The following is a 144179-nucleotide window of genomic DNA, read 5'->3' as shown; positions in this document are numbered from 1 at the left end:
AGCATGTGGATGTCTCCCCCACATCCACCTGCACATTCCTTGGGGCAGGAGCTGGGCCAGAGCTAACCACAACAGCTCTCAATGTACATAAAAGAAAAAGATACATTTGTCAAGAATCATGTGGTATAATACTTGATGATTGTCATAGGGGTCAATAAGCAATGAAGAAACAATATTAATAAAAATCTTAGGATACAAGCAACATGTTACAGTCATACAGTCCTAAGTGGGAGGAAAAGGATGATAGGAATGATGAGAAAAATTAGTAGAATAGAAATGCAGATTTAGTAAAAAGTCTGACAGTTTTGAGGGAATTATTTGTTTAGTAGAGTGATGGCGTTCGGGAAAAAACTGTTTTGTGTCTAGTTGTCTTGGTGTGCAGTGCTCTGTAGCGACGTTTTGAGGGTAGGAGTTGAAACAGTTTGTGTCCAGGATGCGAGGGGGTCAGTAAATATTTTCCCCGCCCTCTTTTTGACTCATGCAGTATACAGGTCCTCAATGGAAGGCAGGTTGGCAGCAATAGTTTTTTCTGCAGTTCTGATTATCCTCTGAAGTCTAATTCTAAAAGTGTGTGTGTGTGTGGGGGGGGTTTGGAGTGAATTAATTAAAACATGAGTTTGGGTCCATAAAATTTGTTGCCATTGAGTACGGTATATTATTATATTATATTGTATTGTATTGCATTGTATTATATTATATTATACACTAGACTATAATTTGTCTCAAGTATATAAATTAGTGCATGCTTTTTTCCATTAATAAAATAATTTCATATATACAGTACTTCAATTATTTATCATGCAGGCTATATAACACACACACACACAAATTGTAAAGTCTAGATTTTATTTGTTACATACTTCAAAATATTTAAGAAAATAAAAATAATAAACAAACCAACATTATTAAAACAACTGTAAAGCAAAACTAAACTACCTATACCTTTCTTTATTTTAATGCATATTCATATACCAGTATGTTTTAATTAATTTCTCTCCTTAATGTTTCTTCAAAAGTATAACACCAACAATATTTCTTACTTATTAAACATTATGCCATAGTGCCTCCCACCCTGCTTTACTCATTTTTCTATAAACTAAGAAACTCCAACTGGGGTGTATTTACGACAGTTGCAGAGTCCCAGGTTCTTGGGAAAGAGACAAGCTTTTGAGATATCTCTATAAACCAGGAGTGTCCAGCTGTGGCAACTTTAAGACTCGTGGACTTCACCTCTTAGAAATTGAAGTCGTCATGGCTGGGTGGGAAATTCTGGAAGTTCTCTAAACTCTTCCCCTGAACGTTTTGCCCAATGACGAATCTAGTAACAAAACTGATGATCATTTTTTAAAATGACAAATTAAAGTACAGAATTTCATATCTGTCAATTGTAACAGAGGTGGAATGAGATGCATAATGTGTCATTCGTGGCGACTTACACACAAAAGCATATGCTTTGAAGGATGATTCTGCTATCATGCAGCTGTTAGCCAAGAGAGGAATTGTCCTGTTCACTAATATCTATGGCTGAACTCAGACTCAGGAAGGAAGGGATAAACCACGAGTCTGCCAGGCCCTATTTGGTGTGCAGTTAATAAGTTCAATAGCTGCTGATTTTTTCACTGCCTTACTCATAGTGGAGACACCCACCTACCTTTCTTCTTAACATCGACAGCACAGGAAGTACTCATTAGGGAACTTGCAAGATTTGCAAAATTCCATTAGGTTCCTTCAGTTCATCTTTCATCAGCCTCTATCTTCTTTCTCCAATGCACTGAGCTTTCTGTATTTTTGGTTCCTATCAATTTGTTTCAGGGTTGTGTTTGACTTGTATAATCCACTATACCAGTGTTGGCAAAACTTTTTTCCCTCGGGTGCCAAAAATGTGCACGCGCTTGCTATCGTATAAAACCCATAATTCAATGCTTAGAGAAGGCAAAAACGGCCTCCCCTGCCCCCCCCATGCGCTCTGGAGGCCAGAAATAGTCTATTTCTGGACTTCCAGTGGGCTCAGTAGACTTCCCTGGAACCTGGGAAGGGTGAAAACACCCTCTCCCGCCCCCCCCAGAGGCCCTCTGGAAGCTGAAAATGAACTCCCAGAGCCTCCATGTGAGCCAAACCGGTAATTTGGAACCCATCCTTGTTTATATCTAGTTGTTTTGTTCCCTGTGTTTTGAACCTGTGTTGTTCCCTGGCTGTTTGGGAATTGACTCTTGCAGTTGGCTCCTGGACATTTGTTTGTATGCCATTTTAAATAAACCTAGGATTTTCAGCACTATACTTTCTACTCTTCATCAGAATGACCCCAAAACAGAATCTGCCCATCTTTGGCTCCATTGGCTTAGTTTTATTTATTTATTTATTAGATTTGTATGCCGCCCCTCTCCGTAGACTCTCATTGTCACTCTTCTCTTATCTCCCACTATATCTATATCTATCTATCTATCTATCTATCTATCTATCTATCTATCTATCTATCTATCTATCAAATCTATCTGTATATAAAGGGCAAGTTGTCCATCTGTTTCCATCCACAGTGAAGCTACTAAGATCCCATCTGTCTCCCTGAGAAAGCAGATCACATGAACAATTTTTAAATCACAATAACCTGTAGTATGAAATTCTCAGTTTATACTTACAATGTTTTATTTCTGTGTTCTGGCTGTTGATAAATGTGATAGAGATTAATAATACTGTTATTGCGAATTGGATTAATATGAATGATATTCAGAACCAACTCTGTACACACACAATATGAACATATATTTAATAATGATAAATATATTTTAAAGAACAATCCCATAAATTATTATTAAATGTTCACCAAAATCTGGTTGTGAAGTTTGCGAAAGATGCTCTAATTAATTCATGAAGCACGAACCAAGATCTAATGTGAGATTTAAAGTTTGGTCTTTTCTTTTGTCTCCACCTTACAACTCATAGAGTAAAGGTCAAGTAAATTAATAGTAATGTACAAATAAATATTTGATTTGTACCTTCAAAAATTCATGCTCCTAATCTCTCTCTCTCTCACACACCAATAGAACATAGGTAATAAAATTATGTTACACCAGAGCCATAAGCAGTCATAATTCCAAGCCCATCAGATACAGAAGCTACTGGCGATATGGTACATTGCTTCCTATCTACAGGTCAGGCACATAACAGAACGGGAGCTAAATTTTCCATCAAAGTCCTTCCAAGCAAAAGCAAGCCAATGACTCAGCAGGCCACCCATTAGAGCAACTGAGGCAACAGGGCAACTTCTGGCCAAGGGCATCGGGTTGGGGAAAGAAAGTTGTAAACAGCCCTTTGCCTCCCCAATTGAACTGACTTTCCAATTAAGTTAACTGGGAAATTGACCCATGTGAGTTTATTACGTTGAGGCAACTTTCTGCAACTCTCTGGGGCCCCCAGCTGGTTATATCAGCAGCTCTGCATCTTTTCTGTTATTGACATTAGTAGCCTGCTTAGTTTACCTTTGGAGACAGGTGGAAGCATGGCTGATGCATACAAAATTTGGGTGTGATCATATCTTATGTGATTGCTGCTTTGAGTGGTTTTGAAAGATAAGCATCACTGACAGGGATAGTTTGCAGCACATGTTACACATTAAATCCAGATGTAGTAAAGTGAGAAATAATGTTTAAAAGAAGATGTAAGTGAAACCTTTCTTTACCACCCAAAGATTATCAGCTGATAAGTATAACAAGTGCCTGAACTTTTTATTCTCTGGACTGGATTGAGGCTACTGTAATAGTAGCCTTCTGCTCGAATTACATCTCAGTAAGTGGGAAACTGATTCTGATTAAGGTAAGTGACAGGAGTACCCTTTCATTGCTCTTGAGTTGTCATGAGATAATTTCTTATGGCTGCTTAGGAAAACATAAAAAGATTTGGGCAATCTATAAAGACCCGGAGGACCAGATGAGTATAGTGTACAGGCTAACAACTAGGATGTGGACATTTTCATTCCACAAAGTTGACATATTTAGTTGTTTTAATATTGGATTGTTACATGCTGTTTTTTTATCACTGTTGTTAGCCACCCCGAGTCCACAAAGAGGGGAGGCATACAAATCCAATAAAATAAATAAATAAATAAATATTTATTTATATGCCCTCAGAGCAGTGTTGGGTTCCTACCGTTACGGTCTACTCTTCTGTTCCGGTAGCGGCCCGCTGATTGCGTAATTTCCCTGTGACAGCTACGGTATTGGTACTGTCTTGGCTGGGCTGTCGCATGTACCATCTTTTTTTTCCAGAATCCCCCCCCCCTTTTTTATTCCTGCGCATGCACAGAAGCAAAATCTTGTGATGGGATGCTCACACATGCGAGATTTCAGAGATTTTTTTACTTCTGCGCATGCAAATGTCATGTATGGAAAAACAAGGCAATGTGCGCACACCAGTATCAAGGTAAGAGGAGTCCACCCCTGCATCAGAGCTAGATGCTCTTGCACAAAGAGTTTGCTTTCCAATATCTTATATGAGTCACTTTTGGTCCCTGATAAAACTAACCTCAATTTCTGAAGATACTGATTGTTTTAAGAATTAAGAGTTATTACATTTGAAAAATATAGATACCACACCTGCAGAATATTGTATTTGCTACTGCTGGATATTTTTAGTGATTCTTTAATTCAGAATCCAGGGCATCTTGGTTATTATATTCCATTTATCAGGGAAAACAAAATATGTTTGGTGAAATTATGTGTGCATTCAGTTGTTACCATAACCACATCTTCACCCAAGGAAAATAGAAAATCTGTATTCTTAAATAAAGTACACAAATACACTATACAAGGGAAATAGAAAATTTGTATTTCTAAATAAAGTACACAAATACAGTATACAAGGAAAATAGGAAATCTGTATTTCTAAATAAAGTACACAAATACAGTATACAAGGAAAATAGAAAATCTGTATTTCTAAATAAAGTACACAAATACAGTATACAAGGGAAATAGAAAATTTGTATTTCTAAATAAAGTACACAAATACAGTATACAAGGAAAATAGAAAATCTGTATTTCTAAATAAAGTACACAAATACAGTATACAAGGAAAATAGAAAATCTGTATTTCTAAATAAAGTACACAAATACAGTATACAAGGGAAATAGAAAATTTGTATTTCTAAATAAAGTACACAAATACAGTATACAAGGAAAATAGAAAATCTGTATTTCTAAATAAAGTACACAAATACAGTATACAAGGAAAATAGAAAATTTGTATTTCTAAATAAAGTACACAAATACCGTATACAAGGGAAATAGAAAATTTGTATTTCTAAATACAGTACACAAATACAGTATACAATTTATGAGTTTCAACCTATACAATCTTTTATATCTCTGCTACCTTTGGATTACCTGTAGGACCACATCTCTCAATACTATTGACCCCATCATTCTGATTGTGCGTGGACCTTCACCTGTCTTTAACATTATCTACTTTCTGGAAAACAAAATGAACACAGAGCTATTCTGGGGGAAGGGGTGGGCTTGGTGCGTCTGATAGCATGTATTGTTTTAAATTTTTGCATGCATTTATATGATATTTCATTTGGCTCAGTTTCTTACTCGGAGTGGTGTCTTTATGGGATTGTTCACTGAGATATCAATAAAGCAACTGATCTTGAAATCCTGCTGAACAATTCCCCCTGTTTCTACTCCAATTCGAAACTATTTCGGCACCCAGTGGGAGCTGTTTTTATAATGTAAGCAAGAGCTATCCAGAATACCACAGTAGTGGGAAATTCCAAACAGACTTTAATATGTGTATAATATTGTATATGAAATTCAATTCAATTCAATTCAATTTATTAGATTTGTATGCCGCCCCTCTCTGAAATGTGTACTTGTACCAATTTAATTCAGTTGGCTTTGTTCAAATCAAAGTTAAAAATGGTGAATTGATGCCTTGAATGTGTCTATTGGAAGAATGAATGCCATTCCCCCCTATTCTCAAACATATTTTATTTCTTTCCTATGTCTTCCATTTCCTTTCGATGCTGGCTGAACAGACTGGACCAAGAATATGCCAAATGGCACCTCCGGCCCCAAATTCGTGCTGCTCGGCTTTCCCGAGCTTCAAGAGTTCCCGTTACTCTCCTTTGTCATTCTCCTCTCCATCTATCTCTTCATACTCCTTGGCAATGCCTTGATCATCATCCTCTCCCACATAGACGTGAGCTTGCAATTCCCCATGTACTTCTTCCTGAGGCATTTCTCCTTCCTTGAGATGTGTTATACCTCAGTTACCCTTCCCCAGCTGCTGGGAAATGTCCTCAGGGCGTCCTGTGCCTTCTCCTTCTGCACCTGCCTCGCTCAGATGTATTTCTTCTTTTTCTTCGGCTCCACAGAGTTCCTCCTCTTGGCTGCCATGGCCTATGATAGGTATTTAGCCATCTGTCACCCACTGCAATATCCAGTTCTCATGGACAGCCATGCTTGTGTTGGCCTCGCCTTGGGTTCCTGGCTGACTGGATTTTTGACCCCCTTTCTGCCCATAGCCTTCATTTCGCAGCTGACATTTAACAGTAGCAACCAGATTAACCACTTCTTCTGTGACACGGGGCCCTTGATTAAGCTCTCGACTGGAAATACTTTCATGGCGGACGCAATGGTATTCCTGGTCTCTGCGGTAATTGTCGTCCTATCTTTCCTTCTGACGTTGACTTCGTATACGCTGATAGTTTCAACCATCTGCCATATCCCTTCTGTGGCGGGAAGGCATAAGGCCTTTTCTACCTGTTCCAGCCACTTAATGGTGGTCGCTATCTTCTACGGGACGGTAATCTTCACATATCTGTGCCCTCATTCTGATCAGACTTTCAAAATGGACAAAGTTGTCTCTTTGCTCTATGCTGTGGTCACTCCAGTGTTGAATCCAATTATCTACACCCTGAGAAACAAAGATGTGAAAAGAGCTGTGGAAAAGGTCCTCTACCATGTAAAGAACAAGCAAATATCATAATTCCCACCAGACAAAATTGACAGGCTGAGGGAAGGTTGAAGTAAGTAAACATCTGTTTGAACACGAAGACTGTCACATGTGCTTTTAACTGACAATAAGGTGACATTCTGGAGTCCTTGTAAACATCATTTTATATATTTTATGCTATGTATTAGCACGCGACATTCACTGAGGAATCGTCTTCAAACCTGTATTATTGTGTTTTTTGTTGTAACAATTAAAAACAATATCAAAATCAAAGCCAAACAAGGAAGACATTGTTTTTTTTCTTGAAATAGAAAATAAAATATCTTTTCTAATACATTTGTACAGCATTGGTTCTTCACCCACATTAGCTTAATATATCACTTGGGCATAATAAATGTACAACAAAGAACAACCCTGTCTTCGAAATACTAAGAAGGGTGGAGTGAATTTATTTATGTATTTATTTTATTATTTAGATTTGTATGCCGCCCCTCTCCGCAGACTCGGGGCGGCTCACAGCAAGATACAGCAAATCATGACAAATCCAAATAAATTTAAAATATTTAAAAAGATTTAAAAAGAACCCCATTTACTAACCAACACACACACAAACATACCATGCATAAATTGTACATGCCCGGGGGAGGTGTTTCAGTTCCCCCATGCCTGATGGCAAAGGTGGGTTTTAAGGAGTTTACGGAAGGCAGAGAGAGTAGGGGCAGTTCTAATCTCTGGGGGGAGTTGGTTCCAGAGAGTCGGGGCCGCCACAGAGAAGGCTCTTCCCCTGGGGCCCGCCAACCGACATTGTTTAGTTGACGGGACCCGGAGAAGGCCCACTCTGTGGGACCTAATCGGTCGCTGGGATTCGTGCGGCAGGAGGCGGTCTCGGAGATATTCTGGTCCAGTGCCATGAAGGGCTTTAAAGGTCATAACCAACACTTTGAATTGTGACCGGAAATTGATCGGCAGCCAATGCAGACTGCGGAGTGATGGTGAAACATGGGCATACCTAGGTAAGCCCATGACGGCTCTCGCAGCTGCATTCTGCACGATCTGAAGTTTCCGAACACTTTTCAAAGGTAGCCCCATGTAGAGAGCATTACAGTAGTCGAACCTCGAGGTGATGAGGGCATGAGTGCCTGTGAGCAATGAATCCCGGTCCAGATAGGGCCGCAACTGGTGCACCAGGCGAACCTGGGCAAACGCCCCCCTCGCCACAGCTGAAAGATGGTTCTCTAATGTGAGCTGTGGATCGAGGAGGACGCCCAAGTTGCGGACCCTCTCCGAGGGGGTCAATAATTCCCCCCCCAGGGTAATGGACGGACAGATGGAATTGTCCTTGGGAGGCAAAACCCACAGCCACTCCGTCTTATCTGGGTTGAGTTTGAGTCTGTTGACACCCATCCAGGCCCCAACAGCCTCCAGACACTGGCACATCACTTCCACTGCTTCGTTGACTGGACATGGGGTGGAGATGTAAAGCTGGGTATCATCAGCGTACTGATGATATCTCACCCCATGCCCTTGGATGATCTCACCCAGCGGTTTCATGTAGATATTAAATAGCAGGGGAGAGAGGACCGACCCCTGAGGCACCCCACAAGGGAGAGACCTCGGAGTTGACCTCTGACCCCCCACTAACACTGACTGCGACCGACCGGAGAGGTAGGAGGAGAACCACTGAAAAACAGTGCCTCCCACCCCCAACCCCTCCAGCCGGTGCAGAAGGATACCATGGTTGATGGTATCGAAAGCCGCTGAGAGGCCAAGGAGCACCAGGACAGAGGATAAACACCTGTCCCGGGCCCGCCAGAGATCATCCATCAACACGACCAAAGCAGTTTCAGTGCTGTAACCGGGCCTGAAACCCGACTGCTGGGGACCTAGATAATCGGCTTCTTCCAAGGACCATTGGAGCTGGAGCGCCACCACCTTCTCAACAACCTTCCCCATAAAGGGAAGGTTGGAGACTGGACAATAGTTATTAAGTACGGCTGGGTCCAGGGAAGGCTTCTTGAGGAGGGGGCGCACGAGCGCCTCTTTATAGAGTGTTGGAAAAACTCCCCTCCCCAAAGAAGCATTGGTAATCTCCTGGACCCAGCTCCGTGTCACCTCCCTGCTGGCCGAGACCAACCAGGAGGGACACGGATCCAGTAAACAGGTGGCGGAACTCACAGCTCCAATGGCCTTGTCCACTTCATCAGGTGTCACCAGATCAGACTCTTCCCAGACAGGTGGACAAGTACGTGCCCCAGTCACCTCGACTGACTCGTTGTCAGTCGACTCTGTTTTCCAATTGGAGTCGAGGTCGGCCCGGATCTGACCGATTTTATCAGTGAAAAACGTATTAAAATCCTCGGCACTGCTCTGCAAGGGCTCCCCAACTCCCCCCTGGTTAAGAAGGGAGAGGGTCACCCTAAACAGAGCGGCTGGGCGGGATTCCGCTGATGCAATCAAAGCGGCATGGTACGCGCATCTTGCCGCCTTGAGCGCCACTTTGTAAGTCTTAATAAAAGCTCATACACATGTTTTCCTATCAGGTTCAGACCTACTCTTCCTCCATTGCTTCTCCCAGAGCTCCTCGTTGAACCATGGAGCTCTACGGGGTCTAACGCCACGGAGAGGTCGCAAAGGGGCAATCCGGTCAAGAGCCTCCGCTGCAGCCTTGTTCCAGGCCTCCGCAAGAGACTCCGCCGAACTGTGGACGAGTGCCTCTGGAATAACCCCAAGCGCTGTCTGAAAGCCCTTTGGGTCCATCAGGCGTCTGGGGCGGAACATCTTAATTGGTTCCGCCTCCCTGTGGGGAAGGATTGGAGCCAGGAAGTCAAGCCGTAGTAGAAAATGGTCTGAACATGACAAAGGCAATGCTTCTAAGCCCCTTAGTCTCAGACCATTACTCAATTGCTCGGAAAGGAATACCATGTCAGGTGCGTGCCCTCCCTCGTGAGTCGGACCCTGTACTACTTGAGTCAGGTCCATGGCTGTCATGGTGGCCATGAACTCCTGTGCCAACCCAGAGGTTTCGCCGAGTGACAGCAGGTTGAAGTCCCCCAAGACAATAAGTCCGGGGAACTCCACTGCCAACCCGGCTACCTCCTCGAGTAGCACAGGCAGGGCTTTTGACACGCAGCTGGGAGGCAGGTATGTGAGAAATAAGCCCACCTGAACCCCTAAGTCCAACTTCATCAAGAGAGACTCGCAACCCGCAATTTCCGGAGCAATGAGTCTACATAGGCAAAGGTTCTCCCTGGCTATAGTAGCCACTCCTCCCCCCCTTCCCTGGGGTCGAGGTTGATGCCATATCTGAAACCCGGCTGGGCAAATTTCAGAGAGAGGAACACCTCCCTCTGGGCCCAGCCAGGTTTCAGTAATACATGCCAGGTCGGCCTCCTCATCCAGGATCAAATCCCGGATGAGGAGAGATTTATTTATCACCGACCTGGCATTGAGCAGCAGCAACCTGAGCCCAGGGCCAGAGTTACACTCATCACCAGTACCCAAGATCGGGCTCACGGAGCCAGAACAAGGGATCATTATTAAGCAATGATCCCTCGTTCCCCTGGAACGGCTAACTCCGTGGCCCCCGCCATATCTGCCTCTCCCCAGCAACACTGGAATATTCCGACCCTCTGCCACCCCAGAGATCGGTGCCCCTTCCCCTCCCGCCTCTCGAGCGTCAGGTGGGCCAAATCTATCATTCATACTGTTACCATTCATCTCATCCATACCGTAACCCCACCCACCCCAGCCATCCCACTCATACCAATCATTCATCCCATGCCCAATATTACATCCATCCCAGTCATCCATTAATTAAGAATCCCCCCAAAAATATTAAAAATAGATTAAATTAGTAGTAACTAAAAGCACTAATAAAATATATCACAATATATAAATATGAAATAAAAATAGAAAAATTTATATTAAGCTAATATTAATATTGATAATATAAAATAAGATCTTAATCGTTATTAAATTCCAAAAAAGTCTAGTATGAGCCCCTGATTGATAGTCCAGGTCCCCAAATGTCCAGGTTTCTGGGTAAAAATGACCACTACAATGCTGGTTTCTGCCACCAACCAGCATCCCCAGTTCATGTCCATGTGGTTGCCTATTGTCTCCTGGGACTTCTCTGTCTTTATATCTCTCCTGACTCCTATCAATCCCTCCGATCACTCCCCAATGTCCGTTGTTCCTCTCAGGAGGCATCTCCAGTTTTTCACACTTGCCACCTCTCCAGTCGCTGTGGTGTTGCTCAGCGTCCTTAAGGCTTTTTCAGGCACCAGCAGACTCCTCCCACACACATACAGGGAAGTCTCTCAGGCACTTCTCCCACTTCTCCCAGGACTCAGTGTCTTTGGGGCTTTTCAAGGCACCAGCAGACTCCTCCCACACACATACAGGGAAGTCTCTCAGGCACTTCTCCCAGGAATGGCTGGATGTTACTCAGCGCCTTTGGGAATTCCTAAGTTCAAACCACATAAACCTCTTTACAAAAAGGATCCTTGCACTTATGCACTTGACATGGCACACAAAGTCTGATGTGGCTCCTGAATTAATGACTGGTCACACTTCTATGGTCTAGAGCAGTGTTTCCCAACCTTGGCAACTTGAAGATATCTGGACTTCTGGGAGTTGAAGGCCAGACATCTTCAAGTTGCCAAGGTTGGGAAACACTGGTCTAGAGCAGGGGTAGGCAAAGTTTGGCTCTTCTGTGGTTTGTGGACTTCAGCTCCCAGAATTCCTGAGCCAACCATGCTAGCTCAGGAATTCTGGGAGTTGAAGTCCACATGTCATAGAAGAGCCAACTTTGACTACCCCTGGTCTAGAGTAATGGTAAAGGATTACTTCCAGGAATGAAAGACTTGACATAGGTAACTGGTGAAAAATTTAGTCATGGAAATTTCTGTTCTCTCTATATTTCCCTCTCCCCCTCCCCTTGTTAATTATTACTTGGCAGCAACATTGGGGAGCTTGTTAACTTAAATAAAACAAGTTTTCCCCCTTTTCTATTTCTTTAGAGATTTGTCTCTGTTCTGACTCTAAATCACAACTCTATAATTATCTTGATGATTTAATGCTTTTTAATGCATTTATTGTCACTATAGTTACCAAAGTTAGTGAATCTTATAAATAAAAACTAGGAATCACATATGAGTACAAATTCAATCTTGGTATACTGTATGTTCAGGTATCCAGGGCAGCAGTTTTTCTAGCACCATAGAGCATTTCCACACAGCTATATACCTCACTCCCCACACAATCCTCTCCAATTTCACACCAACTGTGGTATAGCTTAATCCAGAGAAGTTATATGCTGACCATCCTTTTTATTAATTATTTATTTATTTTATTTATTTGCTTTGTCCAATACACAATAATACACAATGAGGGTTATAGAGGATATAATCAGGTAGAATGTATTAAAGGGGGAATAGAGGAGAAAATAAAGGAGTAAAATATAACTATGAGAGAATAGCAGGAAAAGATATAGTAGTAGAAGAGAAGAGAAGATATATGAGATATAGGAGGGACAATAGGACAGGGGATGATAGGCACTCTGGTGCACTTATGTATGCCCCTTACTGACCTCTTAGGAACATGGTGAGGTCAACCGTGGATAGTCTAAGGGTATAGTGTTGGGAGTTAGGGGATGATACTACAGAGTCCGGTAGTGAATTCCACGCTTCGACAACTCGATTACTAAAGTCGTATTTTTTACAGTCAAGTTTGGAGAGGTTAATATTAAGCTTGTATCTGTTATGGGTTCTTCTGTTGATGTGGTTGAAGCTGAAGTAGTCTTTGACAGACAGGATGTTGCAGCATATGTTCTTGTGGGCAATACTTAGATCATGTTTGAGGCATCTTAGTTCTAAGCTTTCTAGACCCAGGATTGTAAGTCTAGTTTTGTAGGTGTTGTGGTTAGCTCTGGCCCAGCTCCTGCCCCAAGGAATGTGGAGGTGGAGATGGGGGAGACATCCACATGCCGCAGGCCTGTTTTGCTCCCAATAGAATCTGCCGACAAAGTCTCCTCTGACCAAGGAAGTGTAAGTGACAGGGAAGAGGGGAGTTTGGCAGACAGCCCAGGAGGAGATCAGTCATCTGTATCATCCCTGGATTCTGAACAAGAATTAATGACACATCCACGCATGCCTAGAGTGATGCATAGGAGACAACAACTGAAGGATTATTACAAGAGAAAATGAGGCCACTTGTGGTTGGGTGGGGCTGCTGTAATTAGTGCTACAGATAAAAGTGCAGCCTGGTGTTTTAGCTTCATGGCAGTTTATCTGATTCATTGTTTCATCAAGATCATGGTTTTTGCTGTTCAGGATTGTGTGTGTGGACTCTCTGGACTTTAGAATTGGACTCAATTTCCCAGTTATTGGGTGAGCAATTGGACTGCATTTAACCTGTGCCTTGTGTGTACCAGAAAATCCCTTTGACATTTAAAAAGGGAGCTGTTTCTGTTTTTCCTGTTTATAAAAACTTTTGGGTTTTCCTTTTATCATGTGGTGTGTGTCTTCCTGGACTAATTACCCTGTAATTACGGGTGGTTGAGACACACCGGCAGAACAGTAGGGTGTTCTATTACGGGTAGAGGAGTGAAGAGCTCTTCTGGTGAAGTATTCCTGGACATCTTCGAGGGTATTAATGTCAGAAATGCGGTATGGGTTCCAAACAGATGAGCTATATTCTAAGGTGGGTCTGGCAAAAGTTTTATAAGCTCTGGTAAGTAGTGTGAGATTGCCAGTAGGATTAGATTAACAACTCTTAAAGCCTTCTTGGCAATGTTGTTGCAATGGGCTTTGGCACTTTAGTTATTAGTACTCCGAGGTCCTTGACCGAGTACTCCAAGGTGCTTGACCGAGTACTGCGAGGTCCTTGACCGAGTACTCCGAGGTCCTTGACCGAGTGGGGATTATCTGTGATAATTTGTTGATTCAGTTTGTATTTGGAGTTTTGATTCTTTTTGCCGATGTGAAGGACAGAGCATTTGCTGGTTGTCATGCGACCTCCCAGACAAATTCTTGCTGATAAACTGAAGCCTGACAGTTTACTTGGGATGAAACCGGTAGTTTTCACTCAGAAAGAATTCTCAACATGAGAGGAGATGAAGTTGAAATGCATAAGAACTGTCAGGAAGGGATAAATTTCACTAAATTTTGGGGAGAAATGGAAAACAAGATGGCTACAAAAGCAAGCTGAATTTAGGTAGCATTGGCTGTTGAAGATTTGCTGGTGCTAGAGTTGGAATGAAGAACATTGAAATCATATCTATAGAGGGAGTCCTAAGTGACAACAGTAGCCAATAATATGGTATGCCATGACTCAAACTACAGCCAGACAGACTCCATGTGATTCAACAAGAAGAAAAGATATGTAGTTCAGGGTGGAGTTCTTGGCGCTTTTTGAGGTTGGCTGTTTGCCTACCTGGTGTTTAACGACTCATAGCATTATCCATACAGTGATACTTCGTCTTACAAACGCCTCGTCGTCATACAAACTTTTCGAGATACAAACCCGGGGTTTAAGATTTTTTTGCCTCTTCTTACAAATGATTTTCACCTTACAAACCCACCGCCGCCACTGGGATGACCTGCCTCCGGACTTCCATTGCCAGCAAAGCACCCGTTTTTGCGAGGGGAGCCTCAGTGAAATCGCAGCATTGCAAAAACACAGAGGTCCGGAGGTGGGGTTTCAAGGACTTCGGTGTTTTTGCAATGCTGCGATTTCACTGATGCTCCCTTCGCTGGGATACCCCACCTCCGGACTTCCGTTGCCAGTGAAGCGAAGCGCCCATTTTTGCGATGCTGGGATTCCCCTGCAGCATCGCAAAAACACAGAAGTCCGGAGGTGGGGTTTCCCATGGAGGGGAGCCTCAGGGGAATCCCAGCAGTGCAGAAACAGGCACTTCGGCTGGCAAAAGGGGTGAATTTTGGGCTTGCACCCATTAATTGCTTTTCCATTGATTCCTATGGGAAACATGGATGTGACCTGGAACCTTGTCAGTAATGTTTTTATAGATTTTTCTTTTATTCTGTAACTTGGATCACATCTAATTTAAAAACAATAGTTCTATAAAAACATGTTCCCTATAGCAGGGGGCAGCATCTCACAGTTTTGGCTGGCCTTAACTAAAACTAAGTAAGAATAGATCTGGATAGTGCTTTAATGGGAGGCCAGGGGATCACTCAGAATTCTAGGTTAGACTGGAAAAGAAAAGAACAGATGTGATTACAGAAAATATATGTAATCAGAGGTGATTACGTAACAACTTTACCATGTAGAAAATATCCCAGGTTTGTTTCCTGGCATCTCTTGTCTTATAGCAAGCGTCAACTTGACATAGGGCTAACAGTAATCTGGAAGTTGTTGCCAGCCTACGGATTATTGACTAGGGATTAATATGAGGAGTATGGCTATTGACTCAAAAAAAGAGAACTGTGCACCCTGCCTTAGGTATATCTATGGTCTCATCAAGTAGATTAGATTAGATTAGATTTATTGGATTTATATGCCGCCCCTCTCTGTAAACTCGGGGCGGCTCACAACAATGGTAAACAAAACATAGTAACAAATCTAATATTTCGCAATCTAAATTACAGTTTTAGGTTAAAAAGTCCAAAGGAACCCTGATATATATATAAAAAACAAGCACACAATCGAATCATACACAAAAACTACATGGGCAAGGGGGAGATGTTTCAATTCCCCCATGCCTAACGGCAGAGGTGGCTTTTAAGGAGTAAAATATAGCTTTCTATGCTCATGTCAACATCTCAATCGATTCTTTGAAGTGAAGGTCCGACTACATTGAATTTAATTTTCTATGTACAATAACAAAGTATTTTGCAATAGCATTAACGACTGACACTAAAAATTATGCCCTCTGTGCATTTACTGATTTGTATTTTGACATTATTTGAAAATGAAATCTATAGGCTGACTAGTATGTGTGTCTACTCTGCATGCCCTGATGTTCCCTAGCTACTCATTAGATAATTCTTGGTTTCTCTTAGAGACCACATTCCCTGATCAGGATCATAGAGAGGCTTTGCAGCGATCATATACATTTGTCTTTATTTCTTAAACTTACACACACGCAAGTTTTTTTTACTCTTCTTGGTCCACAACCACTGGTGTGGACCAGGCAAAGATGTGGCTGAAGGAGGATGAATTGTGTCAAGCTGTATCTCTGAAATAGTGATGGGCTACCAATTTATTTTACTACCACGCTGTGAGCATGGCTTATTCTTTTTTTAAAAAAACATCTTTCAGTTGCAAATTGGGTGCTCTGGAGTGGAGCTCCATTTTCGCTACCCCGCTGTGTTCCACCCTGTCCAGGCAGTAACCACCTCTTAGAGAATAGCAACAGAAGCAGACTTTGGGGACCATCTCTTGGACGTGTGAATAGTGAATATGACTATTCTAGAATATCTTTCACCAACCAATAATGGGAACCTCTGGAGCCCACCGAGCTACAGAAGACTGGTACAGAAGGATGACTAGCTGCAAGGAATTATATAGTAGGTTGGATAAAGTTACTGTAGTGCCTATTTTGTTTTAAATTGTTGTTTCTATGTCCCAGTGCCAGTTTTATGGCTACCAGGAAAAAAATGAATAAGTAACGGTTCATCTGGAAGTTTTGCAATATATGTATTATTTATTTATTAAACCAATTTACTTAACTATCCACCTCACAAACAAGTGAGCCTGGGTGGCGTTTGACAGAGGTAAACACAGTGAATGAAAACATTAAAAAGTACAAAACCAAAATATTTTTCAACCATTCATTTTGGTTGAAAAATAGTGATGGAGATATAAGATAAATTTTATGATAAGCTGCTGCGTACAAATGACGTATAATACAGTCCAGTGTTACTTGTTCTGTGGAAATTATTAGTCTTCTAGGGCCATGTGTAAAGATTACCACTTGAACAACACAATATAACTACAAATAAATCAAACTTCTTTGAAACCAAACTGTCCACTTAGGAAGCAACACTGGTTGACAATCAATTTCACATGCTGTCGTGCACATTCAACTTTCTACAGAACAAAGTATTCAATGAGAATATTTCATTAATTCAGATCTAGGATGTGTTATTTGAGTGTTCCCTTTATTTTTGAGCAGTGTGTGTGTGTGTGTGTGTGTGTGTGTGTGTGTGTCTTTGAATGCTGGAGCTTCAATCAGAGACTGTTTTCAATTTTCCCTACAATCTGTAACCACTTGGTACAAGATTTATACCGATTTGATTAATAAATAAATAAATTTGCTTGAGGTGTTTTGCAGCTGAGATGATAGTTAAATGGACTCAGTTCTCTATTCATAGTGGGTTGTTGTTGTCGTTTTAGTGCATTTTTTTCAACCCTTAGAATGGAAAAGTAACTTGAAAAACTCCAGACCCATTAACATTTATTCCCAACCCTGGATGTGAAGAATGAATCTCTCGCTATTGTTGCTCTGTCCTACTATTCAAGCAATTCTGTGCTGACTCCTAGATGCAGTCCCCACATGAAAATTGGACATCGGTGACAGAATTTGTCTTGGTAAGCTTCACGGGCATCCAGGACGCCTGTTTGCCGCTCTTTGGCTTCTTCCTAATCATGTACTTGCTGACCCTGATGGAAAATGGCATCCTGGTCTTAGTGGTAGCAATAGAAAAGCGCTTACACACTCCCATGTACTTTTTCCTTATCCACCTCTCCTTCTTGGACATTTGGTATACCTCTCTCACTGTGCCCAAAATGCTGGCTGGGTTTGGATCTCCAGCAGGTCAGAAGATCTCTTATTCTGCCTGCTTGACTCAACTTTACCTCTTCACTTTCTTGGGCAGTACAGAGTGCTTCTTGCTGGCAGCCATGGCCTATGACCGCTACGTGGCCATTTGTATCCCTCTGCGGTACCAGGAGATTGTAGATCGAAACACCTGTCTGATTCTGGCAATTGGCTCATGGTTAACTGGTTTTCTTACCCCGGTGCTGCCCATTTATTTCATGACACAGTTGACATTTTGTGGCCCCAATGTGATAGACCACTTCTTCTGTGATGCTTCGCCACTCCTTATTCTCTCCTGCACTGACATTTCACTGAAGGAATCAGTAGACTTCTTGGTCTCTCTTTTGGTACTGTTGATCTCCTCTTTGGTTATTATAACATCATACGTTCATATTATTATTACAGTGCTCAGAATTAACTCGTCGGCTGGACGGCAACGAGCCTTTTCAACCTGTACTGCCCACTTAATGATAGTGGCTGTTTTTTATGGGACACTCTTCTTTATGTATGTCCGTATCAAAGTGACCTCTTCAATCAACCTCAACAAAGTGGTGTCAGTCTTTTATGCAATAATCACACCAGTCCTTAACCCTCTAATCTACAGTTTAAGGAATACAGAAGTTAAAGCTGCTTTATGTAGAATTATTTCCAAGAAAAAGCCTGTTGTAATGTGGCATCAATGATAAAACAAGTGTTCACATTATTATTATTATTATTATTATTATTATTATTATTATTATTATTATTGGTTAGGGAAGGACTAAGGGAGAGAAGATTAGTTCAGAATCATTAATAATATCCCTCTTGTTTATTCAATTTCTTGATTATAAGCAAATATATTTATAAACAAATAAACAAAGAATAGAATCGACTGCTTAATTTTAGCTGGAGATGCCACCCATTTTTATACTTGCTGAATGAAACATTTCACAAGGTTGTCATTTGTGTAAAATCATTATCCGGAAAATAGATGGGTCAAATGAGAAATTATTGGGATAGTGGCAGGAAAACATTTTATGTTACTTTTTATATCCTGTTTTTTTCTTTTCCAAAGAGAATCCTAAATCTTTTATCAGGAAAATAAAATTACTCCAAAGTTGAGAGGCAAAGCAAGGGTGAGTAATGAACTAAATACTATAAGCAATAGCTATTCCAAATTAACATCATTGCATGTTTTATGATCAGCAGTGTCATCACTGCAGAATAGACACAGGAGCCCTATATACATTAGGACAGGCTTTTGAAGTAAATGTAATAATACATTTATCACTTCATGAATTCCTTTCCCTGAATTAAATCATTAAGCTTAGAGCTGAAATCACCAAAGTGCAACATTGTTGGCTATAATCGATGTTCCCATGTGATGTTGTGGCTACAGCACCTATTCTGGTTGTGGCAATGAGAACATGAGGTCTGTCTTGATCTGTTCAGATATGAAAGTTAAAATAGTGGCTTTCAATCAGACCTTGTAGTGTTTTTCTTCTGAGAAACAATCTATTAGACATTTGGCAAATCAACTTTCATATCCCACTGTTTTATCTTTTGTGGAAACCTGACCCTGAACTTGGAGTTTACACAAAGGAAGGTTCATTTCATTCTTTGTAACTTCTTGAATACAGGATGATACACTTCTTTATCATGTAAGTAACAATGATTTTACTAATATGTGAAGATTTATGGGTTAGGGGGTGAAAGAGTGATGTTACTATTTGCTAAACTCAGCTAAGTGGTCTGAGTTGGGAAGTGAATTTATAGGTATTGAGGGTATTATAAGCTTTGGCTAGTCTTTTTGCTTTGTGACATTAGAAATTTTTTTTTCAATCACTTTTCATTTTCATTAGCGTATACTTGTTTAATTCCATTGTCTTCTAAAGACAAATGTACTTATTCCTGTGTCATAAAAAGCTCTCTGCTCCATCAATATTATTTTAACATTAATAAAATGTTATCTCAAAATAAATTTATTAATTAAGCCTCCACTTTATTACATAACACCTACACAGTATTAGGAAAGGCAGCCCTTCCTAGACCAGGATACTCTATAGCTATAATAATTCATACCTTTGTCGAGATTCGGTTTCTGGAATGCCCTGTACATTCAAGAGAGTTGCCTTTAAAGACCACAGTAAACTAGAATTCAAAGGAACTCAGTACTCTACCTACTGATAATCATCTTACTACCAACAGGTTTCTTTAGTCAAAGTTAATTGATTAGCTCAAGCTAATCAAAATGCTATACTATCTATCTATCTATCTATCTATCTATCTATCTATCTATCTATCTATCTATTTATTTATTTATTGTTAGAGTTGAAAGGGACCATGCAGGTCATCAAGTCCAACCCCCTGCCTGAGCAGGAATCCTAAAGCACCCCAGCCAAGTGGCAGTCCAGTCTCCTCTTGAAAGTGTCCAGAGTTGGGGATTTCACAACCTCCACAGGCAGGTTGTTTCAATGGTTGATCGCTCTGACCATCAGGAAGTTCTTCTTTACTTCTAGGTTGAATCTCTCCTTGGTCAGCTTCCAGCCGTTGTTCCTCGTCTGGCCCTCTGGTGCTCTGGAGAATAGAGTGACCCCCTCCTCTCTGTGGCAACCCCTCATATACCTGTATACAGCTATCATGTCCCCTCTGGCCCTCTTTTTCTCTAGGCTATCCATGCCCAGTTCCCTCAGTCTCTTTTCGTAAGTCTTGGTTTCAAATCCCCTAATCATTTTGGTTGCTAACAACAGAACTGCTTCCTCCAATCACAATTAACCGAAGAAATCCACTTGTAAGAAAAAATACCTATGGTATTCCATAATTTTTTAGTCTTGAAAATTATACTCTGAAACAAATTGCACCTAGAAGTTAGGTTGGTCCTCTGGGTGACTGTCTTCCAGCAATTAGGGTCTTTTCTTGTGGAGGGCTTTTGGGGATGGTGGTGTGCCATCTTGAACTTTATTTTTTTAGTCTCTTGTTTATTTGGTATAGGGTGTTGCATCTGTTGCTTTGAAAAAAAAAGTCTTAATAAAATTGTACTGCACAATGTGATTTACTGTAGATACTGTTTTTCAGATTGTTATAAACCTCTGTGAATCTAAAAAGTTTAACAGTATGAAAATGCAACAAATAATAATATTTTACACTTTTGCATCCATGTTCTTTTAACTGAAAAAGAATATTTTTCTGTCTCATTTTATTTGAATCCAAGGCTGTCATATTTTTTTGGACTAATTGCTTTTCTCCCTGTTTTCTAGATTATAAATGTTCTGTCTAAGGCCAGGTCCGATCAGAATCAAGAAGCACACACACACTCAGAGAATCCAAACTAAACTCCATTACTATTAAAACGTCCAGTACAAACAGGTTAAGATTTTAGTCCATGCTGGCAGCATTTTCCGCTAAGAATGCCTCTGAGATAAGGAGCGACTCCTGGACTGGAAGCCAAAGTCAATTAGGGAAATTCCTTTGAAGTGTTTCTGTCATTCAATACAGACTTACAATTTTTCAGTGGGTTTATGTCAGATATTGGATTACTTGCCGATGAGCTTCCATGAATTAGAGCAGTCTACAAGCAGAGTATTCCCTGAACCCCGAAGCTGGCACATCCAGCCATGATTGCAAATGTTGTTCACCACGCCCACTTCCCCTCAGATTGTCCCCTATATATTGACAAGGCGTGGCCAAATGTCCCATAGAGCTATTAATGCCAAGAACCCTTCTTTCTCAAATATTCATGTCTAGACACTGTTCTCCTGTCTCTTGCATCTAACAGAGGTTCCTCTTGCTCTAATTCCCCATCATCATCCTCTGACTCACTCAATACCATAACTGGGGGTGCTACAGTCTCTGGTGGGTCCTCAGACCCCAACACCCCCTCGTTCTCACTCTCAGACATAGGTGCCAAGAACAAGGGGCTAGGTTATCAATACGCATCCATCTCCAGGTCCTCAAAATCCGTGGCCAGCTGAGCCAGATGTGGCCCACTCACAGCAGTAAATTACTATGATAATTATGGAATGATCAGTTTTTAATATAATACACAGTGAGCGAGGGAGCATATCATCATCATCTAAATCTACAGGATGAAGTCTCTTTAGCTGCTTTCCAGGATCTAAGCTTGTTATTAATTGACCTTAAAAGAACTAGAAAATGTTTCAAAGGCTGAACAAATGATGTAACTCCAGTCAAAGGTCTTAATTGGAAATCACTTTAACTTATATAATTGTATCTAACTTGACATTGAGGAAATTTGGTCCTGCTTGGAATGTAAAGCCAATTGTCTCTCCTTATCTCATTTAGCTTTTCTTCCTTTCAAATATGTTCACCTATACTTTTACATCATTTCTTCTCTTCTTTTCTTTATTTATATTATTACATATCTATTCTCTTCAATGTGTATTATGTATTGGACAAAATAAATAAATAAATAAATAAATAAATAAATAAATAAATAAATAAAATGTAGCTTGGATATATTAAGTACTGTTGTTACATATATGTACGAATGAGACATTTTGCAAAAGAGTTGTATTACATTAAAAAGTAATGGTCACTGTGAAAGTATTTGGCTCCAGGACAGAAAAATGTGGCATGTGAACCACTAGTTCAGTGACGACAAATCTTTTTTTCCTTGGGTGCTGAAAGAGTGTGCACGCACACCCATAATTCAATGCCTGGCGAAGGCAAAAACACCTTCCCACACCCTCCAGAAGCCCTCTGGAGGCTGGTAACAGCCTGTTTCCCAACTTCTGGTGGGCCCAGTAGGCTCATGTTTTGCCCTTCCCAGGCTCCAAAGGCTTCCCTGGAGCCAGGGGAGGTTAAAAATACCCTCCCCCACCCCCTGGAGGCTCTCTGGAAGCCAAAAATGCCCTCCCAGAGCCTCTGTGTGAGCCAAAAATCAGCTGGCCAGCACACACATGCACATTGGAGCTGAGCTAGGGCAACAGCTTGTGTGCCAGCAGATATGGCTCCATGTTCCATCTGTGGCACCCGTGCCATAGGTTCACCATCACTGCACTAGTTGACCCAACAAGGATATTTTTGCCTCCACTATTGCTGAGAAGCACAACATGCCACTGAAGATTCATTTTCTCCATTCACACTTAGACTTTTTTCCTGAAAATATAGATGCAATCAGTGATGAACATGGTGAGAGTTTTCATCAAGACATTTACCACATGTCAAAAATAGTATCTGAGCAACAGGAATCCACGAATGCTGGCTGACTATTGTTGAATACTGCAGAGAAATAAATAGAACACTAAGTAGATATGAAAACCAGCAACAAAACACTTTTAGCTTTGTTGAACTCATGCAGTACATCATAAACATTATGCAATTTAAAACATTATAGTCATTAAAAGTTAATTTAATATTTCTTGAGATTCCTTTATGACACAGTCATTCTGAAATTTTATTTGTGTTCAATTTCAAGGTGTCTGTTGTAATCACCAAAAGTTTTTTAAAAATTGTCCAGTGTTAAATGCTCACACGAGAAATGATATTTATTTACTTACTTACTCAACACTGTCAGACTCTTTACTAAATCTGCACTTCTATTCTACTAGTTTTTCTTATCATTCCTATCATTCTTTTCCTCCCACTCAGGACTGTATGACTGTAACTTGTTGCTTGTATCCTAAGATTTTTATTAATATTGTTTCTTCATTGCTTATTTGACCCCTATGACAATCATTAAGTGTACCACATGATTCTTGACAAATGTATCTTTTTCTTTTATGTACGTTGAGAGCATTTGCACCAAGACAAATTCCTTGTGTGTCCAATCACACTTGGCCAATAAAATTCTATTCTATACTATTCTACTTATTTCTCATTAACTAGCTTTTTAAGAATTTAACCGTCTTTTCCCACTTACAGTACCAGATTGACAAATTTGACCTGACTGATGGGTGATTTTTTTTATCTTTAATTTTTCCTGTCTGAACATACAATTTATTAACTGTCACGGCAGTGAAATGTAGGCAGTTAAGAATTTACTCAGAGTTCCCTGTTTTACTTTCAGTCAGTATGCTCTTAATGAAACTGGCTTTGTTTGCTTTGAGTTTAATATGATGCAAGAAGTCAACCAATTCTGGATTATTCAAACAAACTATACTCTGTAAAATGCGGTTTAGCACAATGCCTGATGTTAGTAACAGTTTCAGTGTAGATAAGATAGCTGTCTTTTTTCCATTACTATACCTCCCCCTTGCCAGTTTTTTTGAAAAATGCGATAAGAACACAATTATTGTTTAGTGAGAAGTTTACTCTCCTTAGAGTAAAACCAAGTCTCCCAATGGAGACAGTGCAGGTGCTGTTGCCCATAGACACCATATTTTGAAGGGTCAGCACCTTTATTGTCTATTAACTAGAACTAATACAGACTGCTGGCAGGCTGCAGGGAAGCTGCAAGCCATTGACAGCATGTCAGCAATTTATTTCTCCCACTACTAAATTAGCCAATCAGCTGCGAGTATACAAATCTATGCTCCATATGTCAATACCAGGGATGGGTTCCCAAAAAATTTACTCCCACTCTGTCGGTGTGGCTTGATTTTATGGGAGTGGCTTGATGGTCAGGTGACTGTGTGGGAGTGGTTTGATTGCCATGTGACGGGTAGGAATGGCTTTGTGGTCATGTGACTCAGCAGGCAAAGCTTAGTGGTCAATTTTTGATTTTTTTGATTTTTTTAATGCCGCCCTTCTCCTTAGATTCAGGCTGGCTTACAACATGTTAGCAATAGCCCTTTTAAACAGAGCCGGCATTTTGCCCCCACAATCCGGGTCCACATTTTATCCACCTTGGAAGGATAGAAGGCTGAGTCAACCTTGAGCCGGTGATGAGATTTGAACTGCTGACCTGCAGATCAAGCAGTCAGTTTCAGTGGCCTGCAGTACTGCACTCTACCCACTGCGCCACCTTGGCTCAATGTGACTGGTCATGTGACTGGATGGGCTGGCACTCACATCAAGGGGTGCCTCACCTGGCCCCTCCTCTCCCAGCCATTCCTTGTCACACCCAGCTTCAACAAATCTACAGTTCTGTAAACATGTTGTTCACTTTTTTCAACTTTATTATCTACAAACTATAGACATACTTTCATGGACTACTGAAAGGAGGAAATGGCTCAAATACTTTGCCCAAGTGTGTGATAGGCAACAGGGCTGCTAGAAAGAAGGGGGAACAATGTACAGTATTTTCCAAAGCACCAGAAGGCAAAACAAGAAGCAATGGATGGAAACTGAACAAAGAGAGAAGCAACCTAAAACATAATTTCATAGATAAAATAGCCATTTGTGTAATACAACCTGCATATTGTTCAAAACAGCAATTAGTATTATGTCTGATGTGTCTAATTATGGATTATAAACTGGACTTATGCAACCTGATGTACAAAATAAACACACACATATTTATGCTCTGGACTATGTATATTGAATGCATGTAAATTCCTGAAAAATATGTGGTAGCCCTGGGCAAAAGAAAGGCAGTAATATCACTCTATGTATAAAATAGTATAAAATATTAACACATGATAAATAATGAAACAGTTATAAATAATACCACATATTTTTTCTTTCTCTCTCCCTTCCTTTTCCATTCTTTCTCTCTTTCTCATCTATCTCTTCCTCCCTCCCTCCCTCCTTCCTTCCTTCCCTCCCTCTATCTTGCTTTTTCTTTCTTTCTTTCTCTTTCTTTCCTGGCCAAACAACTGTAATGTACTGTATGTTCACTGTGTAAATGGTAGCAACTGATTTTAATATTGGGGTTTTAGATTAACTGTTTTAAAATTAATTGGATTACGATGTTGTACTGTTTTTATATGTTGCAAGCCACCCCAAGTCCCCGGAGAGAGGTGGCACAAAAGTCCAATGAATGAATGAATGAATGAATGAATGAATGAATGAATGAATGAATGAATGAATAAATGAATAAATGAATGAATGAATGAATGAAATATAAATAAATAAATAAACAAACAAACGAATAAATAAATAAATAAATAAATAAATAAATGTCCATTCTAAAAGACACTAGGCAGTTATTGGGATAATAATCCTTCTGGAGAATTCAGGGGCTGAAGACTTTCTTCAGGGCTACCTTCATCTCTTTGTTCCTTAGACTGTAGATGATGGGGTTGAGTAACGGTGTGCCCAGAGTATAGACCATGGAAAGTATCTGGTCTTGCTTTGGAGAGAAGCTGCTGTTTGGACGCAAGTACATAAAGCTGCAGCAACCATACTGGAGGACCACCACAGCTAAATGGGAAGAGCAAGTAGACATAGTCTTTCGACAAGCATTGTTTGAGTGGAGCTGCATCACTTCAACAGTGATGAAAAGGTAAGAGACACAGATCAACAGGAAAGGCACTGCAATGGCCATTACCCCTGAAAATAGTATCCCAATGTCACTGAGTTCAGTCTTGTTACTTGTGAGCTGGTATACAGGGGGAACATCACAGAAGAAGTGTTGAATTCCATGCTCAGCACAGAAGGAGTGTTGAAAGACCAACCACACCAACATCAGTGAAATCAAGAAAGCAACAATCAGTGACACCATTACTAGATGAATGCACAGCTGCTGACTTATGATGAAGATGTATCTCAAAGGCTTGCAGATTGCCACATAACGGTCAAAGGCCATGATAGCCAGCAAGAAGCAATCAGCACTACCCAATCCAATGAAAAGAAACATCTGAGCACAGCAGCTCCTAAAACTGATGAACTTCCTCTTCTGCAAGCTGGTCACCAAGATCTGTGGGACCACAGTCGCTGTATAGCAGAGTTCGATCACAGAGAGAGTGCCCAAAAAAACATACATAGGGATATGAAGGTGAGGGTTCCTCCAGATAGCTAATATAATCAGTATGTTACCTGTGATTATGATTGCATAAACTGTGCTGATGCCCAAGAAAAACAACGACTGATACTGTGGTTGAGTGGGGAAAGCCACAAACATAAAATCCAACATTGCCGTACAGTTCTCTTGAAGCATCCAGAATGATTGCTCCTATCCTAAAAGTAATCTGAATAGAAAATAAGAAAATCCATAATCAAGCCAGTATATAAAAGACACATTTTACCTGAGGAAGAAAGGTGCTTTGATATGGCAAAAAGGTAAAGGTCAATGTGCAGTTCTCTAATGGTGGGTTGGAGTTTCTATGAATCCCCCTCGTTGGGCAGGAAAATGATGGGTTAGAGAGAATTATGGTAGAATTCAACAGCGTCTGGAGGATCACATTTCCAGTCCTTGCACTAAACGATGGGGGGGGGGGGGATATTCAAGAGGGCTCCCAAGCACTATGGAAATTCACACTAGACTAAAATAATGCTGTTCATATTCTTGAATTACCACTTTTTATTTGTGTAGTGCAAATATATCTTTCTGTTTGGGAGGTTTAATTGGCACACCTATACTGTACATGATCATCTTATGATTCTGTGTCTGTCATGTTTACTGAAATCCTTGATTGCTGCTGTTTCAGTTCATGCAATAGCATGAATAAATATTCATAATCCAAAGAATAAGCAATACAGCATATTGTTTCATGTGAGTATTTCCATAACGGCGTTGTTTTGTAATTTTTGAACAGCTGCTTTTTGAACTTTTGAAACAACAGGGCAAGTGAGATGGATTTTGAGAAACTGATTTTTCAACTGGAAAAAAAGTCACTTCCTCACACTGACTTCTAGAGGTGCAAATTTAATTTTTTAAAAACCATGCTCCCAGGAGAAATTCTGTATTAAAAAATTTACCGGACCAAAATATGTTTGAGATGTTATCACAACAAAACAAAGCAGGAAAAACACTTTAAAGTTTTTTATCCTGTAGAAAAAGAATCTGGTGAGCCGACCTATCATTTCTTTTTCATAAAAGATTACATATAATTTTAGTACATAAATATATGTATAGATTGTCAATTAATGTGATAAAACTAATGCCCTTTAAATTTAGATTTTTCAGTTTGAAAAGTTCACAAGTCAAAAGGGGGAATGGGATGAAACACTATCTTTAAATCCACACCATAAGCCTAGAAAGGACTGACCCAAGCTATGGAGAACTGAAAGTAGGGGAAGTTGAATATAGTTTGCATTCTTTGTACTATTTCAGAATTGGTTTTAGGGTTTTGTGGTCTTACACAATCAATTGTGTTAAGCAGCGGGGCAATGTTATTTCTGATTTACTTGAAATAGCCCAAAAATGATTATTTCAATTTTCAGGGGTGGAGTTCAGCAATTCTGACTCATCCTGGTTTCAGATCCTGAATTAATATGTAGCATTCCAGTCAGAGGTCCTTCACTGCATCCTGATTTTTGACTAGGGCCAGACAAACGGACTCCATTCTGCAATTCCACTTTAAAACGCAGATGGAATTATTCTGAACAGCTTTGATTCTCTGTGGCTTCTTGCAACACCCCAACTCCAGGCACACTAGGCAGTGAGAGGGTGCTGGGGAGAAATAGGCAAGATTTCCATTTCCTCTTCTATTCTAGGGTGGGAACTCTCTTATGCAAAGGACCAAGTTGCTGCAATATTTTTTTTAGATGCTATCTTGTGGATGGCAGGAGGAAACTGTTTCTTGCTTGCGGAATAGAAATGCACAATTATTTGCTTTTTTCCAGGACCACCTCCATTTCCTGCAACTCAAGCCTACTTCCTTTCAAAATTCTGTTCCTGGTGATTGATTGTAGGCATTGTTTTAAATGTCTTTTCTTCCTTCCCCCATGGCAACCACAGAGAGTTATGTCGTGGTCCAGGCTTGTATATTGTAGTATCTTGTATAACCATCATTGTCCCAAAATAACTGCAATATGTACAGGCTTTATATTGCCTCAGTAATGGATGGATGGTATTAGGCAGCAATAATTTGCTTATGTGTTCAGCTACTGAAAAAAACCCCCAATTGGTTGAAAAACTGAGGCATGATTTATTTTCACCACCACAGCTTGCAATAGATCTTAAATTCAAGAATGAATATTCAGGAACTTGAAGTTGGGATATATTCACAGCTGAAACTATGAAGACCTGAAGTATGAAGACCTGACGTGAGATTGCCAGAGCAGAAGCTACGTAGGTTGTAAACCTAATCCTATGTAGCTTCTGCTCTGGCAATCTCACACTACTTACCAGAGCTTACAAAACGTTTGCCAGACCCATCCATGAATACAGCTCATTCGTTTGGAACCCATATCGCATCTCAGACATCAACACCCTTGAAAATGTCCAAAGATACTTCACCAGAAGAGCCCTTCACTCCTCCACTCGAAACAGAATACCCTACGAGACTAGACTTTCAATCCTGGGCCTAGAAAGCCTAGAACTAAGACGCCTTAAACAAGATCTAAGTATTTCCCACAAGATCATATGCTGCAACGTCCTGCCTGTCGGCGACTACTTCAGCTTCAACCACAACAACACAAGAGCACACAACAGATTTAAACTTAATATTAACTGCTCCAAACTTGACTGTAAAAAATATGACTTCAGTAACCGAGTTGTCGAAGCGTGGAACTCATTACTGGACTCTGTAGTGTCATCCCCAAACCCCCAACACTTTACCCTTAGATTATCCACAGTTGACCTATTCAGATTCCTAAGAGGTAAGGGGCGAGTACAAGTGCACTAGAGTGCCTTCCATCCCCTGTCCTATTGCTCTCCTATATCTCCTATACCTTTCTTCTATTCCTACATCTCTTCTTCTATTCTTTCATTGATATGTTCTATTACTATATCTTCTTTTCTATTCTTTCTTAGATATATTTTACTATGAGTATCTCCTCTATAACCTTCATCATGTATTTTACTATGTGTGTGTATACATATATATATATATGACGGTCTTGGTATATTCGGGTTTCTTCCCGTGTAGGATTTGGAAATTTCTGGCGATGTTTCGACGAGGTCTCACTCGTCATCTTCAGGCTGGTGTTTCTGTCCTTGTTCTAAGGCGAACACTGCAAGACCTGGGCTGCCTTCCTTCTATAAATACTGGTGGCTGGGTGTGGTTTGATGGCTCAGCAATTGCCTGCTGTGTAGAAACTTCCTGGTGAGTCAGTGGGGTAACATCTGGGGTCGTTGATGTAGATGAGGTATGTTGATTAGTTAATGGTTGTAGATTAGGCATGATATCCTGAGTACTTGCAGGCTACTTGATTGTTTTACAATGTGTGTTCTGAGTCTGGTTTCTATGGCTGGGATACCTTTGAGGGCTGGTTTCCAGATGTCTGCTAAGCGGGAGGTATCATCCCGCTTGTTCATATTTTGGGGATGTTTTTCTATCTCGATGGCTTCCATGATTATTCTTTTGCTGTAGTGTTCTGTTTTGGAAATTAATTTGGTATTGTCAAAATCAATTTCATGTCCTGTAGTTTTGAAGTGCTGGAAAAGGGGGGTAGGTTTTTTCTTTTTTCTTTAATGCTTTAATGTGTTGCAGAACATAAGAATGCATTAAAGAAAAAAGAAAAAACCTCCTCCATTTTCCAACACTTCAAAACTACAGGACATGAAATTGATTTTGACAGTACCAAATTAATTTCCAAAACAGAACACTACAGCAAAAGAATAATCATGGAAGCCATCGAGATAGAAAAACATCCCCAAAATATGAACAAGCGGGATGATACCTCCCGCTTACCAGACATCTGGAAACCAGCCCTCAAACGTATCCCAACCATAGAAACCAGACTCAGAACACACATTGTAAAACAATCAAGTAGCCTGCAAGTTCCAACTACTCAGGATATCACGCCTAATCTACAACCATTAACTAATCAACATACCTCAGCTACATCAACAACCCCAGATGTTACCCCACTGACTCACCAGGAAGTTTCTACACAGCAGGCAATTGCTGAGCCATCAAACCACACCCAGCCACCAGTATTTATAGAAGGAAGGCAGCTCAGGTCTCGCAGTGTTCGCCTTAGAACAAGGACAGAAACACCAGCCTGAAGATGACGAGTGAGACCTCGTCGAAACGTCGCCAGAAATTTCCAAATCCTACACGGGAAGAAACCCGAAAAATGTGTCAAAGGTCAAATCAGCATGATTCAAGGGGGCTACAGAGATTAAAATCCAACAATTTGGAGGTCAGTTTGGAAGCAAGGGAAAACTGCTGCTTACTAAATAACAGGTTAATATATAGTAGCTAAAACTCACTTCATATTGCCTGTTCTTTTTGTTAATTACATGGTCATCCTGCACAAATTGGAATATAGGATTCCATTATCAGCAATTCATTAATTTTTCACTGTTTCACCTCATTTGGTCATTTAATTGGAGGCTAAAGGACCATCATAATGCCAGGCTGCTTTATCTTCATGCATAGTTGATTTGGTAAAATCTTCACAAGCTGATAAACGTATCAGTAGTTCAGCACCTGTCATATGTTGCGAGCCATCTAGCAAATACTTATTTGGAACAAAGTGGTGACCTGATCTCTTAGTTTTAATTAGATGTCCCATTAAGGCATAAATAGCATTTCATGGTAAGTATAAGCATAACCCTCCAGTCCTGATTGAAACAGATACAAAATTAGGTGATGAAAAATATTTTCAAAGAGATGTGCAAGGCAGGAAATTTCCACACCTGAATTCATAGAATTTCTTCACTATTCCCCCCCTCCCCATTTGTCCAGAATTACAGCTTATAAACTTAGATTCTGTCTCAACCAAGTTGTGCAGAATGAATGTAATGAAAAAGAAGTAAGTGGTAAAAGTGTAATCTGTAATTCCTCCAAACTTTCTCTTTCCCTCCTTTGTATAATTATGGGAAAATAATTTGGCTGGGAATTCTGTAAGTACAGAAAAACCACAAGGGAAGAATAAGTTTGGATCAAAATAGCAAGTCAAAAAAGGTAGATCCATAAAAGTTTTCTTTGCCCTAGTCTAGGTCGTAGAAACCTTATACCCCCAAGAAATGCATTAATTTAAATTACCACAAAACTCAATATTGGTTTCAGTAATGAGAACCAAAAAGCAGAAGCAGAATATATGTAGATCAAGCACAGCAGAATAACAACAATTCATCTGACATTTTAAAACTCTTCAAAAACATTTTTAGAAAGTATTTTATTCAGTTTTGAAAGTTCTACTGTTTATCCTGAAGAACGTTTTAAAAAATGCAGGAGATCATCAGTGGAAGAAGCCTTCTAGATTGCAGTTGCCATTACTGAGTAGGACCATTCAGGAAGGAGTTTATATATAGTACAAGGATAATCTTTCCAATATCTCAGATAAATCACCACCCTTTACGATTCTCGGTTCTCCATTCTTTTTCCTCAAAACTGATTTTTTTTAAAAAAAGAAATTGCTGTCAATGCTGTATCCTAGTTACTTGTTTGTCACATGTTTGAAGGTAGTCATTTGTGCAAGAGTTAAGAAAGCATGCTTTTTTTGCTAGATAGTGATTTTTTTGAAAAAGCGTTACTTCCTCTCTGTAGCCTAAGAAAATAATGTCATTGTATGTTTTGGTAATATGGGCATCTGTCGTTCAATAGAATTGTGGTGGTGACAATGAATCTGCAATTTCTGTTTAAGATCGTAATATATTGACCAGCACTTGGAAAATGGGAAAACGAATTCATCCCCATGAATCATTTGCAAATAATTACCATATTGATAGTTATGTTTGCTTCAAAGTTACTGGATACACAGGAAAATCTACCGAAGGTGACTATAAGGTCAACTATCGCCCTTATTTGTATTCTCATCTCTGAGGCCATCTTACCATGCAGATGATGACGACATTGAACTTAAGACATTAGAGTCACCTCAAACAGCAAGAGGGGTGGCAAATAGATTTAATAAATAACAAATAAATAAAAATTAGAAAACAGCAGAACAGGGCAAACGAGCAACTTACCAAGGATGGTTAGTGGCAGCTCCAATATTCTTGTCCTGATTTCTGTCTCTATTTGGACTGCCAAAATAAGAAGATTGTTCAGTCAGAGGTTTGATCAGGAAAAAAACGAATGGACGTTTTCCTCAACAAAGAGCTGCATAGATAGGTTAAAACAGCTAAAGTCTTACTCCCTTGCTGAAGAAAGTGGATCTGCCTGAGAATATGTGAGTTCACCTGCCTCTGAAGTGCTATCAATCTCTGGACGCATTCGCCAGATCTTTCCGTCTTGTTCTTTGTGGAATCCCTAGAGTGCAGTTGCTTAATCTAGATGATTTATGAAATACGGCCCAGGTCATATACCTCGATGGAATATTTTCAGATAATTCTCAGGGTGGTTTTATACTAGTTTGATTACTACAAAAATGGGTATATCTGTACCATACAACATTGCTAATTATGTTGTTCACATGTAACTGGGTCTTAAACTCAATGTAGATTTTATTCTGTGTGGAATTTATACATCTTTTACAGCTATAATTAAGAACAGCTATAATTGGGTAATTGTGGACCTTAAATATTAATCTTTATTTGCAAGACAAGAAAAAAAATGACAAATTGGACTCTGAAGAGCATGCTTGATCAAGGAAGCCTTTCTTTTAATAAAACGAGTACTCATTTCTGAAAGTATGTAATACACGGCCCTCATTCTGAGAAGGCCTATCAACAAATGTGTCTTTGTCCTTTATAAATATGGGCTGTCTGTATGGTTTTAGATTTTATCTGTTTTTATGGATTTTTCAATTGTGTACCCTACCAAGGGTCCATAATAAGTTTGAATAAATAAATATGGGTGATGGGACATTTCCTCCGAATGTATTAATTGGACTTTAATGACAATAGAAGCATAGAAGATTGATGGCAGAAAAAGACCTCATGGTGCATCTAGTCTGCCCTTATACTATTTCCTGTATTTTATCTTAGGATGGATATATGTTTATCCCAGACATGTTTAAATTCAGTTGAAGTTTGTTCCTAGCATCTACTACTCTTTCAATAAAATAATATTTTCTCATGTTGCTTCTGGTCTTTCCCCCAACTAACCTCAGATTGTACCCCCTTGTTCTTGTGTTCACTTTCCTATTAAAAACATTCCCCTCCTGAACCTTATTTAAAACCTAAATTTTATTTAATGTTTTTCATATTCCTCGATTCGATTATTGTTTTCTGCCTGATTGTTTATCTGGTGCTGATCTCTTCTGTTGTAGTCTTTTCATTCCCTTCCTAGGGCTTTTTTTTGGGGGGTGGGGGTGAGGCCGTCTTTTGAATATTCAACCACCCTGAGCTAAGTATATTCTCTTTTGTTGGAGATGTTTCTTGTGTTCTGATACCTTCTTTAGACCGGTATCCTATGTGATTGCCTGATTTGCCTATGCTTTGAGCAATAATATGTTAATTATTAAATTTGCTTAATAATATTAATAATATTAGCAACAGTAATAAAACGTGTCCTTGGCTACAGATATGGAAATTTATTTCTGCCAAGTAGAGATGGGATCAGGGCTGTCCCAAAGAATGCTGGAATAAAGCTTTTGTTTCCGTATCTTCTGCAAGATCATTCCTCAACCTGATGTCCATTATAAAAAGATCTCTGGTTAATACCATAGTGTCATTAATTAAGCAGATATCAATTACAGAACATAGGACAAAATACAGCCCAGAAGCCCAGGAGATGCTGGGAGATGTTCAGCAATTACCTGAAGAATTTAAGATTATTTCCTTCTGTGATAATTCTAATCAACAACTGGTTTTGAGGGTGTAATAATGTAATAGGTACATTGAGACTCAAGTTTGAGATGCAACCATTTTCTTCATGACCTTTCTTAAAGCCTGCTTGATATCTCTGTTCCTCAGGGTGTAGATCAAGGGGTTCAGGAGGGGAGTGACAAAGGTATATACAAGAGCCAGTTTCTTATCATCATCTTCTGAAGCGCTGGACTTGGGACGCAGATACACAAGGCTGCAGACTCCGTATTGTAGGATCACAACTGTCAGGTGGGAGGAGCAGGTAGAAAAGGCCTGGTGCCTCCCCGATGTGGACTTAATGCGGAGAATGGCAGCCACAATATAAACATACGAGATGCATATCAGAACAAAAGGAATTGTTAAAACCATGATGCCAACACCATAGAGTGCAGTTTGGTGGAGATGGGTGTCGGCACATGCCAGCTTTAGCACAGGTGGCACATCACATAGGAAATGATTGATCTTGGGTTGGTAACCACAGAAAGGCAAGTTGAAAATCAAGATGGTTAGCTGCAGACACAGCACTACGGCAAGAATCAGGGAACCAATCACCAGCCACATGCAAACCTGCCAAGTCATGATGAGGGTGTAGCGAAGTGGGTGGCAGATGGCTACGTAGCGATCATACGCCATGACAGCCAACATAATACAGTCAGTGCTGCCTAGGGATGTGAAGAAGAACATCTGGATGGCGCAGTTCACCAATGGGATTGTTCTATGGAAATCAAAAATGCTAGCAAGCATTTGAGGTACTGCCACAGTGGTATAACAAATTTCCAGAAAAGATAGGTTGGCGAGGAAGAAATACATGGGTGTGTGCAGAGATTGGAAAGTATAAATAATCGAAAGGATGGAGATATTACCAAAAAGAATTACGACATAGAGCAAAAGAAAGAATGTGAAGATGAGATATTGTATCTCAGGATCAGTGGAGAATGCCTGGAAGAGGAACTCATAGGCAAAGGATTGATTTTCCCAGTTTGTAAGTGTCAGATACATCTCATCTATTGCTATAAAAAGGGGGGAAACAGTTAAACAGTTTTTAAAAAACAGTTAATTTTGTACAGTATAGTTCCATAAATTTCAGTGTCAAACACCTGGAGACTGTATGATATTGAGGTCTGATACATGAAATCTCAATGGTTAACCCTAGTTTTTTTCATTTCCCTTCATCTCATAATTACACTCTACCCAGAGTGTAATACACTCTACACTCATAATTACACTCTACCCAGGCTTCTGGTTTCTCCCACTGTCAGTTTGCTTAAGGGGGGCGGCAGCATGGGCTGTACTTAAAAAAAGATTCTGTGCATATGCCAAAGCAAAAACCAAGATGGCGGCACCAATGGTGCTGTCAAGAGAACCAGCTCAGGGGCGGGGCAGGCTTGGGTCGCTGCAGGTTCCAGCAACCCAAACCACCAAGTTACTACCGGTTCTATAGAATCGGTCCAAACTGGGAGGAACCCACTTCTGGTTCTATCCAAGCAAATTCTAACATTTCCGGGATATTATTTTAGATGTATTACAATATCAATTGTCCAAAACTGACCAAGTAGATACAAAATATGATATTTCATAACTTCTGTTATCAATGGGATAGAAGCATCTCGCCCTTGTCCATACTATAGCAGGAGAGGGCAACCTTTGAAAACAATAAATCACATTAAAATCCCACAGAAGATTGAGATTAGCCTTTGGTTTAAATTCATTTGTGCGAGTTTCCCATGGAGAGGAATATGTTTTCAGCTGCTTTGATGTAAAAAACATTAAGACCCATGAAAACAAGGGGTGGAAGAGTTGAAGCCCATAAAATCATCTGCTACAACCTCCTTCCTGTCAACAACTACTTCAGCTTCAACCACAACAACACACCAGCACACAACAGATACAAACTTAAAGTAAACCACTCTAAACTTGACTTCAGGAAATACGACTTTACTAAATCGGGAGAGGTCAACAGAGGATAGTCTAAGGGTAAAGTTTTGGGGGTTAGGAGATGATACTACAGAGGGTAGTGAGTTCCATGTATCAACTACTTGGTTACTAAAGTAATTGATACATGGAACTCACTACCCTCTGTAGTATCATCTCCTAACCCCCAAAACTTTACCCTTAGACTATCCACTGTTCACCTCTCTCAATTCCTAAGAGGTCAGTAAGGGGCGTCCCCTGTCCTAATGTTTCTTTTATTTTTTTTACTAGCATCATGTATATGAATATTATTATATCTAATGTTTCTTCTTATTTTTTTCTTGTTGCTAGTATCATGCATATGAATATTATTATATCTTTACATACCTCCAATATGTACTTGACAAAACAAATAAATAAAAACATTAAATAATATAAACTTTGATTGAGGCTATTCAATAAAACAGCTGGCATTCCTTTACCTGTATAGCATTTTTTTTCACAGCACTTTACAGTTTATATTCATGATATTGGTACTAATAATAGAGAAACATTAGAACAGGGACGGTAGGCACGCTGGTATATTTATGCACGCCCCTTACTGACTTCTTAGGAATCAGGTGAGGTCAACAGTGGATAATCTAAGGGTAAAGTTTCGGGGGTTTAGTGATGATACTACATTCTCGTGATTCAGCACTCATAAGACTTACCTCCATCAAAGTACCAGTTTCTACTAACATTCTTAGTATAAAACTTGCTTGTCTTCCCCCAAAAATTGCTTTCTCACTTCCAGCTTTCACCCATTGCAGCATTGCCCACTTTAAACCTGTGAGCAAGGAAACAAAGTGGGGAAAATGAGAAGATAGCCCCCTGTATACATATTTGGAGTGTGGGAAAAGGCCCAGGATGCAAAGTGCAAATAGCAGGGCAACACATTAGTAGCATTCTTCTGGAACCCACAACATTCATGAATAAAGTCATTATATAATGATTGCTGTTTTGGAGGGGCGGGGGGAAATTGCTGGAGAATATATAATGGAATGGATTGGCCTGAAGGCCAAAGTCTTATTCATTCTTTTTGAAAGACAGTTTCACTGAATAGAGAGTTACTTTTCTTGCACAACTTTAGGGTTAGAATTTAAACAAAAATAGAAGTCTACTATGGTTTGTCTATCTCTGTCCTATTGTCTTCTATCGCTACTTTTTATCATTACTTATCTAATGTTTTATTTGTACAAATTACCACCCTCTAATTGTTTGTTAAAATAAATTTTAAAATAAATAAATTGATTTGCTTCATCGGTTATTTATCTGTTATTCTTTGAATAAGCCTTCAGGTTGTCTTCATATTTAACAGTGCACATACAGCAAAAAAATGAAGTCCCCTTTGAATAGACCTTCGGTCCAGGTAGTTTTATGGTCATATCCAGGTCATTTTCTTAGCAATCCTGGGCCTAGAAAGTTTAGAACTAAGATGCCTTAAACAAGATCTAAGTATTGCCCACAAGATCATATGCTGCAACGTCCTGCCTGTCGGCGACTACTTCAGCTTCAACCACAAAAACACAAGAGTACACAACAGATTTAAACTTAATATTAACCGCTCCAAACTTGACTGTAAAAAATATGACTTCAGTAACCGAGTTGTCGAAGCGTGGAACTCATTACCAGACTCCATAGTGTCATCCCCAAACTCCCACCACTTTACCCTTAGATTATCTACGGTTGACCTATCCAGATTCCTAAGAGGTCAGTAAGGGGCGAGTACAAGTGCACTAGAGTGCCTTCCGTCCCCTGTCCTATTGCTCTCCTACATCTTCTATACCTTTCTTCTATTCCTATATCCCTTCTTCTATTCTTTCATTGATATGTTCTATTACTATATCTTCTTTTCTATTCTTTCTTAGATATATTTTACTATGAGTATCTCCTCTATAACCTTCATCATGTATTTTACTATGTGTATATAGATATATACCCACTAAAACCCTCATTGTGTATAGGACAAAATAAATAAATAAAAATAAATAAATAAAGGGAGAAAAAGTGGTTTGCCACTGCCTTCTGGATGTTTATAACTTCCTAGCTGAGCCTTGATTCTGATTAGTGGCTAATCAGCCTTAGCCCTGCTTAGCTTCCCAAACTGGATACTGTAGGTTTATACATGTCAATAGCAAAAAGCATGATTATAGGACACAGACCTATGTTATGTGTTTTCAGGAGTTTATAGATATTATAAATTTAAATCTTTCAACAGCTGCCAATTTTTGTGTTTCAAATAAAATTAGTTTCAAGTGCTGTGAGAGATCTAAAATTTGAACTATTGTTTCAAAAAAAATATACCTTTATTGTTGGGTTCTATTATTCAAGTTTCATGGAAAAATGAAAAAGTCCGATAAAGGGGAAAAAATGGCTGAATGAACAAAAATGCAAAGCTGAAAAATATTTATAAGGAAAAGTATTGCATGGCATTTACTGAAAAGGGAGTATGGTAATTCCTGAATTAAAACAGTTTCCACCCCTATCACTCTGAAAGACTAGACTGCATCCCTTGTTATATTCTCAGTTAATCTTTGCAGCTTTCTCCTTTTAAAGATAAATTATTTGATGTAAATATAATATTGTTTCTGGGCAAATACATTCCTAGAAGTTGTCCACATGTACAGTATTCCTAGATCAGTGTGCTCTCATAAACAAATAGCTTCAGAAACTAATTACGGTATATCATCCATTCCAATTCTCCCTTTCTCACTGTTATAACTGATTTTAACAATGCTCAGAATGTCTTCAATAATCCCAATGATGGTCTTGAATGGGTACATTTTCATTTGTATTCTACCATCCAAGACCAAAATTGTGAAAAGTGTTCTGAATGTCAGCAGATTCAATCCTGATTTGGGGAAGAAAAGCATTTAATCCACTGTCACCTGTTAAAATCTTCCATGGTTTTGCTCACTGCCCTCTGCAAACCCAATGCAGGAGAAGGAATAAAAAGGGAATGAAAATGAGGCAAAAGAAAACACCAACACCACCCACATCTCTTAATAAAGCTTGGGGGAAAAAAAATCTCTGCCTGAAATCTAGAGGAGTGCCAAACAGTCCAGTCAATCCCCACCACCACCAAAAAACCCGAGACTGAGGATCTAGCTAAACTCACCAATGCTCTCTTACCTTGTAAAATTCCTCTGATCCAGGACTACAAAACAATAAGTGGGCTGGGCTCTCTTCTTCTTGGTGATGAAAGGGGAGTGACATTTTATCAAATGCCTATGAGCAGGCTGGTGAGCTTTTTCGCTGGATTATCTATTAGTTCTTTTCTGGGATGTATCCAGTTTACAGTATTTGTTGGCTTGGCAGGCAGCTTCCTCCCAATTCACCGAATCAATAATACAGGAATGCAAGCAAAGGTAGCACTTACTCAGCTATCTTTTCTCCAGCCAATCAGGTCAGTCTTTATCTTCTATGCAAGGTATTATACCCAGGAGACATGTCAAGGATTTATTATTTAAACACAAAAAGAATTCTCCTTAGGAATCCAAGTGTCATAAAGTTTTTAAAAAGTAATTAAAATTTCAGAGGCCAAAAGCTTGCAATAAATTTGTTTCAGCATTTTGTGGATAAAGTTTGGGACAAACTGTTGCCAAGTCAGTTGACAGGATCCACCTAACACTTTCAAAAACCTTGAATGCTGTAGAACAGTGATGGCAAACCTGTGGCACGAGTGCCACAGGTGGCACGTGGAGCCATATCTGCTGGCCCATGAGCTAGTGCCCTAGTTCAGCTCCAACGTACATGTGTGTGCCGGCCAGCTGATTTTTGGCTCATACAGAAGCTCTGGGAGGGGCTTTTTGGCCTTTCCTAGAACCTCCAGGGGGATGGGGGAGGGTGTTTTTACCCTCCCCCAGCTCCAGGGAAGCCTTTGGAGCCTGGGGAGGGCAAAACATGAGCCTACAGGGCCCACAAGAAGTTGGGAAACAGGTTGTTTCTGGCCTCTGGAGGACCTCTGATGGGTGAGGGAAGCTTTTTTGGCCCTTCCCAGGCATTGAATTCTGAGTGTGGGTACTCACGCATGCGCCATAGTACATACCACACCTGAGGAAAAAAAGTTTCACCATCACGACTCTAGAAACTAGTGCATTATGTTCAAAATTAGCTTTGAAAAGCATTACTGTATAAAGAAGAAGCTATCAACTTCATTGATCATTCATATCATTTCTGAACAATCTTTTGGACCTGGGGATGGTCTTCTCTCTCCTCCTCCTTATTTATGATTATATTAAGTAATAGTCAGGAACTCTTATAGTCACATTGAAGATGCAATTAAAATGCATGTGGATATTCAGTGTGTATATAAAGAGCTTTGTGTCTATCCACGGAAAAAGGTCTATTCCATAGTTCTTGCACAATATTGGAAAAATGAAAATATGTCCACTGAGGAAGATATAATTGAAAAAATAATAGTGTGTGCAGAAATGGATAATTTAATTAAAGAACTGAAAAATACAGATGAGATAGAATATTTTAACTGTTGGAATAGATCAGTGATGGCGGACCTTTTTTTCCTGGGTGCCGAAAGAGCATGCACATGCACTATCGCACATGCATGAATGCCCACATCTATAATTCAATGCCTGTGGAGGCTGAAAACAGGTTCTCCTGCCCCCTGGAGGCTCTCTGGAGGCTAGAAACGGACTGTTTTCCAACTTCTGGTAGGCCCAGTAGGCTCATGTTTCAACCTCTCCAGGCTCCAAAGGCTTCCCTAGAGTTGGGGGAGGGTAAAATGCCCTCCCTCATCCCCCCCGGAGGCTCTCTGGAAGCCAAAAACACCCTCTCAGAGGCTCTGTGCGAGCCAAAAATCAGTTGGCTGGCACACACATACACATTGGAGCTGAGCTAGGCAACAGCTCATGTATCAACAGATATGGCTCTGTGTGCCACCTCTGGTATATGTGCCATAGGTTTCCCATCACTGAAGAGTAACACTATTGTTTTCTACAAACATATCTTGGTCATTTATCTGGTTCCTTAATTGAAGGCAATGTGAGGCTCCACCCAGGCAGGGGTTGCCGCTGCTACCAGTACACTACCTATCTTCTGGAGAGTTGGCTATTTGTGTCAGTTTGGTGTCATCTGCAAACTTGCAAATCTGCAAATCTAACCCCTCATCCAAATTAATTGATGAAGATGTTGAAGGGTACTGGGCCAAAACAGAGCCTTGGGATACTCCACTGCATAGAGTGGTACCTCTACTTACGAATTTGTTCCGCGACCAGGTTCTTAAGTAGAAAAGTTTGTAAGAAGAAGTAATTTTTCCCATGGGAAACAATGTAAAAGCAAATAATGCGTGCGATTGGGGAAACCACAGGGAGGGTGGAGGCCCTGTTTCCTCCCAGGAGATTCCTAGAGAGGCCCCACGGAGGCTTCTCCCTGCCTTCTCCAGCCCTGTTTCCTCCCAGGAGGTTCCTAGATAGACCCCATGGAGGCTTCTCCCTGCCTTTTCCGGTTACAGTTTCGGAGGCTCGGGTTTTAAGTGGAAAATGAGAAGAGGCAAAAAAAATTTGGAACACCTGGTTCTTATATAGAAAAGTTCATAAGTAGAGGCGTTCTTAAGTAGAGGAACCACTGTACTTCCCTCCATGTAGATACAGTTCCATTGAGGACTACACATTGAGTGCGGTTGGTCAGCCAATTACAAATACATTTGGTGGTGATAATTTTAATTGTATATTTGTAGATATACTTTTATGACTGTAAAAGTCATAAAAGTATATCTACTAAGTATATCTACTCAGTATATCTCTGAGATATACTCAGATATAGTATATCTGAGATATACTATAGGCAGCCAATACATTTTATAAATAAATAAAGATGACAAGTCTGAGTTTGAGGGAGTGGTCACATGTGTAATCAGTTTTAATGTCTTCCCACCAGAGTTCCAGCCCAGAAGTTCAGACCGTTTTGAATTCTTATCTACTGCCAAGTTGCTTCCATCCTTGTAGTGATCTAGCACAGATTAAACTTGTACTCATTTGAGCAACCTTAGTTTCTGATTTCTTGCAGCTGGCAGGGCAATGTGGAAAGAGATGGCACAACTTTGCAATTCATGCCCTTGGAGACTTTTAATTTTATTTTTAAAATGTAAATATTTGAATAACAATCAATATACTGTGAATTAATTGAAGAAATTATTCAAGTATTTTCTTTTGGGTATAGCAGGAATTGAGATTAGTCTTACTACAATCAGGAAGTGAATGTGATGGGCACTGTTTTATGTTTGTTTATGTAACTTTATGTGCAAAACCAATTAAAAATTTTTTTTTAAAAAAAGGAAGTGAATGTGATAGAGTCAGAAGAACAAACTGCTTCAATTCAAATTCCAGTAAAAATTTCCTGCAAGAAATCCAGTATTCCTATAAAGCCATAACTTTATAAAGCCACATGAAATTCCAAATTAATTCATAACATCTCGGCTTCTAACTCCATTTTTTATTTAACATTGGATGGAAACATTGGATGGAAAAAGAATGGAAGAGGAAACTAGTGCAGTTTCAACCATGCGAGTCTTATATTGTAGTCTCCAACTGAACTGAAAGAGGCAGAGTATTTGCCAGCATTTGGTGCCAAAGGCAAAACATAAAATCAAATCCCTGTACTCAAATCCCAAAGTAAATATACTTTATACTTTTAAATTGTAGATTTTATGGAGTTCTAGATGCTCTCTCAATTTATCGGTAGTAGTTTGCTGTATACATTATCTTACCCAGCTAGATAATATGATCAGTGGAAGTGAGTGTGATATTGGCTTCCTCTTTATATGCAGTAGCTTGCTCTGCTACATTTGGTGGAGTGTAGTTTCCTCCTTGGTGTTCTGTTAAAGTATTGTTTTAGCCTGATTGTTTGCAATGGATGGAAACTAATCAAGGACAGAACCAACCTAGAACTAAGGAGAAATTTCCTGACAGTCAGAACAATTAATCAGTGGAACAACTGGTCCCTAAAAGTTGTGGGTGCTCCAACACCAGAAGTTTTAGAGGAGAAACTGGACAATGTTATAAGGTTTCCTACTTGAATAGGGGGTTGGACTAGAAGACCTCCAAAATCCATTCCTACTTTGTTATTCTCTTTGGTGCAGATTCCTGCTTATCTGAATGTGGGTTGTTGTAGTCCTTTTAGTTTTTTTCATTGCCTCTTTTGAATGGTATGAAATCTAATCTGGAAACCACCAAAGAGGAACATACATTCCCACCAAAACCAGCAGGAGAAAGTAGTACATAGAAACAAAGAGTAAACTTCACATTTGTTCACACTGACAATGTTACCCTCTTGAGTAAAGAAATGCCTGCAAGCAAACAGCTAAGCTCACATAGTATCAGAACTGCATAGATCAACCACAGACTATGGATATTGTCTTGTATTGGAGATTTTATTTTTCTTGAAATTTGACAGCCCACATAACTAGGCACCAAAGGTGATCGTTTGAATTGCCTATATAAACATACCACTGTACAATACAGCTATGGAAGTTCATTTTCTGCTAGGTGCCAAATTAAATTATGGGGTATCCTAAAGATTGCTGGAATAAAGCTTTTGTTTTTGGCCTTTTCTGAAGGGTCAGTCCAATATTAAAAGATCCCAGGCTGAATGAGGTCAATTATCTAATGCTACCATCGTATACTTCCTTAAGCAGATAAGAAGTAAATAACTTTTGACAAAATGCAACTCAGAACCCCAAATAACATGGACAGTGTTAAGAGATGTTGGGAGATGTTCATCAATCACGTGAAGATTCAAGTTTCCTTCATTGTGTGATAATGCTAATCCATAACTGGTTTTGAGGGTAAAGTAATGTTACATTGAGATTCAAGTTTGAGATGCAACCATTTTCTTCATGACCTTTTTTAAAGCCTGCTTGATATCTCTGTTCCTCAGGGTGTAGATCAATGGGTTCAGGAGGGGAGTGACAAAGGTATATACAAGAGCCAGTTTCCTATCATCATCTTCTGAAGTGCTGGACTTGGGACGCAGATACACAAGGCTGCAGACTCCGTACTGTAGGACCACAACTGTCAGGTGGGAGGAGCAGGTAGAAAAGGCCTGGTGCCTCCCAGATGTTGTCTTAATGCGAAGAATGGCAGCCACAATATAAACATACGAGATGCATATCAGAATAAAGGGAATTGTTAAATAAATGATGCCAACACCATGTAGTGCAATTTGCTGGAGATGGGTGTCGGCACATGCCACCTTTAGCACAGGTGGCAGGTCACATAGGAAATGATTGATCTTGGGTTGGTAACCACAGAAAGGCAAGCTAAAAATCAAGACGGTTACATGGAGACACAGCACTATGGAAAAAATCAGGGAGCCAATCACCAGCCACACGCAAACCTGCCAAGTCATGATGAGGGTGTAGCGAAGTGGGTGGCAGATGGCTACATAACGATCATACGCCATGACAGTCAACATAAAGCAGTCAGTGCCTCCCAATGTTGTAAAGAAGAACATCTGGATGGCACAGTTCACCAATGGGATTGTTCTGTGGAGATCAATAGTGCTAGCAAGCATTTGAGGTACTACCACAGTGGTATAACACACTTCCAGACAAGAGAGGCTGGCCAGGAAGAAATACATTGGGGTGTGCAGGGAACGGTCAGTGCAGATCACCAAAAGGACAGAGGAGTTACCAAAAAGGATGGTGAGGTAGAGCAAAAGAAAGAAAGTGAAAAGAAGATGTTGTATTTCAGGAACAGTAGACAATGCCTGGAAGATGAACTCATGGGCCATGGACTGATTGTCCCAGTTTGTAATAGTCAGATACATCTCACCTATCATATTAAATTTTTTTAAAAAAGAATGAAATTAATTAAATGGTAATATGTATTTTCAAATGTTTCAAAAGCCAGGTCGTGTGGACTGTGTGATATTCAGATCTGATACATGAAATCTCACTGCTTAATCCTAGACTTTTATTTCTTTTCATCTCCTAAATTAGATTGTACTCAGGCAATTCCAACACATCTGGAATATTATGTCTAGATGATTACAATGTCAGTTGTGCAAATCTGACCCAATAGATATAAAAAACTGATACTTACCGAATTTGTATTACCTGTAGAATACAAGTTTCTCACCTGTGTTTTTCTTTTTGAAAACAAGTATCCTACCATAATCTAGAGTGGGCAACGTTTTCATGAGTATATTTTCAAAATGTGGAAGAATTGAATGATAGGCTGAAAATATCACAAATTTGATTGAGATTATTTAATAAAATAGCTGGTATTGCTGTAACTGTATACCGCCCCGAGTCTACGGAGAGGGGCGGCATACAAATTTAATAAATAATAATAATAATAATAATTTCATTTCACAGCACTTTACAATTCCAGTGATTCAGCACCTCTAAAGGGGAACCAGTATTAATTTCACAGCATTTTGAAATTCCTATAATCCAGTTTACCTTCATCAGAGAACCAGATCAGGTCAGTCCTACTAATAGTTTTAGTATAATATCTCTTTGTCTCCCAAGGAAGTTCCTTTCTCACTTCCAACTTTGGCCCAGTGTAGTGTTGCCCCCTTTGAGCCTATGACATGGAAGCAAGATGAGGAGGATGAGAGGGCAGCTATTGGCTCCCATTCCTTGGAAGGAAGAAACTTACAGGTTTGTTGCAAAAAAAGATAGCATGTTTATGCTAAGTGAGGCCAGGGAGAACCTATTTCTAATCAGAAACCTTTACAGTTAAAATGAGTACAAGCAACGAAAGCATCTCATAAACCTTCAGCTACAGCGATTATATCATTCATTCATTCATTCACTCATTCATTCATTCATTCATTCATTCATTCATTCCCCTTCTGCCTTTCTAACTGTTACAATTTTAGCAGTGCTCACAATGCCTTCAACATAAACACTATGGTCTTGAACTGGTACACTTTCATGGTCATTGTGAATATAATCCAAGACCATTATAATGTTCTGAATGTCAGAAGAATCCGTCTTGATTTTGGGAAGAAATACATTTAATCATCAGCTGTCTTAAAATGCTCCTATTTTTGCTCACTGTCTATTGCAGACCCAATACTGAAGGAATAAAAAGCAATCGAAAATGACTTAAAAGTAGAACCCATGCATCTCTTCATGAAGCTGGCAAATTTCTGGCTGAGATCCTGGGTAGTCCTAGACATTCAGAGTCCACTCAACTCCCCCAGAAACAAAGGATCCAGCAAAGCTAAATGACGTCCTCTTTTTACCTTCCCTCTGATCCATGAGTACGAAATCAAAGGGAAATTCTCTTTTTCTTGGTGATCTTTTCTGCCTCAAAAGATGAAAGAGGAACAAAGTTTTATCCAATGTTCATGAACAGATAACTGATTTCTGGCACAGCTTTTTAGATATCTGTGAGTCCTTTTGTAGGATGAGTCCAGGTTTCTTTCTAGATTGAGTACAGTTGTCAGTTTCCTCTCAATCACTGAATCAGAAATCCCAATCAGGGCAGGCTTTGTTTTGCTGCAAGATGTTATCCCCAGTAGGCATGCCAAGTAGTTGCTATTTTTTTAAAAAAAACAACAACGGTTCTCTTGTGGAATCAAAATGTGACAAAGTTTTTAATGAAGCAATAAAAACTTCAGAGGTCAAAAACTTCCAATAAATTCATTTAAGAATTTTATACAGAAAGTTTTGAACCAGCTGTGCTCAAGAGGTAGAGAGTGATAAAATGCCGAATGTAGCTGCTTCTCCTCTTTTCTTTGTTGTCCATTCTGTCCTCAATATTTTGAGAGTCAAAAACTCATTCTATCTGCCCTTTCTCTGTCTCAAAAAGTCAACAGCCAGGGTCTATGGAACTGGTTGAAAAGCCTTGAATACTCTAAAAGCCAGATTTGTGACATGTTCAGAGTTAGCTTTGCAAAACATAATAAAGAATGAACTCTCAACTTAATATTTCTGAACAATCTTTTTTTTTGCTGGGAATACTTCTTTCCACCCATTTATGATTACAGTATATGAAAGTTTTGTGGCTGATCCATGTCCAGCTCAGCTGGTACCTCCGGAACCGCTTGCTACCGCACGAATCCCAGCGACCGATAAGGTCCCACAGAGTTGGCCTTCTCCGGGTCCCGTCGACTAAATAATGTCGTTTGGGGGGCTCCAGGGGAAGAGCCTTCTCTGTGGCGGCCCCGGCCCTCTGGAATCAACTCCCCCCCGGAGATTAGAATAGCCCCCACCCTCCTTGTCTTTCGCAAATTACTCAAGACCCACCTATATCACCAGGCATGGGGGAACTGAGACACCTCTCCCAGGCCTTTATATTTTATGTTTGGTATGTATGTGTTGTATGGTTTTAAATGTTGGGGATTTATATACTTTTGTTATATATCTAATATTAGATTTGTTTACTGTTACATTGTTTTCATTATTGTTGTGAGCCGCCCCGAGTCTTCAGAGAGGGGCGGCATACAAATCTAATAAATAATTGAATTGAATTGAATCATGGATTTCGATGAGCGAGAGATGGATGCATATTGCTATCCTAGGCTAGTGTTCTTGACATCTAAGTTTGAGTGTGAGAGTGATGGGGAGTTAGAGATTAAGGATCAATTAGAGACTGTAGCAGCCCCGTGTTAGATCGGGTACACCAGGCTGGACACTTTGTAGTTAAATTGGTTTTATTAACAATTAACTGGAATGGCAGCAAGTGATCGCTAACAGGCTGGGTAGAAAAAGACACACACTAAAATAGTGGCACTCTATATATACAGTTCAACAGCCAGTTTAAAACTGGCAGCAGCCGCTGCTATCCAATCAGCGGCTGGTATTCAAATGGCAGCTGTTGTCCAATCAGCAGCCAGCATTCAAATAGCTGCTGTTGTCCAATCAGCGGCCAGTTTGCAAATTTCCTCAGACAGAACACCCCAGTTATGGTATTAAGTGAGTCAGAAGAGGAAGTGAAGGAGCCCATGTTAGAAGCAAGAGTGAGGAGGACAATAGAACAGGGAAGGGTTCAAAGATAAGCAGAGACCATCGTACGAGTGAAAGAAGCCAACTTTATTCCAAAAGCGAATGCATCAAAGGTTCCTATCCATCAAGCAATCCTTCAAGCAATTCTAATCCTTCTTCTTCCCAGCAATCTTTTTTATGAGAACGTTATCATTAGGCCACTTTTGCTCTGTACATGCACAGTTTACATGATATGGTCATTCATACACAATGAACAGTAAGCATTCATGATGTTACAAAATGCAAGGGCAAATCTAGGGATGTTTTGGCAGTGGGCTTTGAGGTGTCAGCAAATACACTCCTGTTACATTTGGCTACAAGCTAGAATTTCCCCGGGCCTCGAGGCTTATCCAGAGTTCCGTGTTTGCAAAGCCTAGGATTCAGAACTCATGCCAACTTATGCTAACAACATAATGTGAACAGAGCATCCATATGTGGTTATGAATCACATATGGGCATGCCCAACCATGTGACTTTAGACCTACACAACAAATACTACAGAGGACAATGTCCAGAAAGGCGTATTTGAGAAAGAAAGAGTCTTTGCGTTAGTAGCACTATGCAGCGTTAGGCACTTGCTCACTCGCTCTCGGCAAACACGTGCATTCTCGGCACAAGATTTGAATTTCTGTACATGCACAGAAGCCGAATCTCACACCAGGATGCTCGTGTACCTGAGATTCTGCCAATTTTCAGCTGTTTTTGCTTCCACGCATGCACACAAGCAAAAAAGGCCAAAAATAAGGTAAGTGGCCTGCTCTGCTTCTCCCCCTACCCTGCCGCTTGCAGTGGCTCCGTCCGTTACTCGTGCCCTCCACCCTGCCGCTCACGGTGGCTCCGCTGCTCACAGCCCACCTGGCGTGGTGATGGTGCCCTGAACAAGTCATGGGCTTTGGGAGTATAGTGCTGCTCCCGAAGGCACGACTCGCTCGGGGCGCCATTGCTGCATGTGCTCAGAGATTCCTGCGGCGCGGGAGGGCAAAGAGCAGGCCACATGGCGGGAGCTCAGGCCAGCCGCTCTTGCATCTGGCCCCAGCTGCCACTCCAGGCGCCATGATGAGATTCAGCAACCAAAATCTAATGCAAACCTTCCAGCAGTGAGATTTCAGCAAAAGTCAGGTAACACATGCATCTCACTACTCCCGCGCTCCACCCCTCCCCACTGCCATCCCGCCTGTCACTCCCTTCCTACTCGCCGGCCGAGATCAGCTGGTCATATTAGTACATTAGTAAAGTATTAGTACATGTGTAGTACATAGAAACAAAGAGCAAACTTCACATTCATTCACAATGACAATGTTACCATCTTGGGTAAGGAAAGGCCTGCAAGCAAACTCACTAGATAAAATTCTGATAGGGCTGGATTCTAGAATAATTACCAACATTTATCAACGATTTTTAGAATTTGATAAGATGGAAGATATAGTAAAAGGCCCCATGATTGCATGGGCCAAAACTGTTCAACACAGTATACACCTAGCCGACCGGGAAAAATCCTGGAACACTATCAGCAAAATCACATTATAAGCGGCATACAAATAAAATTACTATAAACTATTTTACAGATTGGTACTTTTTTCCATATGTGGTGGTCCTGTCCTAAAATCCAAAATTTATGGAAAACTAATCATAGGTGGCTATTAGAAATTACAAAAGAGGAGATTGAATTTACTCCAGAAAGTATGTTATTAGGAACTTGGACCAAAAAATACTCCAAGCAAGCTCTTCATCCAGTGACGCATATAACAACTGCAGTTAGAATATCCCTTGCCCAGATGTGGAAAAAAAGAAAAGGCCCCATCCGAAAACAACATCATTGGCAAAATACAGTATATACCGTAGATGTGTAGAGATGGATGAAATGACTAATGCAATTAAGGGAACAAAAGATAAAGAAACCAACAAAATATGGTATAAGTGGTATGAATGGACCCAAAACAGAAATAAAATGTAACGATATAGGGTGTTAGTGTATATAAAAATAAATACCCATACAATACGGATTAGAGCAATAGCTAGAGGTGAAATAAGTACTTATAACCATGACTATCTCCTCACTGGTTAGAATAAGAGACACTTATACCCACTGGTATTCTTTTTTATTTTATTCATTACAAATGCCTATAAATGCTCATACCTTATTTTCTGAATTGAATACATAGCGTAATGAATTGTAAACTTAAAATGTAATAGACACGGGTTATGATCTGCAAAAGACGATGAGATTTATTTTTTATTCTGTGAAAATCAATAAACAAACTATTTTTTTTAAAAAGGAAATGCCTGCAAGCAAACAACTAAGCTCACAAAGTATCAGAACTGCACACATCAATCAAAAGCTATGAATATTGTATTCTATTGGAGATTTTATTTTTCATGAAATTTGATAGCCAACACATCGCTTGAATTGCATATATAAACATGCCACCATACAATACAGATATGGAAGTTCATTTCTGCCAGGTACCAAATTAAATTATGGGGTATCCTAAAAAATGCTGGAATAAGGCTTTTGTTTTTGACCTTTTCTGAAGGATCATCCCACAGTCTGGAAGTCCATTATTAAAGGGTCTCAGGCTGGCTGAGGTCAATTATCTAATACTACCATCATATACTTCTGTAAGCAGATAAGGAGTAAATAACTTTTGACAAATTGCAACTCAGAACCTGAAATAACATCGAGAGTGTTAAGAGATGTTGGGAGATGTTCAGGAATCACCTGAAGGGTTCAATATTGCTTCATTGTGTGAAAATGATAATCCACAGCTGGTTTTGAGGGTGTAATAATGTTATAGATACATTGAGATTCAGGCTTGAGATGCAACCATTTTCTTCACGACCATTATTAAAGCCTGCTTGATATCTTTGTTCCTCAGGGTGTAGATCAAGGGGTTCAGGAGGGGAGTGACAAAGGTATATACAAGAGCCAGTTTCCTATCATCATCTTCTGAAGCGCTGGATTTGGGACGCAGATACACAAGGCTGCAGACTCCGTACTGTAGGATCACAACTGTCAGGTGGGAGGAGCAGGTAGAAAAGACCTGGTGCCTCCCCGATGTTATCTTAATGCAGAGAATGGCAGCCACAATATAAACATATGAGATGCAAATCAGAAGAAAGGGAATTGTTAAAACCATGATGCCAACACCATAGAGTGCAGTTTGGTGGAGATGGGTGTCGGCACATGCCAGCTTTAGCACAGGTGGAACATCACATAGGAAATGATTGATCTTGGGTTGGTAACCACAGAAAGGCAAGTTGAAAATCAAGGCAGTTAGCTGTAGACACAACACTACGGAAAGAATCAGGGAACCAATCACCAGCCAGATGCATACTTGCCCTGTCATGATGAGGGTGTAGCGAAGAGGGTGGCAGATGGCTACATAGCGATCATACGCCATGACAGCCAACATAAAACAGTCAGTGCCTCCTAATATGGTAAAGAAGAACATCTGGATGGCACAGTTCACTAATGGGATTGTTCGGTGCAAATCAGAAATGCTAGCAAGCATTTGAGGTATTACCACAGTGGTATAACATATTTCCAGACAAGAGAGGCTGGCCAGGAAGAAATACATTGGGGTGTGCAGGGAACGGACAGTGCAGATTACCCAAAGGACAGAGGAGTTACCAAAAAGGATGGTGAGGTAGAGCAAAAGAAAGAAAGTGAAAATAAGATGTTGTATTTCAGGAATAGTGGAGAATGCCTGGAAGATGAACTCATGGGCCATGGACTGATTCTCCCAGTTTGTAATGGTCAGATACATCTCATCTATCATATTAAAGGGGGAAAAAAGAATGAAATTAATTAAACGGTAATATATAATATGTCCTGTGGACTGTATAATACTCAGATCTAATACATGAAATCTCAGTGCTTAATCCTAGACTTGCACTTCTCTTCATCTCCTAAATCAGTGTTTCCCAACCTTGGCAACTTGAAGATATTTGGACTTCAACTCCCAGAATTCCCCAGCCAGCATTTGCTGGCTGGGTAATTCTGGGAGTTGAAGTCCAAATATCTTCAAGTTGCCAAGGTTGGGAAACACTGTCCTAAATTAGGCTGTACACAGGCAAATTCAAACATACATGGGATATTATTTTTAGATGTTTACAATGCCAATTGTGCAAACCTGACCCAATAGATATAAACACTGATATTTACTGAATTTGTATTACCTGTAGAATACAAGTTTCTCACCTGTGTTCTTTTTGAAAACAAGTATCCTATTATAATCTGGAGTGGGCAACCTTTTCATGAGAATATTTTCAGCTGCTTCGATGTAAAGTTTCAGACTCAAGAAAACAAAGTGTGGAAGAATTGAAGGATAGGTTGAAAATTTGATTGATATTATTTAATAAATCAGCTGGCATTGCTGTAACTGTATAGCATTTCATTTCACAGCACTTTACAATTCCATGATTCAACTCTCATCAGATTTACTTCCAAAAGGGAACCATTATTTATTTCACAGCATTTTGCAATTCCTATAGTCCAGCTTACCTTCATCAGAGAACCAGGTCACCTCAGTCCTGCTAATAGTTTTAGTTTAATACCTGTTTGTCTCCTCAGGGAAGGTCCTTTCTCACTTCCAACTTTGGCTCAGTGTAGTGTTGATCCCTTTGAGCCTATAACAAGGAAGCCAGTTGAGGAATATGAGAAGGCAGCTATTGGTTTCCATTCCTTGGTAGGTAGAAACTTACAAGAGTTTTCCTGCAAAAAAACCAGCATGTTTATGCTAAGTGAGGCCCGGGAGAACTTATTTCTAGTCAGAAACCTTTAGAGTTAAAATGAGTACAAGCAATGAAAGCATCTCATAAAGCTACAATGATTATATCATTCATTCATTCCCCCTCTGCCTTTTTAGCAGTGCTCACAATGTCTTCAATATACATTCTCTATTTTATTTATTTATTTTTATTTTATTTATTTATTTTGTCCAATACATAATACACATTGAAGAGAATAGATATGTAGTAATATAAATATAAAAAAGGATAGAAGAAAAGATATAAAAGTATAGGAGAACATATATGAAAGGAAGAAAAGATAAATGAGATAAGGAGAGACAATTGGACTATGGTCTTGAACTGGTACACAATCATTGTCATTATGAATGCAATCCAAGACCATTATTTTGAAAAGTGTTCTGAATGTCAGAAGAATCAATCCTGATTTGGGGAATAAAAAAAATTAATCAACAGCTATGTCTTAAAATCTTCCTATTTGTGCTCACTGCCTATTGCAGACCCAATACTGAAGGAATAAAAAGCAACCGAAAATGACTTAAAATTAAAACCCATGTATCTCTTCATGAAGCTGGAAAATTTCTAGCTGAGATCCTGGGTAGTCCTAGACATTCAGAGTCCACTCAACTCTTCCAGAAACAAAGGATCCAGCAAAGCTAAACAACATCCTCTTCTTATCTTACCTCTGATCCATGAGTACGAAATCAAAGGGGGATTTCTCTTTTTCTTGGTGAGCTTTTCGGCCTCAAAAGATGAAAGAGGAACAATATTTCATCAAATGTTCAGGAACAGATTTGATAAGTGATTTCTAGCACAGCTTTTTAGATATCTGTGAGTCCTTTTGTAGGATGAGTCCAGATTGAGTACAGTTGTCAGGTTCTTCCCAAGTCATTGAATCAGAAGTGGAAGGAAAGCAAAGGTAGCCATCTATTCATAGCTACTATCTTTACTTCAGCCAATCAGGGCAGTTTTTGCCTTGCTGCACGATATTATCCCCAGTAGGCATGCCAAGTATTTGTGATTTTAAAAAAACCCAGTTCTCCTGTGAAATCTAAGTGTGACAAATTTTTAATGAAGCAATAAAAACTTCAAAGGTCAAAGACTTCCATTAAATTCATTTCAGTAGTCTATATAGAAAGTTTTGGACCAATTGTGCTCAAGAGGTAGAGAATGATAAGATGCAGTTGATGTAACTGCTTCTCTTTTCGTTGTCGTCCATCCTGTCCTCAACAATTTGAGAGCAGTAGTTTTGTTAGTGAAAAGCTTTAAATGCCTAGTCACAGAGAAAGCTTAAGCCCTATAACTAAACATAGATTTAAACAGAAATTTATATAATTCATCCTATAACCTTAAAAAGATACAAAATAAGAAATGAATTATACTACAGTTACACAATCATGTGTACCATAGTCATTTTATATCCTGCAATATGACATGTTTATATATTAAAAAACATTAAAATAGTTATTAACTGAGAACTGGCATGCTGTGAATGAGGTTTCAACCATCACTGAAAGGGAGAAAAGTCAAGTGTTCGTCAGTTGTGATCCTGTGGAGGTTAGGGGAGGAACCTCTGGTGGCTAACAGGATGATAGCTAGAAGCTGGACAGGATATTCATGCTGAAACTTGGCAGCCTCCGACTTAACCACCTTCAGCTTGAGGTGATAGGACAGTGATGGCAAACCTTTTTTCCATCGGGTGTCGAAAGAGTGTGTGCATGCACTATTTTGCATGCATGAGTGCCCACATCCATAATTCAATGCCCAGGAAGGGCGAAAACAGCTTCCCCCACCTCCTTGTAGGCCCTCTGGAGGCCAGAAATGGCCTGTTTCCCAACTTCTGGTGGGCCCGATAGACTCATGTTCTGCCCTCCTCAGGCTGCAAAGGCTTCCCTTTGGGAGGCTAAAAACGCCCTCTCCCATTCCCCCGGAGGCTCTCTGGAAACCAAAAATGTCCTTCCACAGCCTCTATATGAGCCAAAAATCAGCTGACCGGCACACACATACACGTTGCAGCTGAACGAGGGTAATGGCTTGCGTGCCAGCAAATATGGCTCTGCGTGCCACCTGTGGCATCCATGGCATAGGTTAGCCATCAGTGTGATAGGATAAACAGCCGTGGATAAAATGAAGATTATATCTCTTTTTTCTAAGCATCATCATAATCAAAAATCACCAAAGATCAATAAACAATAATATCATTGTGAACGATATCATCATAATTGGATTCAGGATTTCTGAGGGATACATTCCTCAGAATGTATTGGGAAAATTTTCAGGACTGAAATCTACATATTATATTGCTAAAGAATGAGGGGGGTGAAGTAGACCCAGAGACAGGGTTTTGAGCAATCGGTACTTTTATTCAGCTCAGAGAACAAGTGACAGCTCAGCAAGGTAAAGTGACAGTTCAGCGAGTACCGACTGACTCTGCAGGGAGAAACCGCTTCTTTTATACTTTTGCGGTTCCCGCCAAAGCGAGAGCCGGCCGCGTCTGAGCCAATCAGGAGCGACTTCCTGCTTGGGCTCAGACAGCGCTGGAAAAGAGGAACAAACTATTTACAGCGTTACAAGGTAGCCATTCCAGGATACAACACCCCTCCCCTCATAGTTGGACTCATCCATCAAGAAAGCCACGTGACGAAGTCGTCCAATCGGTGAGGCCTTCGAGGCTCTCGCGCTGACCTGCGCAGTCCATTTTCTCCTTCGCCACTGACTGTGGAGGATGGCTCGCCGCTGCTCTCCCGGTGCGGCGGACTTGGCCTGGCGGGCCCAACGAAGGCCTCGGAGGACGAGGATGGCTCGGCGTCGCTGGATGGTTCCCCCTGGCCCGATAAGTCTCTTTGCGTGTTTCTTAGTTCGGGCAATGTACAAAAGTCTGTTGAAGGGGGAGAGTCCGAGTCAGCGGGTTGTTGCAATTGGTTTTCAGTTCGTTTCCGAATGTGGTCTATGTGTCGTTTCCACAAACGACCATCCTCCAGTTTAACAATATAAGTCTTGGGTGCGTTTTGCTTAACAATAATTCCCTTCATCCAGTTTACATTTCCATCAAAACATTTTACATATACATTTTGACCCAAATACATTTCTCTTTCTGGTTTCATGCACATTTGGTTATTATTTACACAGAACCTTGGGTTTAACCTGTCTAATGGTGACCTCAACTTTCTCCCCATCAATAACTCTGCAGGGCTTACATGTGTGTGCGAGTTAGGGGTAATGTGCTGGGTTAATAAGAATTGGTCCAAGTTCTGTTGCACATCTCCAGGGCCTGACCTGTGCAATGCCTCCTTTGCCACCCTTACGTAACGTTCTGCCAACCCGTTAGCCCAGGGCGAGTAAGGCGAGATGAGGGCATGTCTGACCCCTAGGCCATCTAGGAATAATTCGAATTGCCTGGCTGTTAGTTGTGGTCCATTGTCAGACACTAATAGATCAGGGCAACCATGGGATGCAAACAGTCTGCTCAATACCTTGATAGTGGCACTTGTGGTTATGTTGTTCATTGCTATTATTTCCAACCATTTGGAGAAAGCATCAACCACTATTAGGAAGTACTGAGACCCCACTGGGCCAGCAAAATCAATGTGGATCCTAGACCAAGGGCCAGCAGGCTGTTCCCACTCAGCCGGAGTTGTTTTGGGGGGACTGGGCCTAGACTCTTGGCACGGGTCACACTTTGAAACCCAACTTTCAATATCAGCATCAAGCCCTGGCCACCATAAATGCCCCCTTGCTAGGCTCTTCATCCTGACAATCCCAGGATGGCCCACGTGTAACATTTTGAGTACCTTTTCCCTTAGGCGTTTGGGGATGATCACTCTATCCCCCCACAGCAAACAACCTTTTACATATGATAATTCAAGCCTTTTGTTCTTAAAATCACACAATTCAGGTTTAACAATATCATTTTGCCATCCCTTTAGAACACAGTTCACCACTTGTTTAAGGATTTGGTCTTGCTGCGTGTGTGCAGCTACCTCTTTTGCTGTGGTTAGTGGGTTTTCCTCGAGTTCTATCATTAGCACATCTGTGGCAGGAACAGGGTCTTCTACCAAGTCTGCTATGGGGCATCTGCTGAGGCCGTCTGCATGATTGATTTCCTTCCCCCCCTTGTGGGTGAGCTCATACTGATACCCTGAGAGGAAAAGGGCCCATCTGATTAGTCTTGGAGACATAAAAGGTGGAGTGGGCTTGTTGGGGGCTAGCAGGCCTAGTAGGGGTTTGTGGTCAGTGACTAGCTCAAAGCTTCTCCCAAAAATGTAATTGTGAAACTTCTTTACCCCTGCCACTAATGCTAGAGCCTCCTTGTCTAACTGGCTATAATTCCTCTCTGTGCTGGTCATGGTTCTTGAAAAGAATGCTATTGGGGCCTCTGTCTTATTCGGTAGAACGTGAGCTAAGACTCCTCCTATGCCGTACGGCGAAGCGTCGCACGTGAGCCTAATGGGTAGTGAAGCACTATATTGGACTACTACACTTTTAGAAGTTATTAAATTTTTTATTTGAGAAAAAGCTTCACGTTCAGTTTTCCCCCATGTCCAGCGGGCTTCCTTCTGGAGTAAACGATGGAGAGGCTCTGCTACTGTTGCCTTCTGCTTTAAAAAAACGGAATAAAAATTAAGGAGGCCCAAAAATGCCTGCAACTCATTCTTATCTTGTGGCTCTGGGGCTTCTCTAATTGCTCTCAGCTTCTCTGTTGTGGGGTGGATACCTTCCTTATCTATTTTATACCCAAGGAATTCAACACTGTCAGTTCCCCAGACACATTTATCAGGCTTGATTCGTAACCCTTTGTCCTGTAGCCTCTTAAGTACTTCCCTTATTCTTTTGTTCACTTGTCCCTGGTTTTCCCTGCAATTAAGATGTCATCAAAATATGGAATTGCCCCATTTACCCCTGACAATAGGCGTTCCATGATGCTCTGGAATATTCCTGGGGCTATGCTTACCCCAAACTGTAACCTCGTGCATTTGAAAGCCCCCCTGTGTGTTACAATCGTTTGGGCGTTTGCTGTTTGTTCATCGACCGGAAGCTGCTGGTAAGCCTGGGCCAGGTCGATCTTTGCGAACCTTTTTCCCTCCCCCAGGGAGTGTAAGAGTTGTTGCACGACCGGGATGGGGTAGGGGTGGTGTTGGAGTGCCTTATTCAAGGTTGATTTGTAATCAGCGCAAACTCTTAAAGAGCCATCTGGCTTCAATGGTGTCACTATGGGAGTTTCCCATGGCCCCTGTTCCACAGGGACCAAAATACCTTGACTAATGAGTTTGTCCAGCTGCATGTCCAGCTTGGGGAGAAGCGGAAGGGGAACCCTGCGAGGTTTCAGTCTGACCGGTGGGACCTTGGGGTCGATGGAGAAAGATATAGGGGGTCCCTTATACAATCCCAAGGTGGGGCTGAACACTTCAGGGAACTCTTTCACAAAGTTAGGCATATTATCACAGTTTACATTACACACACCCGAAATTTCGATCCCCAACGGTTCCATCCACGCTAGACCCAGCAGGGAGTGTTTGGCCCCCGTCACAATAAGCATGGGAAGGGTACATTTCACATTCTTAAAGGCAATAGGTACATTTGCTGTTCCCAGGACCGAGATTACCCCCCCTTGGAAGTCTCTGATCACCAATGAGGTTTGAGTTAAGTCAGCCTTAGACACATTAGGCATGTATAGTTTAAATTTTTCCCAGGGCATGATGGTATATCTCGAGCCCGTATCCAGCTCCATTGAGCAAGGCTGGTTATTTAGTAACAATGAGATAACAATTTTAGCCCCCTTTTTGGTTGCCGTGTTATTCACGGAAAATTTAGAGTTACCTCTATTGTAGTCGCGGTTAGCGCTTGAGTAGTTCCTTTGACCCGAGCTGCGGAACGGTCTCCTTTCTCGCGATTGGGGGGGTTGGTTTTGAGGTCGCTGGTATTGTTGTGTGGCAAACGTTTCTTCTGGTGCCGTTGCTCTGCATGCGATGGCGATGTGGCCTCTCCGGTTGCAACGGTGGCAAGTAGCGTCTCGGAAGGGGCATCGATGGCGCTGGTGATTTCCCCGGCAGCCCGCGCAGGGGGCTGGGTGAGTAGCTCTAGGATGTCTCGGCTGGTCTTGCAGGAGGAGGCAGTTGTCCCCGTTTCTAGTCGGCTGGCTGAGGTCGTCTGTTCCCTCGGCGCTGGGAGACTCGGCGTTGATTTTGGCAATGATTTCTCGCCTTCCGTGCTCCTTTAATTCTCTTGCCGCTGCGTCGGCTGCTTCCGCGGTTTGTGCTAATTTAATTACGGTTTGTAGCGTCGGCTCTTCTTCGGTGAGGAGTTTGTTTCTCACCGAGTTGCTCTTCATGCCGAAAACCAAGGCGTCGGTAAGGCGAGCTTCCGGGTCTTGAAACTTGCATTGAGCAAGTACCGTTCGAAGCCGCGTTGTGAATTGGCTGATTGACTCGGTTTCTCTCTGAGCCATCATGTGAAATTGATGCCGGTAAACCATGGCTGGTCTGGTTGGTTTAAAATGGCTCGCTAGTTTCTGTTGAAGGACGTCCCACGCTGTGGCTCTTGCTTGTTCTGGCTCGGTGAGAGTTTGGGCAAGTCTACGGATCTCTGCGCCGCAGTAGTTGAGAAAAATAGCCCGTCTGCGATCGGCTCCGGCGTCCTGCATTCCCGCCGCCTCGAGGAATATCTCGAAGGTGGCCATGTACTCGTCCCATGTCATTTTCTCGGAATCGAAGAGTTCTGGAGCCTGGCCGATCTGGATTTTGTCCATGTTGCACGCGAAGTTCTTCCGTTCGTTCGTCGCCAGTGAAGTAGACCCAGAGACAGGGTTTTGAGCAATCGGTACTTTTATTCAGCTCAGAGAACAAGTGACAGCTCAGCAAGGTAAAGTGACAGTTCAGCGAGTACCGACTGACTCTGCAGGGAGAAACCGCTTCTTTTATACTTTTGCGGTTCCCGCCAAAGCGAGAGCCGGCCGCGTCTGAGCCAATCAGGAGCGACTTCCTGCTTGGGCTCAGACAGCGCTGGAAAAGAGGAACAAACTATTTACAGCGTTACAAGGTAGCCATTCCAGGATACAACAGGGGGGAAAAGTATTTGAACCATTTAAGTGCACTGCCACTGACATCTAAGTAACCTAGACAACAGTTACTCCTACCGGTAGTTGTTCTGCTGGCGTGTCCCAACTGCCTGTAATTACAGGGTAATTAGTCCCAAACAGACACACACTACACAATAGAAGGAAAACAAAAGGTCTTTATCAACAGAAATGCAGAAAAAGCTCCCTTTTTAAATGTCAAAGGGATTTTCTGGTACACACAAGGCACAGGTTAAATGCAATCCAATTTCTCACCCAGTAACTGGGAAATTGAGTCCAATTTCAAAGTCCAGAAATTCCACACACAGTCTTGAACAGGGAAACAGTAAACCACAATATTGACGAAACTATGAATCAGATAAACTTCCATGAGGCTAAACCAGCACGGTGCTCTTTTTATCTGTAGCACTAATTACAGCAGCCCCACCCAACCACAGGTGGCCTCACTTATCTCCTGTAATAATTCTTCAGTTGTTCTCTCCTATGCATCACTCTATGCATGCGTGGGTCCGTCATAAGTTCTTGTTCAGAATCCAGGGATGATAAGGATGATTGATCTCCTCCTGGGCTGTCTGCCAAACTCCCCTCAGAGTTGGCTGCGAGAGTGCTTTTGCCGAGCACTTCAGGAATGCCCGCCTTGCCCCTCTCACAGCCCCTTCTCTGGCAGAGCTTTCACCAAGCGCTTCGGGAATGCCTGCCCCTCCCCTCTCACAGCCCCTTCGCTGGGAGCGCTTTCGCCAAGCCAGTCCCTTCGCTGACAACCCTGGCACTGAGCCCCCAAACGATGCAGGGAGCCTCCTGCAGCCGCCCCTCTGCTCCAGCCCCGCCCTCCCAAAGAGTGGGGCTGCCACATCTCGGCGGATTCCATCCCTCTGGCCAGGACAAGAGGATAATAGCGGTGGCAGAGGTTTCCCTTTGAGAAGCAGCAGCAGCGCCGGGAATGTCACGTCCACACCCACCCACCGCCACCTGTCCCCAAACAAAGATTTGAATACCAGCAGTAATGGGCAAAAGGGGTGAGTTTTGTGCTTGCACGCATTATTCGCTTTTCCTATGGGAAACATTGTTTCATCTTATGAATGTTTCACCTTGCGAACCTCGTTCGGAACCAATTAAGTTCGTAAGACGAGGTATTACTGTATTCAGAATTCATGGGAATACTTTTGAATGGCTTAAACCAAATTCAGATTGATATGGAGAATATTATAGTGCTAAATGTCAGTACTGAATTAATGTCTGTGAATGTAAGTCCAACTCAGTTCTATTACAAGTGGGGCCTGTGTGTAGGTTATTCTGTTTTTTCTTTTTACATCTTCCTCCAGATGAGGAAGGAAGAAATTGGGAGATGTAAGGAATAGGCTTTAGTGAGGAAGCTATTCTAGGTGAGGGGAATTTTATTGACTAACCAATATTCATCACAAAAGTGTATGATCAGGGCAAGAGAGGACACAATGATTTCTAAGCAGCAGGTTCTAAAATTATGAGAATATATACATATCCCAACCTCCTCTTCTTCTGTTCTATGGAGTTTAGTCCTGATCTACATGACCTACATGGTGGTTTGTAATTTGCAGTTTGGGGAATTGACTGCCTTGTAAGGCCAACCCTAGTAAGAATGTATGTAAAAACAAGTACAATCCATTATGTAGGAAATTCCTTATGATGATTGTAGAAAAAGACGGCACACCTTTGCAATTCAATGCTGTTAAAGACTTAAATTTTATTAAGATGCAAGCATTTGAATAACAATCAACATACTGTGAATTAATTAATCTAATTAATTAATCAATCAAATATTAATTCATTAATTTTTAATTAATATTTAAAGATCAAATATTAATCAAGAAATTAATCAAATATTTTCTTTCTTTTGGGAAAGCAGAAATTGAAATTATTTTACTACAATCAGGGTGTGATTGATTGTGGGGAATTGGACAAATTAACAAAAGAGATAAAAGAAAAAGAAGAGACAGAGTATTATTTGGTATATAAATGGTTAGAGGTTAGAAATAAAGATTAAGGCTCAATGAAGAAGGGTGAAATAAGGAGCAGTATAGGAAAAACATAACGGTGTTATAAGTAATTAATGTGAAGAAATAAAGATAGAAATGTGTTCATAGGCAGTGATGGGCTGCTAAACTTTTTACTGCCACAATGTGTACATGGCTTATTTTGTGGGTGTGGCTTGATGGTCATGTGATTGGGTAGGAATGGCTTGCCAGACATGTGACCAGGTGGGAGTGGCTTACCAACCAAGATAAGTTTTCAAATAGGTGCTTGGACTCTTTTTCAGTTGATTAAGTCACATGATTTGAAAAGCCACAAAAAGGACAAATGATAGACAGTATTATTTGTTGAGGAGCACAGTAACATTTTTAGGTTTTGTACTGAACCCACAAGGTTCAGTATAATAACAGATTAAGCAAGTAGCTCAATTTTCTTTAATTGATATAAAAGTTCAGTTCTAAATAATGATTAAAATGATTAAAGCATTTATGGGTAAAAACATACTATTTCATTATTTTCTATTTTAAAAGTAAGGTACTAGAGAAGGAAAGACAATAAAAAACTATTAAGTATTCAATAAATAGTGCATAAACTTTCTATCCCCACTGCGTTCCCCCCTCGTGACGTCAATAAATACAAAGACAAGTAGAGAAAATTAAAAGGGAAAAATGTAAATAATAGCATAAATACCATGACGAAACTGCTGTAAAAAGTGAATACTATATGTTTATGTGTGTTATTATACTGCATATTTGTATTGTTTCATTGATTTTAAAGAAAAATATTTTTAAAAAGAAAAATGATTGGATGAAGAGAAATGCAATGCTCAAAACAATTTATAAGGAAAAGGATAGCATTCCATTTGCCATTAAGGGACTGATGCAGAGGTGGGATTCAGCCAGTTTAGACCAGTTTAAGTGAACTGATTATTAAAATTCTGCCCAGTTTGGCAAACTGACTAATCCCACCATTGGCTGGCTTCACCCCAACCCATTTTTCAGCCCATTTCTGGCTGTTTTGGGGGCATTTTGGTAGCCATTTTCCAGCCATTTCCAGGCTGGTTTCTATTTTTTGGTTCAAAAATGGCTTGAAAACAGACACCCAAAGTCTTCGAAGAAGGGCGGCATACAAATATAAATGAATGAACGAACGAACGAACAAACAAACAAACAAACAAACAGACAGACAGACAGACAGACAGACAGACAAACAAATAAACAAATAAACAAATAAACAAATAAACAAATGAATGAATAAAATAAACAAACAAACAAACCTGGAAAATGGCCTGGAAAATGCCTCGGGAAACAGCCCAAAAACAGGCTGAGAAGGAAGGAAGGAAGGAAGGAAGGAAGGAAGGAAGGAAGGAAGGAAGGAAGGAAAGAGAGAAAGAGAGAAATAAAGGAATGAGGAGAAGGGAGGAATGGGCAAAGGAAGGAAGGAGAGACGTAAGGGAGAGAAGAGAGAGGAAGGGGTTAATTCCGCTTTAGCTTAATCTCCTTCAGAATTGCCTGCACAGAAGTATTGTCAACCCTTCTCCTTCTGCTATTTATTTATTAGTTTTGGGATGCAAATGGCTTTAATAATAAACTGCTTCTGAGAATTCTGTGGGATGTATTATTTGCTACCTCAGGTGTGAAATGTTGGCTTTTATGACACAATATATTGCTTTTTAACAAGCTCAGCCTCCAATGTCTTACTTTCCTTGGTAATAGGAGCAGAATGTTTTGCTGGACTTTCCCCGTCCTTTCACTTGGGTGGGGGGAAATGGCATTGGCACCAGGAAACTGAGGGTTGGTTAACCCTTTCATTTCTGGAGGTGTTGCATAAAAGCCCAAGGCCCAAGAAAGGGAGAGTAACTGGGAGAGTAACTGGGAGGCGGGACTGGGTGTGATGAGTGATGGCGAATTGGTCATGCCCACCCAGTCACATGCCCACCCAGCCACACCTACCCAGCCAGTCATTAGGGCAGAGAAATTAAATTATTTTAATTACTGGAGTAATTCCTGAATTAAAACAATTTCCACCCTTATCACTCTGAAAAATTAGACAGCATCCATTATCATATTCTCAGCTAATCTTAGCAGCTTTCTCCTTTTAAAGGTAAATTTGTTCTCATAAATGTGTAGCTTACAGAAACTGGTTATATCAATCCTTTCAATTCTCCCTCACAGTTATAACTGAATTTAGCAGGGCTCAGAAATATCTTCAGCAATCACAACTGATTACCTTGTGACTGGCAACCCTTTCCAGCTAAAATAAAGCATGACACATTAGTCACATAGCAACTTGTATCATGTGTACATCCCCTTGCAGACTTATCTTAGATTCTGTGGTCATTTGGTGTATTTTTGACCCTTGTTTACATCAGAACAGATAAAGTGAAATTTTTATTTTATTTAAGTATGTATTAATTTTAGGTTTATTTCTCATGTAAAGCAATTGATATTTCTTATATATTGCCTTCAAAATGTGCATTGTCTTTGGTTTGGGAATGCATTAAATTTTATTATATTGTTCCTTAGAGAAAGAATTTGTTTGGTACTTGGGTTTTTTTGATACTCATCATGCCTCCTGGAACCAATTAATGATGAGTACTAAGGTACCACTGTAATAATGTTACAGATGAACTAAGACTCAAATCTGAGATGTAACCATTTTCTTTACGACTTTCCTTAAAGCCTGTTTGATATCTTTGTTCCTTAGGGTGTAGATTAAGGGGTTTAGGATGGGAGTGACAAAGGTGTATATAAGAGCCAGTTTCCTATCCTCATCCTCCAAAGTGCTGGACTTGGGACGTAGATACACAAGGCTGCAGACACCATACTGTAGGAACACAACTGTCAGGTGGGAGGAGCAGGTGGAGAAGGCTTTTTGCCTCCCGGATGAGGACTTAATTCGAACAATGGCAGCCACAATATAGATGTAGGAGATGCATATTAGAACAAAAGGAACTGCTAAAACAATGACGACAACACCAAACAGTGCAGTTTGGTGGAGATGGGTGTCGGCACATGCCACCTGTAAAACAGGTGGTACATCACAAAAGAAATGATTGATTTTGGGTTTGTTGCCACAGAAAGGCAAGCTGAAAACCAAGGCAGTTAGCTGCAGGCACATCATTACGGAAAGGATCAGGGAAGCCATCACCAGCCATATGCAAACCCGCCAAGTCATGATGAGGGTGTAGCGAAGTGGGTGGCAGATGGCTACGTAGCGATCATAGGCCATGACAGACAGCATAAAGCAGTCTGTGCTCCCCAGTGTCGTGAAAAAGAACATCTGGATGGCACAGTTCACCAATGGGATTGTTCCATGGAGATCAGAAATGCTAGCAAGCATTTGAGGCACTATTACATTGACATAACAGATCTCGAAAAGAGAGAGGCTAGCCAGGAAGAAATACATGGGGGTGTGCAAGGAATTGGCAATGTAGACAATCGAAAGGATGGAAATATTACCAGAAAGGATTATGAGGTAGAGGAAAAGAAAGAAAGTGAAAATAAGATGTTGTATCTCAGGAACAGTGGAGAATTCCTGGAAGATGAACTCATGGGCCATGGACTGATTATCCCAGGTTGATCCTGCCAGGTACATCTCAACAATCACTACAGGGGGGAAAAAGCAAGAAGAACAGCTAATTAACACAGTAATGTGTACTGTATTTCCATACATTTCAAAGTAAAATCTTGTGGACTGTATGATATTATGAGATTTCTCATTATATATTGTTTTTATCATTGCTGTAAGCCGCCCCGAGTCTATGGAGAGGGCCGGCATACAAATCTAATAAATAATAATAATAATAATAATAATAATAATAATAATAATAATAAATAATTAAGGCCTATCATTCATGAAATCTCAGTGGTTAATCCTAGACTTTTGCTTACCCTTCGTCTCCTAATTTAGGCTGTACCCAAGCAAATCCCAACACTTCCAGGATCTTTAGATGAATTATGATATTAATTATCCAAAATTGACCCAATAAAAGCTGATATTTACAGAAATGGTATTATCAAGAGATGCAAGCATCTCACCTGTGTTTCCCCTTCTGAAAATAAGTTTCTACTATTGTCCGGAATGGGAAACCTGGGACTGCAGAGGAGCCACTTAAAAGGTAGTTATCCCATAGATGGGAGAGACCAAACTTTCATTTAAGTTCAGTTGTGTGAGTTTCCCACCTTTCAAGAGAGGGTATGTTTTCAGCCACTTTCAGTGGTGAAATCCAATTTTTCCCCCTACCGCTTCTTTGGGCGTGGCTTGATGGGCATGGTGTGGCTTGGATTTGGACTAAAGATTTCACCCCTGCTATGTTCGAGCTTTTCTTTCCACTGATTATCTGGAACCTGACAGGTTGACAGGTTGTCAGCAACAAACACCCAGTGCTCCCGCCACCTATTTAACTATTTACATACCCCATCCTGCCACTCTACCCCTCGAGTAAAATGTACTATGGTTTGTCTTTCTCTGTCATCTCATACACTTCCACTGATATATTGTACTATGAGTATATCCTTTGTAACCCTCATTATGTTTTGGAAAAAATAAACAAATAAAAATATACAAATAAATAAGTTGTGCTAAACCACAATTTGTTTTACATGTTATTTGTTGCATAAATCTTAAGGGCTCTTTCATATTTAGCAGTGTTCATATAGCAGAAAAATAGTCTCATTTGAGTGGAGCTCAGATCCAAGGTAATTTCATGGAAGCAACCAGATCATTATCTCACCAAGAGAATAAAAGGGGTTTGCCACTGTCTTCTGGATGTTTATAACTTCTTGGTGGTGCCTTGATTCTATTTAGTGAAATCCCATATAAGTACTAATCATGCTTAATGCTGGTTACCTTCCCACCGTGGATAGGGTCATACATGCACAAAGAAAAAAACACCCCATGCTTATAGAAACCAAATCTAGCTTGTATGTTAAATATTGTTTTAGGAGATTATGCATTACATTTCTCAACATCCATACTGCAAATTTTTGTGTTTGGGGTTAAATTCATTTTAAGATGTGTGAGAAATCTAAAAATGTTAACTATTTATTTAAAAGATAATAGTTTTAATGAAGGATTCTACAGTTTTGTTTCAGGGAAAAATGAAAAATTTGGTAGAAGAAAAAAGTGATTGGATGAACAACAATGTAAAGCTCTTAAATATTTACAAGGAATAGAATAGCATTATATTTTATGAAAGATTCCTGAAATAAAACAGTTTCCACCCTATCACTGTAATTTGAAAGAGCATCCATGGTCATATTCTCAGTTAATCTTTGCAGTTATCTCTTTTAAAAGGTAAATTATATATATAAAAATAGTACTGCTTCTAAATAGTTCTAATCTGTATGTTTCCAATATGAATGGTTAGGTCACGGTGTTCTCATAAACTTTTAACTAAAGTGATTATATATAAGGATGTGTACATTATACACACCCAGTAACTGAATTTAAACATGCCTGGGATAAACATATATCCCTCCTAAGATAAAATACAGGAAATTGTATAAGGGAGGACTAGATGGACCATGTGGTCTTTTTCTGCCGTCAATCTTCTATATTTCTATATCATCCATTCATTTTACTTCGGCCTTTCTCACAGTTACAACAGATTTTAGCAGTGTTCAGAAGGTCTTCAATATATGATTTTCAACTGGTACACGTTCATTGTCATTATGAGTGTAATCCAAGACCACTATTTTGAAAAATGTTCTGAATGTCAGAAGATCAGTCCTGATTTGGGGAAGAAAAATATTTAATCAACAGTGACCTCTTAAAATCTTCCTATTTTTTGCAGGAATATTCCCTCAGCTGAAGGAATAAAAAGGAATTGAAAATGAGTTAAATATAAAACCCATGCATCTCTTCATGAAGCTGGAAAATTTCTGGCTGGGATCCTAAGGAATCCTACACATTCAGAGTCCACTTAATTTTCCCAGAAACAAAGGATCCAGCAAAGCTAAATAACATCCTGTTCTTACCTTGAAACATGCCTCTCATCCATGTGTATGGAATCAAAGGGGAATTCTCTTTTTCTTGGTGATCCTTTCTGCCTGAAAATATGAAAGGGGAACAAAATGTCATCAAATGTTCATGAACAGATTTGATAAGTGATTTCAGGCACAGCTTTTTAGATATTTGTGAGTCCTTTTCTAGAAGGAGTCCAGGTTTCTTGCTAGATTGAGTACCATTGTCAGGTTCCTCTCAAGTCACTGAATCAGAAATGGAAGGCAAACAAAGGTAGCCATCTATTCATAGCCATTATCTTTTCTTCAGCCAATCAGGGCAGTCTTTATCTTGCTGCAAGGTATTATCCCCAGTAGGCATGCCAAGTATTTGTTATTTTTTTTAAAAGAAACAGTTCTCCTGAGTCTAAGTGTGACAAATTTTTAATGAAGCAATAAAAACTTCAGGGGTCAAAAACTTTCAATATATTTATTTAAATATTTTATACTGAAAGTTTGGGACCAAGAGGTAGAGAATGATAAAATGCAGTTAATGTAGCTGCTTCTCTTTTGTTGTTGTTGTCCATTCTGTCCCCAATATTTTGAGAGTCAAAAGCCCATTCTATCTGCCCTTTCTCTGTTTCGAAGAGTCAATAGCCAGGGTCAATGTAACTGGTTGAAAGGCCTTGAATACTCTAAAACCTAGTAGTGTGATATGTTCAGAATTAGCTTTGCAAAACATAATAAAGAATAAACTCTCAACGTAATATTTCTGAACAATCTTTTTGGGCTGAGAATACTCTTTTCTTTCCTCCCATATGAAAGTGTTGTGGATAGTCCATGTCTGGCTCACCTGACCACGGGTTTCAAAGTGCGAGAGACAGATGTGTATTGGTGTCCTAGACAGTGTTCTTGACATCTGAGTCTGAGAATGATGAGGAAGTAGAGACTGAGAATCAATTAGAGACTGTAGGACCCCCTGTTATGGTATTAAGTGAGTCAGAAGAGGAAGTGGAGGAACCCATGTGAGATGCAAGAGTGAGCGGGACAATGTCCAGACAGAAGTATTTGAGAAAGAAATGGATTTTGCGTTAGTAGCTCTATGGAACTCTTGGCCACGCCTTGTCCCTATATAAGCGACAGGCTTGGGAAAAGTGGGCATGGTGAACAACGTTTGAAAAATCATGGCCGTGTGTGATCCCGGGGGTTCCAGGAGCACTTTATGCTTTCAGATCGCTCTAGCTCATCTGCATCTTCTGAAAAAGACTCTGGAGAAACCGTAAGTTTAGTTGATTGACAGAATCACTTGAAAAGAATTTCCACTTATGAGTGTGGCTTCCAGCTTTTCTCTTTTTTTATCTCAGCTCCCCACCTCCTTGTTTATTTTTACAGAAAAGGACACCGCAGTGGCTTGCTGCAAGCAAAAGTTTGGGTTCGGCGAACTCACCCGAACTTCACGGCAAAGTTCAGGTGAGTTTGCCGAACCCGAACTTCATTGGGTTCGCCCAACACTACTTTCTACAACTTCGTCAGCAACAAACTCAATGACTCTAGACCTATTACACCTCTTGTAGGACCCAACAATAAAGAATACCACGATAATCCATCCAAAGCTAACCTCTTTAACTCTTTCTTTGGCTCTGTCTTTGTTAACAGTAATGGCTCATCCCTCATCTTTGCAAATCGCACCTCAAACTCTCTCAACAACCTAATCCAAATTAACCTCACTTAAGGCCACATTGAAAAAGCAATATGTGACCTCAAACCTTCCCTATCAGTCGGACCAGATGGTATTTGTGCATACTTCCTAACAAAGCTCTCTTTTGCTATAGCTGAACGTCTAAGCATTATCTTCCAAAAATCTTTCAGGACCAGCACACTCCACAAGCTATGGTGAAAAGCAGTAGTCATCCCCATCTTCAAAAAAGGAGACTCTTCTCTCGTTGACAACTATAGACAATATCACTATGCTGCATCTCATGTAAAGTCATGGAATCAATTATAAATCAACCAATCACCCTTTATTTAGAATCTAATAACCTACTCTCTAACAAACAATTTAGATTCAGAAAGAAATTATCCTGCAACCTACAACTACTTCACTGCAAAAACATATGGACTACCCACCTAGATCAAGGAAAATCCATTGATGCAATTTATATTGACTTTTGCAAAGCCTTTGATTCAGTGGTCCATGACAAGCTATTCCTAAAACTCAAATTCTATGGCATTTCAGGATTCCTCCACAGCTGGATTACTGCATTCCTGTCAAACAGGCAACAAGTTATCAAAATTGGAAGCGCCATTTCCACCTCCATCTCTGTTAAAAGTGGTGTTCCCCAAGGCAGCGTACTAGGACCTACTCTTTTCATTCTCTATATCAACAACCTCTGCAATCATATCACAAGCAACTGTGTTCTTTTCGCCGACAATGTAAAACTTTTCAACACCATAGACAACACATCTACTCTCCAAAAAGACCTTGACTTTGTCTCAGATTGGTCTAACACCTGGCAACTTCAAATATCAACTAACAAATGCTCTACCCTCCACATGGCCAAAAAGAATTCGAAACTCATATATAAACTAAATAAACAAAATCTCACAGCCAACCCCCACTCAGTAAAAGACCTTGGAATACTAATATCGAATGACCTAAGGGCCAAAGCCCACTGCAACAATATCGCCGAAAAGGCCTCTAGAGTTGTTAACCTGATCCTACGTAGCTTCTGCTCTGGCAATCTCACACTACTTACCAGAGCTTACAAAACTTTTGCCAGACCCATCCTTGAATCTGTCTGGAACCCATATCACATCTTGGACATCAACACCCTCATAAATGTCCAAAGGTACTTCACCAGAAGAACCCTTCACTCCTCCACTTGAAACAGAATACCCTGCGAAAGTAGACTAACAATCCTGGGTCTAGAAAGCTTAGAACTACGATGCCTGAAACATGATCTAAGTATTGCCCACAAGATCATATGCTGCAATGTCCTGCCTGTCAATGACTATGTCAGCTTCAACCGCAATAATACAAGAGCACGCAACAGATTCAAACTTAATATTAACCGCTCCAAACTTGACTGTAAAAAATATGTCTTTAGCAATCAAGTTGTCGAAGCGTGGAACTCATTACCGGACTCAGTAGTGTCAACCCCTAACCCCCAACATTTTTCCTTTAGACTATCCACGATTGACCTCTCCAGGTTCCTAAGAGGTCAGTAAGGGGCGTTCATAAGTACAATAGTGTGTCATCCGTCCCCTGTCCAATTGTCTCTCCTTTATCTCATATATCTTTTCTTCCTTTCATATATCTTCTCCTCTATTTTTATATCTTTTCTTCTACCCTTTTCTTTATATATATATCACTACATGTCTATTCTCTTCAATGTGTATTGTGTATTGGACAAAATAAATAAATAAATAAATAAATAAATAAATAAATAAATAAATGTGGAGATGTAAAGAATGTGCTTTAGTGAGGAAACTCTTCTAGGTGAGGGGAATTATATTGACTCAACAATATTCATCAGAAAAGTGTATAGACTACTACCCAGTGGTGAAATCTGAATTCTTTTACTATCGGTTCTGTGGGCGTGGCTTGGTGGCTGTGGTGTGGCTTGGTGGCTGTGGCTTGATGTGCATGGTAGGGGAAGGATGCTGCAAAATCTCCATTCCCACCCCACTCCAGGGGAAGGATACTGCAAAATTTGCATGCCCCCCCCCTCTTGGGGGAAGGATATTGTGATATCTCCATTCTCACCCCAAAGTTCATGTCTCAGCGAAAAATGAAAAATCTGATAGAAAAAAATATGATTGGATGAACAGAAAGGCAAAGCTGAAAAAATATTTACAAGGAAAAGGATAGCATTTCATTTACTAAAAAAAGGAGTAGTTTATGAATTAAAACAGTTTCTATCCTTATCACTCTGAAAGAATCATCTGAAAGATTTAGACAGCATCTATTATTCTCAGCTAATCTTTGCAGCTTTCCCCCTTTAAAGGTAAATTTGTTGTTCTCCTAAATGTATAGCTACAGAAACTGATTATGTCAACCATTTCAATTCTCCCTTTCTCAGTAGGGCTCAGAATGTAATCACAACAATTCAGTAACTGTTTTACCTTGTGATTCACTACCATTTCCAGCTAAAACAAACGCTGATGCATTAGTCAGGCAGCAATTCTTGTTCTTTGCATATCCCCTTGCAGTCTTACCTGTGGTCATTGTGTGCATTTTTGCACCTTTTTAAATCAGTACAGGTAAAATTAATTTCATTTTATTTCATCTAAGGATTTATTAATTTTTAGGTTTATTTCTCATGTAAAGTAATCTATCCTTTTATAGATTGTCTTTAAAATGTTTCTTGTTTGTGAATGCATTTTTTTTTCATATTATTCCTTATGGGGAAAATTTGTTTGGTACTTGTCATTTTTGATATTCATCATGCCACCCGGAACCAATTAACGATGAATACTGAGGTATGAATTAAGATGAATTAAGCAAGTAGAATGCTTGGCTGCATAGCTAGAGGTATAACAAGCAGGAAGAGGGAGATTGTGATCCCTTTACATAGAGCGCTGGTGAGACCACATTTGGAATACAGTAGTACCTCTAGAGACGAGTTTAATTCGTTCCAGAAGGGAGCTTGTATGTCGAACAACTCGTATCTGGAACAAATGGCTTTAGACTTTGTTTTTCCCTTCCGAGATAACCAGAAGCAAGAATTCTTGCGCCACCTATTGGACGCTCGGCTCGTATCCCGAATTTGAGCTCGGGTCTCGAAAAGAAATTTCTCTCTCCTCGTGGCTCATATCTTGGAATACTCGCATGTGGAGCAGATCGTATCTAGAGGTACTACTGTACTGTGTTCAGTTCTGGAGACCTCACCTACAAAAAGATATTGACAAAATTGAACGGGTCCAAAGACGGGCTACAAGGATGGTGGAAGGACTCAAGCATAAAACGTATCAGGAAAGACTTAATGAACTCAATCTGTATAGTCTGGAGGACAGAAGGAAAAGGGGGGACATGATCGAAACATTTAAATATGTTAAAGGGTTAAATAAGGTTCAGGAGGGAAGTGTTTTTAATAGGAAAGTGAACACAAGAACAAGGGGACACAATCTGAAGTTAGTTGGGGGGAAGATCAAAAGCAATGTGAGAAAATATTATTTTACTGAAAGAGTAGTAGATCCTTGGAACAAACTTCCAGCAGACGTGGTTGGTAAATCCACAGTAACTGAATTTAAACATGCCTGGGATAAACATAGATCCATTGTAAGATAAAATACAGGAAATAGTATAAGGGCAGACTAGATGGACCATGAGGTCTTTTTCTGCCGTCAGTCTTCTATGTTTCTATTCAAATCTGAGATGTAACCATTTTCTTTATGACTTTCCTTTAAGTTTGCTTGATATCTTTGTTCCTCAGGGTGTAGATTAAGGGGTTCAGGAGGGGAGTGACAAAGGTGTATATAAGAGCCAATTTCTTATCCTCATCCTCCAAAGTGCTGGACTTGGGACGTAGATATACAATACTGCAGACACCATACTGTAGGAACACAACTGTCAGGTGGGAGGAGAAGGTGGAGAAGACTTTGTGCCTCCCATAATTTGAACAATGCAGTTTGGTGGAGATGGTGGCACATGCCACCTGTAGAACAGGTGGTACATCACAAAAGGAATGATTGATTTTGGGTTTGTTACCACAGAGAGGTAAGCTGAAAACCAAGGTAGTTAGCTGCAGACACAGAATTATGGAAAGGATCCAGGAGTCCTTCACCAGCCATATGCAAACCCGCCAGGTCATGATAAGGGTATAGCGAAGTGGGTGGCAGATATATATATATTTATATATATTTATATATTTATATTTATTCGATTTGTATGCCGCCCCTCTCCGTAGACTCGGGGCGGCTCACAGCAATAATAAGAACAATATACGGTAACAATCCAATAACTAAAAAACTAAATAATTAAAAAACTAAAAACCCCTTATTTAAAATAAGACATACACTCAAACATACCATGCATAAAATATATAGGCCGGGGGAGATGTCTCAATTCCCCCATGCCTGACGGAAAAGGTGGGTCTTAAGAAGTTTACTAAAGGCAAGGAGGGTGGGTGCAATCCTAATCTCCGGGGGGAGCTGGTTCCAAAGGGTCGGGGCTGCCACAGAGAAGGCTCTTCCCCTGGGTCCCGCCAGCCGACATTGTTTAGTCAACGGGACCCGGAGAAGGCTATATAGCGATCATACGTTATGACAAACAATATAAAGCAATCTGTGCTCCCTCGTGTTGTAGAAAAGAACATCTGGATAGCACAGTTCACCAATGGGATTGTTCCATGGAAATCAATCAGCATTTGAGGCACTATTACATTGATATAACGGATCTCAAAAAACCCACCAGAGGTTAGCCAGGAAGAAATACATGGGGGTGTGCAAGGAACTGACAATGTAGACAATTGAATGGATGGAAATATTACCAGAAAGGCTTATGAGATAGAGCAAAAGAAAGTAAGTTGAGTCCAGGTTACTTGCTAGATTGAGTATAGTTGTCAGGTTCTTCTCAATTCACTGAATCAGAAATGGAAGGAAAACAAGGTAGCCGTTTATTCACAGGCACTACCTTTTCTCCAACCAATCAGGGTAGTCTTTGTCTTGCTGCAAGATATTATTCCTAGTAGGCATGCCAAATATTTATTATTTTAAAAAGCAGTTCTCTTGTGGAATCCCAGTGTAGCAAAAAATTTAAAGAAGCAATAAAAAGGCCAAAAGCTTGCAAGAAATTCATTTCAGTATTCTGTGTAGAAAGTTTTGGACCAACTGTGATCAAGGTGTAGAAGAACAATAAGATGCAGTTAATGTAACTACTTCACATCATTTCTTTATTATCCATCCTGTTCCCAATATTTTGAGAGCAATAATTTTGGAAGTCAAAAGTCTATTCTATCTGCCCTTACTCTGTCTCAAAGAGTCAATTGCCAGGACCTATATAACTAGATGAAAAGTCTTGAATATTGTCTAGAATTAGCTTTGCAAAGCATAATAAAGAAGAAACTATCAACTTACAAGAATGGAACATGTAACTGGCTTCAGCCCACCTCAACAATGGGAAATTGAAGTGACCAGAATTGTATGCAGTACTCCAAGGAAATGGAACATCTTTATATCACACCTGCAGTTCTGTTCGGGTCGTATGTGACCCGAAGCCAAGTTTGAGTCCCTGTAAAAAAATTTCCCTGCATATCTGAAACTTGAAATTTTATGACTATTCATCATTTCAGGGGTTCTCTCTATGAGAATTTTTTTTGGGGGGTGGGGGGCTTAGTTTTTGCTGGGCAAAAAAAGTTATAAATCTTCTGTTCCCGGGTCACCCTGACCCGGACCGAAAACTCTTCATTTGCAGTGCTTATGTTTGGTCTTTTTGAAAGCTTTTTTCACTTGGAAAGTAGTCTGAACATTTCTGCACACAATGATATGAAAATTGAAATGAAAAAAGTAAATCTTATTGGTTTATTTTGCGGATATAATGCACGCCCCCCCGTTTTTGTGAAATTGTTTTCAATTTATGGATAGTTTTGCTTGCAAAATGCATTCTATTTTACTAAAGTTGGTGTGGGATTGGTAGCTTGAACATTTCTGAATATAAGAAAAATATAAAGGAACTGAAAAAAATGATTCTTATTGGTTTTTTTAATATCAGAAATAAGGCCTCCCCCCCCCCTCGGCTGCTTGCAACCATTTTCACTTTTTATTTTTTTATGCTCCAAATCCGAAATATTCTTTAAAATCTTAGGCATTCATTTACTCAATTTAACAATGCTGATCATTAAAAAATATTTTTGGGGTGGTGGCTAATTGTTTTCTGGGCAAAAAAAAATCATAACTTCAAGTCTGTTTCTGTTCGTATATGACCGGACCAAAAATAATTTTTTTAGGTACTTGAATTTGATCTTTTTGAAAACTTTTTCAACTGGAAAACTAGTTTGAACATTTAAGAACATAATGATATGAAAATTGAACTGGAAAAATTGAGACTTATATTTTTATTTTGATCAAATGCCCCTCCCCCCATCCTTTTTTAATTTCGTGTCAATTTCTATTTTTTAAGGCTACAAATCCCTAAGGAATTTTCCCCCAAAAGGTTTGATATACTAAATTGAACATTTCTGAATATAATAAAAATATAAATGAACTGAACAAAATGGTTCTTATTGGTTTATTTTTGCCACAAAAGGGCCACCCCCCCCGGCCTTGCTATGTGCCATTATTGTCACTGTTTATACATATTTGTCTAGAAATATTTGGAATATCCTTTTGAAAATCAACCACATTGTAGCCAGAGAACTAATTTTATGAAACAAATCCATTTTACTAAAAAAAAGTATGTAAGTTTGAAATTAACAGCATAATTTTTATATAAATTGAAATAATTGAACACGGGGGGACGCATACATTTATGTGCAAAATAAACTAATATGCATCAATTTTTCCAGTTCAATTTTCATATCATTATGTTCAGAAATGTTCAAGCTACCAATCCCACACTAACTTTAGTAAAATAGAATGTATTTTGCTAGCAAAACTATCCATAAAGTGAAGACTATTTTAAAAAAACGGGGGGGGGGGCGTGCATTTCATCAACAAAATAAACCAATATGCATCAATTTTTCCAGTTCAATTTTCATATCATTATGTTCAGAAATGTTCAAGCTACCAATCCCCCACCAACTTTAGTAAAATAGAATGTATTTTGCAGGCATAATTATCAATAAACCTAAAGAAAATTCACAAAAACGGGGGGGGGGGGCATATTTATGTGCAAAATAAACCAATAAGGATTAATTTCTTCAGTTCAATTTTCATATCATTGTGTGCAGAAATGTTCAGACTACTTTCCAAGTGAAAAAAGTATTCAAATTGACCAAACATAAGCACTGCAAATGAAGAGTTTTCGGTCCAGGTCAGGGTGACCCGGGAACAGAAGATTTGTTACTTTTCTTAAACAGAACAGCAGTGTTAAACAAGCTGGGCGAATTGCCTTGGGTTTTATTTTATTTATAATTTATATGAAATAAATTAAATTATTGTGCATATAATATTCCAACACCTTGTTGAATAATGTCATTATGCACTTTGTGAATGCTCTGTTTTTATTAGGATATGCAGTAATTGATTCTGCTTTTATACTTAATTTTTACATTTGTTCTCTTATTAACACTGAATTATTGCATCTTTTCTTTATTCTCCTACTTTAATTTTTAAAATAAATTTGTCCTGTTAAAGCCAAGCCTAATAGCAACATAGAAATATTATCTTATTTTTATGCTAAATAGCACCAACCAGATTTGCATGCAAAATACTGTAATTTTAAAAATCAAACACACAAAATTTCATGACCAACAAGAAAATAAAATTTATTTTTCTTTATGTATTATTTGATTGTTTTTACAAGCAAGATAATGAAAACAAAGACATTCTTCATCATAGTGTGTATGAGAACTTAAGAAGATTAAGGGGAAGATAAATATTCAAATAATCTGCCAAGGGACTTCAAAACATTTATATAAAAGATAAACGGAACACTGCTGCCAGAGCCATTCAGAATGAGCAGCATTGGATGGGCTAGTTGTAAGCAGTGTAGCACAGGGAGAAATACATCAGTTCCATATCATTTACTCCGCAGATTATATTTGCATCGAATGTGCAATTTTGCACAAGTCTAGCATTAAAAAGCCTCTGATTTTAAGATGCATTGGCATATCTTCCCCTTATCATCTAAATAAAATTTTAATTGAGATTATCCAACTCAGAACAGTTTTATTCACCCTGATCAGGAAGTAAGCCCAAGTGGTTTTTGAAAAAAAAATCTGTAATTTGCAGCATAGCTACTTCAAGACATCATAGATCTCTGCTATTAGTTACAAAAATGATACAAATAATGAAAGATATTTCTGAAGATGAATATGTGTTAGGTAAGAAAACAACTTGTTCTTATCAGCTGAACAAAAAATTAAAAAACATATTTATATATGGTCTTAATACCAATATTTCTTTTTAAAAAAACCAGATCTCCAGATAATGAATTCTAGTAAAGTTATTTAAATTCAACACAAACGTTACATACCTAACAGTTGGTTAATTTAAAAGCACTGAAGTATAATAATGTGTTACAATATTGGGCAAATTTCCATATTTGTTGTCATATTTAATGTTGCCCAATTTTGTGGGTATTTTTTACTCAAGAGAAAATCTCAGTACACTGTAGTCTTGGGATTACAGTCTTAGTTTTTATTTTGCAATAACGTTTTTGGGAAGAGTAACGTTTCCCCTACTTTAAAGTTAAACAAAGAGTTTTTTAAAGCAAGGGTGACAGTAGGTTTTACCATTCTGCTCCTGAAAAATACCATTGTGCAACTGAGTAAGGCAGAAGGCACAAACAAAGTGCTCTGGGTGGAACTTGTGTCCCATGGCACTGACGCACCGTCCAATAATAGGCTTTCCACAACCATGGCACACGGTTCCCTGGTGATGATGGAAGTGAAGCTCGCAGTATGGCTGACCGTTCAGTTCAAAGAAAGAACCATCACCAAAACTGCAGAAACAATCCTGAAAATAGAGAAAAGGAGCCTGTGTCACAGTATAAAAATATTTCCGAGATTGGCACATGGTTAGATTCTTGCCAATACAGTACTGCATTGGGCAAAGGCACCCTGGTTGCTAGTTCCCTACTATTTAAAATAAATAACTTTGGCTGGGTTTCCCCCCCCCCAAAGCATTATTTTCTTCTTGGAATTATGTTTGAAAAATAAACCCATGCAGGAAGCTTACAAAAACAGCTAATAATTCCCAAGGTTTTTCAAGGTCAAAATCAGGACAGCACAGGTTTAATATGTGTTGTGTTTGGGCTTGGGCCAGCCGTTGCTCCCACAGATGAGAGAGAGGCGGCACAAAGTGAGTGCGAAAGCCTGGCTGACAGCCAGGAAGACGTGGCAGACAGCCATGAGGATGAGGCCACTGGTTCAGAGGAGTTGGCAGACAGCACACAGGACCCAGCAGACAGCCCACGGGATTTGGCAGGCAGTCACTCAGACAGTCTATCTTCCTTGGATTCCTCTGCAGACCAGCTCATAGACATGCTTAGCCGGAGAGCCATGCAAAGGAGGGCTCAATTAAAGGATTATTACCGGTGATCAGAGTAGCACCTGGGCTGGGTGTGATTCTTATACTGAGGGCTGGGTGTGGTTCCCTTAATGAGGGCTAAAGGTATAAAAGGGAACAGAGGCAAAAGGCAAACTGTGGCTGTTTATCTGTGTGACTTTGTGGTTCCCGCTCTGAAGTTTCTGTTCCGTGCCTTTGGATTTCAACCCAGCCTTTTCAGGCATGTGGGAGGTGAAACCTCTGGGACTTGCTGTTTGCTCTTGAGTCTCCAAGATTCAAAGGACTCCTAAAACGTTTCTGCTCCATGCAGGTTGTCTTTGTTTGCTTTTTCCTGTGTTTTGTATTTGGGCTGATTTACGCCTGGCACTATCGTTTATTCCTGACAAGAAGGACTGTTTTTGTTAACCCTTTTTTGTTTGTTTAATACAAGTTTGCTGATTAGAACAGCATGTGTGTTTGATTGGGGCTACCTTTGAAGAATGTCCGGAGACTATAGTTCAGAGGTCCCCAAACTTGGCAACTTTAAGACTTGTGGACTTCAACTCCCAGAATTCTCCAGCCATGCTATACTGGCTGGAGAATTCTGGGAGTTGAAGTCCACAAGTCTTGAAGTTGTCAAGTTTGGGGACCTATGCTATAGTTGGTTCAAAATGCTGCTGTGCAAACAGTCGTGGGTCTTCCTACACATGCCCATGTTTTACCAACACTCCGTATGCTGCACTGGTTGCCAACAGGTCTCCGAGCACAATTCAAAGTGTTGGTTTTAACCTTTAAAGCCCTATATAACCTAGGACCGGGTTACCTTTGGGACCGTCTCTTGTCTCACGTATCCCAGCGATCAGTCAGGGCCCACAGAGTCAGCCTTCTCCAGGTCCCATCAGCTAAACATTGCCAGCTGGTGGCCCCAAGAGCAAGGGCCTTCTCTGTGGTTGCCCCTGCCCTCTGGAATCAACTCCCCCCGGAGATCCTCATGGTTCCTACTTTCCCGGCCTTTCAGAAGTACTTGAAAACACATTTGTGCCAACAGGCCTGGGGCTGTTGAACTGGTCGTCTTATTCTAGCTGCTGCCATTGATTGAATGATTAGTATGATAGATTGATGTATGAGATGTGGTGTTTGAATAAACTGCTTTTAAGTTTCAAGTTTCAAGTTTAATTGGATTTGTATGCCGCTCCTCTCCGAGGACTCGGGGCGGCTCACAACATATACAAAGAGACAATAGTAGGTCAATCCAATTAATTTGCATAAAAAAACAATCCTTAAAATTCTAATTTTAAAAAACTTTGATTAACATTCATTCAACAATCATACTAAAAAATATTTGTTGGTCAGCGGGGAGATCTAGTAACCCCAGGCCTGATGGCAAAGATGTGTTTTTAAACTCTTCCGGAAGGCAAGGAGGGTGGAGGCAGTGCAAATCTCCGGAGGGAGCTGATTCCAGAGAGCCGGGCCCCCCACAGAGAAGGCTCTTCCCCAGGTCCCACCAGCCGACATTGTTTGGTCGACGGGACCCTAAGAAGGCCAACTCTGTGGGACCTCACCAGTTGCTGGGATTCATGCGACAGGAGGCGGTCTCGGCTTTTTATTAGACTGGGTTCTTTTAGATTAATTCTGATTTCTGTGTTAAACATGTAATTTTATGCTGTAAGCCGCCCTGAGTCTCAGGAGAAGGGCGGCCTAGAAATAAATAAATAAATGAAGGAAGGAAGGAAGGAAGGAAGGAAGGAAGGAAGGAAGGAACAAACAAACAAACATCAGATTTTAATATTTTTACTTTGAGAGACTTCCTTATATCAAGATACAAATAACATATTAATTAGCTGGAATTTAAGAAGTCTGATTATATGCACAGGTTGTGACCAAAGTCTATCTGGAGGCGCTTAAATATTGGCTGCACCACTAAGCCAAATCCCACCACATAAATGTCCCGTAACTACCAGCTACCCAAACAGGTAGCAAATCTGGCTGATTCCACATACTTACCCTACACACAAAACATTCAGGATGCCATACGGCATTCAGAGCTGACAAATATTGACTCATCACAGGACGATCACAGCCTTTGCATTTGGGAGAAAAAATGTCCTGGAAATCTTTCTGGCAGTATGGCTTTCCATCTTTCACCTGGAAACCTACAGAAGGTTTGGGAACATAATATTTAAAACAGTGAATTCATCACAAAGACACAAAAAGGCATGTTATCTCTTTGCTTGGAAAAGCAGTAGGAAAGAATTTTTTTTTTAATTAGGGTCCCTGATCTTCAGAAGAATTAAATATTGATCTGCTAAAGATTAATGCTCAACTGTCAAAGCAAAAACTATTTTGACATGTAGTTCTTTTTATGAGTTCTTTCAAATTGCAGGAGTGAATTTTTTGCCATAAAGGCAGGAAGAAACAGGGTAGAGACAGGAGGAGAAGGATAGAGAGGTGGAGACTTAAGAGACTGGTAGAAAGGAATCTATAATTAATGATTTTCTAACAGCTTCCATACTAGGAATGAAATAGAATATATTACATCACTGGCATTTAATTCTAACTGGATTAGCATGAATGATCCATAGCCATTCATCAAATTGTTATAAGACTTAGACTTTGAAGAACATTTTTTTCAGTGTGGTAGACTTGTCAAAAGGTGAATTATTGGAAGATACTATTTAAAGTGAGAATAATACAGGTGAAACTCAAAAAAATAAAATATCGTGCAAAAGTTCATTTATTTCAGTAATGCAACTTAAAAGGTGAAACTATTATACGAGGGAGAGTCATTACATGCAAGGCCAAATAGTTCAAGCTGTGACTTGTCATAATTGTGATGATTATTGGGTACAGTTCTTGAAAACCCCAAATCCACAATCTCAGAAGCTAGAATATTATATGCAATCAATAAAACAAGTATTGTACATAGAACAATATCGGACCTCTGAAAAGTATAAGCACGCATGTGTAGTCAGTACTTGGTTTGGGCCCCTTTTGCAGCAATTACTGCCTCAACGTGGTGTGGCATGAACACTATCGGCCTGTGGCATTGCTGAAGTGTTATGGCAGGCCAAGATGCTTCAATAGTGGCCTTCAACTCTTCTGCATTGTTTGGTCTCATGTCTCTGATAAGAACATAAGAAGAGCCATGCTGAATCAGGCCAAATCCCATCGAGTCCAGCATTCTGTGTCACACAGTGGCCCACCAATTGTACATGCGGATCTTGAGCAGAAAGAGAAGGCAAAACCCTCCCTTTTCCCCGACCCCCAACAAATGGTACTCAAGGGAATCGTTGAGCGCTGTCAGTGAGGGGGCTCCAGGAGGGGTGGGGCAGGTGCTCCTGAAGTGCGTGGCCCACCCCTCCTGCAGCCCATTCGCTGAGAGTGCTTTCATTGAGCGTTGTTAGTGAAGGGGCTCCAGGAGGGGCAGGGCAGGTGCTCCCAAAGTGCTCGGCGGAAGCCCTCTCAGTGAAGCGGCTGCGGGAGCGCTTTCGCCTAGCGCTTTGAGAGCACCTGCCTTTGCTTCAGCCGGGGAGAGGCAGCACCTACCCCGCCCCTGCCCAACTCGTTCCCGCAGCCGCCCTCTGCTCTGAACTGGAGTCTCTGCCGGTGCTCAGGCCATCACAGTGCCCGAATGCCATCAGTGACTTAAGCATAAGTCGAGGACGGATTTTTCAGCACAGTTTTGGTGCTGAAAAACTCGACTTATACTTGAGTATATACAGTAATTGGATTTTAGACTGTGACATTGTATACTGTTTTTTATTATGTTGTGAGCTGCCCCGAGTCCTCGGAGAGGGGTGGCATACAAATCCAATTAATAAATAATAATAGTTCATTTAGTAACTGTCTGAAGTTAAACTGGCACTGAAAACCTGGCACTGATTTATGACCATTTTCCACAGTTACGACCAACAATGGCAGCATCCTCAAAGCCATGCGATCAAAATTCAGACACTTGGCAACTGATTGATAGATTTCTGATGGTTGCAGTGTCATAAATATACTGTCCAGCATAGTCAATGGTAACACCAGATTAAGTTAACAACCATACTGCTAACTTAACAGCTGCAGTGATTTACTTAGCAACTATAGCATGAAAGGATGTAAAATGGGGAATAACTCACTTAATAACTATCTCACTTAGCAACAGGGGTTTTGGACTCAATTATGGTCCTAAGTCAAGGATTACCTGTATGTCTCTTTCTAAAACATGTTAAGATATAATAAATAAATAAACTTAATAAAAAGAAGGGCGACCTAGAAATCGAAATAATAAATAAAAAGTTTCTACTGCCGAATCAGAATTAACGATCTAGTTGACGTGAGCTGCCACAGCCACAAAGAGAAGGACAATTGTTTAGGCAAATCAAGTCTGCTCATGCCACCAGCCAGCTTGTTAACTGTTCTTACTGCGTAAAAATATAATTTGGTTCACCGTGGGGACAGCTAGTGCTTTTCTAAACTTCTGCAATTCTTACATGTTTCAAGAGAGAACAAGCCACAATTGCACAAAACAGTTATTTCATTGGAATCTGAGTCACCACACCAAAGATGAAGAAACTGCTGCCAACGCAATAAAGTTCTGAAACTTGCTTCTAAAACCATGAAGCAATATCAGTAAGCAGGGCTCAGGGGAAATTCTCCCAGATGACCAAGAAATAAAGAAAAGTGCCCTTGGGTGGCCTAAAAGACTTAATTTAGTTAGAATCCAGCTCATCTCTAATTGGACCTGTAAAACTTTTCGCATTTTAGTTCTAATTAGGAGCTCGGGGACCCTGGTTTTACCGATAGAGGCTCAGAGATCCGCTAGGAGCTAATTACTGGACTGGGATCCTATTAGTGCTCATCTGTGATCAAATCCCACTGTGATTGTGCTGATTTTTTCTGATTGTTGTTTGCCAAGCAGAAAATAAATAATTATTTGCAGCATGCTTACACTGGAAAAATGAAATTGAAACACTTTAATTGGTCCTCCCCTCTGATGCTCTGTCTATCATACTCAGGAGAGATCAAATGCATTCAGAGAAAACTATGATACTGACATCCATTAGAAGCAAACGGCTATTGCCTGAGTGACCATACATACATGCATAATAATTGCAAAAGAAACAAGACAGAGATTTTTTTTACTATATGGGAAAACTTTTACAAGTGGCTAGAAATCAGAAGAGATAATACAAACAAGTTAAGTAAACAGGGGAAAATTGTTAAAATGTGATCAACAAATGTAATGAAAATAGTAAATAATATAGATGTAGGATAGAGAAGTATGGATATATGTGTGTACATATATATATATGTAAAGCTAGAAGAAGTAATATTATGAAGTGTAAATATATCTGGAAATGAAATAGTTGCAAAAGTGGTTAGTGTTTACTTTATCTGTTTATACTTCATGTATTTTTGTATGTCTTGTTTATATGTGGTTGGTTTATAACTAAAAAACTCAATAAAGATTAAAAGTTAAAGCATACACACATGCATACATGTCATGCTATTTCCTTAGAAGCAGACAATATGGCAGGGTTCTTGGTATTATCTGAGCTTGGTAATTTCCTTACAGACATTTTATCATCAAATCAGATATTGTAATCAGCGTTTTATCTAGTTTCATAATGAAATGTCTGCAAGATAACAACCAAGCTCAGAAAGCACCTAGGATCCCATAGTTCAAGTCCAAGAAGATGAAATATTTTCTTCTACCAGCAGACAACATGTGACATGAAGAAAAAAGCATATGAAATAGTAAGCCAAATTTTTTTTAACACATGAGATAAATGAAAGGAAACAAGTTGCAGCCAATTTATACTGACATAATTTATGATATGTCCATACTTTCTATCCTTGTGAACATTTTGTCCTTCCATCAAGTCCATATTCAACTTTAGCCACTACTTTTTGTTCTTCAAGGATTCTGCCTCCTCTTTATAAATACTTATTGACTCTATCCAGGGGTGGGCTATTGCCCGGATTGGGGGGGGGACGCAGTGGGGTAGCTAAAATGGAGCACCCAATTTGCACTGAAAGTTGTTGAAAAAAAATGCAGGGCATCCTGCCTAAGCCACACCCACAGTGTGGTAATAAAATTTTTGGTAGCCCTTCACTGACTCCATCCAACCACACATTTTTCTTACTTCTTTTTCTCAGTGGAATGACTCGTCCTTCACAAATTTGCTTTACAGTCCAGCCCTCATTCTTTCGCCTTCTATAACGGAGGTACTAAGGTTCATCTTTAGTACTCTCATTTTTTAATCCAATCCACTTTCATTCAGCACCCATTCACTCACTTATTCATGCATTCATTCTTGATTCTATATTAGAAACATAGAAACATAGAGGTCTGACGGCAGAAAAAGACCTCATGGTCCATCTAGTCTGCCCTTATACTATTTTCTGTATTTTATCTTAGGATGGATATATGTTTATCCCAGGCATGTTTAAATTCAGTTACTGTGGATTTATCTACCATGTCTGCTGGAAGTTTGTTCCAAGGATCCACTACACTTTCAGTAAAATAATATTTTCTCATGTTGCTTCTGATCTTTCCCCCAACTAACCTCAGAGTGTGCCCCCTTCTTCTTGTGTTCACTTTCCTATTAAAAACACTTCCCTCCTGGACCTTATTTAACCCTTTAACATATTTAAATGTTTCGATCATGTCCCCCCTTTTCCTTCTGTCCTCCAGACTATACAGAGTGAGTTCATTAAGTCTTTCCTGATACGTTTTATGCTTAAGACCTTCCACCATTCTTGTAGCCCGTCTTTGGACCCGTTCAATTTTGTCAATATCTTTTTGTAGGTGAGATCTCCAGAACTGAACACAGTATTCCAAATGTGGTCTCACCAGCGCTCTATATAGCGGGATTATAATCTCCCTCTTCCTGCTTGTTATACCTCTAGCTATGCAGCCAAGCATCCTACTTGCTTTCCCTACTGTCCAACCACACTGCTCACCCATTTTGAGACTGTCAGAAATCACTACCCCTAAATCCTTTTCTTCTGAAGTTTTTGCTAACACAGAACTGCCAATACAATACTCAGATTGAGGATTCCTTTTCTTTTTTTATTGTCAGTGTTAAGTACTCCATTTTCTCTCCATCCATCATTTTTGTATTTCTCCTGATATACCAAATTCTGACTTCTGTATAACATATGCAGTCAGAAGCATACAGAAAAACAGCCGATTTTACATCTTTCAACAAGATTCCTTACTCCATCCTACCGGCAACTTTTCTAGGGACATTTTCAATATTTAAAAAATTCTCATTCATTTTCTCATTTGTAAAATGATATACAGTATCTCCTCATTATTATTATTTTTGCTTGTTGATAATATTGAATCACCTCCCACAGAGTTGGAATGAGACATTTGGGACACATAAGAATACTTCTACTTGGAAATGTTTCACATTCATCTATCTAGATTATATTTATACCAATAAAGACATTAAACAAACTTGCAAAAGCAAAGCCAGAAACTTTTGAGAAATAATGACGCACCATCATCGCCAAACACATTCCCACAATGTGTACAAAAGAAATGCTCAGGGTGCCAAGTCTGATCCATAGCTGTTAGGATTCTCTGCAAAGAAAATAAGAAAGCTTTACTGGATTAGAATTATATAGGACAAAGAAAAGATGGCAGGCATGAAAGTTAAAGCTCCAGCTTGCTCCTACTCTGAATCAGGGATATTCAGTGAGTAGACAAATGGAAACATCGACATGAATGGGCAGATCGTAGTGGACAGCAGTGAGGTGCTGAATTGCAAAGCCATGGGAACTTTGCTGCCTATCATGCAGACCTTCAGCTCTGTCATCAGATTTGTTGAAAAAGGTTTCCACATCTTTAGTGCTGAAACTACAATTCCATTGTTGCTTGGGCTTCTTTGGTACATGGAACAGGGATGGTGGCATCATTTTATCTTTAGCCTCAGATACCGGTAGCTAATGTATGGGACCAGTTATAAAGGCAGTAGTTGACCACCAGAAGATAGAAACAGTGATACATACCTCCCGGATGGGTGCGGTACAGTAAGCACATCGAGGGGAGAAGAGTTGGTGGTAGTCTTCTTGGCAGTAAGCTTTGTTGTCCCTCTCAAAGAATGGCTGGGAACCCACTTCTTTTTCACAATGGGTGCACGTGAAGTGTTCAGGATGCCATGTCTTTCCCAGAGCTGTAACCACCTAGAATTCATGAAAGGATTAGTTGAAGACATTGGATAATGGGAGAATTGAGGTATTCCCTTCCCCCTAGGCTTATATGTCTGTATGTAAGATTGGTTTCTTAAATTGGGGTTTTTTACATTACTTTTAATATTAGATTTGTTCATATTGTCTTTTTACTGTTGTTAGCCACCCTGAGTCTGCAGAGAGGGGCGGCATACAAATCTAATAAATAATAAAATAAAATAAAATAAAATAAAATAAAATAAAATAAAATAAAATAAAATAAAATAAAATAAAATAAAATAAAATAAAATAAAATAAAATAAAATAAAATAAAATAAAATAAAATAAAATAAAATAAAATAAAATAAAATAAAATAAAATAAAATAAAATAAAATAAAATAAAATAAAATAAAATAAAATAAAATAAAATAAAATAAAATAAAATAAAATAAAATAAAATAAAATAAAATAAAATAAAATAAAATAAAATAAAATAAAATAAAATAAAATAAAATAAAATAAAATAAAATAAAATAAAATAAAATAAAATAAAATAAAATAAAATAAAATAAAATAAAATAAAATAAAATAAAATAAAATAAAATAAAATAAAATAAAATAAAATAAAATAAAATAAAATAAAATAAAATAAAATAAAGAAATAAATAAAGACACTTCGCTCTCTACAGTGCAGACTCTCTCAAACAGAAGCTACATATTCTCAAAGATGCTCTGTTTTACATCAAGCTCCCCTCCTTGGCTTAGCGAGCAACATGAGCTCTTTGGGCCAAGACCTAAAGCTTCTCAGTGATAAAATTGCAAAAGGAGAAACTTTATTTTGCCTTCCTAATTATAGATATTATGCAGTTTAAAAGTGTGACAAATAAGAAATTGATCATAGCAACCTCGGTGGGATTGAGAATTGAGCATTCTTACCTTTCCAGCAATAGGTTTGTGGCAAGAGGCACAGTTACCCTTAGGCACAGTAGCAACACCAAGGTCTTGCATATCATGAGTCAAACTCTTCAACATGCTGTCTAGATTATCAGTGGTGTTCTCTTCTGCTGATGTTGACTGGCTAGAAGTGGTCAGGCCATCTGAGACCTACCGGAGAATAAATAATTTTCAAATCTCTATCTTTTTGTGTAGCCTTCTCTGCTTCCAGATATTTATTGATCTATTAACCTACAACATGCACACACTTTTACAAAACATTTTCAATGCCATATAACTCTCACATCTTTTCTTTCTTTAAAAAAATATTCTTTAAAAAAACCTCCTAATTTTGTAATACTGTAAGGACATGATTCCTAAACATGTTCTTTTTTATATATATTGTACATTCATTTGCACAAGGCTTCTAGTTCCCCTAGCTTCCTATGCTCAAATTACACCCCCAAATGATATTATGAAAAATCTGCCCCACAGTTCTTTTCCAGATCTGAAACATAGGCAGTCAGGGAGGCTGCAGAGGGATCAAAAATGCAGGATCAAGAAAAAAAGCAAAGAACAACATGCAATCATAAAATAAACTAGATATACACACAAGCGTATAATATTAGATTTAATATTAGATTTGTTATTGTATATTGTTTTATCACTGTTGTGAGCCGCCCTGAATCTGCAGAGAGGGGCGGCATACAAATCTAATAAATAATAATAATAATAATAATAATAATAATAATAATAATAGTAATAATAATACATAACCACCATGAGAAATAATTTAAAGACATTCAGAACTACAGTACTCATGTTTCTCACTTCCTAAGTATTTTTAAACCCTTTACTTTTTCTTTATGATTTTTTCCTGTCAATGTGAATTTGAAGTATACAAGCTGACAAGCTCCATTTTTCCTTAATTTATTTGCCAGTAATTTTCAACCTTGGCAACTTTGGTATGTGTGGACTTCAACTCCTAGAATTGGGAGTTTATTATATTCTGTATAAACACTCAGTTTTCTTTTCAAAAGATATTTAAGCTACAATCCCTTTATTCACCTTGGACTGGATTGTTCCCAAGCAAGCCAAAAGATCATCCAATTCCTGGGCAACTGAGGTAGAAGATGAAGAGGATACCTTTGGCTGTGGAGGTAAAACTTTGCTACAAAAAATAAGAATATTTATGTTCAACCAAGTGAAAGGAATGAAAAAGTAAATCTTTAAATTCTTGCATATACTATCATTCTATCTGTCATTATACACAATACCTTCTCAAAAACCAACCCACTATTTCAGTTATTTACTTATTGGCCTCAAAAGTTAATTTCAGAATATGTTTCAAATTTATGAATGGCAAAGCCTGTGATTTATTTGCTGTTCTACTGTATTACTATTAGGCAAGTAATAATTCTGCCTGTCCTTTTACCAACTTCCCATTTTCTATACAATATTGACATATTGCATGCATATATAAAACAGCCCAATTTGTGAAATGCTGTAGAAATTCAAGGCAATATGTGGAAACCACACATTTTCATGCCATTTAATTCATCTGTCTTTTGCTCATCATCCCTAAGTGATGAACTGGAAAATCAAAATATTCCTTTCATAAAGCAGGTGAAAAAAATATTGAGTTGCAACACTCAAGTTTTTTTGCTAATTTATTAATTTTAAGTCACTCTAAATTTTTCTGGTTAGATGGCATAAATGTATATTATACGGATGATAATAAAATATATTTTTACCAATATAATTTTCACCCATTCTGCAAGCCAAAAATTATATTACATACTAAATCACCCAGGGTTCTTGGAAATAAGGATGAATAATTTCCTGTGCTATATACGGTATTTCTGCCTCATGATATATTTACATTCAGCCTTGTAAGTACCATACAGATAAATATTCCTCCTTTTTAATTGTTATTTAAAATAGCAACTTGATTCCATGTTTTGAAAATTAGAGACATTGTTATAACCATTTGGTGATGTTAACAGAAACTAAAATAAAGTGACTTGATTGTAGCATCCTACTAGAAGCTGATTGTGAGTAACCTGGAATTAATGGCTAGGGAGAATTGATAAATTTCTGTGTATATGTTGTGATTCAGTCTGAGGCTCCTCAGGGAATGGCTGGAACTCTGCCGGCTCCATGCTCAGAGGGGGAGGGGGAGGAACAGGAGGAGGAGGAGGAACAAGCAGACGGGGAAGAGGAATGTCAGGACGAGGAGGAGGGAGAGCAGCTTGAGACCCCCGGGGGGGGAGCTCTCCCCAGCGAGTAGTCTGGAGTCATTAGATGAGAATGCACAAGCCATCATAGATATGAGGCAGAGAAGGGCAGCACAAAGAAGGGGCCAATTAGCCAGGTATTTTCATCCCTAATAGGCAACAGCTGGGTTTGAGTGTTGTTCTCCTCAGAAAGGTTGAAAAGGCAGGCCCACCCTTCCTGTATTGTGGAGAGTTATCTTTTGGGAGTCCAGTGACCTTGCTTCGATCCTTGGCGTCTCTGATTCTGGCTGGTGGCCTCGAAGGCTGAAAACTTGGGGGAGGTGTGGGTTTTATTATCTACAGTGGTGTGTGTGCCAGCAAGAAGCCTGTTGTATTGTCTGGCCGTCGTGACTCTTCTGTGAAGCTTCATAGCATTCCAGTTTGTAAGAACAGTTTTTGTTATCTGTGTTTGTTTTCAAAGATATAAAATGACTTTGCTTTTTACCAGCGTGTCTGGCTACTCTTTTTAGTTGGTGTTGACATCTGGGGGAACCCAGACAGAACAGTATATAGAGTAACTAGCTATACACACTCTGGCACACATTTTTAATGGGTAAGCTCCATCTCCTTTCAATAAGTTGCCACAATGTTCTATCAAAATGCAAAATATGCCTTGGTAACTCCAACCTATAGATAATGACCCATCAATTGGATTTTAAAAAACAGCCATACTTACATTGGTAAATGTCCTTTGAAACCTTTATTTAATCAATGGGGAACTGCTTAAAATGTATTAAATTTTGGAAATGAAATTGTCACATTACATATTTACTGAAGCATAGACAAATGAGGACCGTGATACAGCTTTAGAAGACATGAAATGCAAAACAGTAGTATAATTTGAGATCTGTTTATCCTTTTTCTGTAATAATAGTTACCTGTAAACATTATCTGCATTTTCTTTATGGGTTTGAGCATTGTGTGCTGGTTCTACCTGAAAATATAGCATAGCAATAGCAATAGCATTTAGACTTATGTATAGCTTCATGGTGCTTTTACAGCCCTCTCTAAGCAGTTTACAGAATCAGCATATTGCCCCCAACAATCTGAGTCCTCATTTTACCCACCTCGGAAGGATGGAAGGCTGAGTCAATCTTGAGCTGGTGGTGAGATTGGAACTGCTGAACTACAGTTAGCAGTTAGCTGAAGTAGCCTGCTGTGCTGCACTCTAACCACTGCCTATACCCAAAGTCACTAAAAAAATGCTCTGTTTCTGGTCATCACCATGTTCATAACTTCAGCCATTCAGAATATGTTGCACAATGTTGCACAATGTTGCACTTCTAAAGCAGCCTCTAAAACAGTGGTTCCCAACCTTCCTTTGGCCATGCCCAACCTAAGCATCTCTAAAATCCTGAGGCCTCCCCACTCCCACATAACATATAATTCTTATTATTCAAAAGTGTACTAAAAGCCTAAAAGGCCATTAACTATGTTTAAATAAGGTTCCAATTGTCCCCATTAAAAATGAAATTGCCCCCCTGTGGGGCGTGCCCCCCCCGGGTTGGGAACCATCTTCCATCCTAGAACCAATTCTTCTACCTGTTGTAAAAGTCAACTATGTTCCAGATACAAATTGAAGAGAAAGGCAAGCAAGTACAGTGGTACCTCGACATATGAGTTTAATTCGTTCCAGACCCTAGCTCGTAAGTCGATCAACTCGCATCTCGAATGAATGCCTTTAGACTTTGTTTTTCGCGCAGAGATAACTGGAAGCAAGGAGATTCTTGCGCCACCTAGTGGAAGCTCAGCTCGTATCCCGAATTTGAGCTTGGGTGTTGAACAGAAATTTCGCTCACGTCGCGGCTCGTAACTTGGAATACTCGCATATGGAGCAGCTCGTATCTAGAGGTACTACTGTGGACTATTCAGTAAAGAATCTGATAAAATAGCAGAACAGGGATGAGTTTTCCAGTAGGGTCAAATTTGTGAGCACTTCCTTTCATAGCTTCCTAAGACTTATAAAGCTTAAGAAAAAATACCTTTTTGGCTTCTTGGGGTGTTAATTTGTGGTGTTGAGTTAAATGGCTTTCTGTTCTTGCTGTTGGTTTTGGTTTGTTGTCGCGCTCCAGAAGAAAGCAAACAGTTGGGTCTGAGTCATCCACACTCAGACTCTCCGTGGTTTGTTCCAGTTCTGCCAACAAAGCATCTAAACAAAACCATTATGGTTCAAATACATCTGTCTTTTTGTTTTAGTTTTCCACAAGCCCTTTCCTCATGTGCATCCCATTTCACTTGGAGTTCTTTAGCAGTAAAAGAACTCTATTGCATTTGTAAAACTACAATATTGCTATCAAATATCTCCTTGATCTATGAGAAAATAGGCTGGGGCAAACAGGAGTTGAAGGAAAAGATCTCTTGCTATTTCAGACTGCTACCACTATGGAAAGCACTAAACCATACCTTGTAACAGAAAGATAACAAAGAATTGCTCATCAATTTAGGGATTATTCTATCCTTCCCAGAATGAACGTATTCACAGAAAAGGTGGGTCCAAAGGTTAAGTATAACCAAGAGATGGAAATCCCAAATTACTATACAGTAATCCTATACTATAATCACCCACGTCTCCCCAATACCCTGTGGCTTGCATTGGCTGCTGATCAGTTTCCAGTCACAATTCAAAGTGTTGGTAATGACCTATAAAGCCCTACATGGCATCGGACCAGAGTACCTCTGGAACCGTCTTCTGCTGCACGAATCCCAGCAGCCGATAAGGTCCCACAGAGTTAGCTTTCTCCGGGTCCCATCGACTAAACAAAGTCGTCTGGCGGGCCCCAGGGGAAGAGCCTTCTCTGTGGCGGCCCCGGCCCTCTGGAATCAACTCCCCCCAGAGATCATAACTGCCCCCACCCTCCTTGTCTTTCATAAATTGCCAGGCATGGGGGAATTGAGATATCTCCCCAGGATTATATAGTTTTATGTATGATATCCTTGTATTGTATGATTTGAAATGATGAGTTTTTAGATGTTTTTTAAATATTAGATTTGTTCCATTGTCACATTGTTATTATTATTGTTGTGAGCCACCCTGAGTCTGCAGAGAGGGGCAGCATATAATTCTAATATATTATTATTATTATTATTATTATTATTATTATTATTAATAATAATCCTGTAGAAACAATATGAAAAGGGGGGGCAATAAAATTTAGCATGCATGCGGAGTTCCTTCTGATGTAATAGGTTCTGTCTATATTTTTTATTTGTTTGTTTGTTTTATTAAGTATGTATTGGTGGTATACAAAGAAATAATAATATTTATATACATGATAGTAGTAAAAGAGAAACATTAGGGACTGAAGGCACTCTGGTGCACTTATGCACGCCCCTTACTGACCTCTTAGAACTTGGGAGAGGTCAACAGTGGATAGTCTAAAGGTAAAGTTTTGGGGGTTAGGTGATGATACTACAGAGGGTAGTGAGTTCCATGTATCAACTACTTGGTTACTAAAGTCGTAATTCCTGAAGTCAAGTTTAGAGTCGCTTACTTTAAGTTTGTATCTGTTGTGTGCTGGTGTGTTGTTGTGGTTGAAGTTGAAGTAGTTGTTGACAGGAAGGACGTTGTAGCAGATGATTTTATGGGCTAAGCTTAGGTCGTGTTTAAGGCGACGTAGTTCTAAGCTTTCTAACCTTAGGATTATAAGTCTAGTTGCGTAGGGTATTCTGTTGTGAGTGGAGGAGTGGGGTGTTCTTCTAGTAAAGTATCTCTAGACATTTTCTGGGGCCAGTCTTGTCAATATAGTCATTAAAACTATGCATATGCATTAAAAGATGCAATCCATGGGGAAAAAAATTAAAATAATTCAGTGAGAGAATTATCTTGACTAGTGGTATCACTGCCTTCACCAAAAATATAAGAAGTAAATGTGCTTGTTTACATTTTCTCTGAAAAGGAAACACCCAGAATGCATGCTCTTTCAAAAAAAAAGATTTTTATCTAATCCTATCTTAAAATCTGAGCATAGCCTGATACATTGGTTCAGAGGATATTTTGGCTGCACGTGACTATCTGAATTTTAAATAGCATTATATTTTTAATTCATGGCCCCTTGTTCTGAAGTTAAGAGAATTTGCGAAATGACACATTAAAAATATGTCCCTGTTTTAAATGGTCTCTTTATTGTTTAAATCAATAAACCAAATTTATCTTGTGTTTTTATGTGTGTGCGGGGGGGGGGCACACGAAGACATACAAATCTTATATAAGTATATATATGTAATGTTCTCAGAGCTATCCTTCCTCTGTGCTTCCAGGGATTAGCCTCCACATCCTCTGTTCAGAGTTAGCTTATGTTTGTTCTCTCTTGTAATTCAGCCAGATACTAGCTTCTCCTCCAACAGGCAGCACACTTTTCTTGCAATGGGCAACTACTTTAAAAGTCTCTTCACCCTTTTTGCTTCCCTTTTTCCTCAAGTTTTTTTTTAAACAAACATATCAATGCATGAACAGTGTGGCACCTGGGTTTCGTACGTTCTAATACAAATCAAAGTAATGAAATTAATCATATCATAGTTATTACATTCAACCAATTTATGTATGTCGAATAATAATACACATTTATATTAAGATGCAGTCTGTCATTATTTATTTATTTGTTTGTTTGTTTGTTTGTTTATTTATTTGTTTGTTTGTTTGTTTGTTTGTTTGATTTGTATGCCGCCCCTCTCCGTAGACTCGGGGCGGCTAACAACAGTAATAAGGACAGCATATAACAATCCAATATTAAAACAGTTAAAAACCCTTATTATAAAACCAAACATACATACAGACAAAATTGTAAAGGCCTAGGGGGAAAGAGTATCTCAGTTCCCCCATGCCTGGTGGCAGAGGTGGGTTTTAAGAAGCTTACAAAAGGCAAGGAGGGTGGGGGCAATTCTAATCTCTGGGGGGAGTTGGTTCCAGAGGGCCGGGGCCGCCACAAAGAAGGCTCTTCCCCTGGGTCCCGCCAAGTGACATTGTTTAGTTGACGGGACCCGGAGAAGGCCCACTCTGTGGGACCTAATTGGTCGCTGGGATTCGTGCAGCAGAAGGCGGTCCCTGAGATAATCTGGTCCGGTGCCATGAAGGGCTTTATAGGTCGTAACCAACACTTTGAATTGTGACCGGATTTTCTCCACATTTTCTCACTTTTATTTTATTATATACGAGTGTATAAAAAATGTGTGCTGTAAAATGTTATAGACTTCAAGAGAAATAGCTAGAGGAACTCCAATCCCTGTGATCTGTATTAATCACTAGTGGCACTAGCTGATGAGCCGGAGGAAGTGAGGAAAAGCCCAGCAGGATCAAATTTAAAAACATATTTTTTATATTTTCCTAGTTCTACTTTGATTTTGAAATGTTTATTCTTTTAACAATTTACATAATGTGTTTTTCCCTGCTGAAATAATCTTCTACTTATTGTATTACATATCATCACATTTCAAAATACAATTTTTTAAGAGGAAAAAAATCCTGATTAAAAAACTAAAGATAAACTTCATTGGTTTCTACTTCAAGTTCTTGGTTCCTCCAACATTCTGTTCCAAAGTGAATTCTCTTTTCTCCTATATCAGCAACCAGATAGGTTGCTGTGGTTTACACCAATTCAACCATTATGGTCTGAGCAGCTAGCAGTATTGAATGTATATCCATCCTGCAGCAGTTAAAGGCACAAAGCCTCTGCCTTGTGTTCAAGATCTCCTTGCTTTCTTTGGTTTTCTGTATTTCTCCCATTCTGCATAAAATGGAACTCTTTGCGGTACGATTACATACAGTGCTTATTCTTTTGCTATACTAAAAAAAGAATCACTTACCTAAATCATCCATGACCTATTTCCACTGGGTCTTCTTGCCCGAATCTCTGGTAGAGAAGCAGGCTAGTTGAGTAACAGAAGGGGAAATGAGCAAGATGGTGAGGTGTAGGGCAGTACTTTGCACGGACTTTTTCAGTTCCTCACTCTAACTGCACTTCCTCTCTTTAGAGGTTAATGTTTCTTCCCCTTACTACGGGTTATATCTTAAGCGGATTGTTCAAAAATTGTACTCAAATTGTACAACAGAATGTTATATATTTGGTGTGATCATTGCACAATTTTTCCTATAGATAGAAATTATGTATCTTCACAGACCCTAAAAGATAAAATACAAACTGTACCACTTAAAAAAATATTTATAACAGAAATAAAGCATATGTATGTGCAGCAACTTCTAAAGCTATTTCTACAGTACCAAATTTGTTCATTTTTGGGAAGCTTCATAATACTGGTCATTTAACAGGAAATGTACAATTGCCTGCTGGAAAAAGTCCAAATAATTCATGATTACAGTGGTCCCTCGACTTGCGCGTTCTCGATTAGCGCGAAACGCTGCAACGCGGTTTTTCAAAAAATATTATTTAAAAAAAATAAAATATTAAAAAATAAATTTTTTTTTATTCTGTTCCCTGAATGGAGACCGCCGGCCGCTCAATCGGGCCGGCAGGGAACAGAATGGAGCCTTCCGCGGCGGGGCTGGTAAGGGGGGGAGCCGAGGGGGGAGCCGAGCCCAGCCCCGTGGCATTCGCTTTCCTCCCGCCGGCAGCCGACTGATCGTGGGCTCCTTCGCAACCTCGGAGAGCTTCCTGGGCATGAAAGCTCACGAAAACCAGGAAGCTCTCTGAGGTTGCGAAGGAGCCCACGATCACTCGGCTGCGGGTGGCAGGAAAGCGAATGTCACGGGGCTGGGCTCGGCTCCCCCAGCCCCGCCGCGGAAGGCTCCATTCTGTTCCCTGAATGGAGACCGCCGGCCGCTCAATCGGGCCGGCAGGGAACAGAATGGAGCGTTCCGCGGCGGGGCTGGGGGAGCCGAGCCCAGCCCCGTGACATTCGCTTTCCTGCCACCCGCAGCCGAGTGATCGTGGGCTCCTTCGCAACCTCAGAGAGCTTCCTGGTTTTCGTGAGCTTTCATGCCCAGGAAGCTCTCCGAGGTTGCGAAGGTTACATCTTCCGCTGCCAGCCAGGCCATGCTGGCGGCAGCGGAACAATCGCTGGCTGTCAACTTTTCTTTTTAAAACTGGGCAGGAGCTGACTTGCCTCCCCAGTGCTAAAAAGAAAAGTTGACAGCCAGCGCTGCGAAACCGCCGAAACCGGAAGGGGCGAGGTGGGGGAGAACGGGAGGCTCAGCATTCCGTCAGCTGCAGCGCTGGCTGTCAACTTTTCTTTTTAAAACTGGGCAGGAGCTGACTTGCCTCCCCAGTGCTAAAAAGAAAAGTTGACAGCCAGCGCTGCGACTGACGGAATGCTGAGCCTCCCGTTCTCCCCCACCTCGCCCCTTCCGGTTTCGGCGTTCGGCAACGGAGTCCGGCGCTGGGGCCATGCGGGGCCGCTCATCCAGGGGGGCGTGGACTGGCAAGCGGCAAGCGGCAAGTGATCTGGCGGGAAGACCAAGGGAAGGTTCCTTCAGCCGCCCAACACCTGATCCGCTCCGCAGCGCGGCGGCAGCGAGGAGCCGAAGATGGGGTTTCCCCTTTGCCTTTACCCCATCTTCGGCTCCTCGCTGCTTCCGCGCTGCGGAGCAGATCAGCTGTTGGGCGGCTGAAGGAATCTTCCCTTGGTCTTCCCCGCCGCCCACACGCAAACTCCACCATCTGCGCATGTGCGGCCATGAAAAAAATGGCGCACATGCGCAGATGGTGGTTTTACTTCCGCATCCAGTATAACGCGGAAATCGGTTAGCGCGGGAGGTCTTGGAACGTAACCCCCGCGCTAACCGAGAGATCACTGTAATTTGGTCCTCCACGAATGATAAATAGCTCATTTCAGGAGTACACACACCATTTCAGTGTCGGAAAATACGCAGAAAGACCTTAATAGTAAGCTGCATTAAATTATCTCATCAACCTCAACTGAGGGCATCCAGGCACATTAATGTAAGCATTGTTCTGTTGGAAGAAATGTCCATCTGGATTCAGTTCCAAGTGGGGAGAAAGATACTGGAAACGTGGAAACTGCTTGGAAGGTTAATGATGAAGCATAAATGGTTTGAGGTCCTGGGCAGTTGAGCATATGGGGGAGAGAGGGGGGGAGAGAGATTTAGACCCTCTCTTGGGCTTTGAATTTGAACTTCCTGCTCCTGTGGCAAGCTACTGGCTGCTGTAGGGGTCATAGCTAACCTTGCAGGTTTTCTGAGTTTAAACTTGGTTGTACTGTGTTGGGTGATGTAATGAAGAGGCATGTGTTCTGAAAGGGCGTTGGGCAATTCCTAGTATGGCATAATGGCTTTGTCCTGGTTTGGATCTTGAGTGAGGGCTAATCCTATCATGTCCTGAGGGTGAATTTTGTTTTGTAGATAAGATGGCCCAGCCTTTTGTCTTATTGGTAGGTTGGCCCAAAAATATCTGCTGCGGGAGGGAAGGCAGAGAGCTGGGGCTCTGAGTTTATGTCTTTAGAAACTTGTTTCTCCTGCAGCGAAAATATAATATTCTGCCTGGTTGCTGAATTTTTATAAAAATAATTCCAGATGAGATGTTCGGGCAAAGAGAACAGAAAAGTTTATTCTCTTCGTTTATTTTAAATGTTTTTGGCCAAAAGTGGGTGTCCCCCTCATGGAGCAATGCCATACAGAAGTGAGATGCTGATTAATATACCCTGATTACAAAAAACCTCTCCCATTCCTTGCCAGCTATTCTGACACTGAAAAATACTGACACTGGAGTCAGTTTAAAGCAAGGTTTATTCACCGCATAGCAGAAACAGAGTTGCTATACGAAATGTATCCAGGCGCGAACTGCAACAGTAACGGCTTTCCCGGGTTTTTATACATTGTTTTTTCCCGCTCAAAATAACTGACGCGCATTTGAATTTCCCGGGCATTTTAAACCAATCACCATTCAACAGTCAGTGACTCAACTGTATTTACATAAGCTAATGAATATTCAACAGACAGGATGGGTAACAAACTACCAAACACATTCCTTCGATAGTGTTACATTCTTATCTAATGCTATGAATTTTACTGAGTTTAAAGAAACAAGTGTTATCTTCAAAAGGAGACAGGTTCAAACATTACTTTAGCTACATTTCTAATTGTAACTATGGATTCATTTCTTCAAGGCTACACGTGTTCTCACATTCTACAAAACAATATCTCAGCACTTCCATATCAGCTTAAATTCCATCCCAATTTAGCTTACAGGGACTGTTCTGTCTGGGTTCCCCCAGACCTCAACACCAACTGGAAAAAACAGCCAGACACTCTGGTAAAAGCCAAAAGTATTTTATAACTGGAAAAAATAAGCACAGAGGAAAACCTGTTCTTCCCAACAGACAGGCTATAATACGGTACAGCAGGGTCCTGATGTCCAGACAATACAGCAAGCTTCTTGCTGGCACCCCCCCCCCCAAGGTTTCAATAGTCAAAGGCACAAACCAGGATTCCAAGACGCCAAAGTTCACAGTCAGGTCCCACGACTCTCAAAGATAAAACTCCACAAGCCAGGAAGGGTGGGTCTGCCTTTTAGCCTTTCCCAAGAGCACCACACCCAAACCCAGCTGTTGCCACTTTAATGCTGAAAGTACTTAGCCAATTGATTCCGTCTCTGAGTAGCTCTTCTTTGTCGCAGATCAATTATGGCTTGTGCATTTTCCTCTAAGGAATCCAGGCTGCTTGCTGGGGAGAGCTCCCCCTGGTGGGACTCTGACTGTCCTCCCTCTTCTTCAGCCTGGGATTCCTCCTCCTCGTCTGTCTGCACCTCCTGTTCCTCAGCCTCTCCCTCTGAGCTGGAAACCGACAGAAGATCAGCCGTTCCCGGAGGGGCCTCAGACGGAACCACAACAGGGACAAAACAATTTAGCTGATAAAAACAAAACTTAAACTCTTTTAAATTCTGCTTTCACTGCCTTTTTAATATTTCCTAGAATATTTCATTTTTCTAGGAAAGGGGCGGGTACTAATTTTCTATAGTTCTATGTTAGGGCCCGAAGATACTCTAAAAATATTTGGGGATCTTAATAAACAGGTGTATGACCTCATTATAACAATGATGTGAAATATGAACACTATCCGTTTGCCCATCAAGATTTTTTTTTTCCTGTTTGATCTCAGTCTACACTTTATCCAAACGCAGAAAAAGCCTGGGGGATAAATCCACAGTAAAACAGATTAGTAAACTAGGTCAGATATAATTTGATTCCTCCACAGGAAACTATGATTGTCTATCAATACATATGGGGCGGATTGCTCCCACTGCTGCTACTGGTGTGCTGCGTGCATGATTTTGGGTATCTTGTGTGTGCACATCACAATGTGTTTTTGCTTCTGGCAAGCAGCCTAAGGTTTCTAGATGGAACAAGAGGCAGAAGGCTGAAAATAATTACCTAGATATTTAAAAGGTTTCATGGCTGCTCTTGTAAAATACTGTTAGTTGACATGTCAAATGGGCACCTCATATGTTAATGCTGTCTTTGAGGTAACTTACAATCCTTAACTCAAGTATTACCATACTGTTCGGAGTATAAGACACACCAGAGTATAAGATGCACCTTAGTTTTGGGGAAGGAAAATAAGGAAAAAAGGCCTCTGCCTGCCAGCAATTTGCCAAGCAGCAAATAGCACAGATGATATACACTGTTTGCTGTATATTTCTGTGCATGTGTGTCTGACCCATAGAAATAGCAAAGAATTTAAGAAATATACACTAGGGCAGTATATAATGCCAGAAAGTTTTCTTAAATGTAAGCAAACTAACTTCTCCCAGTTATTTAAATAGATCTACTCCAAACATGACTAAGTCAGAGTTTAACTCAGCTGCCTTATCTTAATACTAAAATAGGACACTGTTACATTTCAGATTACACATTTACAGATCTTTAAAATTGATGTGGCTTTATACATTGTTTTCTATTATTTAAAAGAAGATACAACAGCACTTCAGATCAAGCATTTATTTTTTTTAAAAATCTTCATTTTGTTAAGTTGTCTAGAACAATAATAAAGCAGTCTTTAAAAAATAAGTCTAATAAGGCTATATTTGGTGTATAAGATGCACCCAGGTTTTCACCCTCTTTTTTATCCTCCAAAAAATGGTATTTTCCTCTAAATTTTATGTGACACAACTCCACTCTTGTATTTTGTTTTGATTCATTTGCACTGCCTATCAAACTAAACATTTTGATCTGTAGTTAATACATATTGTGGGGAGGGCACACATACTGTACATATACAGTCTACAATGACATCTGGAACTATTTTGAAGGCTGGGTGCTTGAACTGACCACTCAGTTTCTAAACCGGGGTGATGCGGCACGTAGAGTGCTGTACTGCAGGCCACTGAAGCTGACTATAGATCTGAAGGTCAGCAGTTCAAATCTCATCACCGGTTCCAGAGGATCGGGGCCACCACATAGAAGGCTCTTCCTCTGGGTCCCGCCAGACGACATTGTTTAGTTGGCGGGACTTGGAGAAGGCCAACTCTGTGGGACCTAACTGGTTGCTGGGATTTGTGCGGCAGAAGGCGGTCCTGGAGATGCCATGTAGGGTCCGATGCCATGTAGGTCATAACCAACACTTTGAATTGTGACCTAACAGGGCCTAACGAGCCTAACAAGGCCACCAGAAGTTGAAAAATGAGTGAGCGGAGGACATGCCTACATACACACGGGGAAAGGGCACATGGGGGGCATTGAATTTATGGTTGTGGGCATGCACCTGCTGTGTGTGATAGCACATGCATGCTTGCTTTTGGCACCCGAAGAAAAAAAGGTTTGCCATCATTGCCCTATATCATTTCAGACAAATGGTTGTCCAGTCTCTTTTTGAAAGTCTTCGGTGAAGGAAGTTATTACATTGGTTAATTGCTCTCACTGTTAGGAAATTTCTTAGTTCTAAGTTGCTTCTCTCCTTGATTAGTTGCTAACCATTGTTTTTTGTTTTGCCTTTTGGTGCTTTGGAAAATAGCTTGACTCCCTTCACCTTGCAGGAGCCCCTCAAATATTGGAACAGTGCTATCATGCACCCCTAGCCAGTGAAAGGCTACCAAAATTTTTACTACCACACTGTGGCCGTGGCTTATGCATTTTCTTTCAACATCTTTCAGTGCAAATTGGGTGTTCTGGGGTGGAGCTCCATTTTCGTTATCCCACTGCGTTCTCCCCCATTCAGGCAGTAGCCCACCCCTGCCCCTAGCCCTTCTTTTCATTAGCTTAGAGTCCCAGACATATCCAATTACCGTAACCATTCTTCATACGTTTTAGCCTCCAACTCCCTAATCATTTTTGTTCTTCAATGCATCATTCCAAGTGTGGTCCTACTAATGCTTTGTAAAGCAATACCATATCATCATGTGCTCTTGATTCTATCCCTCTATTAATGCAGTCCGGGACTGCATTGGCTTTTTGGGATGCCGCCACATTCTGTTGGCTCACATTTAAGTGATTGTCCAAACTCCCTCATGACAAATGTAGGAAAATTGTTAGTGTGTGCTAGTACTTTTTAAATGACAAGGGAAATCTAGAGTACTCTATTTTCCAGAATATTCTCACCTCAATATAGAAATATCTAAAGTCTGCTGCAGTCTGTTCAGAATGTCCATAATGAACACAATAGCAGAAATTGATAGTATCCAGCATTGATTATTTTTTTCAACTAGCAATGATATTTCATAAAAACACAAAAGTTAGATGTACTAATGGCAAAGAATTGACTGAGGCTATCCCAATGTCCAAAGGAGTCCAATGTCTAAAGGAGCCAAACAGATACATCCTGAGTCCATGCAATATCTATATCAATGATCCCTCAATATATGCTACCCTTTCTGCAAACGCAATTGAATAATTATTCTAGAGAAACTAATAAATTTAATATGCATATAAAGTAGTTTAGAAATTAAGCAAAGAAAAATGTTGAAAAGATTAGACAAAAATTGAAGAAATACACTACACACTGAGCAATCTTTGGGATAACATAGCTTATTTAAAACTATATATAGAGAAAAGTAAATTAAGGAAGTTGAAAACAAGCTATGATGGAGAATAAATTATAGTACTTTGTAGTTTTCTAAAAGATAAAATAGAAGTAATGCAAAATAAATAATACATTCTAATGGAAACATATTAGCAATAATGTATAGGAGATAGGGATTAATTTTTTAAAAGGTTAATACAATAATTATTAAAGAGCTGAAAATGCTTAATCAAAATTGCTCAGAAACTAATAGTTTTGGATTCCTTCCTTCTCTGAAGTCTATCTAACCTGTATCTCTCTATTCTTGGACATATTAAAATTTGATTTCACCTAGTCTAGTGATTTGCTACTAAATTCTAAAAAGACAAAAGCCTTGTTAATGCAACATTTTATTATGTACAGTATTTCCATTCAGTGAACTTGTTGTTACCAGCATTCCTCAGTCTTCAGTAATATAAAATAATCTGTATTATTTAAATGAGCCACTGGGTGTCAGCCCTGTACTGCAAGAGTAATAAACACAGTTTATGCATACATCCTGCCTGACTTAAGCATCCATCTACTGTATATCTAGTTTACATATCTAAAATTTATTTTCTAACTATACAGTATTACATTTTGAACAATTTATCAATCTGGCACTTCTACACCACCATAATTTCTACTCCCCAATCCTTTCTAACCCTGATTTTTAACACTACAATTTTGGATTGTTGAAAACAGCATGAATTCTTTTTTCCAACAGGTCAACAAATGGGATCATGATCCAATGGTAGGATATGTAAGCTTTAACACTGCAAATAGCAACATCATCTTTCCTGCAATTGTAAACACTCTGCAGCTGAGTCAGAAATAAATCAGCTCAGCTGGTGAAATAAGGCAATGGCACACAGGTGCAGTTACTCCTTAAGTGGTGAAAATTCTGAAGTATGTGGCAGGTTTTTTTACTCATTAAATGAGGACTTTTTAAAAATGTATCTCTTATTAAATAGTAAAGGAATTTGCTCCTGCTTTCCATTCATTTTTACTGTATGTAGCTTTAAAACATTGTAAATAATTTTCTTTGCCTTTAAATGCAGATTGTATTGAACTGAAATACACATTTTCATCAGATTTTGCCTCCAAATAACCATAAACAATAAATAAATGCAGAAAGGAGGGGTTCTACCTCAATGGTATTGGATATGCTTTATATGCAAAAGATCTTAAATTCCATGTTCATTTAGGGCCAAAAACATCTTGGGGAGAATTGTTGCCCGTGAATAGGCAAGCTTTTTCTAACATAGAGGCATCCAAATGTAGACATATTTTTTTAAATATTCTGGCATTATGGCCACTAGCCCCTGGGTCTTCGGAGAGGGGCGGCATACAAATTGAATAAATAATAATAATAATAATAATAATAATAATAATAATAATAATAATAATAATAAAGAGAGTTCCTACAATTTTTCACATTAGTCAATATAATATTTTTAAAAAATAGAAAATAAATTTGAGCAGGTCTGTATTATTTTTTTACATATACTACTGTATGTCTTCAGCCACTACTGTACTTCCCTTGCACTGACTCAAGGAAAGTAAATTAGTTTTTTAAAAGTTTTTATTAACAAATCCGAGAAACAACAAACAGAAATCAGGTTAATATCCTCTGTTGCATTATTTTATATGTCCCGGGAAAGCAACTGTCATTTGTCCAATCTCTTCATAATGTACTGTAAACCAAACTAAAATGACATTAAAGTACTATCAGATATGTTTATATGTAGCTCCGGCCAAGAAGAATGAATGTTTGCTGAATGATTGTTTTATTTCGGGGGGTTTTAAACTGTTTAATACTGTCATTGCTTTATTATGTCATTTTATCATTATTTATATTGCTATTATTATATTTTTATTGCTGTACGCCACCCAGAGTCCGCAAGGAGTTGGGCGGCTTATAAGTCTATTGCATTAAATTATTATTATTATTTTTTTTTAAAGGACAATGATTATATTTCAAAGCAATACAGTGAAAAAAAGTATCGGATGCTTTATTTTAACACCATGGTCCGTAGCACACGCTTCTCGTATCTTAAAATCTCCCAAATGCATTTGGGAACCAATCAGACTCCTCAAAGAAAACAACAGAAACCTGCACGTTGAGGCTTCCAGACGCCTATCGTTATGTTCTTTAAAAAACTATAACTCCCATGATGCTTTCTTAGACATGCGCTGACACGCGCAAGACGAGAACGGAAATGCGCGCGTCCTCCAATAAGACCCGCCTCTCGCCATTCGGACGCCATTTTGTCGCCGACTTTCACCCGCCGAACGACGGTGCTTTTTTTTCTTAAAGGAGAAGCGACAATGTTTTTTTTTTTAAATCCCCCGCAAGTATGAAACACCGAAAACTGCGGTCGATGTGAAAACGAGGAAACAAAGTTTCGGGAAGGTATCTCGTCTCTATCCGTTTCACTCTTGAAAAATAAGAAGCTCGGGGATACCAGGCCGGCCAGACCGCGGGGTGTGTTGTGAGGAAGAGGAGGAAGAGAAGGAGGAGGGGGGGGGGGGTACGACGGCAATAGGACGAGCGATATACTAATTTTATCGGTCGCTGCAGAGCGAATAAACGTTCTGGAGTTGAGGCTAAAGCGCGCGGGGGGCATTGACAAACGCCGCTTCGGCAGGGCAAAAGGAGGGCATTTAATTTGGCGCGCGGGAGTCGACTGTTAAAATAAAACGGCTCAGTTATGCGAAGCGCGCGCCACGGCCAGAATTCCGACGGCGCGCGCTCGCGTCCCCGGTGAACCACGCCCGCCGATTGGCCCGGGGGGAGAAGAACCAGCACGGCTTGCTGCTGTGATTGGCTGTTTTGGGAGAGAGTGGGTGGGTTGAGGTGTGTGTCTTGCCTCTCTCTCCTGATTGGGTGACACGGAGAAGCTCGCCCATCCTGGCTTGAACTGCGAACTCACTCCCGATTGGCTGAAGTCTCGCGAGGGGAGGGAGCTCCGGATAGAGGCGGAGTGAGCCGCGGGTTGCTGCTGTCAGAACCGGGGGGCGAGCCACTGTGGGGGCCTGAACCGCTATAGTTGCTCTAATGCCGGGGGCGCCCGAGCAGGCGGAGACCCAGGAGGAAGAACCACAGCAGCGCGAGAGTGAAGAGGAACGGACTCCGCCTCCTAGCGGCCGCCGGCGTCCCCTGCCCCCTCCCACAGTCTCCGCCGAGCAGGGGGCGGAGTCGAGCGGCAGCCGGGTGCTCCGTGGAGGTCGGGAGCGCGGACGGGCGGCAGCCGCGGCAGCCGCCGCCTCCCGCCGAAGGAAGGCCGAGTACCCGCGCCGACGCCGAAGCAGTCCCGGCGCTCGGCAGAACCCAGAGCCGGAGGAGCTGCCGCCTGCGGGTGGGCTGCAAACTGGAACGCCGCCCTCAGCATCTGCACCTTCTGGGACTACCGGTCGGAAGGGAACGCCACGCAGCTCGTAAGTATCGAAGCCGTCGCCTACGTGCTATTGGGAGGTAACGTAGTTTTTGCCCTTTAGTGGACCCGGTCGAAGTCTGATTTTTTTCCGACTGCAGAAACTTGCAAAAGTGGGATTTAATACTGACTTTTCTCCGGTTATGTAGTAGAGCTAGAGGTCTTCGAACTTGGCCTCTTTAAGACTTGTGGACTTCAACTCCCAGAATTCTCCAGCCAGCTATGCTGCCTGGAGTATTCTGGGAGTTGAAGTCCACAGGTTTTAAAGTTGCCAGCTTTGGGGACCCCTGTAGTAGAGAGACAGTTGCAGGTTGGATTTGTTTATTCGTTTGAGTTGGAAGGGACCTTGCAGGTCATCTAGTCCAACCCCCTGCTAGTGCAGGAGACCCTACATCACACTAGTCCAACAGCAGTCCAGTCTTTCCTTGAAGGTCGTTTTGAAGGGTTGTTTAGAAGGGTGTTTGATTGGCGGGTATCAGAATTATTTCACCCTAACTAAAGTTGTACTAAATTTCTTTAAATTTAGTATTTAAATTTAGTATTTGGTATAAATTTAAATTTCACAGAGACTCAGTGGTGCAATGGTTACAGTGCAGTACTGCAAACTACCTCTGCTGATCACAAGATGCCAGCAGTATGGCAAATGGAATCTCAGTAGGCTTAAGGTTGACTCAGCCTTCCATCCTTCCAAGGTTGGTAAAATGAGGACCCAGATTGTTGGGGGAAATATGCTTACTCTTTGTAAACCGCTTAGAGCTGTGAATATTAATTCTGTTGCTAAATTTCTTGTCCAATACAAGTAACATCAGTATTTTAACCTGTTATCTTTTATCTACTGTAGTAAGTTGCAGAAAACTGTTGGTGCTTGTTTGTATAGCTCTAACCAATTTGCAGTATACCTGTAGGCATCTTTATTTGAAATAAGTGCCACCTATCTAGTAAAACTCAGAGTGAATATTAACTTTAGGTCTTAGATTCGAAATCATCTTAAATTTTAGGTATTTTTTTTTAAATTTATAATATAAAATTGAAAAGAAAATAGGAAAGATGGGGGAAGGAAAAAGTGTAGGAAGAAAGAAAGAAAAGGCATTGCCATTCTACTCTCTTTGGTGCATAAGGATGCTTAAGACTAAGATAACAAACTTCAGCTTTTTGCTTTTACATAATAGTATAAACTTGCCATTTCTATAATAACAAACCTATCTAATCAGTAAAACCCAAAATCAAAGTTTCAATTTTTTTCTACCTGAAGTACAAAATCCAGAAGCGGTTTGCAAGTAGAAACAAAAATAATTGTGGAGTGGGGGGTGGCAGTTTAATCAAAGCAGTCAGTTTAATCATCTGTATTAACTGCAACTTTTGCAGCCAGTCATCCATTGCGAGTAGGGGGAATATTAGAAAAAAGATTTACGCACCTATTATGCTATTTTAATATTGTTGTATTATAAGACAAGTAGGCCTGGCTTCTAGGTTTATAAGGTAAAATATATGAGTGAGATGACTAGAAAAATACACATTTATGAACTACATCTACATCTTAGTATTGGGCATTGTGTTAATTCACATCGTATGTTTAACTTCTATTTCAGGTGCTTGGATAAAGCAACAGTGAAAGGTAAGATTTAAATTAGTCAACAGAGGGATAAGTGGTGATTGTTAAGATACATCAGCAATGGTTAGGAACTCTGAACTTGAAATGATTGGATGTGAGCACCTTTATATTAGATTGGGGTGTAGAGACAAGCTTGTGATCCTGCTAATGTACTAGTTTGCCATGCTTCTGACTAAATCCCTCTGAGCTTGAGGTGGAAGAGATTTTCATCATCTGCGTGGTCAAATAATTCTTTCATCCTGTTACAATTTAGCATCACTCCTGGCCTTTCGGAACAGTGGAATTCTTTTGAATGGTCTGTCTCAGGCAACTAATTGGTTTCTAGCAGGTGCAGGGGAGTTTCCTGACATGGAAAGCTGTTCCATCTCATGCTTGATACATAACTAGCTATAGGAGTCACTCCAAGCTTGGACAGTGTTGTTCTGAGCTTGGTCGCCACCATCCCTCTGGCAACTGATTTCAGCTGGTGGTTTAAATATTCTGCAGCTCTTTGGGAAGTGAAATGACAACTGGAGGAAGTGCCAATGGAGGAAAACACGAAACTAATCTGATACAGCCTGGGCCTGTGCCCATGTTAAAGCTTACACTGAGTAAGAAAGGCAAAACATGCTTATTTCTCTTCCCTTATTTCATCAGTGGTTTGTCATTCAGAAGCTTTATTTAAAATAATTCTTTTATGAGAAGAGACAAGATGAGCATCTCACATCTGGCTGCTGTGAATAATTTGCATAGCACTTTATTGATAAATTGAATTAGAATAATGAGTTTGGCACCATGTTATGAGGTTTGGGACTCTATTTAGTCTATGACATCCTAGGAAGTAGAATATTATCTAGCTTTTCATCTATGCCAACTTCTTGCCCCTTTCCCATCCTGATTGTTGTGAAGTGTGGAGCAACCTGAATCCAGAAAATTGTCAATGCTGTTTCTGAGGAGGAGATTTTTGTCCGTAGACTTAACTTTCAATCTGATTTCAAGTCTGGACATGGGACAAACATATTCTTGTCATTGGAATTTAGATGAGACTAGTGCACATCTCTTCATCCTTTTGGATCTCCTAGTAATCTTTAATATTGTCAACCATGGTGTATTAGTGGAGTACCTGTGGAGTTTTGTGATTACAATTGGAAGTAGTTTTGCAGTGGTTCTCCTTTATTTGTTATAGGTAATTTCAATTGGAGAGGGGTGAGAGATTGGTCTGGTGCCTCTGTTTCATGGTATACCACAGGTGTTGGTCCTCTCTCTCATACTTTGTAATAGCTACACAAAGTTACTGGGTTAAGGTAAAGGGTAGGCAAAGTTGACTCTTCTATGACTTGTGGATTTCAACTCCCAGAATTCCTGAGCCAATCATGCTAACTCAGGATTCTGGGAGTTGAAGTCCACATGTCATAGAAGAGCCAACTTTGCCTACCCCTGAGCTAGGTCATCTCAGTAATTCAGAGTATGCTGTTGACATCAGCACCATTACTACAGGGCAGTGGTTCACAAACAGTTTGATCTCGGGACACCTTTACATCTTTAAAAGATGATTGAGGAAGCAAAATGTTTTAGTTAAATAGCTTATATCAATATTAACTTCATGAGAAATTAAAATAATGTTTAATATATTTACCTACTGGACTTTGTGGACCCCTAGGGCACCTAAACCATAAGAACCACTGCAGTGGGGGAAATAACACTTTGTCCAGGGCTAGGAGACAGTAAAAGTCTGAATAGGAAAGAACCAATTAAAGCTGAATCCTAGTAAAACAGAATTACTGTTTTTGCATTCTGTGCTCTGGATTCTCTGTTGATGCTAATGTTGTCTCTAGATGAACAGATATCAACTTGAAAGAGTAATTTGCAGTTTGGAGTTCCACCTTAATTCATTACGACTTCTCAAACAGTAGATATATTGTAGACTGACTAGAGAAGACTACCTGGGTTTGTATAGTGTACCGGTTTGCACCCCTATCTGACTTCTTAGCTTGGCACTTGGGTATCTACAAGACTGCTTTTGCAACTCCAGTGACCCAGTTTATAGTCTTAACAACAGCCTAATGTGGTTGTCATAAAATTATATTGACAATATGGGTACTCCTCACTTTTCACTTTATTTGAAGTTACGATGGTGCTGAAAAAGGAGATTTATGACCAGTACTCACTTGTGACCACTGTATCATCTCCATGGTCATCTTTATGGTCATCTGATTACAGTTTGGGTTTTTAACAATTACTGCACATTTATGATGGTTGCAGCATCTAGCAGGCAACACAGTGGGAAGTTGCAAGTTGCAGTCAAGTGATATCCTTCTTAATGACCGATGATTTGCTTAATTATCACAGCTGGAACAGTAATTTGAAATTAAATGTCTCTAGCAGTTGATTTCAGGAAGATTTTAGTTTTGTATACAAGTAGTCCTCACTTAATGACCCTTTGTTTAGCAACTGTTCAAAGTTATGACACTGAATAAAAGTGGCTTACAACTAGCCCTCATTGTTGCTGCCACAGTATCATTGCAATCATGTGATCACAATTGAGTGATTGGAAACCAGCTTCTGCTTGCAACAGTTGCAGTGTTCTGCTGTCATGTGATTGACATTTGTGACCTTCCCAGCAAGTTTCCAATAAGCAAAATTAGGAGGTCACAAGTCATGGTTTATTATTTGATTTGATTTGTATGCCGCCCCTCTCTGTAGACTCAGGGCGGTTAATCCTTATGTTCTTAACCATAGCCAAAAAAAAAAAAAGTCATAAAATCAGACCCAGTCACTTAATTGCTACACTGCTTAACAATGAATTTTCCAGCCCCTATTGTAATCATATGATTAATATGAACCGGGGTGGCACAGCAGGTAGAGTGCTGTACTGCAGGCTACTGAAGCTGACTGTAGATCTGTAGGTCAGCGGTTCAAATATCACCACCGGCTCAAGGTTGACTTAGCCTTCCATCCTTCTGAGGTGGGTAAAATGAGGACCCGGATTGTGGGGGCAATATGCCAGCTCTGTTAAAAAGTGCTGTTGCTAACATGTCGTAAGCCGCCCTGATTCTAAGGAGAAGGGCGGCATAAAAATCAAATAAATAAATAAATAAAATAAGTTAAGGACTACTTATAAATGCTTATTTGGTCTTGTGTATTCTAGTAAGGAAGGGTAATTAGCAAATTGAAAGTCTTATTTTTCTGGAAAGCAAACATTCAGGAAATCAATATAGAAATTAAACATATTTTACCTAAAAACAAAACCTCCCTTATTACGACCTCCCTATAATCTCTTAATTTGGGGTAGAGTTGGGGCGACCAGATGAAGCTGAGTGTTTACTTATCTGATGCCCTTCCTAACACTGTGTGGAGTTCGCAACAAATATTTCTTCTTTGCACCCTAGAAGAGAAATATCATTTGCAACCTAGGATTCAAGTTTCAACTTTCGAGTGGGAAGTCAGCATCTTGACCACAAAAGGCCTCCACACAGCTATTTTTATCTTTAAAAAATAATGAATTTTTAAAAAATCAAACTTTTTGTGCAGGTTTTTTTTTCTTGTCTGCAGTAGCTAAACTATGCTGCCGTAGTTTAGCTACTGCTAAAAAAGAATCCTTTTTTAATTTGTTTTTTGTAAGGCTGTTGCAATGCATGCCTTCACTAGGGTGGGTAAAATTTAGAAGCATTTATGGGGTTGAATTTTATTACATCAGATTAATAGGTATAGGCAGTTTAGTACAATTGACCAAGTTGTATTAGAGTGCTATATCCAGTCTTGGTTATATTTAGGTAAGAAATAGGTGTATAAAATAGACTATTCATTTTATTTTAAAATTATTAACTCCTGTCTTCTTGATTAGATATAGTTAATTAAAACTCACTGGCCATTTCTGGCCATTATTCTAAGTCATTTTTCTCAGCATATTTAACAGAGAAGCCTCTCTTGTTTTGTTAATTGTGATCTGAATGACATAGGCTAATAGGATCTGAAATTACTAGCTGCTCTGTGGGACAAAGCTCTGAAGAGAGAGGAATAAGGCCTTCTTAGATGGAATTTTCCTTCTTTATCTCTGCTATTACAAATTGCATTGTTAGGAGCCTCTTAAAAGACTGCTTGTTCTTCAGAAACAGACAAATTCTTTAAGCGAGATAAATACTTCTTTGATATGTTTCAGCTCTTTGATTATTAAAAACTCACAAATTTCCTTGTTGATCCAAGTGCATTTTATATATATATATAAAACAGATCCCAAAGAGGAGACAGAAGAGAAGGAAGTTTGCACTACTGCGGCAGCTGGCGTCCCAGTCACTACAACTAAACCCAGCCGGGGTTGGCGTAGCAACAGGGCAACTACGACTGTTCAGCAATATGATGCAGACAATTCCCGGAGTTCCAGATCAAAGACTGGGTCCCTGCATCTTATTTGCAAATCAGAACCAAATACAGACCAGCTAGAATTTGGTATGGTGTTTTTTGTTACTGGGAAATAAAACAATAGCATTTTCAGTGAGTCTGTGTAAAACTTATAATAAATAAATATTTAAAAAGTCACACTTGTTCTATTGTCCCATAAAGAAGACTGTTAATAAAAAGATAATTTTGGTTAATCACATGCCACAAAATATGCTCCAACACTTTAAAAGCAAAATTATTCGCTGAGTAGTTTATGCATTATTTTAATATTATATTTTGTCTTAATGTTGAGCAAGAATTTCCTGTATTTCAATTTAGAGGCTTAACATTCACCACTTTAACGCAATAGCATATTAATAGATGTTTGTAAATACATAGGTTGATCAGATTTCTACATCTAAATATGTTTCTTTTTTTAGAAGTTACTGAAGAGCATTCATCTCCAACTAGAATCAGGTAAGGAATTATACATTGGCTGGAAGATTAGGATACAAAATACCTTGGTTCATAAGCAGTAATTTATAAACTATAAAATTATCCTTAAATTGAACTTAATTCTTGGTGACTGATTGGGGGCAACCATGTAGTTTTCTGAACAATATTGCAGAAGTGCTTTAGGATTGCTATCTTCTAAGACAGGGCTGGTCAAACTCACAGCCTGCAGGCCAGGTCATGCACTAGAGACGCCTAAACCTGGTTAGGGAAGGATAAAAAAAATGTCATGTGATGCCGCTGCAATGATGCAAGTTTGACACCCCGTTCTAAGAAGTTCTTTATCTTTTGAGTGTAGCTTATGGCATTTAGTTTTCCACCCAAGTAGTAACCAGACCTTCTGCTTTGGTTCCAAGCCCAGACACACTAGGTACTAGGAGGAATAGAAAAAATGTTGAGTGAAAAAATGGTCTTAATCTTTTGAGGGGAACTGGTATTTGTCCATAAATGATTATTATATTTTAAAATATATTATTGCTGCAATTTAGGGAGTGTTATCATTTTGTACAAGTAGTATAAAATTATATCATTTGTGGCAAGATGTCTATATGGAGATTCTCAATAATCCAGGTCACAATTGTCCCAAAGGTGTTTTTCCAAAAGGCAACTGCACTTTCTTGGCGTTTTTTCTTTGAAAACGTTTTGCTTCTCAACCAAGAAGCATTGGAAAAAAGCACCTTTGGGATTAAAAGTGGCATTTTTTGTCATATATTGATGTCATTCAAATTGTTACAGAAGTAAATTTCATGGAATGCTTCATCCAAAATACTTTGCACTCAAAAACTTTCTGGAGGCTGTCAAGACCATAATTTGGTCAGTTGTATTTGAGGAATGCTAAATTGGGTTCCATTGAATCTTCACATATAATAATCATCTGTTAAAGTAGTGAATAGATTCATTGTAAGGGGAAAGAACTTGGTTGCAGCATATACACCCCGGAAATTTATTTCTTGTTGAGGTTGATTTAAAATAGTAGTTTTATTTTTCTCTTGCCTGTGTCATCTCAACAAGAGGTGTGCTGTAGCTTGTCTTGAATAACCAGGTAAATACTTCACTTCTTGATTTAGAAGAATGGTTGTTTTTAACTCCAGGATGTAGCACTCTCTCGCCCTGTGTTTGTGTGTGTGTGTTTTGCAAACTTCAGTGACTACATATTTCCTCAATAAGGGAATCCCAGGAATGAACATATAATTGAATTCTCCTGCAGGCTATTGAGTAGTAGATGCTTGGAACAAACTCCCAGCAGACGTGGTTGGTAAATCCACAGTAACTGAATTTAAACATGCCTGGGATAAACATATATCCATCCTAAGATAAAATACAGGAAATAGTATAAGGGCAGACTAGTTGGTCTTTTTCTGTCGTCAATCTTCTATGTTTCTATTGGAGAATCATTGTAGTTCAGTTTCCTAGGAACTATAGTGTCAGATTTTCTCAATCATAAATGTGACTCTTTTGAAACTACAGAATTGTTGAACATATGTCTGGTATATCTGAGAAAGCTTGTTCTCTGGAGTCCTTGGTGCTCTCTGACCTTGGTGGTTTTCAAGTAGGATCGTTCATTATCCAGCTTGCTAGAAGAGAGTGGGATTTACAGCAAAGAGGACTCTATAGGACTCTACAGTTCAACCATAAGCTGTATATATTCTTTTGTATCAAAATCTTATTCCATTATACCTGGATCTTGTTTCTTTATACCGGTATATCTATAGTGCAGTTGCACTATAACTGACCATAGTCATCTGATGTCTGTAATTAAATACATTTTCTGAGCTGATGACAAGCTCGGGTGTGTTTTGGGGCCTAAGTTATCCAATATTTTAGGAATACAACAGTCTAAAAAATTGTTAGAAAGTGAGTTCTATAAATGTTTTGCTTATATTTAGTATAAGCAGAACATTTTATATTAATTGAACTGTTGCTAATATTCCTTAGTAGATGAATATGTTAATATGTCCTTTCTAGCATATGTTCTGGAAGAGATTGGGTTGGATTAATAGACTGGAGACCTATACAATATTGCTTCTTATCCAGTGTACATAACTGGAAAAAAATGAAATGTAATAAGAATAGACAAATAAGAGATGTTGACTGTTTTCTGTCCACAAGTGTTTAATTTATGGAAAAATTGAATTCAGTATTTTCCCTTTTATTTTTCATTGTTAAGTGATGAAGAAGAAATGCTTATCAGTGAAGAAGAGGTTCCCTTCAAAGATGATCCTAGAGATGAAACGTACAAACCCCATTTAGACAGGTGCTCTATTTTATTTTTGGTGCAGAGAGCAGTTGTATGGTCATTTGAAAACAGGATAGACAGCAAATAAGTAAACAAATTATTGTCAGTCTAGCCTGTTGTAATAAACTATCTCACTGCTAGAACTCTTAGTATTCTGTTAGGTTTCTGATACTATGGACAAATACTATGGGCAAACTTAAACCACACGTTTTCTGAATAATTTTTATCCCAGAGCTATAATTTCACTCAACAATGATTACCATCAGTGAGCTGTTGGGCAGCATTACTTGATCTGTTGTGTGGATGTTTGGGTGGTTCAGGGTGGGGAATTTTGGCGGGTGGGGGCATGTTTTGGAATTGTTATGTGTGTTGGGCCAGGTCTTTGGGAGTTATGTGAATTTCACTATATGAATATACTGTGTATATACGTACAATGACAAAGAATAACAACAACAGTAGTAGTAGTAGTAATAATAATAATAATAATAATAATAATAATAGACTGCTTTTAAATAATTGAGACCAGGACTATGCATATTTAAAATTGCAGATATGACAAACACCAAAAAGAAATCCATGTTGAAGAACTGTCTAAAAATTTCAGTATGACATTTAACTAGAATATTTATCTAGATAGTATTTACATTGTTGGATATGAACGTATAGTTCATATGATAATGGTATGATCATGGTTATCTGCAGAGATGCTCCAAAGCAAAGAAAAAAAAGTGGGAAGGGAAAAGAAGAGAAACAGAAGGAGATTAAAGTGGAAGTGGAAGTTAAAGAAGAAAGTGAGATTCGAGAAGAGGAGGATCCACCTAGGAAGTGAGTATCCAAGTGTTAGATGCTGTGAATTAGAGTGTGGCCAGTCCTGTAACCCTCATTAATACCAAGACTTTGAAAGAAACTAAATATAGGGATGGTCCTTGGGCAAAATACCCTTCAGTTCTGAGATTGACTAGGGAGCCAAGCTGTTCTGCATTGTAGAGATATTGTACTGCTACAATGAATCTCCAGTATGTAGGGAGTGATATATCTGGTTGTTTGAGAATTGGATACATTAGAAGAGGTTTTGTGCATATGAAATAGATGGCACATATTTACAGAAGTAAAAATGAATTGTGTAGAAACTAGTTTCCATTCCTTGTGTTTTCTTTAGTGGTGGATTTTGTATATTTGTGTATTGTGTAACTTAAAATTTCAGTTACATGTCTGCAGTTTTGTCTTCATTTTCACATTTCATGACCCGGATTGTGGGGGCAATATGCTAGCTCTGTTAAAAAGTGCTATTGCTAACATGTTGTAAGCCGCCCTGAATCTAAGGAGAAGGGCGGCATAAAAATCAAATCAAATAATTTGCCTTGATATTTCAGGAGAGGAAGGCGGAGAAAAGATGACAAAAGCCCACGGCTTCCTAAAAGAAGGTAAGTTGTTTTTGTATGGCTTAAAAAGATAATCTATCAAATTATCAAATTAATGATAATTTAATAATGTATTCATCCCTTCTCTTGCTTTTTCTTAGTTTTATGTGGAAGTGACGAAAGGAAATTTGAGATAGGAAATAGATTTTAGATTTCTAGTTCATCAGCTATTTGCAAAAAAAACCCACATACTAGGGTAATATCTTCCTAAACTGTACTGCAATCCTACATCTATAGATCTTCCAATGTTATGGATATAGTATACTTTCAGAAATTATTAAATCAATACTCCTACGTGTTTCTTAGGTCATCTACAGTGGGTGGCTGGGACAGAAACTACAATTTATTACACCTGTAATTAAATTCATTGCATCAAGTGTGTTGAATAAGTCACAAAAATATACCAAATTCCATAAAGTTGATAGCAAGCCAGCAATTTAAAGGGATAATAACATTTCCAGAAGTTCTGATTGTCGGGAACTTGTTATTCCCAAGAACTATATTAAGCTCTGTTTGACAACTTAACCTTTTAAAGAATGGGCTGAAAAATGTGTGAAACAAAACATAAGCGGAATACAATATTATTTCTTACAGTGGATTTTAAAGACTGCACTTACTTTAATTAGTTGTACAGTGGTACCTCTACCTAAGAATGCCTCTACTTAAGAACCGGGTGTTCAGATTTTTTTGCCTCTTCTTAAGAACCTTTTTCTACTTAAGAACTCGAGCCCGGAAAAATTTCCAAGGAAATTTGAGAGCATCATGAAGGCCCGGCCAGTTTCCTGCCATTCCTCCTTTAATCCCGGCCATTTCGGGCTTTTCTGGGTTGCCAGAAGAGCCTTTCGGTGGCGCTTAAGGAGACTTTGGCAATCCAGAGCGAACAAAGCATTTCCCTTTTTCTGGACGCTTGGAGAGGGAATAAAACACTGTAGTGCTGCAGTGACTCCCTCTCGCTGCCTCCCATACACCCGGCACGAGGTTGCCTCCTGGAGCATCTGGGTGCGGAAAGTCAAAAGGGGGTGCTTCGCCCCAGCCGGATCAACTCGGCTTCAGCCAAACCAAGGAGTCGCCACAGTGAAGGAAAGACACCGGCTACAAAGCGAGAGGAGAGGGGAGCTCTTCAGCATGGTAAGGAAGGGGAAGCAGGTAGCAACAGCAGCCGCCTTTTGGTCAAAGGAGCGGGAGGTTCCCCCCTCTTGCCCGCCTGGATTTCTCTCTCTGGCACAGTGTATGGGAGGCAGCGTCACACCAGGTGTATGGGAGGCGCGTGCTCCTCGCCGCCTCAGAGTCCTCCCCCTTTTTTTTAAACCTTAAAGTTTTGGATTTTTTAAATTCCCCTCACCTTCTTCCTTCGGCAGCGACTGTCCTCCTCTTCTTCCTCCTCCTCCTCCCACCCAAATTCTGAGCCTTTATTTGTTTCCTAATGAGTTTGCATGCATTATTTGCTTCTCCCATGCCTCCTGGAAGGAGAGTCCAGCATGGGGTTTAGCTCAAGTCTTATTGGTAGGACTGAGTTTCAAATTAACATAAATATATAATAATTAGGTACCGCCCCCTTGCTGCCCCAAGTACCCAGTTTTAAAAAACTCAGTCGAGGTTAAGGACATGAGTTTTTTTCTCTCCCTTTAGGTTGAGTATTTAAGTGATGTAATTTATAAAAATTGTTTTGTTTGAACCTTGTAATTTGTTTCCTTTTGTCTTGTACAGGTTCGAATTCTTCTGATGGGGTCTCTGCCCTCCGCGGGCACCACCCCCACCTTTTCTCCTTTTGGGGCCTCTTCTCTTAGCGGGTACTGCCCACCGAGGAGCAACTGGGCTCTTTTCATTGTGTACAATTGTGACCTGAAGGTCCAATTTAGCCCAATCACCCCAGATGGGGGGGGTCCGTCCCTCCCCATTGTCGGGGGCGGCGGAAGCCTCAGAAGCCGGAATTTGCAGCCGCGGCGGCCGTTACAGCCGCCGAACAGCTGATTGAGCCGGAGGGAGGCTTCTTAAGCCGCAGCGGGACGAATTGCGGCAAAACGAAGGTTCCCGACCGGGAATGAAGTCGCGGCGGCCATTACAGCCGCCGGACAGCTGATTAAGTGATCGCAACGGCGAGCAGCAATCCAGAGGCTTGGCGAGCCGCAAGGGCTCGATTACTGTAAAAACGGCTATTCCCGCCTCTTTTTTAATGGGTGTGGGCTCTATGAGGCAATTCTTTCTGCCAGCCCTCAAACCGCCATGTTTGTTGTTGGCTTTATGCCAGGCATCAAAAAATTGCCGTTTGAATTGGCGCGAACTGGGCAGCTGGCCAAGTTGTCAGGTCTCGAAGATCTGCCCAGAGACAGTTGACAAGGTCACGTGGGCGGCTAACAGCCAATCAAAGCCCGTTTAGCTGTCCAGCCTGCCTGCATGTCTTTACATGCGAGTGAGTGCTTTCTAATACTGTCAACAGTCTTGAGCTGCCTTGTGTTTTGTGATTAATCGTGAGTACGCTGCCCCATATCAAAATAAGATATGGCTGACCAACTTATCAGTGGGGAGGAGCAGGCCCAGCCAGTTCAGACACCTGTCAAAGGGAAGGATAAGGCCAGCAAGCCTAGGAGTAAGTCCTCCCAATCAAGCTCCTCTCTTCGTGAGGCTGAGAGGAAGATCAAGGCCCTGGAGCAGCGTTTGGAGGCGGCCTTGTCCCCCCCCCATCGTAGGTGGACTGTCCATAGGCCCTTTCCAGCCTCTTCCTCCAGCTATTTCCATGGGTCTCCAGGGCACCGCAACTGAGAGGGACTGGTCCCCTGACAGGCAGGTCCTTCCTCCATTGCCATCAACTGCAGCAAGGCCTGAGAGGCCTTCATCCTCTCATAGCCAGGCACTGCCTCAAGGGGAGTTACAGACACCGTGTTATGAGCCTTCATCTACCTTCACCCCCACGGCAGCGGGGCTTAGAGACAATGCAGATGCTTGGCAGGCCTTTGCCCCTACTATACAGGACATTGTGGCCAATGCATATACGCAGGGCATAGCTGCAGCAACACAACGTGCCAATGTTTTTCCATCTCAGCCTATCCAGCCCAGGGATGTCTGGCCAGCACCACCGCCCCCTACTGGGCTGGGTTCTATGTCAATTGACCACACTGACTTTGAGGAAGACAGTGACCACGGAGATGGCCTGTCAGATGATGAATTCACTGTTCCAGAGCAGCCAGCAGTGGCGGGCCTCTTTAAACCCTCCTTGTATAGGGTTTTATTACGCAAGGCAAAGCAAGCCTTAGATGTGCCAGGAGCAACACCACTAGTGGAGCCATCAGACGGGCCACGCACTTCAGCTGCTTTATGTAAGGAACCCGCCAAAGAATCGGACAAGGTTCCTGCACTGGAGATTTTTCTCGAGAATGTCAAGCGCCCGTGGCAACATCCGGCGGCGGCGCAAGGGCCTTCTAACCTGGAACGCAGGTTTTATACTTTTGATGACAGCATGGAGACGCTACTCCAGTTTCCTCCGGTGGACAAACCGGTGGCCACATTGGTTTCCCGCACGGTTGTACCTTCCGAGACGGCGGACAATTTGAAACCGGATGAAAGGAGAGCGGAGACTCTTCTCAAGAAGACCCACCAGATGGCCGCCTGGGCTCTTCGGGCCGCTTCCACCGCCTCCTTCTTCAGCCGGGCATCCATTATGTGGATTCAGGAGGTTCAGGCGAGACTGGCTCCTGAGGAGACTCGACTGCGGCAGGACTTGAATAAGCTCCTCGCGACTGCGGAATTTTCCACGGATGCCACTCTGCATGCCGCAAAATTTGCCTCCAGGGCTATGGCTTCCACCATTTCGTCGAGGCGTCTGCTTTGGCTCAGAAACTGGCAGGTGGATGCCAAGTCCAAGTGGACTTTGTCTTCAGCTCCCTTTGAGGGCACAAAATTGTTCGGGGAGGCTCTGGATCCTGTCCTGGTGGAGGATAAAGATAAGAGAAAAGTCCTCCCAAGGTCCTTCCGTCGCCAGGACCGAAGAGCTGGTCCGTACTCCCGTAGGCAGTCCTTTCGGTGGGACTCGTGGTCTGCCCCTTCACAGCAGGCCAGACCTTATTCACAGGGTGCCTTCTCCACATCCTACAGGAATGACCGACCGTATTCCCAGGATCGAGGCAGAGGTTTCTCCCAGACCAGACGACCATACCGGGGATACCAGCAACGGAACGCCAGACGTGCCAAGTGACTGCCTGGACGGCATTCCTTTGGGGGGCAGGCTACAAAAGTTCAGCGAGAGATGGCGAGCTACTACCTCAGACCCTTGGGTCTTAGCCACTATCTCACAAGGGCTAAAGATCGAGTTTCTACACGACCCTCCACACCATTTTACCGCCTGTCCGGTCCCCAGAGACTTCGCAAGGAGGTCTCTGTTAGATCAGGAAATTCTCCACCTTTTACAGATCCGGGCGATCGAACCTGTTCAGGACAATTCCAAGGGTACGGGATTCTATTCAAGGGTGTTCCTTGTACCCAAGGCCTCCGGGGGTTGCAGGCTCATCTTGAACCTCAAACGTCTGAACCAGTATATTCTGTACCGACGGTTCAAGATGGCCTCCCTCCGCTCCATCCTGGCCTCTGTTCGAGCGGGGGACCTTCTTACTTCAGTGGATTTAAAGGAGGCCTACCTGCACATCCCCATACACCCGTACCATCGACAATTTCTTCGATTCTGTCTACACAACGTCCATTACCAGTACAGGGCCATGCCCTTTGGCCTGTCATCGGCCCCACGTACCTTTACGAAGGTACTGGATGCATTGCTGGCCGATCTGCGGTCCCGACCTATCCGGATTCTCGCATATTTGGACGACATCTTACTTCTGTCTCCAACCCGCCAGAGGGCGCACAAGGACTTACAAACCACGATGTCTTGTCTACAACGTCATGGCTTTACCATCAACATGCCAAAAAGCCATTTGGCTCCTGCCACCAGACTCATTCATCTGGGGGCGGTGATAGATACGGTCTCTCAAAGGGTGTATCTATCCCCGGAGAGACAGCACCGCATCTGTTCTCTCATAGACGGCCTTCAACAGAAACGAACGGTGCCATTGTCTTTCCTGTCAAAGGTACTCGGGACCCTGGTATCCTGTGTGGACATTGTCCCTTGGGCCCGTTACCATTATCGACTGCTCCAGTGGACCTTGCTCCCGTTTCAGCGTCGAAGATTGAGCCATACACACCGTCTAACCGTCGTGGGACGCGAGTTGCAACTCTCTCTCCGCTGGTGGAGATCTGCAGCACTGCGGCAGGGCACTTCCTTCGGACCATGCCATCACACGATTCTCACCACGGACGCCAGTCTGCTGGGGTGGGGGGCTCACATCCAGTCCCAGGTGGCTCAAGGCTTCTGGAGCCCCCAGGAGCTATGCCCAATCAACATCAATTTTTTGGAGCTGAGAGCTGTCCGCTTGGCCTTGCTGGCCTTCGCCACCTTACTGGAAGGTCACCACGTCCTCGTGCGCACGGACAACGTTGCGACCAGGGCGCATTTAAATCACCAGGGTGGAACGCGATCTCTCAGGTTGATGGAAGAGACAGTCCTCCTCTTCAACTGGGCAGAGACTCATCTTTGCTCCCTCCATGCAGAGCACATCGCGGGGGAGGACAACAAGCAGGCGGACTGGCTCAGTCGCCAGGAACTGGACCCGGCGGAGTGGCGGCTCGATCCGGGTCTGTTTCAGGAAGTCTCGCATCGGTTCGGGGAACCGGTGGTGGATCTATTCGCCACCCCCCAGAATACCCAGCTCCCGAGGTTCTACTCCCGTTTTCCAACTCCGGGAGCCGAAGGAATCAATGCACTACATCTTCAGTGGCCAAAGGCCCTACTGTACGCTTTTCCTCCGATCCCACTTATTCCATCAGTGGTAAGGAAGATCCTGATGGAGAAGGCGGAGGTGCTCTTGCTAGCGCCTCATTGGCCTCGGAGACCTTGGTTTGCGGACCTCAGAGAACTGTCCGTTTCTCCACCGTGGAGGATACCGGACGACCGGATTTCCCTCAGCCAGGGGTTCGTGTACCACCCGGAACCACAATGGTTTCACTTAACCGCATGGCATTTGAAGGGGACAGGTTGAGGAGCTGTCTCCTTCCCGAGAATGTTATCGCAACTATTCAAGCGGCTCGACGCCCTTCTACAGTCCGAATTTATCAGGCAACATGGGCAGCCTTCCATTCCTTCTGCAATGACAGGAACCTTCGACCACAGGATTCCACAGTCATCCCTGTCCTGGAATTCTTGCAGAAAGGTTTGGAGAAAGGTTTGGCGCCAAACACGCTAAAACGCCAGGTCGCAGCGCTTGCCACCATTGTAAAGCGGGACGATGGGGGACCTTTAACTAGTCACCCTTGGATTAAGGATTTTCTTAGAGGGGCTTCCAACACGCACCCCCCTCCTGTTCGTCGTTTTCCCACATGGGACTTGACCTTGGTCCTTCAGGCCCTCACGGGACCACCATTTGAACCGTTGAGGACTGTTTCATTGCGTTACCTCTCCTTCAAGACGGCCTTTTTGGTGGCAGTCACCTCGGCAAGGCGGGTTTCCGAACTGTCCGCGTTGTCGGTCAGATCAGACTTGTGTCAATTTTATCCAGACAGAGTTTGTTTACGCCTGGACCCCACCTTTCTCCCAAAGATTAACACTCACTTTCACAGGGCTCTAGAGCTGGTGTTACCGGATTTCTGTGCTCATGGTACTCACCCTTTAGAGCTTAGGTGGCACAAGATAGACGTACGCAGAGCATTAAAGCTTTACATCAGGCGTACCGGCAGTTTACGCAAAACTGAGGCTTTGTTTGTGTCATTTAGTGCCAGTAAACTGGGCCTCAAGGTATCTTCTAATACCATCAGCCAGTGGGTGAGACTATGTATAGTTGAGGCATACAAGGCGAGTGCAAGGACTCCACCGAGTGGTATACAGGCTCATTCAACGAGGAGTGCGGCTTCTTCGGCAGCTTGGGCGTCGCAAGCTCCCCTTGAGGATATCTGCAGAGCCGCGGCCTGGAGTTCACCCACAACTTTTATTCGCCATTACAAATTGGATACCTTCGCTTCAGCTGAAGCTGCCTTTGGCAGACGGGTACTCCAGAAGGTGTGCGGGGAGGTACCACCCATGGTTCACAATCTCCCTCCCTGAAACTTTAGACCTTGGGTATATCCCATGCTGGACTCTCCTTCCAGGAGGCATGGGAGAAGAACCGTTGTACCTACCTGAACGGTCTTCTCGATGCCCTGGAAGGAGAGTCCATACCCTCCCGAAGAACCATGGGAGTTCTTGTTTGATGATACTGTTTCTTATGTTATTATGGTTGTTAATAAAGTTCATTATCTTTACATCTTTTCGTTTTTTAAAACTGGGTACTTGGGGCAGCAAGGGGGCGGTACCTAATTATTATATATTTATGTTAATTTGAAACTCAGTCCTACCAATAAGACTTGAGCTAAACCCCATGCTGGACTCTCCTTCCAGGGCATCGAGAAGACCGTTCAGGTAGGTACAACGGTTCTTTTACATTGATTCCTATGGGAAAAATTGCTTCTAGTTACAAATATTTCTACTTAAGAACCTGGTCACGGAACGAATTAAGTTCTTTAGAGGTACCACTGTATTTAACATGTATTATATACTAATGATGAAATTAAACCATTTAACCTGATTTTTAACACTACTGACTCTCACAGTACATGAAATTATTATCTGGCATGTATGTTAGAACATAGATACTATGTTACAGGTAGTCATTGTATAATGACCAGTCGCTTAGTGACCGTTCAAAGTTATGACGGATGCTCTAAAAGCTACTTATGACTTGGCTCTGGGAGGGACTACAAAATGACTACATTTAAGGTATAGGGCAATTGGCTTACCTATATGGCTGGTTACAGGTGACTGTGATTTAAGACTTTTTTTCTGGTTTATATTTAACAACTGCCACCAAAAAAAGGAATAAAATCAGGTCTGATCATGTGGGTGCCTCAATTTACAATTCCTTGTAATGGAAATTCTGGGCTTCTTTATGGTCTCAGATTGAGAAAAAACTATATATTTGTCAGAATTGTGCTGTTTTCTCTTGGTTACTCACCTGTGTGCATTTTAGGAAGAAGCCTCCAATACAATATGTACGTTGTGAAATGGAAGGATGTGGTACAGTTCTTGCACACCCGCGCTATCTGCAGGTGAGAATAATGTTTACCAAGCAGAGGAAGGAGAAAGAAATTTCCCTTTGCTCTCTATAATTTTTTTTCTTTTCTTCTGTGGACTTGCCTAAAAGAATATTATTTTAAAAAGCTTCATTTTGTTAAGTTGCCTAGAACAATACTAAAACAGTGTTTTAAAAAATCAGTCTAATAATTTGAGCATTCTATAGACATTTATAGTTATTGACTTACATCAGCGAACAACAGCCAGCAGCAGTCAGAAAATAAAATTCTTCCTCTACCTCCCAGCAATTTTCTTCCTTGCAGTTTTATTTTGGCTTTCAGTATTAGCACAAACCAGGTCAGGAAGCTGATAATCAGTTGCTAGTGCTAGTCAGGCTCAGTTGTTTGCGGCAAGGAGGTAAATTGGTGGGAGGCAGAGGCCAAAGGGTGAAGGTGGCTGAATGGAACTACATTTGGTTTATAAGATGCACCCAAGTTTTCACCCCATTTTGGGGGGATAAAAAGGTGCATCTCATACTCCGAAAAATACAGTAACACTAAGTGCTATTGCTGTTACTGCTTTTTTCATAACCTTTTGCCTCTCTCTCTCCCCCCCCCCCATTACATTTTATTAATTTTATTGTCAAATCCCGCATTACACTATGCAGGATTCCTTGCACTTTTCCTATTTTGACATTAGTCGTTCATTATGACTAACGGATAATTATGGATAACCCTTCATTATCCACCCTATTCATTATGAACTGTTCTTTTTTCTTCATCTGTTTTTCTTTAGCATTTGAATACCCCATAGTTTTTCTTGTGCTTAAATATATATTTCTTTTGCAATTATTACTGAATGTATCTTTCTCTGAGTTCTAGACTATTGGAAAATACTTTTTATTCCCATAGTTTCGGTATTCTCACATCTAAATCTTATTGCGAATCTCGACTCGAAGAAATGTCACAGGGACAAGAAAGTGAAGCATCTTTCATCTCACTGCTAATTACCTTCATTATTAGATTTTTAAAAACGAAAACCTATTCAAATTTTATTTTGATATTTTCAGTGCAGTTGAGTAATTTTTCCAAACTGTTTTCTTAGTAGCTTTACGCATTTTCTGCGTCCATTGAAAACTTTGCCACTAATCCAACTAATAAACACAGCCTTGGATTTATTGACACCTCTTGCTTCTCCTCCCACCCTCCACCCCCAACTCTTGTTGCTTCTCCCTGCACAGCATTCCAAAAAAACCAGCCTTCCATTCTTTTCGTTCAGCAAAATTCCATTCTATGTCACAATAATCTTTTACCTTGACTATTGCAATCTTCCTGGTTTTTTATCACACTTTCATTCACCCACACACATCCCACACAGCACTGAGTCACTTTGGTTTAATGGTGAGGATGCTGGTTAAAATCGAACAAATTTCTATATTTTTAAAAATGAGATAATAATCACAAATGCAAAGATCTGCAAGTAGAAGTAGAATACCTATAGCAAAATATAGCTAGTGCCAATGGTACTCATCCTTCCATCCTTCCACGGGGTGGGTAAAATGAGGACCCGGATTGTGGGAGCAATATGCTGGCTCTGTTAAAAAATGCTATTGCTAACATGTTGTAAGCCGCCCTGAGTCTAAGGAGAAGGGCGGCACAAAAATCGAATGAATGAATGAATGAATGAATGAATGAATAAATGGTGCTTTGGGTGTCCAAAGCACCATTTGAACACCATTGGCATTGACAAAAATCACCTTCATTCAATTGCAAAAGGTAGCTTTACTTCAACAGCTTACATTCAGTGATGATACATTTAAAATTCTTAAGCAACACCTGCCTGTTTCAAGTCCTTGGGAAAGGCTCAGTGGGATATAAACACCAAATCCTGTTTAAACATCTGGCTGACTGATCAAATATAATGAAATTCTCATTATTTTGAATAACTTCAATTCTTACATCTCTACTCATTCTGTCACAGAGTCTGCATTAACCTCTTGCCCTAATCTTTAAAGACTACTACTATTGTACCACTACAATACACTACAATTACCTTTTTTCTCTTTTGGCACCCACAATATTTACCTTAAGGGAAAATTGTCCCTTCCCTTCTCCAACAAGGAGAAATGGTAAATGATCCTCCAATTAAGAAAATGGTAGTGGATATATTGGCCATAGTGTGTTTACAGTAATAAAGTATTATTGTTATAGTTTATTTTATAATTTTGTATTGTGCCTAGTTATAGATACATGAAAATAAAGCAATTGCTTTTGTTGTCTCTGTGTAGTCTTGAGCTCTAGACCTAATGGTTATTAATAATGGTTATTAATAATTATTAATGGTTATAAATTACTGGTTTCACATTTTCCCAAAAGCCTTTGAATCATTCACCTCATCCTATAACTTTTTGTAGTATTTCCAACTATTTGAGATGTTAGGCATTAGAATTTTGAGAAATCATGCTGGTGCTACAAAATTGGTGAAATTGGGATATACCCCTTCAGAAAATAACTATTATAGGCACAATCAATTAGAAAACAATCATGTTATAGTAATGGGACTATAGGAGAATAATTCCAAAATTGGGATATTTGATAGAGATGATATCTAAACTTTAAAACGTCAGTTCTCTATATTTCTTAGTCACTTTCCAAATTATCTATGATGTATTCCTATTAAAAGAGCCCAGTTTGGGGTTTTGATTATGGCATCAGGCTAGAAACTTTGAGACTGAATTCTAGTTCTACTTTAGACATGAAGGCAAGTGGGTGATCTTGAACCAGTCACTCTCTTTCACCCTTGGGAAACAAGCAATAATAAACCATTTGTGAAGTCCTGCCAAGAAAACTTGGCCAGGTAACTGCCAAGAATCAACATTAACTCAAAGAGACCAAAAAAGTGGGAAAATGTTCTTATTCTACAAATCTGTACACATAATGTTTCTAGCATATGTTCTTTAAGTTCTTCATGTTTCAATCTGTATATTTATATTGAAATACAGTGGCATCTCTACTTACAAACTCAATTCGTTCCATGACCAGGTTCTTAAGCAGAAAATTTTGTAAGAAGAAGCAATTTTTCCCATAGGAATCAATGTAAAAGCAAATAATGGGTGCGATTGGGGAAACCACAGGGAGGGTGGAGGCCCTGTTTCCTCCGAGGAAATTCCTAGAGAGGCCTCACGGAGGCTTCTCCTTGCCTTTTCCGGTTACAGTTTCGGAGGCTCGGGTTTGTAAGTGGAAAATGGTTCTTGAAAAGAGGCAAAAAAATCTTGAACACCTGGTTCTTATCTAGAAAAGTTCATAAGTAGAGGTACCACTGTATAAGGTGGCTATTAGAATATTAAATGTGTTTACCACTATTTATTAAGATAAGATCGCAAGTAATTAAAAAATGTGATTTTTTTTCAGCATCATATCAAATATCAACATCTGCTGAAAAAGAAATATGTATGTCCTCATCCCTCTTGTGGAAGACTTTTCCGGCTCCAGAAGCAACTGTTACGGCATGCCAAACATCACACAGGTAATATGGGTTGAAAAGAAAATTCCCATACGCTTTAAGGAGGAAAATAAATTTCTTCTTGAATAGCCAAGTCTTTCATTTAGATATAAAATGCAAAGTTAATGCAGATTGCTTTATGACAGCTATACAGATGTTGTTCTGTGGCTATAATTAAAATGAGAATGACTCAAATTGAAGGATGCAGTTAGGATATTACTGCTTCTAGTATTTTAATATTTCCTTTCCTCATTTCTTATCTCTGATATAGATAAGAATGTTACACTGATTCTTATATTCATAATATAACAGATTTTATGCAATTAATTATTATTTGCAATTGATATAAATAAGAACAATACTATATATGAAATGAAGTAACTGGAATATACTGCTTATTTGTCAGAAGTCACTTTTGACGGGGGAGATCACTTGGGACCATACTTTCTACCTTCCTTGTTTTTTAATCTCCCTATTTCAAAATCTGGAAGTTCCTTAAATAATATATGAAGAGTTTGAAGGAATATCCATTAAGATGTGTACAGCTGCTTTTACCAAACAGGGTAATTTCTTGGTGTAGGCTTCAACTCCCATAATTCCAGTGGTATATGGAAAGCGGTGGTCCCACTGCCATTAAACAATGAGCATTATGATCTTTTGTACCTTCATAGACCATGTATGAATGAATATGTGCTTTTGTTGGAACAATGTGGTAGACTCATGAGCTAAAGAAGAGAGAGAAATGAAAAGGCAAGTCAGTGTGGAGTTGCCAGACTAGTGAAACCTTATATTCTAATTCTTAAGGGAAAACCGCCAGTCTGGCAAGACTCTTATAATATAGATGACCTACAGTACAGACCAATAAAGGGGAATATTTGTAGTTCAGAGTTGAAATGAGGGGTCCTTGGTGCTATCTGAGCTTCATTGTTTTCTTGCAGACATTTCTTTACTCAAACTAGGTATAACAACTAAGCCCAGAGATCTACCAAGAATGGCTCAATACACTAAAGGAGCTCTGTTGGCCTATTCACAGTGTTGTTCTGGTTCCTTGTACCTGACATACAGAATGAATAATATATATGATTTTCAAATATAATGAGAAATATTTTAATTTATTTCCCCTTCCTAAGTAGAAAAGCCAAAATACATAAATCTTAGAATAAAAATGGGACTCTTTCCATTAGATTCTATTTGTATTTGAGAAATACTTCCTCATCATTATTAGAAAATATTTATCCTTTTAAACTATTATCCTTAATACTGTGATTAGGAACATGGCAGAATCTTTTTGAATAGGTATGGATCTGAATTAGATTCAGGTTTTGATGTAAAATACTATGTGCCGCCTTACAGATCAAAGGGATTACATTTGTGAATACTGTGCCCGTGCTTTCAAAAGTTCCCACAATCTGGCAGTTCACCGAATGATCCACACAGGCGAGAAGCCATTACAGTGAGTAGTGTCCTTGATCTTGCCTACTTTTTCATGAGGAATTAGACCAGCTATATCTATAATTTTTTCCCTTTGCATTTCTCAAATATTATTCTGATGAATAAATGAATTGTCTTCTGCTCCCTCTCATTTTTCTGTAGATGTGAGATCTGCGGATTCACCTGCCGGCAGAAGGCATCACTAAACTGGCACATGAAAAAACATGATGCAGATACCTTTTACCAATTTTCATGCAATATATGTGGAAAGAAGTTTGAGAAAAAAGACAGCGTTGTAGCACATAAAGCCAAGAGTCACCCAGAAGTGCTTATTGCTGAAGCACTGGCAGCCAACGCAGGGGCTCTCATTACCAGCACTGACATCTTGGGTTCTGATCCAGAATCTATTGTCCAACCCACGGATGGGCAAGGCCTTCCACTTCTTCCAGACCCCATTGGAAATACCACTCCTGGAGAGTGCCTATTACTGAACTCTGATGGGATGCCTAAGGCCTTTTGCAGTGGGGGTGACCGGGTCAACCTTTTGGCTGATGGAAAAATATTTGTTGGCAGCGCTAGTGGTGAGAATACAGAAGGGCTGGTTATCAATACAGAGATTCTTGGAGCTACCACCGAAGTTCTAATTGAGGATTCGGATTCTGCAGGACCGTAGTAGGAGAGGAGCACACGTGTATTGGGACAACTTGAACTTGTATTTAAAAAAAGAATAAACGGGGAGAAGCAACTTATTCAACATAGAGAAATTAAACAAATGAATTACTAGTCAGATAACTAAAGGACCTGCCCCCCCCCTTCTGCCCCAGCTCACCCCTTTATTGCAGAGTGGATCACTACACTACATTTTTTTTCCACTGTTTCCTTCTTGGAGAAGAATGTTGCCTTTACACAGAGATTGACAAAGCAAAAGAATTCTTGCAATGCAGGGAAGGGAAACAGCTAAGCCTAGCCCTATCCTAGCCCTCCCAAAGTAAGCAAACTTCCAGCTTCTTGACCATATTGCAAGATTGAAAGTGCTTATACTCTGGACCAATCTTTCATTCTTGAGACTGTATTCTGTTCCTCCAGTTGTATCAACCTGTTCTATGCATTACTAAATTCTAACCCTTGCAGGCTCTTATTTTTCATTTTAGGGCTTGGGGATATAGCTTGGCACTTTAGAACCCCTCCTTAGGATGAGCTGTAAAACAGCGTATTTCCCCCATATTTTGTATTTTCCCATCCGTAAGAAAAGAGAAGGGATCTTGAAATGTTGGTGCTTGCTTTTTGAAAGAGGAGTGCCATTCTTCTAATATAGTTGCTCTGGTGCAAAATACCTGTGGGAGAATCAGAATGGGTGCTAGGCTTATAAAAAAACTTGCACTTTGTACATGTCTTTTTTTTTTTTAGGTTGTGATGATTTCCTTATTTATTTGCCTTCTTAAAAGGGGTCTATTTTAGTTGCTGTCTAGAGAATGTTTTTGTTTCGAAACGGAACATCCTGTATAAGGGATATAAAACAATGGGCTTCTTCAGCAATTCGTGTTTAGGAATTTTTATTCAGTCTGAGTGAAGGAAATACTTGTGGAGCAGGATAGGTCTTTAGCACCCTCTCCAGTGAACTGTGAGGCTCCTGTTTGCTTCAGCATTTATTGTTTAAGGATGTAATGGCTGTTCAAGAAAGACATGTCATGTATTCCCTCACTAACCACCCTACTATTTGCTCACTTACACTATGGTGCTTTTCTTTTCTCTGATGTTGATGGGCTAGTCCCATTAACGGGAAGCTTTGTCTTGAAGAAGTTATATTAACTGCTTTAAAAAGCCTTGGCTGCTAACATGCTCTGCCTTGTGAGATTTTGATATAACTCTTCAAACTTCATTTAGGGATATTATTTGATTTAGAGTGGTCATAGCACTAGCTTATCCACTATTCTCAAATACATGCAATTGTTTCTGTGGAATTTGATTATCACCAGACAGGACTAGATTTGGAAATACCTTAAAGATATATTTATCACACGATTTACATAAACTCTTCACTGCTACCTGAGAGCTTATGATGGTACAATGTCCTGGTAGTACTTCTCTGTTAATGACCTGACATATTCATATGATCAAAAAGCAAAATGAATTTGCAATTTCGACTTTATTTTGGAGCTGTATCCTGTATAGTTCTAATCCCTGCTGTATAGTTCTGGCTGGCTTTAACTGCAGTTATTCCCAGGAGATTTTTTTACAATGCTAATTATCTGGAAGGAAGATTTATAGTTTGTTTGTTATGTTGAAGCCCAGAATCAACAGGGTCTAGAAAGCAAAGCAGTTACTGCAGTTCATTACATATTTTTTGTGATGCCTGCCTGCCTGGACACTTGGCAGCCATTCAGATATATAATGTGTAGGTGGCATTGCATGTAGCTCAGGACTGCATGTTCCACAAGACCGCTACTGCTACAAATTGTGTGATTAACATTGGTGCGAGAAAAGTATTTGGAGCTGAAAAAGTGTGCATACTACTGAGGAAACTGGCTATCTTGATTACAGTATGCAGTATTTTGCTAGGGTAATGAACAGATTAGAACAGGGATAGGCAAAGTTGGCTCTTCTATGACATGTGGACTTCAACTCCCAGAATTCCTGAGCTAGCAAGATTGGCTCAGGAATTCTGGGAGTTGAAGTCCACAAGTCATAGAAGAGCCAACGTTGCCTAACCCTGGATTAGAATATGAACCCGGTTTGGCAAATTACTTGAATTATTTATTCTGTTTGGCTATCAGTCTCTTGTCTGTCTCTAGTCCCCCCTTCATTGGGTGCAGGTGTGGTTTTGTTAAAATTACAATTTTATATTTAGCCAGGATAGCCATCTGCACACTAATGAAAACTTCTGATTTAGATTTGTGATGACTGTTTACCAACCAATAATAATTCCTTTAATTTTGTTCCCATCACAACCATATGTTTTTGATTCAATCAATTACAGCTGCAGCAAATTATTTGTTTTCTTCTAATAACACCCCCTCCCTTATTTTTTTCCTTCATGGTGCTGGGAACTGAAATTGTATAATTTTCCCTCTACCAGATGAATAGTTTACAGTAACTAATTTAACATTGTTCCACTCCATATACAGTTGTGTAGTCTAATAATACCTATTAGCTCACTCTGATTCTCAAAGAGTTGGGCCCTCTTCCTGTTAATAATAAAGGATAGTTCATATCACCTTTTGTCAGAAGTTGACAAAAGAGCTTTTTTTTTTTTGGTCATGTGATTAAGAATTCTCTTTTTAGGCCTTTATTTTACTACAACCAATATAACTGGTAAGAACATGAGGGTTAAGTGTTCTTCAAGGACTAGTCTTCTATTGTGTGAAAAGTACTGTACCTACTTCAAATAGTTTCTGAAAAATGGCACAATGCTGAAGTCTTTGCAGCTGGAGAGAATTGTCAGATCTCTGGTAATAAGGTAGTGAAGACCAGGGAGAACTGCACTAGCATTGTGAATCCTACCAGAGAGGGGACAGGATTTGCAATTTTTAGCAGAACTACCTGAAGTAGTAGCCACTGAGTGGCAACAGACCTGTGTTGCATTGTGGCACACCCCTATTTTTTAGAGTTAAATAACAGATGGTTGAGTTAACAAGTCTTTGATTCCTTAAAAGCCTTGTTGTGTAAGAAATTTTCCGAAAGTGATATTGGAGATTTAGATAAGGTGCCAGGATGGAGGGGCAGTTATCCATGCTCATAAAAGTTTATGTATACAGAAGTAAATAAAACAATTAAAAGGGATGCTTTGTTTTTTTATGTCATGTCTTTAAATTCAGGAAGCCATAACCAAAATAAATACTTAAAGGGAAAAGCAGTCTGTGTCATGTTACATGCCAACTATGTGGAAAATGTTCACAAATAAAGTACCGGTAGCTTCCCACACACCACCATAGTGCAGGTCCTTCTGCAATGCCCTGCTGCTGAAGATTGCCTATGAAAGAAGCAATAATGAGATGTGACTAAATGGAGCACCGGAATCAACTTCCACTGTCACAAAGGAATGCAGTTTTTTAAAATGTATCTGACTCTTTGAATGGTTAACTGATTACATAATGCCCGTGAAATGACCTCTTAATATATTGTGAAACTATTCCAAAAAGTTTACATTACTTTTGGAAGTGTCCAGAAAAGTGGCTGTGTTTGTAGGTTAAAATCCTACTGCATTCTTTGGGCAAAAGAGGTATTTTCCCAACAACTACCTTGAGATTTGGGTTGGACTGAGTATGACTGGCCCCAAAGTCACCCAGCTCACTTTCAGGCTCATAATTGTTTCATGATTCATTTCTGATTAGCAAAACAAACTATACTGTTTTCCTAATAATAGTATGCTAATCTATGTTTAAAGGTGGCATTGAAGTTTCCCTACTCTAGATTGGTTTCTGCATCGTTCTTGTCAATTATTATATCCACCGATATTATCGTGTAATACAGCAGACTTCAAGAATCTAGCTTAAACTCACTGGTTTCCACCAAACATTTCTTTTTAGCCTACTCCTCTCTAATTTGTAAAAATTCCTATATGGTACGATTGTTTTTCCAAAAAAACCCAAACTAGCCCTCTACCATGTTTGTCATACTTTGAAACAAATCATCAATATGCTAACAATTTTTTAGTCATTTAGTGCCCTATAGCAGCGTTTCCCAACCGGTGTGCCGCGGCGAGAGGCGGCGGAGGAGAGTGGGCGGATCGGGCGGGCAATGGGGCAGGGGGGAGAAGCCAGGGGCGCGTTTGGCCGGGAGTCCGGGACTGTGTGGCTTTGCGCCATGAAGAGAAAACGGCCGACTTTTCCCTGCTGCCGTTTTCTCTTCATGGCGCAAAGCCACACAGTCCCGGACTCCTCGCCCCAAGGCAGGAGGCGGCGGCGGAGGAGAGTGGGCGGGCAATGGGGCAGGGCGGAGAAGCCAGAGGCGCGTTTGGCCGGAGGCACCGTGGGGAGGCAGGGGCAGGGAGGTGCGGCAGTAGGAGTAAAGGGAGCCGCGGCTGCCCCTGCCTCCCCACGGTGGCAATGGCATCGGGAGTGCTAATAGCGGCGGCGGCGGGAATGGGGGGGGGCCTGCAAGTGGAAGCCTCAGCCCTGGAGCCCCCTTGCACCCATGGCTTCTCATCGATGCCTCTGCCTGCCCGATCCGCGGGAGTGCTAATAGCGGTGGCGGCGGCGGGAATAGCGGGGGGGCTCCTGCCCACCGCTGCTATTAGCACTCCAGCGGATCGGGCAGGCAGAGACATCGACGAGAAGCCATGGGCGCGAGGGGGCTCCAGGGCTGAGGCTTCCACTTGTGGCTGTCCCCGCCAGCCCGATCCTTCCTTCTCTCAAGCTTTTTTGGGGTGCGGCTTCTTCCACAGCGGTGGCTGCAGCGGCGCTGGCGATCCGGCCGCTAGCCGCTCCAAGCGCTGTGGGAACGCCCACCCCTCTCACAGTCCTGTCCCGGGCTGTCAGTAAAGGGGCTGCTTGCTCGGAACATTCAAACTAAGGGAAACCTTCGCTGGCCTCCACAGAAGAAAGGAAGAGAGAGAACGAGAGAGAGCAACAGAGAGAGAGAGAGAGTGATAAAGAACAAGAGAGAGAAAGCATGAAAGAGAAAGAAAATAAGAGAGAACAAGAGAGAGAGAGACTAAGAGAGAGAGAAAGAAAAGAGAGAGAGAAAATAAGAGAATGAGAGAGAGCAACAGAGAGAGAGAAAGAACAAGAAAAAGCACGAGAAGAAAAGCAAGAGAGAAAAAGAGATAGCAAGAGATACTGAAAGAAAGCAAGAGAGAGAGAGAAAAAAAGATAGCAAGAGAGACAGGAAGAGGAAAGGAGAGAGAGAAATGAGAACAAAAAGGGGAGGAGAAATGAGAAAATGATTGAGGCAGAGAATGAGAGGAGAGAGAAACAAGAGAGAGAGAGGTGATTCTTGAAGCATATGGTAAAAAGCACCCAAATAATAAGAAAAAACCCCCAGCCCTCACCTGTTTTTGAAAAGAATAAAAGAGAATTAAACCCCAGCCCTCACCTGGTTTTGGAAATGGTTGGAGTGTGTATACACACACACACATAAGGGGGGGAGGGAGACAGGGATGGAAAAAGAGGAGAAGTGAAAGGGAGAAGGAATGAGGGAAAAAGGGAGGAAGAGAGAGAAATGAGAAACATGAGAGAGAAAAGGGGGAAAAACAGGAGAAGTACCCATAAATGAGACAGCGGTATAAATTTCAGGAGGGATGATTGATGATTGACTGTATTTATAAGGGGATGTTACATGGGATTATATATATGAGGGGGTTATTTATTTATGTATGTATGTATGTATGTATGTATGTATGTATGTATGTATTTATTTATTTATTTATTTATTTATTTATTTATTTATTTATTTATTTATTTATTTATTAGATTTGTGTCATTTTGGTTGGTGGTGTGCCCCAGGATTTTGTAAATGTAAAAAGTGTGCCGCGGCTCAAAAAAGGTTGAAAATCACTGCCCTATAGCATCTTAACAGAAACATAAATGAAGCAATTGCTCCAATTTCCTTCAACATTCTACTATATTGAAATTTAAGCAATTTGATCTCAACAAGTGACTCAGGGTGACAGAATCCTATACAATCCTCCAATACAATTTAAAAAAATTAAGTTGGAAAGAGGTTTCCAATTTGGTTTATTTTTTCTAATAGATTTTAGAAACGCTGAGTACAGTACTGTTGCCTTTGTAATGAACTTCGATCTATGGCTCCTTGAAGGACATTTTAGAATTAATTTACTTACTACACATTTGAACAGCTAGTCCAAATTAAATGTTACAGAACCAATGTCACTGACATAGCCAATGCACCATCAAATACATTCCATTCCTTATAAATGTCGTCTCTGCAAGCTGATGTACACTGGATAAAAAGAAGAAATTTATTATCCAGAAATCTCAGAAGAAAATGGTAACTTCCTCTCTTCTGAACTGAGTTTGGACATGTATAAATTCTGTTTCTCGGATAAGGAATATCCCATTTTTCTGTAACAGCTCCGAAAATTATTCAGCCATGATGATTTCTCTTCAAGCCGTGATCTTTAAAATAACATACTGAATCATAAATAATACTCTATTAATACATTCTGTAGTTCAATTTTTCTACAACTCTGTATTGGAAACAACATTATTTCCAAAGATTTTGAAGTTCAATGTAAGAAATATTAAATTTATCATGATGGGAGAGTATAGGTTAGGAAGAAGGAGGAGTATTTTGTTTGTTCACTATGTTTAATTATTTATAAAATAGTAAACCCAGGGTAAAAATCAAATTTTACTCACATTATAGTATGGTGTAATGGGAGCTGTAGACAGTTTTTCTTCAAAAGTGCATGACTTCATAAATGCTGGCTGGAGAGTTGTAGTTCTTTTGGGAATTAAGGTTTGAATTGTGTAGAATATAAATGGTTTTGGATAGATCTTTACAAGACTTAAAATTCAGTATCAGATTGTTTGATTTGTTTCAGGTTACTAAAACAAGAAAATTTACAGCCTTATAGAAGCTGGACCCTGATTATTTTCTATTTTTATTTTATTAAAATATCCAGTTGGTTTTCTTGTTGAGCTAGGAAACAAGTGCCAGAGAACCCTACCAAGCTAACAAAAACTCCATGACATAATACAATCATGCATAACAATAGTTTGATGACAATTTTGTGCTACAAAACTACTTTGATTTGAGGTCATTTTGCAGTTAAATTTTTTATATTTCATATTTTATTTAAATTATTCAGTAACTTGGCCTTTATTCTTCTATGGCTTTTATAACAATTATGAAAGCAGCAACAATCGCATCAAACACATTACAGCACCAAAAATTTAAGAATAGAGAAAGTTATCTGAATTATACAATTGGGGATTAGCCCTGTCCATAGTACTAACCAATGTACAGTAAAAGTTTCTATAGCAAGCCAATCACAACTGTTGGGCAATTCTTATTACAGTATGGAACTTGTTTTAGCTTATTTTAAGCTAAGATTTTGAAATTTATTAACGGTATCTCAAATTCTGCAGTTGAAGACAGTAGAGAATAAAATATATTCATAATGACTAATTCCTTCATGTTTCATGCTGCCACAATTTCTGCACATTTTTTGACTGTTTAAATCAGGGTGCATTGTACCAAACCGTCTTGACTAGCCAAACAAATGTTCTAGAATATGTAAGTAACTGATAAAAGCTACTTCTAGATGATGCTGACACTTGTGCTTCCATAAAAAAGTAAACCCCAAAGGCTCACCAAGCTATGTATTTAATGTTTTAGTCAAGGGATAATGAGAGTTGCAGAATAGAACAATAGAAAAGATTACACAAGATTTTAGTATAATCTATGACTTGTTTGTTTGTTTGTTTGTTTGTTTATTAGATGTGTATGCCGCCCCTCTCCGAAGACTCGGAGTGGCTCACAACAACAAAATGGTACAAATCCAATGATTAAAAGACAATTTAAAACCCTTAATATAAAAACAGTCATACATCTCAAACAAACCATACATAAAACGGAAACAGTCCATAATTGGGGAATCAATTTCCCCATGCTTGATGGCAGAGGTGGGTTTTAAGAAGTTTGCAAAAGGCAAGGAGGGTGGGGGCAATCCTAATCTCTGGGGGGAGTTGATTCCAGAGAGTCGGGGCCGCCACAGAGAAGGCTCTTCCCCTGGGTCCCGCCAGACATTGTTTCGTCGATGGGACCCGGAGAAGGCCAACTCTGTGGGACCTAACCAGAAGGGTTGGGTGGGATTCGTGCGGCAGAAGCCAGTCCCAGAGATATTCTGGTCAGCAATGTCATTTTCCATTACATTTTATATGTTGATTGTAAATGGTACTAAATGTATGAATTGATTCCATATTTCATCAATTTCCGGATAAAAGTTGTTGAATGGTTAGGGGTCTGCAAAAATGATGCACTCTTCACACAAGTGTATAAACACCAAGTCCTCGGAGAGGGGCGGCATAGAAATCCAATTAATAAATAATAAATAAATAACAACAAAGAACAATAGTACCTTAAAAGCAAATGAAGCAAACCAAAGCACATGGGTGCTTTAAGAAAGAATGGTTGAGTTAAACCGCCAAATATTTCCTGAATAAAAATATCTTTGTTTAACCCTTATAAAGGCAATTTAATTGTTAGTTTGGGACCGAGTTGTGGCTAGTTGCATCTGAAAACAGCCACCAACTGGTGAGATGTTAATGCAAAGTGGGAATATTTTTATGGGGGGATGCAGCTGGGGTTTTCCATGTCTGTCTTATGAGAGTTGGGGTTTGGTCCTTTTCCTTGCTAAATGCCATTAGTCTGCATTGTAGTTTTGTCTCAAAATATCAGGGAAAAGATGCCACCAATTTTTAGCATTCAAGGTTAGAAAGGACTTCAGGAACGGCACAAGCAGGGCTGACATATCACTCATTTCAAGATGCCAGAATTCAGACTGACAAATGTCCTATTTCAAATAGCCTGATCCTAAGATATGTATGGCACTGTAAGTTATCAACAGCACTGGATTGTTCCTGAAATGGCTCAATAGCCAGCAAAGGGCTGGAGTTGCACAATATGCTCGCCAGTAACAAAGAACAATGGTTGTGTTCCTTCCAGCAACATGTTCAGCTAAAATGAATGACAGCGTGGTTTACCATAAAACAAACCTCACAAAACATCTAGGGTATAATCTATTCAGTTTAGAATGGCCATTCAGGGTTTATAGTGTGTTGTAATAAAGGAATCGTGTCCTGGTTGTTCTCTACTGTAGTTGGGTGCTACATTTGTGCCAGTTTGTTTGTAAGGCAGCCTCGTGTCCAAATGTGTGTGATTTAGTCCTAGTGGCCAAGCTGATCTTTCATGGAACCTGCATTCCCACAGTTCAATTTCCATTCTCAATGCAGGTAGCTCAGTGGGATAGGTTTGGCTGTTGTTTACACAGGTTGGGTTGGTTATGGTTATGGGAAGCTGGGGGAAGTCTGTAGTGATTATGTTTCACATTGATTTGTAAATTGAATGGGCAAAACAGAAATGTCTGAAAAGAACAAAGCATTTTTCTTGCAATCTCCGCACCTGAGCACCATGGTTTCAAGTTGGCTGGAAAAAGGAGAAAGTGCTAGCCCGTTTGTTTAATACCTGCCGAGCCGAATTAATTGTCGAAGCCAAGAAACGGGAAGCTAGAGAAGATTGTAAGCCAGTACAGCAGAGGTCATCAAACATGGCCACTTGAAGACTTGTGGACTTCAACTCCCAGAATTCTCCAGACAGCATAGCTGTCTGGAGAATTCTGGGAGTTGAAGTCCACAAGTCTTCAAGTGGCCAAGTTTGGGGACCCCTGCAATACAGTATTGCAACCGCAGCATCAATACTTAGGCCGCACCTCTATGGCCGAGATTCACATTACCGATCTTTTGCAACCCAACAAGACAGACACAGACTCCAGAGGACAATCAGAACTATAGAAAAAAACCAATTACTGTACTGCCAACCTGCCTTCCATTGAGAACCTGTATACTGTACAAATCAAAAAGAGGGCTGTGAAAATATTTACAAATACCTCACGTCCAGGTCACAAACTGCTTCAACTCCTACCCTCAAAATGACCTTATAGAGCACTGCACACCAGAACAACTAAATACAAGAACAGTTTTCCCCCGAATGCCATCACTCTGCTAAACAAATAATTCCCCCACCACTGCCAAATTATTCACTAAGGCTGCATTACTATTACTATTAGTCTTCTCATCGTTCCTGTAACCTATCTCCTCTCACTTATGACTGTAACTTGTTTCTTGTTTCTTGATGATTTAGAATAGGGTAGGGTAGGGCAGGGCAGAATAGAATAGAATAGAATAATTTATTGGCCAAGTGTTATTGGACACACAGGGAATTTGTCTTTGGTGCATATACTCTCAAAATAGAATAAAATACAAAACTTAATGACTGTCATAGGGGTTAAATAAGCAATTGGGAAACAATCAATATTAATAAAAAATTTAAGGATACAAGCAACAAGTTAGTCGCACAGTCAAATGTGGGAGGAGATAGGTGACAGAAATGATGAGGGGAAAAACTTCTACTCTACTCTATTCTACTCTTTTCTATTCATTTCTATTCATTTCCAAAATACCAAAGGTGCGAATGGGTTTACTGACACGAAGCAGCTTCATTTCACAAGGGGAAAATAAATCCTGCTTAGAAGAGACTGGAAAGATAACGTCTGAATTCCTTTTGGTGTCTCCTAGCCGTGGAATGGTTGGACGTCCCCGGGGTTGAATTTGCAAGGATTGCGGGGCGGCCGACGGGGCTATCCGCCAATCAAACTCAAACCCGGAGCGAAGAGCCGGGCAGAGCAGAGCGAGTGAGCCAATCGCCGGGGGACGAGGGGGAGGGGGGGGCAAAAGGTGACCGAAAGGCCCGCGCTGCTGCTCTCAGAGGGTTAAGCTCCGCGCCTGGAACGTGCAGTTTCTCCTCAGGCCGCGGGGGACGGAGCGGGCGGGCGAGCGAGCGCGTCAGGCGCACCCGTGAGGAATTCTCTCGCTCGGGCTGGAATGCGGGAGCGGAGCGAGGCTTTTCCCGGGGCTCTCCTAGGGCGCTTTTCCTGACGCGAGCGGCGCCTCGTCGGCTCCTGCTCTCTCCCCCGCGAGGCGATGGCTACCTCGGAGCGGCAGTCCGGGACTTCTCCGCGCCGGGACTCGTGGCATCAGACCGTCCTTCTCCTGAGGAAGATGCGCTCCGATGTCAGCAACCTCGTGGATCGCTACGTGAGTTTCTCCCCTGCGCGCGTTCCTCTGTGTGTGTGTGTGTGTGTTTGCGTGCGCGCAGAGATGCGTGCATTTAGGACCGGGGTTCAGGTTTGGTGAGGATAGGGTGCAATTGGCCAGAAGGGAGCCTCGTGCGGTTGCTTCCATCACTTTATTTTTTAAAATCCCAAATGGACTTTTGTTAATGCTATCAATTAAGGATAGCATTAATTAAGCAATTAATGTACACTGAGGGCCTATGCACCAAAGACAAATTCCTTGTGTGTGCAATCGCCATTAAAAAATTCTTCTCTTCTCTTCTCTTCTCCTATTCTATTCTACTCTTCTCTATTCTATGAACACCATGCACTTGTTCAAAGAATTGTATAATTTATTTATTAGATTTAGATTTATTAGATTTTAATAATGCCTAAACAACACATTCTATGATTTATACACAAGTGTTGATGATACCGGTGTAAGATCTTTCATCATTGCCAGTGCAAAACAATCTTGTGCTGCTGTAGTGTATAGATTTTTTCCCCTTAATCTGAAGACTGCCATCAGTTCTTTACACCATCTCCCTTTTTAAAAAAAGGCTATCTAATATTAGGGGATGAATTATTAGTACACTGAATCATATAACTGGAATGGACCGACGTTATATGCATACCGGCTCTTCCTGCCCACGGGCAGAGTCATCCACCCCCAACTGGATGCTGAAGTGCAGGAAACAAATCGCTCAAGAGTAAAATGTTGTATGTTAAACAATGGCTAACAAATTAAAGACATTTCAAATGTCCTAGAATTCCTGCCCATCAAGGTGTGTATGTCTGTGTCTGTGTGTGTACCCATGTGTGCAAAAAATCATAAAGTGCTTCTTCCAAAAGGAATGTTTTGCAGTTTGTTGCCTTAGGGATGGAGAAGCTACTTTTTTAAATAAAAAAAATCAGAGATCAAGATAGGAATGAAATAAGGGCTTGATGTTATTTATTTTAAGGTGGGTCTGGTTTTTTCAGGAACAAAATTAGGAGGGGGGAATTCTGTGATAGAATGCCACCTTGTGGGAGACTATGTGTACAACTTGACATGGTTTTTTTAAACCATGACCACATGTTTATTTTAAGGAGTCTTAACAGTCACGCAGAATAGATGACTGTCCAGATCAAGCTAATTTCACATGGTAGGTTGTAGGGTAATAACCATCACCCCCAAAATGATGGGTGGCATGGCAAAGAAAAGAGATCTCCGCATACCTCCGTTGCAACTCCTAGAGGATGGATGGTTGGTTTTAGTTAGATTTGGTTTACTTCCTTTGCTACAATGATCAGCTGATCAGTTTCTTTGCATGGTCATTTAGCAAGATTGACCTCTTGTCAATAAATGTCCTGTTGCACTCTTGAAGACCCACAGGATGAGCATGAGTTCTTTCCTCACTTATATCAGGGCTAGGGTATCAGGTGCCCATCCTCAAGGGCTCATCTGAAAAATAAATGATAAGATATCACGAAATAATCCCACCTGCATCAAAGACTTAATTATTCCAAATGCTTACTTGTTTGTTCAGGGAACCACAGTGGTGTTTCTGTTTGCCTGATTTCAATATTGGGATGAGAGAAAATCAAAATAATTTATTATTATTATTATTATCATTATTATTGTTGTTGTTGTTATTATAATTATTATTATTATTATTATTATTATTAATTTGTATGTATGTCTGTTTGTTTGTTTGTTTATTTATTTATTAGATTTGTATGCCGCCCTTCTCTGAAGACTCCACTTGACCCATTCTTTTTAAAAAATCTGTCATTGTATGTCACCGTATTGCATTCTTCAGTTGCTAGACAGGATGTGAGCAATTGGCTCTGGGTGATAATCAATGCTTTTTCAAGGGAAGGAATAACACTGCCTCACTTGAAAGAAGCAGCAGGGCCTTATTTCTTATAGAAACTATCCCTGGACTGACCTGGGTTTGACAAAGTTCAGCCAGTCTTCAACCTACAATTTTGGGGCATATTTGTTGTTCTGTCTGGGTTTTCCCAGACCTCCACACCCACTGAAAAACAGCCAGACACTCTGGTAAAATCCAAAAATAATTTATAGCAGGAAAAAATAAGCACAAAAGAAAACCTGTCTTCACAGCAGACAGGTTACAATACTTTACAACAGGGTCCTGATGTCCAGTCAATTCCAAAAGCTTCTTGCTGGCACACCCCCCCAAGGTTTCAAGAGTCCAAGGCACAAACCAGGATTGTAGCCACC

General features: G+C 40.3%; 10 protein-coding genes, 1 long non-coding RNA gene and 1 pseudogene across 11 annotated transcripts in view; 4 read left to right on the top strand and 8 right to left on the bottom strand.

The window, feature by feature from the left end:
• The first annotated feature begins 6043 nt into the window (after window positions 1-6043).
• LOC139164806 (olfactory receptor 11L1-like) lies at window positions 6044-6982 on the top strand. The gene has a single exon (XM_070747414.1). The coding sequence runs from the start codon at window positions 6044-6046 to the stop codon at window positions 6980-6982; it is 939 nt and encodes a 312-aa protein (XP_070603515.1).
• Window positions 6983-17455: 10473 nt separating this feature from the next.
• On the top strand, window positions 17456-18415 carry LOC139164757 (olfactory receptor 6Q1-like). The gene has a single exon (XM_070747277.1). It carries the CDS (start codon window positions 17456-17458, stop codon window positions 18413-18415), a length of 960 nt encoding a protein of 319 aa, XP_070603378.1.
• Window positions 18416-21086: 2671 nt separating this feature from the next.
• LOC139164679 (olfactory receptor 10W1-like) lies at window positions 21087-26712 on the bottom strand. The gene is made up of 3 exons (XM_070747152.1): window positions 25804-26712; window positions 21249-21279; window positions 21087-21148 (listed from the first exon to the last, which is right to left on the bottom strand). The coding sequence occupies exons 1-3, from the start codon at window positions 26710-26712 to the stop codon at window positions 21087-21089; spliced, it is 1002 nt and encodes a 333-aa protein (XP_070603253.1).
• A 7689-nt stretch (window positions 26713-34401) lies between these two features.
• Window positions 34402-40388, bottom strand: LOC139164611 (olfactory receptor 10Q1-like). The gene is made up of 2 exons (XM_070747028.1): window positions 40361-40388; window positions 34402-35372 (listed from the first exon to the last, which is right to left on the bottom strand). The coding sequence occupies exons 1-2, from the start codon at window positions 40386-40388 to the stop codon at window positions 34402-34404; spliced, it is 999 nt and encodes a 332-aa protein (XP_070603129.1).
• A 3748-nt stretch (window positions 40389-44136) lies between these two features.
• On the bottom strand, window positions 44137-45108 carry LOC139158796 (olfactory receptor 10Q1-like). The gene has a single exon (XM_070736136.1). The coding sequence runs from the start codon at window positions 45106-45108 to the stop codon at window positions 44137-44139; it is 972 nt and encodes a 323-aa protein (XP_070592237.1).
• Window positions 45109-51075: 5967 nt separating this feature from the next.
• On the bottom strand, window positions 51076-52047 carry LOC139164559 (olfactory receptor 10Q1-like). Its single transcript, XM_070746902.1, has one exon. The coding sequence runs from the start codon at window positions 52045-52047 to the stop codon at window positions 51076-51078; it is 972 nt and encodes a 323-aa protein (XP_070603003.1).
• A 12686-nt stretch (window positions 52048-64733) lies between these two features.
• LOC139164510 (olfactory receptor 10Q1-like) lies at window positions 64734-72269 on the bottom strand. The gene is made up of 2 exons (XM_070746771.1): window positions 72260-72269; window positions 64734-65704 (listed from the first exon to the last, which is right to left on the bottom strand). Exons 1-2 carry the CDS (start codon window positions 72267-72269, stop codon window positions 64734-64736), a joined length of 981 nt encoding a protein of 326 aa, XP_070602872.1.
• Window positions 72270-73446: 1177 nt separating this feature from the next.
• LOC139164450 (olfactory receptor 10Q1-like) lies at window positions 73447-74737 on the bottom strand (annotated as a pseudogene).
• A 2703-nt stretch (window positions 74738-77440) lies between these two features.
• On the bottom strand, window positions 77441-96461 carry LPXN (leupaxin). The gene is made up of 9 exons (XM_070736126.1): window positions 96368-96461; window positions 92551-92717; window positions 91447-91502; window positions 89361-89463; window positions 88296-88463; window positions 87200-87373; window positions 86690-86771; window positions 81194-81342; window positions 77441-78658 (listed from the first exon to the last, which is right to left on the bottom strand). The coding sequence occupies exons 1-9, from the start codon at window positions 96378-96380 to the stop codon at window positions 78392-78394; spliced, it is 1179 nt and encodes a 392-aa protein (XP_070592227.1). The 5' UTR covers window positions 96381-96461; the 3' UTR covers window positions 77441-78391.
• Window positions 96462-105755: 9294 nt separating this feature from the next.
• Window positions 105756-133938, top strand: ZFP91 (ZFP91 zinc finger protein, atypical E3 ubiquitin ligase). Its single transcript, XM_070726813.1, has 11 exons — window positions 105756-106949; window positions 108535-108560; window positions 112767-112982; window positions 113354-113390; window positions 115594-115680; window positions 116365-116487; window positions 117036-117086; window positions 125183-125261; window positions 128637-128751; window positions 130081-130180; window positions 130321-133938. Exons 1-11 carry the CDS (start codon window positions 106570-106572, stop codon window positions 130829-130831), a joined length of 1725 nt encoding a protein of 574 aa, XP_070582914.1. The 5' UTR covers window positions 105756-106569; the 3' UTR covers window positions 130832-133938.
• A 7732-nt stretch (window positions 133939-141670) lies between these two features.
• Window positions 141671-144179, top strand: part of CNTF (ciliary neurotrophic factor) — a 6390-nt gene continuing 3881 nt past the window's right edge. The window contains exon 1 of the mRNA XM_070727044.1: window positions 141671-141935. Within this exon, the coding sequence (XP_070583145.1) occupies window positions 141822-141935 (114 nt within the window). The 5' untranslated portion in view covers window positions 141671-141821. The remainder of the gene's footprint in view (window positions 141936-144179) is intronic.
• Window positions 142305-144179, bottom strand: part of LOC139153340 (uncharacterized) — a 9774-nt gene continuing 7899 nt past the window's right edge. Inside the window, exon 2 of the long non-coding RNA XR_011556797.1 lies at window positions 142305-143507. This is a non-coding gene — a long non-coding RNA (uncharacterized lncRNA). The remainder of the gene's footprint in view (window positions 143508-144179) is intronic.

The sequence above is a fragment of the Erythrolamprus reginae genome, chromosome 1 (assembly GCF_031021105.1).
Source record: "Erythrolamprus reginae isolate rEryReg1 chromosome 1, rEryReg1.hap1, whole genome shotgun sequence".
Classification (NCBI taxonomy): Eukaryota; Metazoa; Chordata; class Lepidosauria; order Squamata; family Dipsadidae; genus Erythrolamprus; species Erythrolamprus reginae.
This window is presented reverse-complemented; position numbering and strand designations above follow the sequence as displayed.

What these genes read in the sequence shown, in the direction of transcription:
- LOC139164806 (XM_070747414.1), top strand. Translation starts at nt 6,044, where the DNA reads ATGCCAAATGGCACCTCCGGCCCCAAATTCGTGCTGCTCGGCTTTCCC.
- LOC139164757 (XM_070747277.1), top strand. Translation starts at nt 17,456, where the DNA reads ATGCAGTCCCCACATGAAAATTGGACATCGGTGACAGAATTTGTCTTG.
- LOC139164679 (XM_070747152.1), bottom strand. Translation starts at nt 26,712, where the DNA reads ATGCTTCAAGAGAACTGTACGGCAATGTTGGATTTTATGTTTGTGGCT. An exon ending in TGAAGGTAGCCCTGAAGAAA is followed by an intron (nt 21,280 to 25,803) that starts GTCTTCAGCCCC and finishes CTCTGCTTGTAG; the next exon opens with ACTGCTCTAATTCATGGAAG. An exon ending in TCATGGAAGCTCATCGGCAA is followed by an intron (nt 21,149 to 21,248) that starts GTAATCCAATAT and finishes TTTGGCTTCCAG; the next exon opens with TCCAGGAGTCGCTCCTTATC.
- LOC139164611 (XM_070747028.1), bottom strand. Translation starts at nt 40,388, where the DNA reads ATGGTGAAACTTTTTTTCCTCAGGTGTG. An exon ending in ACTTTTTTTCCTCAGGTGTG is followed by an intron (nt 35,373 to 40,360) that starts GTATGTACTATG and finishes CCCTTTTTATAG; the next exon opens with CAATAGATGAGATGTATCTG.
- LOC139158796 (XM_070736136.1), bottom strand. Translation starts at nt 45,108, where the DNA reads ATGATAGGTGAGATGTATCTGACTATTACAAACTGGGACAATCAGTCC.
- LOC139164559 (XM_070746902.1), bottom strand. Translation starts at nt 52,047, where the DNA reads ATGATAGATGAGATGTATCTGACCATTACAAACTGGGAGAATCAGTCC.
- LPXN (XM_070736126.1), bottom strand. An exon ending in ACAAACCTATTGCTGGAAAG is followed by an intron (nt 87,374 to 88,295) that starts GTAAGAATGCTC and finishes CATGAATTCTAG; the next exon opens with GTGGTTACAGCTCTGGGAAA. An exon ending in GAATGTGTTTGGCGATGATG is followed by an intron (nt 81,343 to 86,689) that starts GTGCGTCATTAT and finishes AACCTTCTGTAG; the next exon opens with GTTTCCAGGTGAAAGATGGA.
- ZFP91 (XM_070726813.1), top strand. Translation starts at nt 106,570, where the DNA reads ATGCCGGGGGCGCCCGAGCAGGCGGAGACCCAGGAGGAAGAACCACAG. An exon ending in TACAGACCAGCTAGAATTTG is followed by an intron (nt 112,983 to 113,353) that starts GTATGGTGTTTT and finishes TTCTTTTTTTAG; the next exon opens with AAGTTACTGAAGAGCATTCA. An exon ending in CACACCCGCGCTATCTGCAG is followed by an intron (nt 125,262 to 128,636) that starts GTGAGAATAATG and finishes ATTTTTTTTCAG; the next exon opens with CATCATATCAAATATCAACA.